We start from the raw sequence: 139946 nt of genomic DNA on the forward strand, positions 1-139946 counted from the left end.
AGTCAGCATTTCCCAACAAGGACTCCTGCCAAAAAAGTCCCTTGAACCGATAAGACAGGGGAACTTTCAGCTGTGTTTAATTCAGCGCGTTTCCTTCCTGCAGGACTTGTCAGAGCCTTTGATTTGCTAACAGGCACAGGGAACTGGGAAAGGGGAAGGAGGACGTTCAGGTGCATGGCCGGGCAGGTGCCTAGCTTGTCACAGCCCCCTGCCGGGCGACGCATCTCGGGCGACGCATCTCGGGCAACGCCGGCGCAGGGCTGAGCTAGAGCCTGGGCCTCAGAGGGCAGCTGGCTGGGGCCAAATCTCAGCTCCACCGCTTCCCAGCCAGGGCACTTCGGATGAACAGGCTAGAGACCCATAGTTGACCGCACGCCACTCTGGGGGCCAGGATGGAAGGATCCCGCCCAGCCTCCCCCACCCCCCACCCCTGCCTGCCCCTTGGTGGAGGTTCTCTGAGGCCAGCAGGGGGGCGGCCTGTGCCTTTTTCTTGCCAGCTGGGTCTGGAGGGGGCAGGGGCATCTTGGGGGTTGGGTGTTACGCTTCCTCTCCTGTGCGCCGACCTCCAGGGTTTGGGGTGGGGACCAGATGCCACCAGGGAGTTCTCTCTGGCTTGGACCAACGTCCCCACCACCTCCGACCCCAGTGGATGGCCGCTCCTTTGAGGCCTAGCCAGTGCCACACGGGGGTGTCAGCCTGTGTCACTGCTCGTGGCCCCGAAAGCAGCCCTGAGGTGCTGCCCTCCGCCCTCTGCACCCCGGAGCCTGGCCACTCTCAGGGTCGGGGGGGCGGGCCGGGGCCACCTGACCCCTCCCGTGCGGTTGGCTGTGGCAGAGGCGAGCGGGGGACGAGGATAGATTAGGGGCTCACCGCCAACCTGATCACACTTGCCCTCGCGACGCGGGGCCCTTGTGCCAGGTGCGGCCTCAGCGACCTGCCCGCCCGCCCGCGCCAGCCCCTCGAGCCCTCTGAGAGCCCCCGTGGCCAGAGTGGTGTTCTCCCCTTTCTCCAGTGGGAGACCGAGGCGCAGAGAGGGTTCGTAACTCCCTCAAGGCCATGCAGCTTAGACATCATGGCCCTACAGTTCTTTCTTTAAAAAAATTTTTAATGTGTTTTCATACACACACATATGTATCTACGTTTGCACCCCCCAGACATGCTAGGAACACATTTTTCCATGTTCACATATTAAGCTTACAGTGTCACTTTGAGGTTTCCTGCTAGTGTCTTTGGTTTTTGCGCTGTTTATCTGAGAAGGCACCCTAGGGAGGTACGGCGGGCGTAGCGGGAGCTGCGCCTGGCGCACGGGTCCGGCTGCCGGCGTCTGGGGGTAAGTGTGCGCCCGCGCAGCCACCTCCGCGCTCTGGGCCACAGCCTCCCAGCAGCTCCGGGGGTTTTCTTTCCTGCGCGCTCCTGCTATTTTTGTGATAACACATAAACTCTGCCCTCTTAGAAATGGTTAACGTGTGCAGTATTGTTAACGCTAGACGCTCGTATGCAGTAGATCCTGGTTTTTCTGTTGAAACCTTTTAAAAAAGCTACACAGGCTACACTATGACAGTAGGAACAGAAACAGGATGAGGAGAAGGAAGACTCACTCCATGAGGGCAGCAGTTTCGGTCTCGGTGGCCCGGCTCCGCCCGCTCCATTCTGGCGTGACTGTAGCTGCACGGACTTTTCACGGGATGCTCCGGGTCGGGACGGCTCTAGCTGCCGCCCCTTTTGACAGCTGTGTAGTGTTCCATGGTAAGGCTGTAGCCTGATTTCTTTCACTCACTCCAGCCTGATACATTGTTTTCCGTCTTGTGCTGTTACAAATAAGGTTGCAGGGAATACTTTGTACTTGCCATTTCACACCCCGGCCAGTGTGTGGAGGCCGAATGAATTCCCCGGAGGGGATTGGCTAGGTCAAAGGTATGTGTGTACGTTAGGGACTTTGGGAGATAAGACTTAATTATCTTTCCCCGGGTCCTGCCAGATTGCACTGGTGTTGGGGTGAATGGGTGCGCATTTGTACCCAGCCTGGCCAGCGCAGGCCTGTGAGATGCTGGGGACCTTTGCCCATCGGGTATGTAAAAATGGCTTTCCACCTCAGTTTTAATAAGCGTTGCTCTTGTTATGGGTCAGCCTCCTTCCAAATGTTTAAGAGCCACTCACATTGCCTTTCTGTGAACTTTCTGTTCGTACCCTTCTCTCCTTTTTCTTTTGGATTATTGGCTTTTTTTTCTTTCTTTTAACCTTTGTAGGCTCTCTTTATGTAGGAGGGAGACTAACTCCTCACGGTAAGAGTTGCAAATGTTTCCCTAATCGCTCATCTTTTGATTTTGCGTTTTATGGTCTTTATTAGGTAGAAACATATTTATAAAGATGTAATTGAATTTGGCAGTCTTTCCGTCATGGCGTTTGGGTGCTTGCGTGAGGGTAGGAAGCACTCGTTCATGGCAGCATCACAAGGGAATTCCGTCACGGTTTCTTGCGCCCTTTGACACCTGCCTGGTATAAGCTGTGACTTCCGCTTGCCCGGTCCCCCTCCAGTGGCGCAGTCTTAAGGTTCAAACTTACGCCCTGCTGGCCCCTCCAGGTCAGTGGTCACTGTATCTGCCTGTGGGTTGGTGAAATGGGTCTCTCCTCCCTCTGCCCACTCCTGTTCCTGCCCTGCTGTCTGCACCGGTCCCGGGAAGCCCACCGTCCTGTTGTCCTGGGCAGAGCTAGCGTCGGGTGAGGTCCCCAAAGGCTCGCTAGACTTCCCCTTTCTGCTTTTGCCCTTATCAAAGGGAAAGGGGTCAGACATGTGTTGAACATGAGCATGAAAGGGCTTCCACACTACGAGGGAGCCTCGTGAGGGCAGTGTTAAAGGAATGAATCACTAATGGTGAAATTTCAGCAAGAGGCGGGGGCGGGGAACACTGCTGTGCTTTCTAGTAGGGGCGCCTGGTGGGCGGATCAGTCAGGTGCCACCCAAAGGGCGCTGAGCCCTTGCAGGCCCCTCGGGGAGTGGGCCCTGGGGCTCTGCCTTGGGGGACCTGTGGGGAGGGATCTGCCTCATGGCCCCTCCCCGAGGGCCTGGCACATAGGAGGTTCTAGTGCGTGTCTGTTGAATGAATAAACACGAGCTCTTCTCTCAAGGTGAATGAATAGATGAGCTTTTCCCAGGCAGCGACTTCACTGTCCTTAGAATTGGCACAGGGGCCAGCAAGCAGATTCATGATCCCTGGCTGCTGGTGCCTAGGGGTGGGGGGTGAGGGATAAATGGGGTATTTGCATTTTAAAGAGAGGCTGACTAGGGTGATGTTTAAACTCCCTACCTGCCCCCCACCCACAGCCAGCCCCCTGGGGCCGGGTGGCACCAGCCTGGCCGGCCTGCCCCTCAGCTCCCCTTCAGTTCTCCCCACGCAGCCCTGGCCCCCAGCTGGGCCTCAGAGGGGTGACCTCGCCCCGGGGCTCGGTGATGGGGGAACCGAGGCCCACGTCAGGTGAGGGACCTGCCCAGGGTCACAGAGCAGGTTGGCGGCAGAGCTGGGCCTGGAACGGCAGCCTGTGGCCCTGGGGGCAGGGGTGGTCTGCCTGGGGGTTTTGGGGAGCACACAGCGGGAGGGGCTGCTCACATCACTGTCGGGGGCTTCAGGTTTTCCCTGTGCCACCGGGAGGCGGGGAGATGGAGTGGCACCGCAGCTCTGGGGACCCAGCGTCCCTCCTGGGCGCCTTGGCTGTCTCGTCCTGAAGCCTTGGCTGCGGCCACTGTGTGCAGTGCACCCGGCTCTCCCCCAGCTTAGGTGTTTGTACTCAGTTTACCCACAAGGACAGTGAGGGACCTGGGGCTCCGCCCTCCCTCCCTGCCTCCCAGGCAGGGCTCACCTGGGCAGAGGTAGGATGGAGCAGCGCTCGCTTCCTGTCCTTGGCGGGGGAGGGGCCCTTCGGCATCTGTCTCCATTGTCTCCCGCCCTGGGGCTCCTGCACCTTGTGCCGGGTCAGGGTTCCAGCTGGCAGGCTCCTCGCTCCCCACTGCCTGTCCCCCCTCCCTCTCTGCCACCCCCGTTCGCCAGGGCCTGGCAAGGGTGTGGTCGCAAACCCTGCCACCAGGGCTTTGGCGAGCAGGTGCCGGGGCAGTTGGCAGGAGTGTGGGGAGGCCTCCCCAGGTGGGGGGGGCAGGAAGCAGAGGCTGGTGTGGGTGACGGGCTGAGCTCGGCACCTAAGGCTGGCATCCTGTGGCCCCACGAGGGTCCCCTCTGTGCCTGCCTGTGCTGGGAGAGTGGCGTCTGCGGAGGGGCAGCCTGAACGTGAGACACCCCCCTCCCCCAGCAAAGGACAGCCTCCTCCCCACACCCCCGTGACCCGTCCCCGAGCGCCGGGCAGGCCCAGGGGCGAGCCTGTGCGGGGCGGGGCGGGGGCGGTTTGGCCTCAGCGCCCTGGTTGCCCTGGTCGCCCTGGTCGGGCGTGGGTGCGGGACTGGCCGAGGGGACCAGTGGAGCCTCCTCTCCTCCCCTCCCCAGGCTGCCCGCCCCCACTTCCTCTTCTTGTGGCCACTGGGGCCCCAGGCCCTGCAGCGGCGGCGGGGCCAGAGGCAGCCAGGCTAGGGCTCCTGCCCGCCAGCACTGCTGGGTGAGGAAGTGGGCCTGTGTCTGCGTCGCTGGGGTGGTCTCAGTACCCACCCCGGGGCGGGGCTGGCTGCTGCAGGTCAGCCAGTCCTGTGGGGGTGGGGGTGGGGTGGGGGGTTCTGAGCGCCCCGCAGGCCCGGCCTCCTCGGCTTTGCTCCGGGGAGGAGTCCCACACTCCCGTCTCCACTGCCACCTCGGTGTGCCCCCCACCTCGGTGTGCCCCGAGCTCCCTAACTCCGCCCTGGGAGGCCACTAGAGAGGATGTGGGGAGCTCTGTCCCACCTCCTGCAGCCCTGGGCTCGGCGCCTGGGACACAGTGACAGAGGCGCGAGTGCAAGGGGGTCCCTCCCTGGCTGGCTCAGCCTGTCCCAGAGGGAGGCCTTGGCCGGCTGTGACTGCCGGGCCCGTTCTTACCGCTGGCCTAAGTGGGACCCCTCACCCCCAACTCCGGGCCCACCGAGGGGCTGCGAGGGCTTCCTGGATACAGCAACGGGGGGGGGGGCGGTCTAGGCTGCAAGTGACAAAAACTGACAACTGGCTTCAGTGGCCAGTGGCATTGCTTGTCCCCTGCGCCTCAGGTGTCGGAGGCTGCGGAGCTTCAGGCAGAGCTGGGCCCAGGGCCCTGGGGGTCTCTCACCCGCTCGCCGCGTGGGCTGTGTCCTCGTGGGCTGTGTCCTCGTGGGCTCCCAGGCGACTGCCAGGAGCTCTGGAGAGGGCGCCCCTTTCCCGTGGGCCAGCCCCAGTCCCAGAGGAGAGCCTCAGCGAGATGATTTTGGTCACATGTCCGTCCTTAAGCCACTCCCTGGGGCTTGGGAGAGGCCGTACCTGGGACGCGTGGGCGGGGGGGGGGGGGCTGAGAGCGGGGAGATGACAGCGCCTCGCAGAAGTAGGAGACCCTCCCCGCAACTGGACCCTCGGGGGGCCCCTTCCTCCACCAAAGGGGGCTGCTCCCCCTGCCCCCACCAGAGTCGTCATGAGGGGTGGCAGACGGCGAGGGACCTGAGACTGCCGTCCCTCCGGGCAGAGGGGCCCTGGCCCTCCCAAGCGCACGTCTGCTCTGGGGCGAGGGCAGGCCCGGGAGGCAGGGCTTGGCTTGGCCTGAGGCAGGTCCACGGGCCAGGACGGCCTAGCGTCCGAGAGGTCTGCCCGGAGGGGTGTCGAGCTCCTGTCACCGGCGTGTGCAAGCTGAGGCTGCAGGTGGTTTGTGGGAGACATGGCACAGGGGACCCTTTACCCAGGGCTACAGAAGGGCCCCTCAGCTGCTGGCTGAGTCAGCAGCATCAGCAGAACAGGCGGCTGGACAGAAAGGCCTGTGGACCCTCCCTAGCGGCGGGGGCCTCGGGGTTGCGTTTTGGGGGGCAGCTCCCAGGGCGGAGCCATCTGATCCTGGGGTTCCCCAGCTCAGGAGCTGAGGAGGTCCCGGGGTGCCCAGTGCTGTTATTGTCCACCTCCTGTCCCTCCCGCCGTGGCCTGGGACGCAGCCTAATGAGCCCCCTGAGAGTAGCGTTTACCAGCCTGGGTTCCCACGGACCTTCGCAGCTGGTCCCGCTCTCTGCGCGCCTGGCTCAGCCTGGAGGGGTGGGTGGGCGGCTGGCGGAGGAAGGTGGCCAGCAGCATGTGCGTGTCTGTGCACATGTGTGCGTGTGTGGTTTTGCCTGGGGGATGGAGCATCTGTGGGAGTAGCCCCAGCCCCCTGGTGTTTGGGGTGTCTCAGTCAGCAGCCCTGACGCCCCAGCTTTGGCACCAGGCCCGAGGGACGGGCGGCGCTCACACCGGAGCCGCGGCTGCGGGCAGGAGCTCCAAGGGGAAGCCGCTCTGCGGGGACCAGGGGTGCCGGTGTGGGAGCTGGCAGACCCGGGGCTGAGCTCCCGCCGCTGCTGCTGGAGACCGTGGGCAAGCCGCTCGGCCTCTCTGGGCTCAGATGCGTATCTGCAAAATGACTGTAACACCTTGGCCTCAGCAGGCCAGGAAGGTGGCGGTGGGTGCGGTGCAACGGTTCTGGGGGGGGTGCCCGGACTGGGGGCGTCGCAGGGCAGGGGCCCGAGCCCGTCCCACAGACCCTGCAGCACGGCGTGGGCGTGGGGGTGAGCACGGAAGCACGTCGCTGGCGGATGGAGCCTGGGCCGGTGGAGAGTTAGAGGCTGTGTGTGCCTCCGCGGGCTGGGCTACTCCGATGTTAAAACCAACATTTACAAATGGGTGTTTTGCGGAGAAATGAGATTCATAGCTTGTCTAAGCACTTTGGCAGCCGGGGCCCACCCTCTGCAGGTTGCCCGGGTGAAACAGGTGCCCTGCCTGGGCCTGCAGGCAGCCAGGACCCCAGATCAACAAGCCCCCTCCGCCCCCAAGCACGTGCTTTTTCCGCTTTGTTCCGGGGGAGTTGCGGGCGGGCGGGACGTCAGGAGCTGGGCTCCCGGCCCAGGCTGCTCCCTTGACCCAGGCCCCCCAGCTCCGCGCCCTGTGTCTGGGGACTGTGCAGTGCGGGGTCACTTTGGGGACTGGGAGCCCCAGGCCCCGAGAGCCAGCCTGGCACATGGGCAGGGCCCTGGGCGCGGAGGGCCCGGGCCGGATCGCCAAGCCTTTTTGGAGTCAGTGGTGAGCAAACGAAGGCGTGGTGTTGGCGAGATGGGCCCATCCGGGCTGAGGGGCGCAAGCCCGGGGTCTGCTCCCCACTTGGTCACAAAGCGTCCCCTGTGTTCCCTTTCTGAGGCTCCGAGGCTCCGTCCCTCTTCGGGAAAGTGGAGCTTGCAAACGTCTCGTTCTTGTCAGGGGGCCTCTGTGGCCTCATGTGGAAACGTGACACGACATGGAGGCGGGTGCGCGACTCAGGTGCACCGAGGAGTGGGGTCCTGCCAGCAGGCCCGGGGGGCAGAGCAGAGCCTGCTGACACGCTCCACAGACATGCTCGCCCGACCTAGCACAGGGCAGCCCCCGGAAACGCTCTCGGAAGGGGAGGCGGCCTCAGTGGCCGCTGCCAGGATAATTAGCCACGTGGGAAAGGACAGGGAGCTGGATCCCTGCCTCACACCGTACACGAAATGCGAGCTGGACCGGAGACCGGTAATGGCGACATAGGCCAAGCTCTCGGGCAGTGCCGTCCGGTGGACGTTTCTGGACGTCCTGTATAATAGCCACCAGGGGTGTGTGGTGGTTGAGTGCTTGAAATGGGACTGGTGTGACCGAGGGACCGAGTTGTTCATTTCATTGTAATCAACTTTGATTTTAAAGAGCCACATGGGGCTGGTGACGATGGTACCCCAGTCTGGGGCACACGGGGCGCGCTTTATGAGCGTGGGGCATGCAGAGCGTTACAAAGGACTCAGGCGGGTTCAGGCTCAGGCTGATACATCGGACCGGGGGCTGTCAAGCTCCCCGCCGCCGCGGCGGGGGCCGGAGGGCCCCCGTGTCAGCCCTTCCCTGCCTCGGCCTGCTCAGGTCAGATCCGGGTCGCTTTGTGTGTCTGCAGAGCTGAGGAGCCCGCGTGTCTGGTCAGCCCGGCGTGGATGCAAAGGACGATGACCGCAGTGCAGTGACCGAGGCCCCGCAGTGGCGCGGGCAGGCCTGCGTGGCCCATGGGTCTGCCGGCGGAGAGGGCCCCTCCCCAGCCCCGTCTGCCAGGCTCAGGGAGGCCAGAGGCCTAGGACTGCAGGGGCGGGGGCAGCACGCCGATGCCCCCCCGGCCGCACCGTCTCCTGAGCGGACTGCCGGCTGGGCGTGCCAAGGCGGGAACATGCCGGCCAAGGGACGTTACTTTCTCAACGAGGGCGAAGAGGGCCCGGACCGGGACGCCCTGTACGAGAAGTACCGCCTCACCAGCCAGCACGGCCCGCTGCTGCTCACGCTGCTGCTGGTGGCCATCGCGGCCTGCGTCGCCCTCATCATCGCCGCCTTCAGCTACGGGGTGAGTGCGGGCGGCCCCCGGGCGGGGGGCTCCCCTGGGGTTCGGACCTCGGCGCGGACGCTCGGTCCTCGGGAGGCCTTGGGCGAGTCTCCGCGTTTCCGCACCTGTGAAGCGCTAGGCTGACGGGAGGCAGGTTTTTAAAATGTTGCCATCTGGGGCGGTTTTAGATATTACATTAGTTTGGCCAAATGAGCGACCCTCACGTTTCTCCACTGTGAGCTTGGATCCTGTGGAGGACCGCGGCCAGGGATGGCGTGCCTGTGACGGCCGCTGCTTCTGCTGCCACGGCAGACGCTGTGCTTCAACGCCACGCTCCTCCTCCCGGAGCCTGGCTGCGGTCTCGGGGTCCGTGGGAACGCAGCCGTCCAGCCGACGCCACCGACCCCGTCTCTGGCCCTGCCCTGCTCCGGCCGCTACCGCCCTGCAGCCGCTGAGCGCTTGACACGTGGCTGCTATGGCTGAGGGACTGATTTCTCATTTACCTTGAACTCAAGGAACCTTCGTTTGGAACGGCCACGTGTGGCTGGTGGTGGCTACAGTGTGAGACGAAAGCGTGGGGGTGTTGACAGGGTGACGTGGGTGTCGAGTGCCCGGCACCCAGTAGGTGCTGCGGGACTCTTGTTCCAGCACTCAGCAGACAGCGACTGAGCACCGACCGTGTGCAGGCGCCCCATCAGCCTCCGTGCGCATGGAGCTGAGGGGCCCCGCAGGGACACCGGGTGCTGTCCCTCTGAGACCTCTTTCCTGCAAGCCCCCGGGTGTGCCAGTCTGCGCCTTGGCGCCAGCTCTCCCCCTCTGGGTGTCATCGCTCGTCCCTCCCTTGTACACCTCTGTTGGCTCTGAGAGTCAGCGGCAGTGGCTTTGCTCCTGGTCTCCTGTACCTGTCCCCCAGGGAGTTCTGATGGGGGGCGGGGTGGAGGGAGGGAGCGAGGCCGGGCCGGTGTGCAGGCTGCTCAGGTCTTTGCGGGGGCAGGGAAGAGGCGTTGGTGCAGGCAGCCCGGCAGGTGTGAGCCTGGGCCAAGCCTGCAGGCGAGAAAGACCGTGGCGTTTGGAGGGAGCACAGTCGCCGCCTGCGTGGAGGGGCTGCCGGCAGCTGGAAGCCCCGGGCAGGCTGGAGAGGCCGACCCGGCAGGCTCTCCGGAGGCGGTGGCACCGGCCGGGCTGGGGAAGGCCATGGCATTTCCGTGAATGTTTTCCGCACCCAGGGCCCGTCCGGACAGCAGGCTGTCCTGGGGACCGCATTCCTGACGCTGGCCGTGTTTGCGGTGCTGGCCCTGCTGGTGTGCATGGAGTGCCTCAGCCGCCGGTGGCTCTGGGCCTCCGCGCTGCTCACCTGGGCCTGCCTCGTGGCGCTGGGCTACGTGCTGGTGTTTGATGCGTGGAGGAATGGGACTTGTGCGTGGGAGCAGGTAATGGGCGGGGCTCATCCCGGGGGGCAGGGGGGCAGGGGGGCAGGGGGACAGGGGGGCAGGGGCAGGGCAGGCGGGGTGGCAGCGGCCAGCGCGGAGAGTGGACAGGGCGCAGCCTCCCGGTCGTTACCTTTCCTGCAGAGGGAGAGCCGCGGGCAGCGGGCAGCGGGCAGCAGGCGGGCGCGCCCTGGGTCACGCCCGAGGGCCTGGGGAGGCTCGGCCTCGGCCCAGGCTATGAACCAGCTGATAGGAAACGATGGGTCAAGTTGGCTGGTCTGGCCCAGGAGGCGACTGCGACTTTTCCCTTCCCCGATGGGTGTCTGTTACCACCTCTCTCCACGCAGGGAGGGCAGGAGGGAGGGCAGCGGGCGCCCGTGGCCTGGGCTGTGTCCCAGGCTGGGGGCGTGGCCGGACCCCACCCTCATGCCCAGTGCCCCGCCCCCAGGTGCCCTTCTTCCTGTTCGTGGTCTTCGTGGCCTACACGCTGCTGCCCTTCGGCATGCAGGGGGCCATGGTGGCGGGCCTCGTCTCCAGCGCCTCCCACCTGCTGGTGCTGGGCGTTCTGATGAAGGTCTTCTCGTCCCCCAGCGTCGGGGTGGGGCTGCAGGTGAGCGAGGGGCTCCAGGGGGCCTGGGCGGGGACGCTGGTTCCGGCTGGGGACAGCCAGGCCCATGGGGAGACAGGGGTGAGTAGGTCCCGAAGCTTGGGGGCCGTGTTTGAAGACCGACGGCCTCAAGGGCAGGGGAAGCCGGCCCCCTGGGCAGGCGCCTGGCCCTGCGGCCTTTGCTGGTGCCCTGGAGGCTCAGCCCCGCCCTTGACTTCGGGCCCTCGGGCCCCTTGCCAGGTGCAGTGCACTGTCCCTGGATGAGCTCTGCCCCAGGCCTCGCCTGACAGGGCCGGGGATGTCCCTGGACGTTACGCCTGTGTCTTCGTGTTGAGTGAGCAAAATTTGCCAGCACTCAGTGCTGACTTATGCGTGTGTCTCCCTCCTGCCGGGGCCTGGAGCCGGCTCCCGAGGCCGAGGCCGAGGCCGGAGCTCTGGGCGGCCAGGTGGACGCCCTGCCCCTGCGACAGCCCTTGGTGCTCCCTCGGGCCCCGGGCTCTGACAGGCGCGTGCTCCTGCCTCCCCAGACGCCACTGGTCCCCTGGTCTCCGGGGCCTAGCGAATGCTGGGCAGGTGCTGAGTCAGGCGTGAGCCCTGTAGCCACAGCGACTCCCTAGGAGGCCAGCCCTTGTCTGGGTCTCAGTTTCCCTGCCCACCCCAGGATGGGCACAGCCCGAGGGGGTTTGATGTCAAGGCATGGCAGGAGTGCCACCACCAGCCCCCCCAGGGGACGGTGCCCCAGGGGCATGGACCAGGCCAAACCCGAGCCCGCCCCTGCCCGCAGCTGCTGACCAATGCCATCATCTTCCTGTGCGGGAACCTCACGGGTGCCTTCCACAAGCACCAGATGCAGGACGCCTCCCGCGACCTCTTCACCTACACTGTAAAGTGCATCCAGATCCGGCGGAAGCTGCGCATCGAGAAGCGCCAGCAGGTGGGGGTCCCGCCTGCCCCAGCTGTGCCCCCGGCCCCACGCCCTGCAGCCCTTCTCTGTGGACATCCAGCGGCGTGTGCGTGGGGGGTGAGGCCCGACACCCACGCAGGCCTCACCTCAGGGCACTGTGGGGGACATGGGAGGACACGTGGCTGGCCGGGCTGGGGCAGGGCCTAGGCCGGCAGAGGTGGGAGGAGCAGCGGGCAGAACAGAAAGGAGAGGTGGGAGGCCAAGGCTGGGGCTTGACATCCCCCCGCCTGCTCCCCCCCACCCCGCCCCGCCCCTGGTGCCCAGGAGAACCTGCTGCTGTCGGTGCTGCCGGCCCACATCTCCATGGGCATGAAGCTGACCATCATCGAGCGGCTCAAGGAGTGCGGGGACCGCCGCTACTTGCCTGACAACAACTTCCACAGCCTCTACGTCAAGCGGCACCAGAATGTCAGGTGGGCGGGACGGGGTCTGCATGGCATCTCCTGGGAAGGCCCCTGTGCCACCTGGCTGGGCTGTGGGCGGCCCAGAGCTCTGACTTCGGAGCTGGGAGGCCTGGGGCCAATGGCCGCTCTGGCTTCCCGGGCAGCCTTAGCCTCCCCAGCCTCAGTTTGCTCATCTGTAGAATGGGAGTCTGACAAGGGTGGGGTGGGGTCGCAACGTAGGAGGGCATTCGGCTCTGAAGTCGGTGCGAAGGTGAAAATCTGCAGGGGTGCCTGCCTTTTGGCGCCTCTGGGCCACACTGGAAGAAGAGTTGTTGTCTTGGGCCATGCATTAAGTGCACTATGACGTGTAATCACAAAAAAAAAACAAAACTCATGATGTTTGAAGTAAATTTAGAGTTTTGCGTTGGGCCCCAGTCACAGCCTTCCTGGGCTGCGTGTGGCCCACGGGCCGCAGGTTGGACACCCCAGACCAGGGGGAGGAGAAGGAAGTTGTCAGGTGCCAGCGCGTTTGCTGGTAGGAGTGCCATCGAGCAGCAGTGGCAGCAGGGTCTGGGGTGGGGTCTGCAGGCCCCGCCCCCTGGGGGATTTGCCTTCACCCAGACCCTCTGGCACTTGGTCTTTGTGGTCGGAGGGCCCCTCCCACTCCTAGGGAGGCTGTGGAGTGGCAGGGGTGGCTGGGGCTCTGGATGTCCCCGTGCTCCGCGGGGCTGGCTCTGACCCTCCCGCCGCTCCCCCCACCCCCAGCATCCTCTACGCTGACATTGTGGGCTTCACGCGGCTGGCCAGCGACTGCTCCCCCAAAGAGCTGGTGGTGATGCTGAATGAGCTCTTCGGGAAGTTCGACCAGATTGCCAAGGTGAGCCCACCAGCCCGCGCTGCCCACCGTGGGTGGGAAAGCCAGGAGCCCTCTCCCGTTGCATCCCGGCGTCCCGTGCCCAGCGCCGTGCTGGGGTAGGTGGGGGAGGCCTTGGTGGAATTTGAGCCTTCAGTCAGCAAATGCGTTTGAGTGCCCTGCGGTGGAAGTGGAGGTCAAGTGGTGGCTGAGGTTGCTGGAATTCTATCCCACCAGAATGTGAGGCCTGTGGGGAGACTGAGAGTCCGCAGCAGGGGGTGCATGGGGCTCAGGAGCTCAGACAGGGGCTCTGGAAGGCTGCCTGGAGGAGGCGGCTCCATCCTCACTGTGCAAGGCTGGCAGCCTTGGCCTCTCCTGGGAGCTTGGGAGGGCTGTGGGATGCTGGGCCTACCCAGATCTGTCTCTGACAACATCCCAGGTAGATCATGTGAACGGGAATGTTTGAGAAGCTTCAAAAGAGCCCCGAGGAGGAGAGGGAACAGTGTTTTGGGCAGAGGGAACAGCATATACAAAACCCTGGAGTAGGCAGTTCTGTGTGCCCATGGGATGAAAGCAGCTCAGTGCGAAGGGGGTCCAGGTCACAGGGTTAGGCCAGCAAGGACTTCGAGGGCTGAGGTGAGGCGAGAGGGACTTGACCTAGGTCCCTGGAGAGCCTGGCAGGATAGGGCAGAGAGAGTCTCCAGGATGCAGCTGGTGGGCAAGAGGTCTGGAGACCAGACAGGGCTGAACTGGGGTCTCACTGTTTTGCCTGTGTGAGCAGCATGGGAGTGGGGGCTGGGGTTGGGGGAGGGGCCTCCGCTATTCATTGATTTACATAGCGGTCCCAAGCCCTGCCGAGTGGCAGCCCTGAGCGTGTCTGGGGCCTTGGGCTTGTCCTGAAGTCGCTCCAGCCTACAGGCCCTGCGGTTTGCTGAGGGCCGCAGGGGCTGGGCCTGGGTAGCGCCTGGCCCGGACGCAGGTGGTCAACGCAGGCTTGCTGGGAGCGGTGGCCACTAACTACAGACCCAGTGGGAGATGTGAGGCAGGGGCGCTCTATCCTGACTGTGTATTTGAGTCGCGTGGAAAACTTAAAGCTCCCCCATGCCCATGCCCATGCCCATGCCCATGCCGCTTCAAGTGCAGAGGACCCAGTGGTCTGAACTTGGTGGGAGGCAAGGCCTGGCCCGCACTAGGGATTCTTTTTGTTTAGATTTTATTTTTCAGAGGGAGGGGAAGGGAGGGAGAAAGAGAGAGAGAGAAACATCAATGTGTGGTTGCCTCTCATGCGTCCCCTACTGGGGACTTGGCCCACAACCCAGGGCTGTGCCTTGACTGGGTATCGAACCAGAGACCCTTTGGTTCGCAGGCTGGGGCTCGATCCACTGAGCCACACTAGCCAGGGCATAGGAGGAGATTGTTATGGTCAGAGCTGTTCAGTTTGAGGAGGGGCTTCCCTGCCAGGGGTAGGCTCTGTCTTTGGGGATGAGCCTCCCGTCACAGGGGTAACCAAATTATAGTTGGACACCACTGGGCAGTGGTGCTCAGGAGGGCCATCCCGTGCTCTGCAAGCCCCAGGTGCTGCGGACTGAGTGACTCAGCGGGCCTGTCCAGCCTGCAGCCTGCCTTCATGACTTGAACCAGCAGACTGGAGATCCCAGAGGCTGGGCCTCATGGGGAGCCGGGGGCCAGGGGCCAAGGTCTCGGGCCACAGCTGGCCCTCCCAGACATAGCCCTCCCTCCGGGCAGGCCCAGGGGGTGGCCCCGTCTTACAGTCGGGGCAGGAAGGCTGTGGCGGGTGGCAGCCCCCCAGCTGAGAACTGGGCAGGGCCGGCCCCCGCCTTTTCTCCCCCCGGTAGTCGACTTCCAGAACTGTAACTCGCGGGGGACACGGCTTGCCCTCTGAGGTGTCACATTGCATCTGGGCTCAGGAACCCACTGCCCCCAACACGGCCGCACAACGTCCTCAGTGTGTGTCGGTGGCCAAGGAGCAGCCCGGGACAGGGCTCCCAGAAACCCCCGATGGCGGCGCGGGCGGGTCCCCAGGGTGCGGGCCGGCCCCAGGGGAGCAGCGGGGGCCTGACCCGTGCCTGGCGTTGGGCCCGCCCCTGACTTCCTGCTGCTCTCTAGGAAAGCTGTTTTCCTTTCCTCGCCCGCTGGCCAGGCCACCCAGAGGTTAGCGCGAGGCAGGCGGGCCGCCCTCAAGTGGGGTCGCTGCAGGAGGGTTTAGAAAAGGGGCTGCCCAGGGAGGCGTGATAGGTCCCGGGACCTGGCCGGAGGGGTGGTGTCCTGCCTCGTCATGGGCGCAGGGCCGTCACCCCTAGCATGGGCGGGAGTGGGCGCTAGACCCGGAGACAGAGGAGACCTTGGTTCCAGGAGGGCAGCCAGCCCTTTGGGTCCGTGCAGGAGGGAGCTGAGGTACCGGCGCCCCTGCCCGGGGCCTCCCTCCCCCGCAGAACCAGGGGCCAGGCTGCTTGCTGCAGCCTCTGGCGGGGCTCGGGGATGGGGGAGAGGGTCCAGCATGGGGCTCTTTCTTCATGCTCCTGAAAACCCCAGCCCCAGGGCCTCAGTGCGCATGACCGCCATTGCTGCGGGCTCACAGAGAGGGCGGGGGCCACAGAAGCATCTCAAGTGGAAGCTCCGACAGCGACAGCGGGCCTGGGCCTCCACTTTCCGGCCCCAGGGCCTTTGCCCTGCCCCTCCCTTTGTTCCCTGGCTGCTCTTTCTCCAGACCAGGCTGGGGCTTGCTCCGGTGGGTTTTTAGTCCTCTGCTGGCACATTACCTCCTCCGAGAGGCACCCTCGGGGCTCCCCTCCCCTCCCCGATTTCCTGCCTTAGCTCTTAGCGCTGTGGATGGTGTAAGATTTTGTCCCGTGGAGGGTCTAGTTCTGTGACCAGCGTGTGAACCCCACGGCCGTAGGGAGTTTGGTCTTTGTTCACGGCTGCGCCCAGTGCAGGGCAGGGCGCTCAGTCGGCGCTCAGATGGCGCTCAGACGTTGCAGGGATGAAGGAAACGAAGGGAGCGCCCCCAACCCTGGGGGCGTTCAGGTGGCCCCCCCCCACCAGATACACTCATTTTCGCCTCTGGCACTTGGCTTTCCTCCTGGAGAACCCCCAGACCCCCTGCCCTTTTGCCGGCCCCGACGCTGCTGCTGGTGGCTGGTTCCCCAGGAGGAGGCCCCTGGCCGGGAAGGAGGCCGGTGGACCCTGGAGGGCGTGGGGAGGCGGCGGCCGCCGGTGTGACCGGCCCCGCTGACCGCCCGCTGACCGGCCCCTCCCTCGCCCGCAGGCCAACGAGTGCATGCGCATCAAGATCCTGGGAGACTGCTACTACTGCGTGTCAGGCTTGCCTGTGTCCCTGCCCACCCACGCCCGGAACTGCGTGAAGATGGGGCTGGACATGTGTGAGGCCATTAAGTAGGTGCCAGGGGCACGTGCGGGACCCTGGGGCCTGTCCCTGCCGCGGCCCCTCCTGCCTCCCCGGGCACGGTGGGGACCGCATTGTCCCCATTCCTCGGATGAGGAGGCTGAGGCTCAGGGTGCAGGCGGCTGGCTGGGATCACGGAGCCGTCCCTTTTGCGTCCCTCCCTCTGGGGCTCCTTGTCACTGAGTGTCAGACGCACGGAGCTGGGGAGCGTGAGGAGGGGCAGCTGGGCTGCCGTCCTCCCAGGGCGGCCCTGGCGGCGGCCGGGGCGCTGGCCGACGCGGACCGGCTCCGAGCTGGCCTGCTTCCTGCTCTCTTTGAAGACCCTGGAGGCAGCGGGCAGCCTCCCAGCCCCCCAGCCCCCAGGCCTCCCTTCCCCCCAGCCCCCACGCCCCTTGAGGGCCTCTGGAGCCCCAGCATCCATCATGGTCTGTGGGAAGCGCCTGCCGCGGGGGTCAGGTGGGCGGTGGAGGCCAGGGGGCTGGGTCCGCTGCCCAGAGCTCACGGCAGATGGCAGGGGCAGGGCTGCTGTGGGGGGGCCGAGCTCCAGCTCTCCCCACCTCGCGGAACCTCCCTGGAAGCCGCGGGGAGAACCGGCAAAGGCGCAGGGTCCCCGTCCTAGCCTGGCTCGGCAGCCCCGCCCGCCTGACCTCAGGCAGCCCGCGCCCCAGACGTGGAGGCTGTGCGGGTCCCCTTCTGTTCCCTCTGCCTGGGCCCTGACGGGCTTATCCATCCCCTGTTGATGGACACACGGCTCCGGCTGCTCCCCAATTCATTCTCTCATCAAAGGGACCCAGAGGCCTGCCTATGTTTGGGGGAGCCCTGTGCCCCGGGGATGGTGTCACTTGGGCTTCTTGTCCTGCGGGATATTAACGCCCGACCCCTGGGGCCCCCGTGCTCGGAAAGGACCCCCAAAGCCTGGCCCCCATGATGTCTGTGTCCGACTGTTTGGAGGGTGCCCCGCAGCCCCCGGGCTCCTGGCTTCCTTCCGGAACCGAGTTGGTGCTGCGGGCTGGGGAACACCCTGGGGTAGCGTGTGAGGGCCTTCAACGCGGGCCATTTGGAGCTTCCTCCTCCTCCAGCCTCTGATCTCGGGGTGGCCACGCTCCCAGAGACGGGGTGCTGAGCTCCCTTCAAGGAGACGGCCCCTTCGGGCTGAGAGGGCCCCCGCCCCGCACCAGGCCCTGCCCATGCTGGGACCTCGAGCCACCCTGGAGTCCGGGGCCCCACAGGCAGCCCTGGCCGGGGTGAGGTGACCCCACTCCCCCTCAGGCAGGTGCGGGAGGCCACGGGCGTGGACATCAGCATGCGTGTGGGCATCCACTCGGGGAACGTGCTGTGTGGTGTCATCGGGCTGCGCAAGTGGCAGTACGACGTGTGGTCCCACGACGTGTCCCTCGCCAACAGGATGGAGGCAGCTGGAGTCCCGGGGTGAGGCTCTCCGGGCAGCCCTGGGGCCAGAGGCTGAGGCCGGGCCGCCCTGCGGGTGGTGGGGGGTCAGGGCGGGGCTCGAGGCAGGAGCCGTGGCCTCGCGGCGGGGGGGCCAGGCTGCGGGTGGACTCCTGATCGCCCGCCTGACTCGGGTCCCCCCCTCAGCCGGGTGCACATCACAGAGGCAACGCTGAGCCACCTGGACAAGGCCTACGAGGTGGAGGATGGCCACGGGCAGCAGCGGGACCCCTACCTGAAGGAGATGAACATCCGCACCTACCTGGTCATCGACCCCCGGGTACGAGGGCTCAGACGCAGCGGGCGGGGGGCCTACTCCTGGGGCAGGGCCCTGCAGGGAGAGCAGGGGGCGGCTGCCGGGGCTCCCAGCTTCCCCGGGAAACGGGCTCCACAGCAGCGGCTTCCCGGGAGAAACCGCGGATCCGGGGGACACATGCACGGCCGCCTGGCGCGTCGTGAACACCCTGGCAAGAAGTCACTATGAGTTCATTTTCCGTGCGGTTGTCACTCATCTCCCGGTTTTCAAAAGACACATTCTAGAAGTGCGCTTTGAGGGAGACTTGGGAAAGCAGGGGATGGCCGTGGGCCCAGCCTCCTTGCGCCCCGGGCTTTGACACGTGGTGTTGCCTGGTGGGCCGATGGCCCTGCTGTCATTAGGCCCCCACAGTGGTGGAGGCCCTGGGACTGCTCCTAGCCGGCCCCACGTCCGCCCCGGAGGCTGGCATGTCCTGGAGCCACTGGTGAATCATCCTTGGGCCTCGCTCAAGAATGTCGGCCACGCAGGCTCTGCGCTCCCTCTCGCTCCGGCCTTGGCTGTCCTCAGGGCCGGCCGGCCGGCCTGCCAGCCTCCCCCCCCCAGCCCCGCCCCGCCCCGCCCCACCCCGCCCCGCCCCACGAACCACTGAGTGCACAGCGAGGGCAGGCGTTTCTCATGCAGGGTTCAACCCGCTGCCTCTACTGTATCTGGTGCTCTGCCTCCCACCCCGGCTTGTGGTGGCGAGCTTTCCGTGGGGCCTTGTCCGTGGCCAGCACGTCCCCCTGAAGGGGGTCTCTGATTTCTTGAGTTGCTGCCCCCGGGGTGTCTGATGGGAGGGGGAGACAGACAGGCGGCCTGCCCCCGCGGCAGGGCAGGAGCTCACGTAGGGCGCGGTGCGTCCGGGGCCCTGGGCCTCTCACCCAGGCCGGGTCCCACGCCGTCCCGCTGGCTAGGCAGACTGGCGCCTCTCCCAGAAGGAGGCTAGACGTTTCCAGGGAGGTTGCCGCTGCAGTCGCCCAAGTGTTTGTGAGTGTAGGTGTTGGTGGGGACCCGAGGAAACGGGGACTCCTGGAGGGCAGTAACGTCAGGGGTTCAGGGCTCTCAAGAAGCCTCTAGATGGACCCAGCTTGTCTCTGGTGGCCTTGGCCTTTCTCGTCCTCCCCGGCTGGGGAAGGTCCAAGGCGTGGTGCTTTCCGGGGGCGGGACCCTCCTTCGGGGCCTGGCCGAGCCACGGCATCCCTGGCACAGCGCTGGCAGGCAGGTGGGCAGTCGTGGACCCGTGCTGCGGTTTGGGGGCCGCACAGGTGGAAATCACTAAAACAGTGCCCAGAGGCGAGGGGTGGCCCCGTGGCGGGGCGTCACTGTCTCTCTGGGTGGTCAGCCCCCCACGTCCTCCTGGCTGGTCCCCACAGGAAGGACACGTGGTGGCCACATGTGGGAGGGCAGGGACTGCCGCCTGTGGCTTCCCTGGGCTCATCTCCCCTTCACGGGCGCCTTCACGGGAGGGGCCCCAAGACATCGCCTGGTTCCCAGGAGGGCAGGTGGGGCCTGGAACATGTCCCTGTGTCAGTCTCTCCCTGGGGAGGCGAGATACAGGTGTGCGAGCCGTGCACAGGTGCGGCTTGTCTACTCCTGGGGGGCGGAGGGCCGGCCCCCAGATTGGGGCCTGGCTCAGCCCGTCCCCCGGGACCCAGCCTGTCTCCCGGGACCCAGCCTGTCTCCCGGGACTGCAGGCCCAGGGGGCAGGTGGGCCACGCACTTGGCAGCTCCGTGTTTCGGGGGCTGGAAAACGAGGGGGGACGGGCCGTGTCCGTGTCTGCCCGCAGAGCCAGCAGCCACCCCCGCCCAGCCAGCACCTCCCCAAGCCCAAGGGGGACGCGGCCCTGAAGATGCGGGCGTCCTTGCGCATGACCCGCTACCTCGAGTCCTGGGGGGCTGCGCGGCCCTTCGCCCATCTCAACCACCGAGAGAGCGTGAGCAGCGGCGAGACCCCTGTCCCCAGCGGCCGGAAGATCAGGGTAGGCCCCCTCCTCCTGGGGAGCTGGGGGCTGGGATGCCCTGCGAAGTGGGCGGCGGAGCCCGTGAGATGGGTCGGTTTCTGCCCCGCTGCCTCCTGGGGCTGGAGGCGTGTGGGCGGTGCCCCAGGGTGGCTGGGACGTGTCCGTCCCCCTCAGGCCCCAGACGAGTTCAGCCTCGATTCAGGATGCAGCCAGGGGAGTCCCGACACCCTGCCCGCGTAGCCGAGATGCAGGACCCAGGCCTGCGACGGGTCCGCGGCCCCGCGCCCTGCGGAGTAACTTGTCTCTTCTCCTCCCTTCCAGGCCATCCCCCTGCGGCGCCACCGGACCCCCGACAGGTGGGTGTGCGGTCCCCTCCCCTGTCAACGTGCGGCCTGCCTTTCTAGCCAAGTCCTGTCCCAGTCACTTCCTCCAGGCAGGCTGCCCTGACCAGCCTCTGCCCAGGAGGGCAGCTCTGGGAGGCCCGGCCCTGGCCACGGAGCTTGCCGTGGCTCGGATCAGAGTGTTTCTAGAAACCAGCACCGCACAACGATTGAGCGCCTGCTGTGTGCTCCCCTGAGGGGCCGGCGTGGAGGGGGGCCAGCGCTGCTGTTTCCTGCTGGGCTGCCAGCCGGCCGGGCCCTGCTGGGCCTTCGCCTGCCCTCGCTGGGCCCCAGAGAGACCTGCCTGCTGCCCCTTCACCGTCCCGCACGAGGCTCCACACCGCTGCCTCTGCGCAAGGGGGCCTGGGGCTGAGGCCTGTGGGTGTCTGATTCCAGGAGTGCGTCCCCCAAGGGGCGGTCGGAGGACGACTCGGACGATGACGAGATGCTGTCAGCCATCGAGGGGCTCAGCTCCACGAGGTGAGGCTCCTGGACCTCTGCCTGCCCGGGCCCTCAGACGGGGCTGCCCGCGTGGCCTGGCCCCCGGCGACCCAGCCCCAGGCACGTCCATGGCGTTGTTTTCCCTCCCCGGTGCTGCCTCCTGAGGGTGGGTCCTCCCCGGCCCTGCCGCCACCCCCCGACACCCGCGGCCCCCGACACCTGCCGCCCCACAGGCCCTGCTGCTCTAAGTCCGACGACTTCCACACCTTCGGGTCCATCTTCCTGGAGAAGGGCTTTGAGCGAGAGGTGAGGGCCCTGGGCAGCCCCAGGAAGGGGGGCGCCGAGGCCTGGGGGGGACACAGGGTGCCGGCCACGGGCACCCGCGTCACGCGTCTTGCCCGCTAACCCTCGGCCTGCAGCCGGGGCGGAAACTGCCCTCCAGCTCACAGACTCTGGGAGGTTTCGGGGCATCTTGGCCTCGGGTGGCCCATCTAGGGGTGGCCTATCTAGGGGCGGCCCAGCCCCTGTACCCGCGTACCAGGACCCCTCCCCGGCCTTGGCCTCCAGGATGGGGGTGCCACCTCTAGCAGGGGCTCCGGGCGAGGGGCCCTCTGGGGCGGGGGGCCTGGGGTCTGGAGGCAGACGTGGGCCCAGGCTGGGCCGGGCGGGCGGCAGGCTCTGGGAGCTGGGTTTGCTCATTTGCGCCAGGAAGCCTTGTGAGCCGCGGCCGTGCCATGGTGCCACGTGTCCGGGTGGAGGAGGGGCGGGCAGCCCGGGGTCCCCACCCGGCCGCCCGGGGCCCGGCCCGGCCTTACTCTTCGGTTTGGGGTGAGGACAGATCCCCCACCAGCCCCAGAGCCCAGCGGTGGCTGCAGACTTGGGCCCTGGGCTTTCCAGGGGCCTCGGACATCAAGTGGGAAACCCGGGCCGGGGCCGGGGCGGGGGCGGGGGTGGAGGGCAGGGGGAAGGTGTGGTCTCTGAACACACAGCCAGAACAAGTGCGAGCTGTGGGTCCCTGAGGATGGCGCAGTGTCACCTGTGGTGCAGGGAGGGCGCGAGGGTTTTCTAAGGCGGCCGAGTGGAGCCGCCCAGCCACCCGGGAGGGGCAGGCAGCGGCCCTGCAGGCGGAGCCTCCGCGGTCCTGGCCGCCACTCACAGTCTCTGTCGCCCCCAGTACCGCCTGGCGCCCATCCCCCGGGTCCGCCACTACTTCGCCTGCGCCAGCCTCGTCTTCGTCTGCATCCTGTTGGTCCACGTCCTGCTGATGCCCAGGTTGGCCCGGGGAGGGGCGACGGTGAAGCCCGCTGGGGTCCGGCGGGGGCGGGGACTGGGCCTAGCCCGGCCACTTCAGGCCTCGGAGCCCCAGGGCGGGCCCAGCCACAGTGTCCCTGCGCCTGCAGTCGGGCTTGGTGTTTGCTTTAAGCGGTGTCAGAGGGGCGGAAGGCGACCATGCGCCAGGGAATTGGGGTCCTGGGAGGGGCCGGGGAGCGTGTCTGGGGTTCAGTCTGGGCAGATGGTCCCCCAGAACGTAGATTGTCCCCTTCCATCCAGGACGGCGGCCCTGGGGGTGTCCTTTGGGCTGGTGGCCTGCGTGCTGGTGCTGGTGCTGGGCCTGTGCTTTGCCCATGAGTTCTTGGTGAGTGGGGAGGCCCCGGGCGGCACATCCACGGGGGCTCCACTGGGGTGGGGGCTGTGCAGGTGCAAGCCGCTGCCTCCTGGACCTTCCCTGGTGGGCGGTGCCCCCTCAAGCCCGCCCCGCCCCCGCCCCCGCCCCCGCCCCCGCCCCCGCCCCCGCCCCCGCCCAGTCACAGAGCGCGGGGCGCTTCTGGCGCTTCTCCTGAGCTCTGCCTGCCTGGCCTGCTCGCGTAGTCCCCACTTGGCCGTAGCTGTCCATGGCCCCGGGCTGTGGGCGCCCCTCCCGTGCGGGACTGCAGCTGCCTGACCGGACCCTGTGGTCCCGCAGAGGTGCTGCCCCACCTGGGGGACGCTCCCGGCCCTGTCCGAGAGGGTGGAGACCCACCCGCTCCTGCGCTTGTCCCTGGCCATCCTGACCATTGGCAGCCTGCTCACCGTCGCCGTTGTCAACCTGGTGGGTCCTGGGCGCGTCAAGGCCCCCGCGCCTGCCTCCTGGGGGGAGCGAGCCGGCCCTGACCCTGGGAGCCTCCCCACCCGAGACCCCCAGAATTGCGTTGCCTGAAAGCCACAGGTCAGGCGACCCCCTGCAGGGCCCCGTGGCCGGGCCTGGGAGGTTCCATGGCTGGTGAGAGCTGGGGGCCCCAGATCCACGGGGCCAGCCCCGCAGGGGTCCTGCAGCGCACGTCCTCTGCGCCCGTCCTTTCCTCCTGGCCCTCTGAGGACCCCGTGTCACCCTCTTGGAAACTCGGGAGCCGTCCTGGGCACACGCAGGGGGACGGGGGTGCCGTCGCGGCCGTGGTCACGTGCTCCGTGCCTCAGACTGTTCCTGCGGGCCCCTGTAGCCCCACATCGAGAGCCAGGGCCTGTCCCCGCTGCGTGCCCACTCGAGACTCTGACCACCTTGCTCAGGGGCACCGGCGGCGGCAGCACTGACCCCAGCACCTTCCCGGCCCCTGTCAGCCTCCAGCTCAGGGTGGGGCCCTCCCCGTGTCTGTCCTTGAACCCGTCTCTCCCTAGCTGTCCCCACTGAGGCTGACGGCTGCTGTGGGGAGTTGGGGGGCCCGGTGTCCCTGGGCCAGCTCGGAGCCCTTGGGCCTGGCAGGACATGCCCGGGGTGCTCACGGAGCTCACGGAGCCCTCGGGCCTGGCCCTGTGCGGCCCTGTCCCTCTGCAGCCGCTGCCGCCGCCGCCTTCCCCAGCCCTGGGGCTGCCGGCCGGGAACGAGTCGAGCCCGAGGGGCCTGAGCAGCAGGGACAGGACCCTGTGTGAGCTGCTCCCGGTGAGAGTACCAAGCCTTGCCCCTCCCAGGACAGGCGGGGCCCGCGGGGGCTGCGGGGCGGGGGGACCACAAGCGCCCGGGCCCCTCACCCTCTGGGTGGCCTGTAGTGTCTCCATTTTGATAACGAGGAAGCGGGCCGGCGAGGTTGCCATGGGGTGCAGGGCCGGGCGCCCGGCCGGCTGCCGCTGGAAGTTCCACAGCAGGATGGCGGCTGTGGGGCTTCAGGGGCGACAGCAGCCTGTTTTGAGCTGTTCCTTAAAGGGCAGAAAGGTTATGGCGGGGCAGGGGGGACAGTGAGGCAAAGGCCTGTAGCAGGAGGTTCTGGGGCAGGGGTGTGGGGGGGGAGGGTGGTGGCCAGCGGTAGGACCGACCCAGCTCAGGGCGGGGGGTTTGGTCTAGCGGGGGCGCTGGGGAGCCACGCGAGACCGTGAGCCGGGGAGTAGCGCGGGCAGAGATGCGCCCCAGGAAGGGCACGCTCATGGCAGAAGGCGAGGCTGTCAGGCGCGTGCACGCCTCTCCGCTGCCCTTTGTCACGTCGCGTGCACGCCTCTCCGCTGCCCTTTGTCACGTCGCGTGCACGCCTCTCCGCTGCCCTTTGTCACGTCGCGTGCACGCCTCTCCGCTGCCCTTTGTCACGTCGCGTGCACGCCTCTCCGCTGCCCTTTGTCACGTCGCGTGCACGCCTCTCCGCTGCCCTTTGTCACGTCGCGTGCACGCCTCTCCGCTGCCCTTTGTCACGTCGCGTGCACGCCTCTCCGCTGCCCTTTGTCACGTCGCGTGCACGCCTCTCCGCTGCCCTTTGTCACGTCGCGTGCACGCCTCTCCGCTGCCCTTTGTCACGTCGCGTGCACGCCTCTCCGCTGCCCTTTGTCACGTCGCCACACCACGGGCGTTTTATTACATTGTTTTCCTTGAAATGAGTTCACTTGCCAGAAGTGAAAGTAAAATTACAGTCAAAACAACAGAGCAGTAGGAAGTCTGAGACCCCGTTGCCTGCTGGTCATTAGAAGGGAGGTCAGGACGACGCTGACTCGTCACGGAGGCACAAAGGTGGGCCCGGGGCGTGTCTCTGAGGTGCGGGACAGTGGGGTGACCAGCACCCTGTCTCCCCAGTACTACACTTGCAGCTGCATCCTGGCCTTCGTCGCCTGCTCTGTGTTCCTGCGCGTGAGCCTGGAGCTGAAAGTGGTGCTGCTGACGGTGGCCTTGGTGGCCTACCTGGTGCTCTTCAACGTCTCCCAGTGCGCGCAGTGGGGCTGCTGTAGCTGCGGCCTGGGCAACCTCACCGAGACCAATGCTACCCTCAGGTGGGGCCCCGATGCCACCCCCGTCATGACTGGGGCCCACGGTAGCACCTGTTTCCGTGTCATTTCAAACTGCGGTGCTGGTGCTTCTGATTCTTGGCCCCAGTGGGCAGGATGCTGGGGGGCGGGGGGCACTGCGTGGTGCCCACTTTACAGAAAAGCGCCAGGTCTGCAGCTCCGAGCAGAGTGGGACTCGCGGGCAGGTTCTCCGGGGACGTCCCTGGTCTCGCAGAGGCCTCCCGGGCTGCCCAGTCTTTGGGCCCGTCAGGGGGTGCGGAGGTGGCTTCGCTGCAGCCCAGCCCCTGCCCAGAGCCGCAGCCGCAGCCGCAGCCGCAGCCGCAGCCGCAGCCGCAGCCGCAGCCCTAGCCCTGGAAAGAGCAGTTGCGTGTGCTCTGTGTCTGGTCAGGTGGCTGGCACCTGTCTTCTGGGAAGCGCTGGTGAGCACATGGTTCTGGGGGCTCCGGGCCACGCCTGGGTTGAGAGGGGTCCTGGCTCCCCCTGAACGAAGAGGCTGGCCCATGGGGCCCCAGAACAAAACCTGCCCCTGGGGGTCTGCCGGCCCCTGCTAACTCCTGCCAGCGCACGGCTTCCCGGATCACCCCCGTCCCACTGAGGCCCCGGCCCCTCGCTGCTGCGCTGCTGGGGGCTTTCGCTTTAGATGGGGCTCGTCCTCATCGTGTGGGTGTGAGCGCAGGTGTCACCTCAGTGAGGCCTGCCCACCCCCACCCCTCCCCCCTCCCCCTTACCCCCCTTCCCCCTTCCCCCCTTCCCCCCTTCCCCCTTCCCCCCTTCCCCCTTCCCCCTTCCCCCTCCCCCTTCCCCCTCCCCCCTCCCCCTTCCCCCCTCTTCCCCCCCTCCCCCCTCTTCCCCCCTCCCCCCTTTTCCCCCCCTTCCCCCCCTTCCCCCCCTTCCCCCCTTTCCCCCCTTTCCCCCTTCTTGGAGTTCTCTCTCGTCTTGTTTACCATCTGCACCGTGAGTGCTGAGGGCAGAGGTGCCCGACTGTGTGGCTCTTCCCTGGGTGCGCACCGCCCCCCGGCGCGTGGGGGCTGGGAACGACCCCTGCCTCCCTGCACACCCCGCAGCTCCCCGGCCTGTCAGTGCAGCAGCCTGAAGACCACGAGCAGCTTCTACCTGGTTCTCTTCTACTTCACCCTCCTCACGCTCTCCAGACAGGTGAGGCCCGGAAGCGCCGACCTGCCCTCCCCGCGGGGGGCGGAGGCAGGGGCGGGGGCGGGCTGCTTGCTGTCTGGGGCACACAGCCCTGCGGGGCGGGCGGGTGCCGGCCCGAATCTCGCTCACTGGGACCGGGACACTGCTTCCCCGCCGTTTGCAGATCGACTACTACTGCCGCTTGGACTGTCTGTGGAAGAAGAAGTTCAAAAAGGAGCACGAGGAGTTTGAGACCATGGAGAGCGTGAACCGCCTTCTGCTGGAGAATGTCCTGCCGGCGCACGTGGCCGCCCACTTCATCGGGGACAAGCTGAACGAGGTGTGGTGGGCGGGGGCCCGGGCCGCCCGAGGGCAGGGAGTGGTTCACAGCACAGCTCCCGTGGGTCTCCGCCGGGCACCCTGGTGCCAGTGTGAGCTGGCAGCTGGAGGGACACAGGCTGGGGAGTCGGGCCTGCGGGGACGGGACACCCCACTCCCTGGGCCTTGGTTTTGGCACCTGGAAGGTAGGGCCCGCAGTACTTGCAGGGTAGGATGGCCACAGGTGCAAGCGTGTCACGCGTTTGAGACCCGAGCAGCCCCAATGAACAGGTGTCTCCGCTGGTTCTGATCAGCAGCGAGCTGCAGACAGAGGCCCGTCTCCTGCCATCTCCCACCTGGGGGTTCTCAACCCTGCTCTGCGGACTCAGATCCCCTTTGAAAGGCCCCCACCCCCACGCAATGAGCCCCCGGCCACCAGGTTGGAGCAGCTGCAGCACCAGGGGCGGGCCCCCCAGAGGCTGGGTGGGTGGCCTGAGGCCCGTGCCTTCCCTCCCGCCAGGACTGGTACCATCAGTCTTATGACTGCGTCTGTGTCATGTTTGCGTCTGTGCCGGAATTCAAAGTGTTCTACACGGAATGTGACGTCAACAAGGAGGGGCTCGAGTGCCTGCGCCTGCTCAACGAGATCATCGCCGACTTCGATGAGGTGCGGCCCGGCTGGGAGTGGGGGGAGGGCGGCGCCCTGTGCCCTGGTAGACGGACGTGCCACCCTCCTGGTGGCTTTTTCGTTTATTCAAGTTCTGTGTCTCCCCTGTGGCATGCAGCTGGCTGAGGTCAGCTGGGGGTCCTTGCAGAGGAGAGATTTCCAGCTCAGCCGGCGCAGCTGACGTGCCCGTGTGCACTGCTCTATAGCCGGCCATTCGCTCCTGAGTTGGAGCCAGAGCCAGAGCCAGATGGGAACGGGAGGGGCAGGGAGGCAGGGACGACAGGCAGGAGGAGCAGGGAGGGCCCGCCTGTCCCTAGAGGAGGGCTCTGCTGTCAGCGGTGGGGGGCAGGAGCCCACACCCCCTCGGAGCCCGGGGCAGCTCGGCTGCTGCTGCCATGGCCCTGTCCCCCGCCGCCCCCCCCCCGGTCCTGCAGCTGCTGTTGAAGCCCAAGTTCAGTGGCGTGGAGAAGATCAAGACAATCGGCAGCACCTACATGGCAGCTGCTGGGCTCAGCGGCCCCTCCGGGCAGGAGAACCAGGTACTCAGCCGGCCTAGTGACCTTGGATCCCAGCCCCCAAGGTGGAACCTAACAGTCCACAGACCTGCCCCCTCAGAGGGGCCCCTCGCAGGCCCTGGCCTATGAGGGAGGGGCCGTGGTGCGGGGGAGGCCTCGGGCCCTCGGCGCATCCCTGCCCGCCGACGGCCCCGCTCCCGGGCGTCGTGCCCAAGTGGCGCTCAAGGTGCTCTGGAGTGTCCATGCAGCCCCGACGAGGCAGGACGGGGTGTGGCCCGCCACGGCCCCGTGGACAGCGCTCTGTCCCCCAGGACCTGGAGCGGCAGCACGCCCACATCGGCATCATGGTGGAGTTCAGCATCGCCCTGATGAGCAAGCTGGACGGCATCAACAGGCACTCCTTCAACTCCTTCCGCCTGCGTGTCGGTGAGGGCGCCGGGGCGGGCGGGGACCTGTGGTGCACCCGGCTGTCTCCCGTGAGGAAAGGTTCCAGAGAGCTCGCTCTGATTAGTTTAGATAAGGATACATCCCTACACAGAGGGTGGAGAGCCACAAGCCACCGGCTTTAATGAACTAGATGACCTTCCAATGCACCGTCACCCCGTGTGGTCACTGGGGGCCCACGGGGCCCTGCTCGGAGCCCGCGTTCTTTAAGAGATGAGCGGGCGCTGGGGCTGTGGATGCCGCCGGGGCTGCGGAGCACCAGTTGCGCCCAACGCGGGAGCGCTGCCCCACCTCCCTCTGGACCGTGCCCCCGCCCCGCCCCCCCCGCCCCCCACCGCCCCCCATGCCAGTCCAGGCGGGAGCCGGAGGCGCGGCCTCTGTGACCGGACGGCTGCTGACGTTATCTGCAGGCATCAACCACGGGCCTGTGATCGCCGGCGTGATCGGGGCGCGGAAGCCTCAGTACGACATCTGGGGAAACACAGTCAACGTGGCCAGTAGGATGGAGAGCACTGGGGAGCTCGGCAAGATCCAGGTAAGAACCCGCGGGGGAAGCGTGAGCGAGGACCTGCCGGAGGGGAGGGTGGCGGGTGGCGGGTGGCGGGTGGCGGCCACACTCTCCAGGGAGGCTGGGCGCGCGGCCCACCGGCAGTTTCCACCCGCTGCTCCTGCACAGGCGCTCCTCCCGCCTCTGAAGCCTTCTGTTTGTTTCCTCTCCAGGTGACTGAAGAGACATGCACCATTCTCCAGGGACTAGGTTATTCTTGTGAGTGCCGAGGACTGATCAACGTCAAAGGCAAAGGGGAACTGAGGACTTACTTCGTCTGCACAGACACTGCCAAGTTTCAAGGGCCTGGGCTGAACTGAGGGCTGGCGGCAGGGCCAGGACTTGCGCGGGCCGACCCCCTCCCCGAGGGCAGGCCGACGGGAAGCCGCAGCCCCTTGCCGGTCACGGCCTTCCACGGGCCTGGCCACCGCTGCCTCCCAGCAGATGGCTCCGCGTGACTCCCGTGGATTCGCACGGGAGGACTTCCGGGGATGCGGGTGCGCGGTCCCAGCTCGAGGCGGCCAGAGCCTCCCCAGGCCCGGGGTGCCAGGCCCTCCGAGCTGCTGGCGTCGGGACGAGGCTCACTGCCGAGGTGCACGCCCTCCTCCGGCCCCTGACCGGACACACCTGTGGGTGCTGGGGCACTAGCTGCAGGAGCGACCCCTTTCCTAGGTGCAGGACTGAGACCAGGAGTATGTGGGGGGGCTGGGGGGCGCCCTTCGCCCCAGGGGACCAGCTGGGGGTCTGCTTCTTGCCTGGGCGAGCTGGTAAACAGCTGGCGAGGGGGTGTCAGGCCTGCTCATGGCTTCAGGAGACAGACCACGGAGGACACGCGCTGTTGTTTTCCATTTCTGCGGTGTGTTTGTTTTAAACGGATACATTATTAACGGAGGTTTTATCCTTTTTAATGACTTCTTAGAGGCTAGACAGCTGTCTTCCCTCCAAGCATATTCTCTTGCCTTTTAACCACTGGCACATAAGTAGGACTCCTGTCCCGTGTCAGCTTATGGGCTTATCCCAGCTCTGTGGGATGTGGCTCCAAGCAAGACGGCAGGGAGGAGCGTGGCCCTGGCACTAAATCAGACCACTTTGGGTCCCATATTTTGAGATAAGGTTCAATAAACAAAAAGCCTAGAAAACTAGGCACAACTCTCAGCCCCGTCCTCGCTCCCCCCTGCAGGCTGCCCTGCGTCCCGCGCCCATGCCGGACAGGCAGGCCAGGACCTGTGGAGAGCCCGGACCACCCCTGCCCTTCGACCCAATTCTAACCCCGAGGGGCCCCGCCCTGGGGGCGCACTCCATGAGGGCACGTGGAGGGCCCTTGCCCAGGAGGCTAGCGCCCTCTCGGATGCTGAGACGCTCTTGTTCTCGCTGAATGAAGCAAGGCAGCTGCAAGAAGCCAGGCTTGTGAGCCTCAACTCTTAACAGAGTCCAAAGCAGCCAAACCAGGCCCTAAGGTGAGAACCAACCAACCTGTCCATTCCTTTTTCTGAACGGACCTCCCTGCCTCGCGCCCAGAGCGGCCCAGGAGCCCTCCCACAGGTCAGTACCCCTGCACAGCTGGGATTCCTAGCCAGGAGACTCCCGCAGACCCCCGCAATCCCACCCAACTATGCACACGGGAGGCTGCAAGAGACTGTCCTGGCAGCAGGCGGGACGGCTCGGCACAGAGGCCCGCCTGGTGCTGGCCGGCGCAGTGCATGCAGCCTGGGCAGCGGCCGGAGCCACGCTGCACTGTGGGCGTGTCCTGACCTGCACAACGGGGTTGGGCAGGCCTGGGGCAGTGCTGAGGTGGTGCGTGTAACGGGAACGGCACAAATAAGTAACAAGACCTTGCGCTGCAAAGGCATTTTATGGCCAAAACGTGGGTGAAAGAAAGCAGGTCTTAAACTGCTTGAAGGGCTGGAGTCCGGACTCTCAGAAGCCGCGGGGAGTGGAGCTGCCGGCTGGCGCTCCCGGGCAGGCGGGAAGGCCCCCCTAACACGCGCGACATGCACCAGGGCACCGGGCCGGCTCCTCCCTGTGCAACATCATTACTTTGTCCTTTCAGCAACGGGAATCCCAATAGGGAGTTTAAAAAGTAACTGGCTGCCATTACTGCGGTTTTCTCTATTTCAAATTAAAGCACTGTGCTCAGATATGATTGTAAGTTTTCAATGTTCAGATCAAAGTGTGTAACTGACCATAAAAGTCACTTGCAGTTTTTTCTAATTATCAAGTCATTTCTTCACGTGCCAGTTTGTTCCATATATGACAGGACAAGTATCTTTTTCTAACGCTGACCTTTCCTATGGGTCAAGGACTTGCTTAAAAGTTCCCACAAAGGTGGCCTCACTGACGCCAGTGAACGCCCCCGCCCCATGAGGTTGGTGGGTTTATTTAAGAAAACTTCCTGACGGAAAAGGAGACCCTTAACCACTGTATATGTGTGCGTGTGTGTGTAACAGGTCACGTGCAGACATATGCTATGAGAAGGTACTTGCAAATGACTAAGGGTTACTCTGTATACTGAGTATGGATCTGTAGCATTTGTTTCAAAACACTTTTTTTTATAAAGTACCAGTGTTTCTACTTGGTTTAGCTTTTCATGTATTAAAATTACCAGTATTAAAAAAACAGGAATGTCTTGAGTTTCAATGTTTTCTCGGCCTTCAGGGTCTCATCTAAAGCAGATCTAAAGTTCGAGGGCCAATCCCGCCCAGTAACCTGGGGCCGGGGGAGCAGGGGCCGTGCCCGCCTCCCGGGAGGCCTCGCCCCACGCCTTGAAGCTGGGGGCGGCCGCAGCCCTCCCAGGGACGCTTTCTGAGTGACCCGTGAGATGCAGCCTGGGAAGTGGGGAGCACGGCGGTTTCTTTAACAGGGCTGGTCAATGCGGGACACTGAGGGGCTTCTGGGGCCCCGCCGAGCTGCTCGCCCGTGCGCTCAGGAAAGGCTGGGGGCGACTCAGTGGCTGCGCACCGCCCAGCTCGCAGGCGCAGGGTCAGCTTGGTTAGCCAACAGAAGTGCCGTCTCTGGGACGTTCAAGTTCATTGTTCCAAAGTTTAATTAAAAACACAATTTACAAATATGCAGTATCTTGTGAAAAGCATTTCCAAGTAAAGAATGAAAAAATATGTACATAATATATAATCAAATACCAGTTAGCTTCCACTCCCATCCGGTCCACACTCAGCAACAGTAGTCTTTTTAGCTTCTTCGAAATCTGAAAGAAAAAACGCACTTTCCTGAGCACCTTCGATGAGCACAGGGCCACCGGGGGAGGCAGCGTCCAGAGGCACTTCCTCCCGGGGCAGGCGAGGGCGACGTGCCCTTTCAGATGCTCTCGGAGCTCTTTTTGCAATTGTGTGACACCTTTAGCTCCATGGACAAGATGGAACGAGAACGGAGTCCCTTCTACACGGACAACAGGCAGAGGTGAGCCTGCTGCCGGCCAGGCGAGCGAGAAGGTGGCCGTCCCCCGACAGGGCCGGGCACGCACCTTCCGTGAGGTCCACCGGGCTGTCTCCCATGGCGGGGCAGGGGACGGAGATGCCCATGGCCTTCCGAACCCCGTATGTGCTGACGACGTCGCCAGGAGTCACTTGCTGTGCAAGTTCTTTAAGGTTATTGGTCACCTGTTCAGCTAGAAAAAAAAAAATCAAAATGAAAATGCTTCTGGGTACTGAAATGCAGTTTCTTCAGAGAACAAGTACACAGATGCCAAGCCTACAGTGTCCACTCTCTCCACGCGAGTGTCCCTCCCCCAGGGGGCTGCCTACCGAGATGCATCTCCCTGTAGGAGGGGCCCAGGAGGCAGATCGTGTTGGGGGGCGGCCTGGTGCTCAGGCGCTCGTTCTGGGCCTCCTGCAGCTCGCGGAGCAGCCTGGTGGTCTCGTCCAGCTTCCTCTGGAACACTTCGGCCTCTGGGGTGAGACAGAGCGCACTGACGAGAACAGCTGCAGGGGCCCCCCGGGTCCCGCACGCGCCGGCTTCGTGGTTCCGTGTTCAGTCATCTCCCCCTCCAATGAGACCACCGCCACAGACGTGCCTTACTGTCCCTGAAGCCTGGCCAGCGGTCAATGGCTCCGTGAGTCTGTTTGGCGGGGACACTGAGCCTTGACTGCCACGTCAGGCGGTGCTCCCCTCAAACCCTCCGGAGACACTCACCCTCAGAGTCAAAAACTTCAACTGGAGCGCCAAAGCTGGCAACCGCCTCCAGCGCCGCGAGCCTGTCCTGGTTGCTGGTGTCTAACCGCCCCGCGGGCTCTACCTCTGTGATCTGCTTTGGGGAGAGGAGGAGGAACGATTGGAGCCTGCTGAGCCCCGGCAGTGCCAGAATGAGAACTCAGTAAGATGGCTGGTGTTCACAGGCTCCACTATTCCATCTATTTACTTTGCAGTGATAATTTGCTGCCTATGAAAACGTCTTTCCAGAATACTTGAAAAATGCCATTCCCAAAGCCGGCCCAAGAAATGTACCTGAATCCACCCTGCTCAGTAAGGTAATGGTGTCTTATACAATCTGTATCATCTGTCACACATGCCAGCAACTGCACATGGCAAAGTGACAGCAGCCTGGGACCACCGTCACTCTGCCCCGCCCGCCCGGTCACCTGAACCCCTGTAGGGGATCTTGTACGTAAGATCCTCCCCAGGCTTCCTCCACGCCCCAAAGACGGGTTGTCAGTGTTCCATGGGACAAACAAAACCCCAAAAAGGGTGCAGTGTTAATTTTGGCATCTTAAAACTGTTTCCATGACTTCAACGTGGCTTTTTAGAAACAGATGGGCCCAGATGGTCAGTAACTGGAAGTCAGCGGTTCCTGTTAGGCTTTGGTACTGCACGCTGAGCTCAAACAATCCGCGCTTGGTTTCTCCACCGACCCACGGGCTTGGGTGCAGCGGGGGCATGGGGCTGCCGGGGCCCTCGGCCCACCACCTGGCTGGGCCTCCCTGCCCTTTCTGTCTTTTCTCTCCCAAACCCCTCCCCCGCCCCACCCCTGAGCACAGGACGGGCTGTAACGGACGTGGTTCTGTAACCACCTACACTGCCACCTGTCTTGACTTGCTCTCCCACCTCTGGGTGTTCTGTCCCCACAGCTGAAGGGCTTACTGAGGTCTCAGATCCTCAGTGTCCCCGTTTTCCCACTCACCTAACTCCTGGAAGTGTCTCTTTTGTCCCCACCACGTTGCTGACAACTCTAAGGTTACGAGTGACAAGCACCAGTCTTCTGTTCCTACCTCACCTGCCAGTCTCCCCCGGGGCTCTGTCCCCCGCCGCTGCCTGGCCCGTGTTCACCCGGACAATCGCACGCGCCCCAGTGACCGGCCCCCCCGACAGCCGGGCGCTGCCCGCTGCACGGCTGACACGAGCTGGCACCACTACTGCCTGCTCGGTGCCAGGTCCTGCCACGGGGCTCCGCATGGCTCTCGCCGCTGCGTGTCTTCGGTCTCCTCCTCTACACTGCCAAGCAAGGCCCACAGCTCACCACTGGTCCCCTCCCTCCAGCCCTTCCCTCCGACACACTCTACTACGGCACTCTACGGCCTGGGATAAAATCTCAACTTCTTAGCACTGTGTATGAGACTGTCACTTGGGCCTCTCCCCAAGGTCCTGCAGTCACTCACTTTCTGAGCTTCGTATATGCAAGAAGGTCCTTCTGTCCTTCCAGACCCAGGCCACGGGTGCCGCCCCACGAGGGGACCCTCAGCCTCCCAGCGTGAGCTCCCCGCCCCGCGCCCCCGCCCGCACGCTGCAGGGACCCGGTCCTCCCGCCGCTGCCGCGCTCCTCGCGGGAGAGGCTGTCCCTCGTCTCACTAGGTACGAGGTGCTTTTCCTTTCAAACAGAGCCATGTCATTTACGTCTTTCAGCTTATTCTCCACTTAAGTATTTTTTTAAAGTACATAATCACCTCTATTTCTTTTGCTGTGTCGAGTGTCCTTGCCTGGCCTTCATCTTCAGGTGATGCCTGTAAGGATAAGGAAAACGACCTTTTATTAGAAGGTACAGAAAAGGGCAAACATCAAGGAAACAGAAAAATAGCCAAAGTCTCGTGGCAAGAGAAAAGGAATACGAATATAGATTATGGCAATGTAATTTTTTAAACCGAAAGCAATTAGCTCTAATTAATAGCGCCTTGAGAGCATCCCGAGTCGAGAGCGACTTCACGAGGGGCACCCCACGCCTGACGCAGCAGCCGCACACAGGCAGCGTCCGCACCTGCGGCAGCGGACCGCCCTCAGCGGGATGCCTGACGAGGAGGGCGCCAGGCCTCAGGGCCTGTCCTGCGCCAACAGGGGCGGCGCTGGCAGGGAGCAGAGGTCGCTGTAAAAGGCCCAGGAGCTGGAGAGCGGGAGGTGGCCCGGCCCCAGACTTCGGGGTCATGCACGTGCACAGACAGACAATGGCAGTATGCTCCCAGGCCAGTAACAACATTGTTTTTTGAAAGGCTGTACTGTGGTTTATTTAACCAAGTCGCAATTTTTAAAAAGGATAAACAATGTATTTTAGATATAACTTATTTTCTAGAATAAATTCTGAGAATAACTATTAGATCAGAGAGCAGAAAAACTGGCAACGTGAAGCACACGGCCACATCAGCCAAGTGGAAGCCCTTCAGTTCCGGTTCCAGCCTGCGGGCTACCGCAGATGGCCTGACGGGAAGGGCGCAGTGGAGGCCCTTCGGAACCACCGTCACACCGGACACCCTCAGGTCCAGCGAGGACAGCAGCTCTTGGCTCGGGCCGCAGAGCAGGCCCCATGGGCCCCAGGGGGCTGCCTCCACTCTGTTGGCACGCACAGCACAAGGCTACCCTCGCCACGGCCACCGGGGAGCTGTCACCCCCAAGAGATACAGGGCCCTCTCACTGTGGTGACAGGGACATTCTGGAGACCAGCCCTCCTCTCCGCCAGAAGGAAACTCCTGCCGTTCTAATCCATGCCCCAAGTCTCTGACTCATCCCAGATGATGAGCTCGGCCCAGCTGGGCTGGGGGTGGCTCCCAAGTGTTAACAGAAGACAGCAAACAGGAAGCCTCTTCCTCTGCCGCTCGAGGTCCCGCCGCTGAGGCTGTGACGGCAGGACAGAGAGCAGGACGCCCTCCACCGCCCCAGCCCCCTCTGTTAGGGGCCGGTGGCAGGGCAGCCGCTCTCGCGGGGGCGCGACGCACCACCTGACCTGCAATCCCACTTCTGCGCCCTCGGCCTGCAGACCCTGGTGCCCCCAGCACCCGTTCCGGTTCAGCGTCCTCCGCCGGTGGGTCCCCGCCCGGGCTGGGCCGTCTCCGCAGGGGAGCGGGGTTCAGCTGTCTCGCTGGTTGACCCCACGGTTCCATAACACGGCATGACTAACACCTGGGGCTGGTGATAAATCACCCTGTTTTTCCGCAGCGTTCTTACCGTCTCTGACTCCTGCAGGGCTCTGGAATGGCCTCCTTTAGTCAGCACATCCAGTAAGCTGTCAGCCATGACATACGGGTAATCTTGGCACGTGGCCAAGAACTCATGGACGCTGAGGGACAGAGAGGTGGGAAAGTCTCAGCCAACTGTCTCCGCAGGGACCCTGTCTCCAGAGCAGGACGTCACACTGTCTATCCAGGCCCCACTCTGCTGTCATGTATGTCTCTACCAGTGACAGACCCACCGCGAAAGAACGAGACAATGTCAACAGCACGGTGAGAGGAGTGCGGGGAAGCTGCCGAAGGAAAGCGAGCGCCCAGTGCCCCGGCCCGGCCCCGACCCCCCCTCGGGGCTCTTCTCGCCCGGAGACTTCCACAGGCCCTAAGCCTCTCAAGGTCGCGCCTCCAGCCCGGGCCACCCCGTTCAGACAGGCGCTGAGAGCGGCACCGCCGAAAAGCATGGCACTCGGGAGTGTGGAGGCGCGGGCGGCTCACCTGAAATCGCTGGCGACGTCGGAGTCGTCCTCCCCGTAGGCTGAATAGATTAAATCGGAATCGTCCTTGCTGATGTTGGCAAACGTGGAGTCATAGTGAGGTGCGTAGGAACTGTAGGGCCCATAGTTCAAGTATAACACTGTTGATAAAGGTTGAATACTTCAATACTATGCGGTAACTTGAACGTCAATTTTTTTTTTTAATAGAAGGAACTGTTCCCTTCTAACTTACTACTCCGTCAACTGGTGTACAGATCTAAGGGAGACATTTGTCCTAAACAGATGCTTGTGAAGCTTCACCTTCAGTGACCTTTTCCCCACAAAGGGGAGAGGGAATAAAGAATGAAGCTCATTTTGAGTATTAATACCCCATTTTTGAGTTTCTTCTGAATTTAATAAAGAAGCTAGTTAAGAGTGGCAAAAACACCAGCAACAGAGCCGGTGCCTGAAACAGGAGGGCGACGCCGCCTTACCCGGAGTCACTCTGTTCCTCTTATCCTCTTTGAACCCCTGCAGAGTGTTCACGCCGGACTGCAGCCGCCCCGTGGTCATGCCCAGCCGCACGGGGCAGTAGCCGGGCTCTGAAACACAAGGCCACGCGGTGAGACGGGCGCTGCGGGGAGGCTCGCTGACTGCCGCTCTGCGCGGTGCCGGCACTCACGCAGCTTCCCGCCACCGCGGGACTGCGCCGGGCGGCAGGGCCCTCCCTATCCCCATTTTTAATGTAAGAAAATCGGAGCTTAGAAAGGCAGGCATGGGACCAGGACCCAAACCCGGTCATCCTCATTATACTGCTGCTTCCTGGAATTCTTTATAGTCACGCTGCATGTCACTTTAAACAAAGATAGAAAAGGTGGACCTTCACATGTTATGATGGAAGTAAACCATGGCAGGAAAAATGAGTAAAAGACAGAGTAAGGGAAAACAGCCTGATCAAGGACAAGAATTCGTAACATATTCTGAAGTAACATGTACAGTGAGGAACAGCCTTTACAGAGGTGACCTCCAGGCCTGGCCGAGTAGCTCAGTTGGTTGGAGCATCGTCCCAATACACCAAGGTTGTGGGTTCGACCCCTGGTCACAGCACATACAAGAAGCAACCAATGTGTGCATGAATAAGCAGAACAACAAACTGATGTTTCTCTCTCAAAAAAAAAAAAGAAAGAAAGAAAGAAAGAAAAGCGACTTCCGTAAACCAGGAACAAGCCCCTGGGACGACACCGGGGCTCTGACGTGACCAGGGCAGTGCCAGGAGCAGCTGTGTCCGGGCCACGCCCACGGCGCACAGGTTCGCGCCTGCGTGAGCGCCCTGCCTTTTGTCCCGTGACTGCCCTGCGACAGCGGCCACGTCAAGCACTGACTGCGACCCTCCTCGCCCCCCAGGAAGCAGCCCTGAGCTGGTGTCCCAGTGGGCACTGGCCCCTCCGCCAGGCAGAGGAAGCCGAGACACAAACAGGCATCATCACCTTAAACCACTGGCCCGGGGGGCCGAGCCAGCTTTGCGGGTCTGCTGTGGACGAAAGGGCCAGAGGCCCGGGCCAGGCCGCGAGGAAGAGGCAGTCTCACGGCGTCACCAAAATTCCGTCGGCTGCCTCTCCCGGGATCCAAGTCTCACCGCCACTACTTTAGGAAGAGCAGTGTTCTCAATCTAGTGGCAGTTTCTTTGGCCCAAGGCCACTAACACCCAACCATAAAGAGTTCACAGAGAAGCCCAGAGCGAGGGCTGCCGTGGAGACGCTGCCCCAGGCCGCCGCCTCTGGGGAGACGCTTCTTGGGGAGGCTTCAGGAGCGGGGGCACCTCTTGCGCGTGGGCCTGCCCTTCTAGTCTCCAAACACGTGCTCTCCCGCACTCCCTGGTTGTTTTTTTTTTAACCTGGGGTCCCACCTCCCTTACCCTTTTGGGGTCAACCTAACCACCACCTGGCTAAGGAAGCCTTCTTGGACCCGAGACACCAGGAGGGCACAGCTGCTCCGTCCCCTGGGGCCTGCCCCACGGGGGTCCATAGGTGCCATCTTCTCCCTGCCCCACAGAACGGTGGGAAAGGGACAGGTCTTTCTACTTGTCCCCTCCCGTACCCCTAGCCCCACCCCCAGGTCCCAAGACATAGCCTTGCCCATAACGAACAATAAGCCTGGAGACTGACTACTTCCTGATGTACAGGGAGTCTGTCGTCACTTGTTTTGGTATCCCCGACTCTCTCTCATAATGGCAGTATGAAAAAGGGTATTTATAAAATAAAACACTATCACATTTGCTTATTACAACACATGATTATTTCCCCTCAGATGAATGACCAAAATTTCCTATTTTGTATCGAATTTCAAAATATTTCCTATACTCTTTCCAATAAAATATCATCTGAGAAAATAAAAATATAACTGAAGTTATAAAACATGATTCTCAACCTTTATAAACTTTCTACCGACCACAGTGAAAGACCATGTTGTTAAGTCTGTATTATTCTGTTACTGTGTAGGCAGCCGCATGGCAGACACATTCACTCTGTCCACTGAGCTAACACTGGGTGCGCGGACGATGTCACAACCTGAGGGCTCTGAGATGCCTGTGGAAACATCCAAGTGCACAGACCACACGCTCTTAACACCAGAGCTAGAAATTACTGCCTCACAGTGTGGCTTTGTTAATGGTGGGTCTGATGTCCTACGACTAGGACTTTGCGTTTTAAAGAAAACTTGATCTATAGAGTTTTAAGATGAGGAAGAGTCAGGCTGGCTGTTAACATGAGATACATGATGTCTAGCCAAGCTCTTTGTAGAGACGGAGACAGACAGATTCATCAACACTCGGGCTCGGCGCGTCCCGTCACCCCAGGTCGCCGCCCTTTGCCAAACGGCACAGTCACGGTTGGTCTCGCCCTGTGAGCCCACCTCCTACAACGGGGTCCACAGGATGCAGGAGTCCCAGCGTCGTCGTTCCGTCTGGTTTTCTCCTCTCGAATTCACACTGCAATGACCCGAAGTATTCACACAGCGTGAGTGGTTTTACACATATCACATATATAATATACATCATACATATACCACACAGTGCATATATGATACATGTATCACACTAGAAAGCCTTACTTATGCAACCATATTACAGGTGGCTACCACAGTACATTCAGATACTGACTTTCACACCTGTCTCCATAAACACAGGTGCTGATAGGCTAAAATGACGATTAGGAAAATCTCAGAATTTGAAAGTGCTCTGTGGGTCCTTAAGGCCACCTAGTCCTGCCTACTCTGCTTAAAGACGAGGACACAGAAGACCAGGAGAGGGTGCGACATGCCCAAAGCCACGTATTAGTCCACGTGGTCTTAAAACCAATGTGTTAAACAACATGATTTCAAAAGGCCAGAGTACGAATGTTTGCTTGTAAGCTTAAAATAAAGTATGCAGTTAATTTTCCAATTTTAGAACATGTTAACTTCACTTAAAAAAAAGAAAAGAAAATCTAGTACTAGAGGGTAAGACTAACCATGTAACTTACAAGCGGACATTAACTTTTCTGACCCAAGTCTTGTGCTGGGAAGCCCTACAGCAGGTGTGGATTGGAAGGGCAGGGACGGGAGCGCCAAACGCCCCGACAACCCGACTCGGGGCGCCCAGGGGAGAGGAGGGGCCCATCACCTGGCTGTTCGCGAGCCGCCGGGTCAGCTTCCCCCCCGACTCCCTCACGAGGCGGTCGAGCTGCTCCTGCTCTCTTTCCACACCGTGGCTCTTCCCTTTGTCTTCAAGCACGTCTCTGTCCTTCCTGAGAACACACGTCAACGGTGAGTACAGAAGCAGGTAAGATGCAGACATTCAAATGAATCCCCAACATGAACACAACTGAGGCGGGGACGCACACTGTCATCGGCCAGGCACGGCTCCTGCCGGCCTGGGAAGGGCCCCGCACATGCACAGAGAAAGGCACACTGAGCACGTCAGTTAGTTCCCTCCCTGTGGGCCCAGTGCTGTGAACCTTAAACATGTGTCTCAGTACATCCACAAAAATGAATTTTACCATGGACATATTTTCAAGGCAGGAAGAATGTGTTTTTAAGTTTGACTTTTCAAATTTAAATTTAAAATAAACATGCATTTAAAATATATACATCTTCAGAGACAGATAAACACTTGTCATAAGTTTATTTTCTCTGCATCGTGATGGCAGAGGCCCCACACTGCTCACCGAAACCCTTCCCGGAGCCCCCAGGCGGGTGGGTGCCAGGGCTGGCCGGCCGCGGTGCGAGGGCCAGCCCTGCCCGCTGCAGCCTGGGGGTGGGGGTGGGAGGCTGTGGGAAGTCACTGTTCCCACCAGCTGGTGTCTGGTGCAAAACACACCCCCGTCTCAGCGACAGCCGCCCACTCAGGACAGCTGTAACCACGCTTACGCTTAACTACTGTCTTGCTTCCTTTGTGGATGCAGTGATAAATACACATTTTTCCCTAAAGAAAGTTCTTTTTAAATAAACTCACTGACAATGAGTCCCTAAAGATAAATGATCGGTTTTAATCTGGTTTCACAAGAGTGCAAGCTCGGGACTGTTTTCTGCATTGTGCTCGGGCAACGCCCCATGGAGGGCTGCGTGGGAAGAGGGCGCCGTGTTGCCGAATGGGACTTTCATGCCCAAAGCCCCTGCCACGGGCAGACGAGGGCCCGGCCTCTCAAGGTGGGCCCTGTGTCAGCACTGCCCCTCGCAAGCTTGAGAAAGCTGAGCCACAAAGCTGCGAAGACACTTTACTTTTTGTTTTCCTTGCTGGGACTCTTGAAGGCTTGAGCGTCCACCTCGCCTGTGTCCTCCCTTTCTGTGGGCCAGCAGCCACTGTCCTCCCCGCTCGGTGAGGTGTCTGTTCTGTCCTTCTGCTTTCGGCTCTTCTGCAAGTCTGCCATGAATTCTATGCTCTGCTTCAGGCTCTGAATTCTCTCCTAGAAATAGTCAAGAATATTCTTATTGTATGGTTGTCATTACTTGTTGAAGTAATGCATTGTTTTCTCACAAGAGCTTGCATTTTTATCTTGTTATTAACTTGGGAAGAAAAACAATTAAATGTAATTATACCAAGAGTATTATATTTTGGAACCAGGACAAAGTCTATTCCTTCAATTCAGATGACTTAATTTCCACCATAAGAGAATGCTTTATGACTTTATTGCATCATCAAAAAGTTCACAGATAAGGTCTTCATGTGTAAAGACTAAATAGTCTTTGTAGTACTAGTGCTAAGTTTAAAAAGTCAAATTTGGTTTAATAGCATGTTAACATTTTATACTTAAGAGAATGACCGATTTTAAGAACTATCAGCTTTTTAAAACCTCCTGCAGATGACTGAGCACGAGGTGTCCCCTCATATTCTGGCACCCTGGGATGGTCGCCGACACCTCTGGGACAACACGTCTCAAAGAGAATCGAAGGGGCCAGCACAGCTTCCTTCTCAGAGCACATCGGGGCTCTTCTCACCAAAGACGTCTTGTTTCTCTTTCCTGAAACCCGTGCCTCAGGCCCGGCTGTGCCCGGAGGTTGCCCTGGGGCTGAGGCCCGAGGCCCTGGGGGCAGGCCTGTTCCAGGGTCGCCTCTCGCCTCTGAGTGCCCAGCCTGTCCCTGGAGGACACAGGGAGGGCAGTCTCCGCAGGGCCGCCTAGCAACAGCAGAGAAGGCTTTTGCAGAATAACAGAAACTAAGGACCAAAAAGGACGAGAGGGCATTCAGATAAGAACAATGTAGTCCCGAAATGCTAAGTGACTCATCTGAGGTCACAGGAACAGAGCTGAGACCAGGACCGCCTCCCAGGGCTGTGTGGGCAGTGTGGGGTGTGAGAGCCTCAACAAGATGACCTTGTTGTTTTGATTGAACTTTCATTTTAAAGTAATCAAAAAAGTATGAAAGTAATATATTTTATTATAGACAAAGATGTGGGTAGAGGAGAAAATAAAAACCTTGTTAATTTATTACCTAGCGAGGAACAGGGTTAACAGTTTTATTATCCCAGTGTTTTTCTAAGCATTATACATATTAGCAAACTGCAATTATACCAAATATTTAGGCACCAGAATTTTTTTCACTTAAGAAATCAAAAGCGTTTCCCCTCCATATCATTAAATATTCTTTACAATGTTTTTAACAACTGTATAGTCTTTCATCCTATTTCACATACCATGATTTAGCTAACAACCTACTATTAGACATTTAGATTATTTCCAAGTTTCCACCATTACAAATACAAGTCTCATGAACACTACTGTAAATAATCTAAGTGTATAAAAATCTCTCTCTTTAGGATAAATTCCTAAAACTGGAAACACTAGGTCAAAGAGAGTGAGTATTTTTAAGGGTTTTGATATTTACTGCCGAACTGCCTTTCAGAAAAGCAGTATCAATTTCTGTTATTGAAAGTTCCTCTGAATTTTTGTCAAGCAAGCAGTGTCATCTTCTAAAAACTGCCGATTTGACTATTGAAGACATGTCCTTAACACACACTTAAAAAAACACCAGGGCGTGTGACTATTTCGGCAGCTGTGCCCGGCCCCCCGTGTCCCCCGTGTCCCCCTGAACGTCCCCCGTCTCCAGCGCCTGAATCGGGGCCGGCGCAGCTGCGCGAGAAGCACTGAGAGCAGGCGGCGCTCCACGGCCTTGGCGTCCCCACTCCGGGATTTAGGAAGCAGGACCTATGGTAAGAGCATTTTGGGATTCTTTTTTGGTAACGTAACATGCACAAAATTCAAATAATTCATTCAGGGAAAATTTCAACATTTTGACACAAGTAATGGAAAAAAGTTGAGCTTAATTACTTTTACTTTGAAAGCAGTGACTCTCTTTTGGCTGAGGAAAATGCCTCCAAGTTAGTATGCCGTTCGCCAACCCGTAGTTTCACAACAGTGAGCGAGGCGGGGCCTGCGCCTCTGCCCTGCTCTGCGGTGTGGGAGGAAGGCCGCCGCGAGGCTGCACGGCCACGCAGTGCCAGCCGGGCCCGGACCCTGATGAGTCTGATTCCAAAGCCACTGTGCTGCTGCAAGTAGCGCTGTTCGTGCTGTTTTGTTTGTATTATAATGTAGCATCCTCATATTTATTTAGATGATCAAGAGTTATTCTCGGTATGCCCTTTCTTTATAAGAATAATGTGCACTAATTGTCATTATTTGTGTGTAACTGAAAACAATAATGAAGGACTGCTCTGCAATCTTCACACTGAGCATTCGAAACAATTATCTTTTAAAAGACACCATTCATGGAAGGGTGTGCTGGGCTCTCCTGGGAGCACTGCTATTTGAGGAGTTAACTCAAAAGGCCTAAATTTAAACACTGAAAAATCACTGTGGTAAGGATCCCTCCCATCTCGGGTGGAGAGAACAGTCAACAGGAAGCTATAGCACAGGATGGGTAGGGCTCCTCGACAGGAAGAGGTTTGAAAAAAAAGGAAGATAACAGAGAGAGAAAAGGGAAAGTGGAGAAGAAACTATTTTCTGTGCCTCTAACCATCCCACCCTGAGTAAAATCCAAGGGTTACTGGACTCTTTTTATGTTATATTAACTGCATAATTTAAAGATGATGTATAATGACAAGTGATGGCAAGACTGGTAAATCAAAGTTGATACACTTACTTTGGATATGTCATCCCTGCAAATTAAATTTTCTCCTAGAAATTCAATGTACATATTTTGGAGTGAATAACAGTTGGAATTACCTTCAAATACAGTAACAACAAGCATCTGCAGGTTTTAAACCTGGCCTAAGGCTTGGTGCTGTATTCTGGGCCTTTCTGGCGAGACTAGGATGAACATTTTACATTCTCCTTGCCTGTACACATTTTGCCAGAGACGGGTAACTGGCTTCCATCACGGTTTCCCAAGCCTCTAGGGAAGGATGGGAATGGACGTTGTCTAAATATGAGAGGAGCACAAGCATCACCGTCAACCCGAACAACTGTCTTTCCCCCTCCAAGTGGACCCAAGAATCAGAGCCCAGCACAGACACTCTGGCACGTGCGCACCAAGGCGACTCTGCACAAGGAAAATTGACACTCATGATCCCATCAAAGCTGGAAAGCCACGTGCAGCCATGACTCATCCCTCCTGTCCTGCAACTCCCCTGGGTCTGGGCTCAGGCTCCCGGGTCTGGCTCCTCTCCTTCCGGCTGTCTCGCACCCGCCCATCTCTGCATTGCACGCCTGTCCCAGCCGGCCCGCCCGACACACTGCCCGACGCCAGGTCTCCAGCCTCGGCACTCACTGCTGAGGGCACAGGCCACGCAATCTCCTCGGAGGTGAGGCCTCCGGGGCCGCGGTGAGTGGGAAGGAGCCTCTGGCTCCGGCTGTGGGAGGTGCCAGCACTGTCCCGGGTTATTGCCCATCCCACGCAGTGCTGTGAGTAAAACCTCAAAGACGTGAATTATCCCGGGAGCTCTCCTCCTCTCCCACACAGATCACCTCAGCTCACCCTCCGGGGCGGCCAGGGCCCTCGCTCCCCGAGGACACCTGCACCTTCTCTGCCGCTGCCTACTGCCTCCCCCTGGCGTACGCAGCTTGACGAGGTATCTGCGCCTCTGTACGTGATGCTCCGACTTCACGCGGCTCACAGGCACCAGAGCTTGGACTTCAGGGAGGGACTGTTCCCAAGGGGGCCTCAGACCGTTCCAAGGTCCTGCTCATTTGGGTACTTTCTTCTTTTCTACTAGGAGGCTTTCTTGTGCCTCACCAGAACATCAGATGCCTACAGAGAGAGCTTTCCCCCTAAAATGTCTCATAATTCACCTAATCAATCTTACCCTGGAATTCAGGCTGATGTTCTTTCACAGCAAATAGAAGTCTATCTGGTAAGTATCAATTCAAGAGCCTCACATAAATAATTACAAGTGAATACCAATATTTATTTGTATCACTTCCAAAGGAGAATCTTCATGCTTAATTTTCTTCTCTGTTATTAAATTTTTTGTGTGTACTATTTCGCCTTTAATATATCTGTCTATAATACAATAAAACCAATTCTGAATTGGATCCGTATCACTATGACCAAAAAACAGAGGAATATAAAATTCTTAATAATTACTATTTATGACAAAGAATTTTCTTTACCTGGCTAAGAATTTTCATTCCTGAGTGCAACAGCTTCTTTGCAGCTTTGTAATAAATGGTCTCTGGTTTGTTGTAAATCATAGCATTAGTACACATCAGTTTGAAGTGATCCTGCAGAAAGAATATTGGGGGGGAAATGCATTAAACAAAACAAAGTACCCTCCTTTCCTGATTTGAAATCCCATAGGTCTCTGAAAAATGAAAAACAAAAAACCCCGGCCCCTTCTTCCACTGTTTATTAAACAGTCATAGCAATTTATTAAGACTCACAAACAAAACAAGTACTGCTAGCTTAAATATCCTACTACATTCTCTTCCAAATTCTTAAACCTTTCGTAACTTTATATGAACTTTATTTTTGTTTTTTAGATTATATTTTATTATGCTATTACAGTTGTCCTGAGGTTTTCCCCCTTGGCCCCCCTCCACCCAGCACCCCCCCTCCTCAAGCAACCCCCGCCCCCCGTTGTTCATGTCCGTGGGTCATTCGTGTAAGTTCTCTGGTTACTCCACCTCCTATGCTGTCCTTTACATCCCCACGGCTATTCTGTAACTACCGATTTGTACTTCTTAATCGCCTCACCTCTTCACCCATCCCCCACTCCCATCTGGCAACCATCAAAATGCTCTCTATAGCCACGATTCTGTCTCTGTTCTTTGTGTTTGCTTAGTTTGTTTTTAGATTCAACTGTGGATAGGTTTGTATTTATTGCCATTTTATTGTTCGTAAGTTTGGTCTTTTTTTTCTTAAATAAGTCCCTTTAACATTTCACGTAATAATGGCTTGGTGATGAACTCTTTTAATTTTTTTGTCTGGGAAGCTCTTTATCTGCCCTTCGAGTCTAAATGACAGCTTTGCTGGGTAGAGCCATCTTGGCTGTAGGTCCCTGCTTTTCCTGACTGAATATTCCTTGCCAGCCCCTTCTAGCCTGCAGTTGCTTTGAGAAATCAGCTGACAGTCTTATGGGGACTCCCCTGCAGGTAACTGACTGCTTTTCTCTTGCTGCTTTTAAGATCCTCTATTTACCTTTAACTGTTGGCCTTTTAATTATGTGTCTTGGAATGAGCCTCTTTACATTTATCTTGGTCGGGACTCTCAGTGCCTCCTGGGATTGCACGCCCATTTCCTTCACCAAATCAGGGCACTTCTCTTTCACTGTTTTTTCAAATAGACTTCCGATTCCTTGCTCTCTCCCCTCCTGGTGCCCCTGTGACATGAACGTTGGGCCTCTGGAAGCTGTCATCCCAGGGGCCACTTACACTACCCTCATTTTTTTTGGATTCTTTTCTCTTCTTGGTTGTTTTTTGGTTCCTTCTGTTTCATATCATTGATTTGAATCTCGGCTTCATCCTGCTCTGTTGTTTCCCTATAAATTTCCTTTATTTCAGTTGGTGTATCCTTTGTTTCTGACTAGATCTTTACCATGCTGCTGAGGTCCTCACTAAGTTCCCAGAGCATCCTTACAACCAGTGTTGTGAACTTTGCATCTGACAGATTGCTTATCTCCATTTCATTTAGCTCTTTTTCTGGAGTTTTGATCTGTTCTTTCGTTTGGGACATGTTTGTCTCTTTATTTTGGCAGCCTCCCTGTGTTTGTTTCTATGTATTAGGTACAGCTGCTTTGACTCCGTATCTTGGTCGTGTGTCCGAATATAGTTGGTGTCCTGTAGGGTCCAGTGGTGCAGCCTCCCCTATCGCCCAAGCTGGGTTCTTGAGGTGCACCCTTTTTGTGGGCTGAGTACACCCTCTTCTTGTAGTTGAGCCTTGGTTGCTGTTGCGCAGGTCAATGGAAGCGATTTACCCAGGCCAGTAGCCACAGCTGCAAGGACTGGCTGTGACTACTGACCACCACCCTCCACCCTCCGTGGAAGATCAGCAGCAGGGGCAGGTGGTGGTGCTCTGGCGTGGCCTTCAGCTGCCCACTGCATGCACTGGCCCTGGGGTTTTCCAGGGGGTTCAGGCCAAGGTCAGCCCCCACCTGTGCCTGCTGTCAAGGCTCCCCTTCCTGAGCTGTAGAGCAACCTGAGATGGCTGCTGGGCTGGAGAGTCCCAGGCAAAGCCAAGTTTCGAATCAGTGCTGTGCCTGGGGCTCAATGAGGCCAGCTGCTCCTTGTTTGATAGGATTGAGGAAGGTGTGAAGCATGGCCCAAGACCAGCCATTCATACAGAAAAGCTGCTTGGGTGGGCCCATAAATTGGGTGGGGCGGAGTCTCTGGGGATCTCCAAGGTGGGTCAACGCAGTGTTAGCCAGGTGGATGGAGTCTCAGAAATGGCAGCAGCTTGCCGGCTCTGTGCTGGGAGGGTTTAGGAAAGGGACAGTGGCCTCTCTGGCCTTGCTGCCAGACGCTTCAGTTTCTCCCTTTTTGCCACTGGTGCCTTTCAAGCTGCTACCCCGGCGCTGGAGCGCAGAGGAAGTGAGTCTGAGCAGGTGAGTCTGTGTGCGGGTTCTTTCAGAGGAACTGCTTGGGGCACCTGCAGTTTCTTCCACCAACTCAATCCCTGCTGGTTTCTGCAGCCAGATGTTGTGGGGACTTATCTTCCTGGCACTGGAACCCTGGGCTGAGGGGCCTGGTGTGGGGCTGAGACTTCTCGCCCCTGAGATATCCCTCCCAGGTTTTTATCTACCACACGTGGGTGAGGGGCCCGCCTGTTCTGTGCCTGTGCCCTTCCTACCAGTCTGGATGGATGTGGTTTCTTTAATTCTGTAGTTGTCAGACTTCAACTCAACTCGATTTCTGACGGTTCTGAGTGATGTTTGTTCCACGCTGGAGTCGTAATTTTGGTGTGGCTGTGCAAAGCGGTGAGCTGTGTCTGCTACGCTGCCATCTTGACCAGAAGCCCCCCATAACTCTATAAACTTTAGATACCAAGATGAAAATCTTAATCTTACTGCACGAAAAATAAGGAAATACTATCATATAATTAATAGAATAATCTTAACTGAGTAGTTAATCTAATTAGAAATATTACTCTTGGTTTTATATCTTAAATTGCCATTTATATATGAATTCAATATTTTATTTCAGATCTTGACTGTAAACTGAGAACAGTGAGTGCTAAATTATCACAATTTGTCCTACTAAATCCAAATTAACTGAGCAAAAATGTTACAACACTTACACTAATTTTCTTTTATCTGTTTGGGTGCTATTATAAGCTAAACATAATTTGCTGAATGTTGCAAAAATTTTGCCAATATGAAATAAACCATACAACCTCAAAGAGCCAAAACATGTGAGTAGCCAAATTACCAAACTGTACTTTTGGTTTGAATGTCAAAGTACACAGATGTGCTGGAGAATGTAATTCCACAGCATATTTTCATGGTTAAGTAATTTTTAATTGTATAAATGTGAGAGTCATTATGCCAAGGCCTTACTAAGTTAAAATGATAAAAGCCAAACAAAAAAACAATCTGATGCCCCCAAACAAACTCCTCCCAATCAAAACATTCACACCCCACTACTTAATTAGTGATGGCAGCTGAGAACACTGAAATGGAACAAAGACAGAACAGGAAGAGGGAGCGCTGTTTAACAGCGTGTGAGAAGGCTGACTGAAGGGTCACAGTAAGTTGGTATTGAACTCAAAGTGGGTAAAGTCCCCATGGACCTCTATCCCTGGCCAAGCTGCCAGGCAGTCGGGCTCCGCTAGGTCCTGCAGCTTGAAGGCAGCCGCGGATCCACTTATTCCTCAGGCCCCCACACGCAGGCACATGCACTGCGGACACAGAATTTCTCATACGACACTGGCAGGCTGCCAGTTCCCGTAAGCGCTTATTCGTGGCCACCCAAAGGGCCACAGGTTAAGTTGGTACAGATAATCTGAAAAGCTTCCATTCCATTAAGAATCATTAACTACAGATTTGGGGGAAGGAGAGGCAGGTGAGGAAGACACAAGATGACTATGACTATTATCCATACTACATGACCGCCGGGCCCGTAACTGGCAAGGGAGTCCTGGGTCATCTACTGATCACAGGTCTGGCCTGCTAAGGCCACTGGAGATTCCGTGGAGCTCAGCTGTCATGTGCTAGGCTTTACTGGACTTTTGTGTAATGGCACTCAGTCATCTGAAAAGCTGAATGACCTTTCTGCATACTTTTCATGTAATTAAAAAATATCTTGAACAGCCTAATGAGCTGGATAGGCTAATAAATATTACTTTGGGTTACTGAAAAAAATGCACCGATGTAGAAAATTCCGAAGAGTTAAAAGTGCTAGTTCACCTCAGTCCCGACCAGCCTGAACCATCCGCTCAAAAGTGCCGGGGGCCCACACTTCTCTCTCCTATCACCCCAAGGGGGGGACAGAGGACAGCCGCTCACAAAAAGGAGAAACAAAGCTGCTAAGATTTTTTCCATTAAGCAATAATAAAGTCAGAAATATGCTGAAACAAACAGTGCTAGCCTAATTTCCACCAGATGAAAAGCTGGGGAGAACTTCCATTTCTCTGAACTCATGAGAATGTAATTCCAGTTTTTCTGAGTCGTGGGCTATTAGCTATACACTCAAAGTGATAGTAAAGACAGAATTTAATGCTGGTGTTAGTCATAAATCTGAGCTGACTGACATGTGGATGAAAAAAAAAAAGCTGGTAAAAATACTGTTCACTGTCTTATTTTCCTTTTGTAACTGATTAGGGTCCAGCCTGCAGGTCAGTTGAACACGACAATGTGTGTGCATAAAATATAATGGGAAAATAGGCATCCATACCAGTTTAGTTTGTGGTGGTTTGGTACAAAGCTAATTTAAAAACACGAGGTTGTTTTTTTCTGTGGGAGATTAAAAGTGAAGTATCACCTCTCAAATCAACATATACCAAGATGATGTAAAGACAGAAAAAACTTCAACTATAACATTAGGCATATACATAATTTTGGTGGCTTGTAGGTTCCTTACTTGCAAGTTTTTCATTTCCTTCCTTTTAAAATTGAAGGAAATATGCCCAACAAATATCACCCAAGTGAATGAACTTAGGGAGCAATTAACTTTCATCAAACTAGAAAATGTAATTAAACCTCTGTTTAGTATTTCTGGACAAGCCAATTTATTCTCTATTTCAGAGGATACGCACACCTTAAATGTCTAGGAAAAGAAACTACTCTAATTCAATTTTATTAAAATATCAATTTTACCTGCATTGATCTGAAATTAAAAGTGTCTTTTTGAAAACCCCCCAATAATAAGATAACAGATGGCTCATTTCATCTGCTTTTGTATCTCCAAGCTTAAAAATGTTTCAAAGACAAAAATGTACAAAGATTTTTGGATATTAAAATAAACTTAATTCTTTCCAAAACAAAAGCCCAATTAGAATTCCAGATATGCAGGTTTCTACCAAGATTTTGTATATACAGGATCCAAGAGCTTGACTGTCTAATGAATAAGGACATGTTACTTCATATTATAGTTCTTATTTGTCCAATGAGACACAGACAGTTCCAGTTACCTTCAGTTCTTCTATGGACTGGTAGTCATTGTTCTTGATCTTTTCTTTCATGGTACTAAAATCCATTGGGTGTTTAATGATCATGGAGTAGCCGGGAGCGATAAAATCAGTCACGGGAAATGAAAAGAAAGCACTTGGGTCTTTTCTGTGAAGATATAAAAAACGTAATTTTATTTCTACCAAAAACAAATCTACTAGTCTGGGAGCAGAAGTCAGAGGAAACCCTTCAGATGTAAAAAGAATCTGTAGTATGCTAACATGTTTTCCACTGAAAGTTGAAGGAATGATTTTAAAGACTAGTACTATTTAATAATATGGTTAAGGTGTTTTACATACTAACTGTACTCTTAAAGTAGCACCTTCAATAAATGGTGTTGGGAAAATTGGACAGATACATGCAAAAAAATGAAACTAGACCACCAACTTACACCATTTACAAGAATAATCTCAAAATGGATAAAAGACTTAAATGTAAGTTGCAAAACCATAAAAAAATCCTAGAAGAAACATAGGCAATAAAATCTCAGACATCTCTTGTAGCAGTTATTTTTGCCACTGTCTCTCCCAGGGCAAGGGAAACAAAGTAAAAAAACAAATAAATGGGACTACATTAAACTAAAGAGCCTCTGCACAGCAAAAGAAAACCATCCACAAATGAAAGGAGAACCTTCTGTATGCTATAACGTATTTGCTAATGGTACAGCTGATAAGGGGTTAATTTCCAAAATACATGAAGGAAATTTACACAACTCAACACCAGGAAGACAATCCACTTAAGAAATAGCAAAGGACCTGGATAGACTCTTCCGAAGAGGACGTACAGGTGGCCAATAGACAAGAAAAAATGCTCAATGTCATTAATCATTAGAGAAATGCAAACTGAAACCACAATGAGATAGCCATCTCGCACTTGTCAGAATGGCTACCATCAATAAATCAGCAACAAGTGTTGGTGTGGACATGGGAAAAGGGAACCCTCGTGCACCGTTGGTGGGAATGCAGACTGGTGCGGCCAATGTGGAAAATAGGAGAGAGCTTCCTCAAAAAAAGAAAAAGGAAAAAAAAGGGACCTGTCTTACGACCCAATGATCCACTATCCCACTTCTGGCAACCCAGCCTAAGAGTTCCAAAGCGCCCACGTGAAAGCACAGAGGCACCCCCGTGTTCACGGCAGTGCTACTCACAACAGCCAAAATCTGGAAGCAGCCCAAGTGTCCGTCCGAAGACAAGTGGATAAAAAAGCTGTGGTACATTTACATAACAGAATGCTATGTGGCCACAGGAAAGGAAACCTTACCTTTTGTGACAGCATGGATGGACCTGGGGATTATTACGCTAAATAACACAAGCCAGCCAGAGAAAGACAAATACCGTATGATCTCACTTATATGTGGAATCCAATGAACAAAATAAACTGAGGAACAAAATGGAAACAGAGGCACAGAAACACAGAACAGACTGCCGCTGTCAGAGGGGAGAGGAGAGACCGCATGAAAGGCGAAGGGGTTGACCAAAGATCACTATGTGTAACCCACAGACACAGCCAACAGTGTGTTGGTGGCCAGAGGGGTGGGGGCTGGGTGGAGGCGGGCAAAGTGGGGGGAGGGAAAGGGGAACGCCTGTAATAGTGTCAACAATAAAAATAAAGTAAAAAGAAAATCCCAGCAGGGCGTGGTGCGGGGTTTACCTTAGACCAGGACGCCAGACTCCCAGAAGAAGGAGGGTGGGCCCAGGCCCTGGCGTCCCCAGGGCTGAGCCCTGAGGCGCAGCGGGAGCTGCTGGTGCTGGGACCGCCAGTGCCCACAGGGCTGGGGGAGTCTGTGTGGTGTCACTCTGTCGTCTGAGTGATTTTTCCCTCTGGAGGTCTGGCATACTAAAATTTTCTTACTCCAAATAATCACAACAATAAAAGTGACTTTAAAAGATAGCAACAGCAGTAACTTTTAAAATATATTTGCCATGTGCCAGGCCCAGTGACATATATGAGAGCTAATCCTCACACAAGCTTTCAAGGAGTGGTACTTCACTGAGAGATGAGGATACTGAGACTCAGCAGTCAAATCATTTGTTCTAGGTTGCAAGTCTAATAAAAGATAGAGTTAAAATGTGAACCCAGGTCTACGTGCACCTGCCTTTGCTCTTCCTAGCATGATACCTAAGCAATAGGACTAAAAAATAACGAGAATAAGAAAAACATCCAGTCTGAAACTTACACATGCAAACGTGTGCCATCCATAGAGTTACTGCAAACACACACACACCGTCTCTGGAGGACCTCGTCGGGGCAAATCATCCACAGCCCGACATGAGTCACTTGGCCGGACCCAAAACAGTCTCCCTCAACTGGATCAACTACATTCTTTATCAGCATAAGCACCTGACTCACCCAATCACCGCAGCTGTTCAAAACTATGTGGCTCTGGACTTAATTCCTAAATGTCCTGAGCAACGCGAACATCCTTGGACAGAGAGAGACCGTCTGAGGCAGGTTCCTTTTAAGGTGCCACCTTTAACTTACATTCCACTCTTACAAGAAAATTAAAAGGCAGCCAACACACTCTAGTCACACATTCTAATTGAGCTGGGACATCTAATACTTAACCTGTTCACCATTTTGGGACAAGTAAGGAATTATTTATTCAAGTGTAAAGGCTTGAGATGTAATTTTTTCAACTACTCTGTAAAGCCAAAACGGGGGAGAGGCCACTAACCTAGGACGCTCACTGCCTGCAACAACGAGCAGGCGACGAACACGGGGAGCGCTGCTGGGTGCCGGCCCGCGGCCCGCACGCGGCTCAGGGTGCCTTTGAACGCAGCCCAACGCAAAACCGTGAATTTACTTAAAACAGTGTGAGGTTTTTTTTTTGTGATTACATGTCACAATGTATTTAATGTGTAGCCCAAGACAACAACTCTTCTTCCAATGTGGCCCAGAGACGCCAAACGGTTGGACCCCCTGCTGGAGGTTTTATGTTTAAAAATCATTTACGATGTGTTCTGGGGTTGACATGAAAGCACAAAACAGCGAGAAGGAAGTCACTGTGAGACCGCAGGCCCTACGCCCATGACTCCTCTGCCAACAATGTCAGGGTCTTTCAGTTGAAAATGGAAATTCTGAGCAAAAAAAATCAAAATAAATATTTTAATAAAGACTGAGTTATTCTTTTCCCTTTTAAGAACTTAACATTAGCTTAATCTAGATACTGTAGTTTTTAGAACAAATTTCTGCATTTAAAAAGGTCACAAATCCTATTTATAGTATTTTGTCTCTTCTCCCAGAATCACACGAATATACAAAAGGTATTTTTATCTATTAGCAAAGTGGAAATGTCTGTATTGTTTATCTCTGGTTTGAAGCTTTAACATCAGAAGTTACTTCAAATTAGAGAGAAATTTGTCATTAAGAGTATTACGTAACACTCTTCAAGCTGCCAGCTAAAACAAACCAAATAAGAACATCTAATAGTCTGCCTCTTGGAGGGCTTCTATTGCCAGGCAAAATATTTATCATCCACTTTAAAATCAAGTACATTTGGATTTAGGCCACCAAATATGGCTTTAAATAATCAAAAATGGAAAAGTGGTCTGGATACCATATTTCTCATTTTAATTTCCATGTTACAAAAACATTGGAAGAAACACTTACCTCTGCAACTGTCTCATCAGTTGATTCAAAGCTTCTTGAAGGGGTGTCTGTTCTGCTTCTAAAGCAAAGGAGAAAGGAAAAGAGTGGTTTAAAAACGAAGATTCTAGATACTACTGTTTAGATTATTTTCTTTCCATATGACATCTCATATCCATCGTTAAATAACTCACACAGAAATTCCATTTATCTTACAAATAAGTGTGAATTCAAACTGAAGCTAATTTAAAGCTCTTATGTGTCAGAGAGATAAGAAACTTAAAAATTCCATTAAAAAGCTTTTAAACTTTAACTGGAAAGCTAAAACCCCGGTCCCTTTCCCTGGCTGTGTGCCTCGCTCAGGACCGGGCATGATGGCTCCTACCTTCTTGTTTGGCTAACGAGCTCGCAAGGGGCTTCTCAGGAGGCAGGTCCAGTCTGGCAGGGGCCTGGCCCTGGAGGTCTTTTTCTGCCTCACTCTCCGCACGGTCCCGATCTCGCTTCTTTCTATCCTCCTAAATGGAACAATGAGAGATAACTAAGAAATAAATATTTCAGAATACCTTTACAACAAATCATTTTAATTTCCGTGGGAAAAAAAGACACAACTGAAAATTCTTAATAAAATCTTAATGTATTTTACTACCACCTACTGGAAAAGGAGAGAATACCATGTTCATAAAGGAGGAAAAAGTGATTTGACAGTAGGGGACAGAAGAAAACACTTAGAAAAATAATACTATTCCTAAAAGTAATATAAGATATATAGGAATAAATCTGATGATAAACATCTAATACATTTTGGAAAAAATTATGAAATATTAAGAGGCCATTGTGGAAGACCTGAAGGAAGGAAATATACCATGTTCATGAATGGAAAAACAGTCAATTCTCTCCAAAGTAACCTATAAATAAAATGTAATGCCAACCAAAATTGTAAGATGGGATTTTTCATGGACTCTGACAAGCCAGTCATATAACTTATTTTGAAGATCAAATCAAGAACAGTTGGTACTGTTTTGGAGAAAGTCACAATAAGATGTGTCTTACCAGATATACAGTATTTGTACAAAGTGACGATACTTAGGACAGTGTGGGTCTGACACAGGGGCGGACAGAGAGACCCAGAGACCCGACCACGGGGAGCAGGAACAGACGCACGGGGACGGCGAGTCGGGCGGCTTGTTGTCGATCGGGGACAGAAGGGCAGCGCCCGGACGACTAGCTGTCTCCGTGAACAAGGGAGGTGGAATCAGGGCTCTACCTCATACCATACTCAACGGTAAATTCCAGATATATTAAAGACTCAAATGTACAAAGCAAAGCTTTAAGTCCTTGGATAAAAGAACCTTTATGACCCAAGAGCGGGGACAATTTTTCTTATCCACAGACAAAGCTAAAAGGTTAGCTATTGACTGAGATAAAGTACTTGAAACATAAATAACTCAAAGCATTAGCAAAGGTTATGCAAAGAACATTTACAGTTTCATGTAAAATGGTAAATAACCCAGTAAAAAAAATGGGTAAAGGGTATCACAGGTAATTCTCAGAAGAAACCTGATACGTCATGAATCATGAAAATTAGCTCAAGCTCCCTAGAACTCTTGAGAATTATAAATTTAAACAACAGGAACGCGTTTCACATCTCTCTGGCAAAAATTAAAATGTCAATGTCAGGTCCTGATGGAAATGTAGAGAAATGGGCCCTCACACTGTGCACGTGGGCGCGCGCACAGGCACGACCGCGAGCGGCACAGCTCCGTCCCTGGCAAGGCTGACGGCCCGCCCCGCCCCCGCCCCCCCTCCCCGGCCCCCGGCCCCCCGCTCCCGGGCAGGCGCCTGAGCCTCCTCTCACCAGGGACCGCGGGCCTGGAGAGCGCAGGTCTGGACTGCTTGGGCCCACTTCCGCGTGCGTTCTCCTCAGGAAACGTCTGTACTGTTTTCAATCCCGAGCTGGGGGTCCCCATGTGGGGAGGACCTATGACATTTTCTCTGGGGGATTTAAGCATGTTGGGAGTCTGGTATCCACGGGGGCCCTGGGCCAATCCCTCCCGGCCTCCTGGGCCCCGAGGGACAACTTAGGCTTCTGCGGATTTCTGACCGTGAGGGGGGTCAGTGCTGGTAACCCCTGTGCTGTGTAAGGGTCCAACAAGACGTACAACAGTATTTACTGCAGCACGCACTAAAATAGTAAAAAATCAGAAATAATCCAGTGCCTACTAAAAGGAAAATGGATTAATAAATTTACACAGCAGGTAAAATTAAAAAGCTGAAGTTACACTGTATTAACATGTACAGTATTTGGAAACAACTAGAGAAAAAGGTTAAGAACTGTCACAAGATCAGTTACATAAAGTTCGGGTACATGTAAGCGTCTATTATTTGCGGACGCGCGCAGAGGGAGTGAAATGATAAGAACAAGGGTGCACGCGACACACCCCAGACTCGCCCGCCATGAGGGGCTCTCGAGGGAGGGGAGGAGAGGAACGGGGCTCCTGAAGCGCACGCAGGCGGCTGCACCGGGCCTGCGCTCACCATGTCTCAAAAACACAGAAACAAACATGCCAGAACAAAAAGCGACCAGAAGGCAAATGTGGAGATCTGCTAAAGCTGGATGGTTGGTATGGCAGCAATAGTTTTATTAGTCTTTGTAGTTTGCATTTTCTTAAATTAAACTTTGAAGTAAAGTTGTCCAAAAATACCTATTTTAAACTCTTGAGAATCAAGATTCACCACAGGATCTTATCAGCTCAAAGTGTGGGCCCGGTCCCCGACTGACCGGCAGCTTCAGTACCATCTGGGAAACCTCTAGAAATGTGAATCCTGAGTTCTGGCTGTCAAGTTCCCACGTGCAACAGAATCACCTGCAGGTCTTGGTGAAACACCGGTGCCTGGGCCCTGTCCCCAGAATTAGGGTCCCTGGGCCTGAGACAGAGCCTGTGCGTCAGCGCGACGAACAAGCAGCTCCCAGGCTGTGCGGGTGCTGCTGGGCAGCAGTCACACCGAGTGCCCGACACAGAGCCACATGCTCTGTTCTCAAGACCCCGCGTCTAGCACGGGACACTGGGCTGGTTGCGGGGTCCCGGGGAATGACGCTATAAACTGCCCGCTGTGCGCTTGATCTCAGCGGCCATGACGCCTGTTTTTTATGGCCTCACGGCATATCCTAGAGCAGCAGTTTTTGACTCTGGAAGTTCCTATCTTTTGCTCAGAAAACTGGCATGCCTCTTTTGTAGGTCGGCTGGTTTAGAACTCTGTTCAGTGGGAAAAGGACCCCAGAGACAGAGACCCATCCCTTCCTAACCAACAGAAGCTGCGGAGGGAAGGCAGCGCGGAGGGCAGCGGGCGCTCCGCTGGGAGGCCAGGGCCCCACGAGTCTGGAGCAGGGTCAGCGCCCCTTTCTGTCAACGGTGAGAGAGAGAGAGAGAGAGAGAGAAAGAGAATGTGTGTGTGTATAGGCTTTGTGGTCAGTAAGGTCTGTCACAGCTACTAACCTCTGCTGTTGTGTCATTGAAACAGCTGTAGACAATATGTAAATAAATGAGTGTGGCCGCGCGCCAATAAAACTTTATTTACAAAATTAGGTGGTGCTGACCAGTTTGCTGCCAGTGGTTCAGAGGCTTGAGCTCAAGCTTTAGCATCTTCCTTAACCTTAACGCACTCTGAGGCTGCCTTAGGCAACATGTATCCTCTCTCTATCACCGGCAAGACAGAGACGTGACTGTCGACTGCATTTATCTAAAAGAGTGAATGAGATGGCGAAATGAGGCCAGGAAACAGGGAAATTGAAAAGTACAAAGGAAGGTACGATGTCTGTGAACTACTCCTACCTAGTAACTTTATCTAGTTAGCCGCGTCAATAGTAACCACTTTACTGTTCAGTATGGCAAAAGAACAGAGCCTTCTGGGCTGGAGTCCAAAAGAGAAAAGGAATATAAAACATGGACTTGGAAACCACCCTAGACTAAAGGGAGATACTGTAACATGTTTTTGCCAGACCAGGAGTTCGGAAAACTAGCTTCGAGTTTACCAGAATGCGACCTTGAACAAGCCACCCCATTGTTTTAGTCTCAGTTTCATCTATAAAACAAGAGGCTTTGATCTCTACAGCTCCCTCTCCACCTAAAATTCTGATTCCAACCTAATTTCCTTTTTTATGACTCAGAATGTACTACAGGATCATACTGTGAACATCTCCCAAGTAACACGACATGTAAAACCAAAGTTACAATTCTGGTTTACAGTTAGCATACTCTGCTAGCTACACAGAGAAAACCAAACAAAAACACTAGAGCCATTTATCTTCAGGCAGCCAAACAAGACGGGTTTACAGCTGACAACTTATAAAATCGGTTCAGATTCTGCCACTGCCCCCTATTAGTGACAAGGTCATGGATAAACTGTGTCATTTGGGGGAGGCTAGTTTTCTCATTTTTAAACCAGGCAACACTATACACCTCAGAAGGTCATTGTGTGGGTTAAATAAGGCAGCGTCTGTGGAATTTCAGTGCAGCCCCCAGCACATGGTGAGTGCTCATTCATTCCTGCAGTCAACAAATACACGAGGTTCGGCCGTTTGGACACACACTGGGGGTAACCCGCACACAGCCCTGCCCCTGGCAGCTGGCAGCACGACCACAGAGACGAACACTGAAGAGCTCATTTAAAAAACTAAACAGGTTTCGAGGAGAGTGAACTGCTGGTGAATTAACTGAGACTGGAGAAGGGCAGGAGAGGTTCTCAGGAGCAGCAGCATCGGAGCTGGCACCGGAGGGAGAGTGAACTCAGCCAGGGTGGGGGTGGGGGGGTGGGGGGGGTGGGCCGCACAGTGCTCCAGGCAGAGGAAGGGTTCTGTGGGCGCGCGGGGCGGAGCAGGGGAGGGAGAGGCGGCTTTCTCCGTAACCACAGACACGTCGTACTGATTTCAGACGGCGCTCCGATTTATCCATGACTCAGGGGCAGGCTAGCTCACTGATCTGTGACACTCCAGAAGCAGGCCGTGGCCCACGCACACCAACAGCACTCGGCGCGCGCTGGCGGACACGGGCACCTCTCGATGCAGTGCGCCGCGGGCAGGGCCCGTGCGCTCCAGAGACAGCAGGAAGGGGCGACGTGTGTGAGGACTGACAGCTGCAGTCCCGAGCAGTAGGTAGTGTCCTTCAGACTGGCTAGTTTGGGGGATTTTATACATATGTATTTGAAAAAAGAATATGTATTTATGTGTGTGTACATAAGGCTTCCAGTGCACAAAACAATTTCAGAACTTTCTAAACCTGTCGGGTTTAGACTTCAGCTGAAGAGATCAGTTCTACTGCCTAGAAGTGCCACCCTGTTTCTAGCCCCAGGTGAGACACAGCCTGCCACACAACCTAGCTGTCCCCTGCGAGGCGTCCCCAGCGCCCCAGAGCAGAGCGGGAAGCCCTTTCCGCAAGGCTCCTAGACACTGTGCTCATTTGCTAGAATTTACCACGCTGTGAACTTCTTTCTCCTGCTGGTCTCACTCCCCGCCCCTCTGAGCTCTGGCAGGTCAGCAACTGTATCTTGTCACTGTGTGAGCCCAGTACAGAGCCTGGCAGATAACAAGTGTCTCGTAAAAATACGTTGAATAAATAAATAAATGCCCCGCGATCAGAGGTGACACTGCCCTGACACCCTTAGAGCCCTCCCTTCTCCAGGAAGATGTGTCGCTGAGAGGTGCACCGCAGGCAGGGACAGCGGAGAGGGGAAGGGGGATGGCCGGCTGTCACCCCAGATAAGCCACAGCAGCCCTGCGGTCCTGGGCGTGGCAGGCGTCACAGCCAACAAGCCAATCACTTGTGTTTTGACAGAATTCCACTTTGCTTAATAATTAGAGTTACTCATTTCTCCTCTGTAGTTATAAGCCACCTCAACCTCCACGCCTCGGTTAGCTCTGCAATAACATGACAGTACCCACCCCACAGGGGTGTGAGGCTTAAAGGGCGACACCGCTAAACAAAGAACGGAGAACAGTGCCTGGCAGGCAGTGAGCACTCGCTGTCAGCTTTCATGAGTAGGTATTCCCCTTGGGGCCTGGTGTAGTGCTTATTAGAATTTATTTATATAGATAAGCTTCCCATTTTCATTCTAAGTTTTACTTAACCTCAGCTTTATACGTATCCTGTATGTTAATGCTTATCATTAAAAACATTTTTTTAAACAACTCATTTTACTCTGGTAACATCCTTAGCAATGGGACCAGCCTAACTTCTTTGAGCAGCTAAGCCTGAATGAAGCTGACTGGCAAAGTTGTTAAAACAGAATCTGGATTAGAATTACGCTCTTCTGAACAGGTCTGAGTTTCAGCAAAGGAATTCAGACCTTTCTCCTGAGCTCTTTCAGTGAAAAGCCTTCTAAGCAGGCTTCCTTATACCCGGTCTCCACTCTCTTCAATATATACTAGGTACTGTTAACAGGTCAATATTAGTAAGACTCAACTTTTATCATCCTTCCATTCAGGACTCCGCGCGGCCTACACGTTAAAGTTCGAACTCCCTGCTGACATCTCAGCTGCCTGTCCCATATTGTCCGACACTCCTCTTCATGCTGCTTGATGTCCCCTACACACACCCTCACATCTGCTTGCCTTTAAGGCTACTGTTCTTAATTCTGCACTTGGAGAGCAAGCGTCCTTACCTCCACACCTCCATGCAGGAGTGTACAGCATTCTACTCGGGGACCAGCTTTTTAAGCAGGCATAGAAATGAAAACTGGACATCAGGTTATCTTTGAAAACACCTGAAGTAGCCCATAAAGCTGCTCGACTCATGGCTTTATACATACGGTCCTTTACATTTAATTGCACAACATGTGAAGAATACAATACAGCTGCAGCTGAGAGTGTGTGTGTGGTTGGCCCCACGCTGACTGGATAGGTGGTGTGGCATCGCTACCTTCTGATTTCTAAAGACCCGCTCAAATGCTCCGTCGTGAGCAGTCTCCTGGACTCCTCCAGCGCCAAGGAACCTCAGGAGCACCAGAATGAGAATCCCCATCTGCTGGGGCCCTGATTTTACTCTTCCAAGTGCTGTGAAGGGGTGGAGGTTGTATCCCTTTTAACAACAGTTTAAGCTGAAGCCCTCACACGGGCGGGATGTAGCTTCTCCTCCGGCTCTGACTGTGACCTCACAGAAGCTAACTGAAGCTCTCTGAGCCTCAGTCTTCTCCTTTCTGAGAGAGAAGATGGCATGACCCAGCAACCCCACTTCTGGATGTGAAGCTGAACCAACGGAAGCGGCATCTGGAGGAAGTACCCGTACACCCATATTCTCAACAACATTATTTACAACAGGGAAAGGGCGGAAGTAAACCCAATGTCCAATGATGGAGAGACAGACACAATGTGGTCCACATATACAATGCAATATTACTCAGTCTTAAAAAGAAAATTCTAACACACATCACAACACGGATGAACCTTGACGACATCATGCTAAGTGAAACGAGCCAGACACAAAAAGACAAATACTGTAAGATTCCACCTATATGAGCTATCTAGAGTGGTCTAACTCATAGAGACATAAAGTATCAACAGAATAGTGGTTGCCAGGGGCTGGAGGAAGGGGGAAATGAGTAGTTAGTATTTTATGGGTATGAAAAGGTTCTGAAAATTGGTTGTGCCACAATGTGAATATATTTAACATGACTAAACTGAATATTTGAAATTATTAAGATGGTAAATTTTATGCTGTATGTTTTTACCACATATTTTTTTTAAAGAGAGAGAGAGAGATGAGCCCTGGCTGGAGTGGCTCGGTGGATTGAGTGCTGGCCTGACACCAGAGTCGCCGGTCCAGTTCCCAGTCAGGGCACAGGCCTGGGTTGTGGGCCAGGTCCCCAGTAGGGGGCGTGTGAGAGGCAACCACACACTGATGTGTCTCTCCCTCTCTTCCCCTCTGTCTAAAAATAAATAATAAAATCTTAAAAAAAAAATAGATGAGCCCTGACTGGGGTGGCACAGTTGGCTGGGAGTCATCCCACAAAGCAGAGGGTCACCGGTTTGTTTCCAGGTTGGGGCGTGTGCCTGGGTTGTGGGTTCGGTCCCCAGTCAGGGCATGGGGAAGAGGCAACCGATCGATGTTTCTCTCCCTCTCTTTCTCCTTCCATTCCCCTCTCTAATAAATAATATTAAAAAAAGAGAAGGATGATAAAGTTAATGGTGAAGCGTAAAATAGATTCACATTGTGCACAACCAACTTCCAGAATGTTTTCATACACATTAAATACTAACCCATTTCCCCCTTTACATACGAGTTCTGTCCATAAAAAGTTCAACCATTGTTAATATAACAAGAACAGTTTGCGCAACATTGATGTAACTTGGCAGCCAAGGAGAATGCACATGTGTGAACAATGACGGCTTCACCGTACTAATCAGTGGGGGCAGTCGACACCGTTGAGTGAGCATGTGCACTGTGTGGCCATCACTTTCAGAATGACTGAGTAGAGCAATGAACCTGTATCAAATTGTGCATTAAGCTTGAACATTCCTCTGCAGCAACTATCTGGATGATTCAGAAGGTCACAGCTACGGCAACTGGTCATTGGCAGCTTCATCACAACAATGCGCCTGCTTATGCATCATGTCTTGTGCAGAGCTTTTTGGTGAAACATCAAATCACCCAGGTGACTCAGCACCCGTAGAGCTCTGTTTTGGTGCCCTGTGACTTCTGGCAAAATGTGAATCTATTTTACGCTTCACCATTAACTTTATCATCCTTCTCTTTTTTTAATATTATTTATTAGAGAGGGGAATGGAAGGAGAAAGAGAGGGAGAGAAACTAAAATCATCTTTGAAAGGGAAGAGATTTCAGACTGTCAATGAGATTCAAGAAAATATGATGGGCAGTTGATAGCGACTGGGAGAACTGTGTGAGGTCCCAAGGTGCCCACTCTGAAGGGGACTGAGGCGTCATTGTCCCATGTACAATGTTTCTTGTATCTTCTTCAATAAAAGCCTCTATTTTTCCCATTATGTGGCTAGATACTTTCTGGACAGACCTTATACATAAAGCACTAAGCACAGAACCCAACAAGTAATGAGTGCTTATTAAGTACTAATCATTTGTAAAGTGCCTATGTCGTTTTTCAGCAATCATAATGGGTGCACAATTCTGTCATTTCACTTAAAATTATTTTATAAACACTTTTGTAATTGTTATAGGTCACCACTTTATCGGTGTAATGGCCTACGTGGAATTGTACCGCTTACACCTTAGTTTTATTTAATTGTCCTCATATGCCCATACTGTTACATCAAATGGTACGAGCGTTTTTTTCATAGGCAGTTATTGTTTTTCTATAACGTGGGAATAAGGGACTTGAAAACATTTAAGGCTGAATCTTTTTTAAGTTTTCTTTTTTCAAAAAAAAAAAAGATTTTATTTTTAGAGAGGGGGAAGGGAGGTAGAAAGAAAGGGAGAGAAACATCAATTGTGTGGTTGGTTGCCTCTTGCGTGCTCCTTACTGGGGACCAGGCCAGCCACCCAGGCCTGGGCCCTGACAGAACTGAACCAGCGACCCTTTCATTCGCAGGCTGGCACTCAATCCACTGAGCCACACCCGCCAGGGCTAAGGCGGAATCTTTAGGAAAGGGTAATATCATATAACAAGGGTTAAACCAGCATGCAAATTCTCTGCCAACTGCTCAGCATTCAAATATTTAAGGGAAAAAAAAGCCAACGCATTTTCACAGCAGTGATGTCTAGATTACGGTCTAGTTAAAACCAAGGCATGCTGTATGCTGTACTCTCAATGTTCTGCAGGGAGAAATACTATTGGTTCTACCTGTTGGGGCACTTTAAACTAATATAATCAGGCATTTCCTACCCAAAAGAAGAAAATCGCTTAATTAAGGCACCTTTGAAAAATTATAGGGTTTATCTTCTCATTGTTTTGGCCTGGGAAAAAAGATGGCCCAAAGAGCCTCTACAGAGCTAATGACCTCAAAGAATCTGGAAATGCCCCATGATCCCTAGCCCCAAGTCCCCAGGCAGTGGGACCCTGGGCAAATTCACTTCACTTCTCTGTGTCCACTTGACCTTTCCTGCCTGTCCTACTGTGCAAGGTGTTATGTCTGAATGCGACTGTGGACGCAAAAGCATCTTGATCTGCAGTGGAATCAGAATATAATGGTAGTTAATGATATATAAAGCCACTGTCGAAAAAGGGCAGAGTGGCTTGAACAGAAGGGGAGATGTCCAAGAGCCTATGTGGAAGATACCTTATAAAAGTGTACAAAATATGTGTACAATGAGGCTCACTACAGCATCATTTGTAACATTTAAAAGTGCTATTATATAAAACAAAATGTAGCATATCAATATAACTGAATACAGTGTAGTTAGTAAGGAGAGAACTGATAGAAGAAATGAAGAATGTATCAGCTGGCGTTATGGGGTAACCACTGGAACTAAAACTGGAAGTGGTTAAAGGGTCTACACCCTAAAGTCCAGCTAAACAAGATGGCGAGAGCAAAGACGACAGGAGAGACGGAATGGATGAAAGGAGCCGACAAATCGGGGAGATGCAAGGCAGTGGAGGGTCTGCAGGTCAGAGAAAGCAAGCTACCTCCTGCATGAAGAGGCAGACAGCTGTGAGAAGAGTTCACACGCCAGGGATCTGCAAAGGCCCAGAACCTGGAGACACAAGGCACCAGGGCCTCCAGGTCTGGACCGCCATCAGGAGTGGGGAGCGGAGCTGGACTGCGAGCAGAGCAGTTTTTCTCGATAGAAATTGAAAAGCCCAGAGAAAATATCCTATAGGGTACAGACATTTGGGGGTTCCCCACCAAAATGATCAGGTCTCTGTTTAGTGGCTCCACAGTGAAGTCCACCAGCTGACAAACTTTGCCCAGGCAAAAAGCATTTCCTTAGCCTTTTTGTGCTGCATATTTATATACAAACAGGCTATAAAGGCTCAACAGGTAACTAAATGAAGCTTCTGACATAAGAGACCAAATAAATTAAAGAACTTTAGGGGAAATAAAGATAATACAGAGAACAAAAGAAAACTGGAAAAAAAAAGAACAAATTGCTACTAAAACAAGGACAATTAGAGAACAAGAATGGTTCCTAGAAATTAAAAAAACAGATTTGAAATAAATTCAATAGCAAAACCAGAAGGTAACGTTTAGCACTCTCCTTGAAGGAAGAACACAGAGAACCAAAGAGGGAAGAGGGGAGAGCAAAGCTGACGACACTCAGAGGTGAGCCCGGGAGCCCCGCGCCAACGGTGGCCGGGGCTCTGGAAGGAGAGGAGAGGCCAGGGAGCAAAGGCAAGGCTCCCAGGAGACCCTCAGGCACGCCTCGCCGGGGGAAGGACGGTTCCCTGTGAAGCACAGCCCTGAGGGTGAGGGCGAGGATCCTGGAGGTTCTGAGCGAGCAATACCGGTGTAGGACGAAGAAGCACAACGCCCACTGACTCCTCAGCAGCAAAGGCGGGAGCCGGAAGACCACACGGCAACGCTTTCCAGGTCCTGGGAGAACAGCGTGCAGTTGGAAGTCCCCGACAGGTCACGGCACCAATCTGCACGAGGCGGCCATGAAGGCAGGAGAGAGGTTTGCAACAGGCAAGACCTTATACAAATCACCCCCCGTGAATGCTTTCTTAGGAAGCTGCCAGAGTTCAGACTCCACCAGAACAAGGGAGAAAAATCAAGAGGAAGGCGTGGGTCCCAGCAGCCTGGAAAACCCCAACGTAGACCAGAGCAGGGGCGGATTGGGGGCTACAAGAATGATGTCTCCAAACTGAGGGAAGTGCTTGACTACAAAACAGAAACCAGAGGGGCTTTTCACATCTGGATTTGTCCATCCCATTTGTCTTCAGTGAACAATAATCAAACACACACACCAAACACTGATGTAACCAACACGTTGATGTACCCATCCTGGGAGAATGGAGCAAGAAGTGGGGGCGTGGAGCAGTATGAGAATGCAAACTGAAATTCCCATCTTCTGTAACACCCTGTCAGTAAAAGATGTAAGCTGAGACACCGGTCAGCAGCAGTGCAAACCAACATTCAGAAACAGAGACAAACGTACAAAGAGAAAACTACAAAGCTGAGGAAGTGAAACTCCAGGATGGAGCAGGAGAATGCTTTTTGTCAAAAGCCGTGCAGTACTCTCGACTTTGTAAAACTATGGTCAGGAATTACTTTACTACTAATAAAAAATAATTTAAAAAAACCAACTAGTTACCTCTAGAGAGAGAGGCCACATGGGGAAGTGGGGTGAGGAACTCCCCCGCCCCATTTTGTTCACTTCTGCACCACTAGAAATTCTTTTTAAAAAAAACCATATGCATATATGGATTTTATAATTTAAGAAAGGGAAATATCAGATAGTTCAATATACTGTCACAGTCTAGGGGAAGGCAATAAAAACGGAGCAGAAAGGGACAGACTTAAGAAACTGCAAAGAGAGACTCTCTAAGATTTAATGATTTACCAATGTGTTTAATCCCATGGAACAGAACACTTCTGTTGTGTGTCTAAACAGAAGGGAAATTGTAAAGCCAACCTATGAAAATCTATCTACAATACAGTAATTGATTTAATAAGGCACTTGGTGCCAGGTTCAAACTGGGACGTGCCAGGGAGTCCAGTGTAGTTCTAGGTATGTGTGCTCATCCTTCGGCATGAGGTTAATTATCACGATCTTGCCCAGCTTACAAAACAAGGTGGCAGCTACTTATTTTGCCTCTAGTAACTGCCAGCGATCAAGAAATGCTTATTTTTATTACTGGTATCATATCCCTTAAAGGTCTCCATCAAATTTCCTCAAATAGACTCAAACTGTCTGAAAAGATGGAAGCTGCCCATGAAATAGGTGGCATTACAGCATTTGTTTTGGAGCAAAATGTGGACCTGGATAGATCTCACTTCTTTTTTTTTTTTTTTAACTTACTGATGGGGGGGCGGGGAGAGATCGGTTTGTTGTTTCCACTCATTGATGTTCCACTGGCCGATTCTTGCATGTGCCCTGATGGGGGGATCGAACCCGCAACCTTGTCCCGACGACGCTCCAACCAACCGAGACTCCCGGCGAGGGCGACCCCACGCACTTTTGAAACGAGTATTTGACCACCCTGGACCCCGAGGCTCTGGGAGGGGGAACAGGCGCCGGGAAGCAGCCCTGACAATCAGGGCGAGCTGCTCGGGCACCTGACGGGAGAGCACAGCTGTCTACGCGTACAATTAAACAGAACGGCTGAAGCTCACAGGTGATGCCCGTTTCCACTCAGCCCTGCGCCTGCTCAAAACACGGCGGCCCTGGCCGGCGGCTCGCGGGCCGAGGGAAAGACGCTGAGCCGGGCGGCAGGAGGCGGCAGCAGGGCGCAGGCAGAGGGGCCACCTGTGCGACGCACAAGCCGCGCAGCCCCGTTTACCTTCACGCGCCGGCGTTTTCTCCCCTTTTCTTCCCCGGGAACCTGCTTCTCGCCTTTCTTTCTCTTTTTCCGCTTTCTGTCCTTGTGTTTGTCATGATCGTTCTTGTCTTCGAAGAGGCTCGAGTCGTGTCCCGAGCTGCCGGTGGAGAGCTCGGTGACTTCGTTCCCTCCCACTTTGAGGACCAGCTTCAGGGGCTTCTCTACATACTCTTTAAAGAAAGGAAAGGGGCTCGATTACAGCTGGCACTCAGGGGGCGGCGTGCACGGCGCCGTGGCCGCCGGGCGGGGAGGAAGGCGGCGGAAGCCCCGCGGCGCGGGGCACGCAGCGGGCGCCCCGAAACACCTGTTGAATGACGGGCGCTCGCCGAGTGGGTGCCCCGAACGCCGCCGGGCCTCTCGGGGCTGTCGCACGCCTCCCTACGCCCCCCGCCGGGGCCAGGGGTCCAGGGTGCCGCCGCCGCCGCTGCCCCTGCCCGAGGTCCGCGCCGCGTCCGGCGTCGCGCCCCCTTCGCCGGGGCCTGCCCAAGGGAGGCGCGGCCCCGGCCTGCCTCGGGCACTCGAGGGGGTGTCGAAGGCGCGAAAAGCCCCCGAGCGGCCGCGGGCTCTCCGTCCCCACCGCGACCCACTCCTCACCCTCGTAGAGGTGTTTGTCCGACTTGTGCTTCTTGTGCTTCTTGCCCATGTCCGACCGGGCCCCGGTGCCCGCCCCCCGCGCCAGGCCCAGGCCGTGCGGCGCCGCTTCCGGTCCGGGCCAGGCGAGCGGAGGGCGGGAGCGGGGCCCGCGAGACCCTGCGCCGCGAGGCAGGGGGACGGCGTGCGCCGAGCGGCGCGAGGCCCCTCACGAGAAGACAGCGAGCGAGACGCGGCCGGAGCCCGTGAGAGGCGGCGGGTCAGCGAGCGGCCAGCGCGGAGGCGGGAGAGATGGCCCGCCGGGCGCGCAGGGTGCGGCCGACTGTGCGTGGCGGCCCCTGGCGGCTGGAGGTGGCGCTGCAGCCTGCGGGCCGGGGGTGGAGTCCGGGCCGGGGGCGGAGTCCGAGCCTGGGGCGTGGCCCATGCTCCGAATCTTCCCTTCCTCTCTTTCTCACGTCAGTCTTCCTTACTTCCCTTACTGTCTAGGGTTCTCGCCTTCTCTCATTTCTGTCTCTCTTGTCTCTTTCTCTCCCTCCTTTCAACTTTGTTTCTGACTCTCTCTCTCTCTCCCTCTTTTCCTCTCTTTACCCCTTTTCTTTCCTCCTTCCTCCCTCTTTCCCTTTTCTCTCCCCCTCTTCCCTTCATCCCTCCCCCTTTCTTCCTTTTCCTTTTCTTTTCATCACCCCTCCTCTGCCGACCACTCCTGCCTTCTATCTCACTTTCCCTTGCTTCTCTCCTCCCTTTAACGATATTTATCATTGAGCCAGATCCAGCAAACCCAGCACAGTGGTAACTGAGGGATTCTAATGTTAAAAACAAACAAACAAAACAAACAAACCCAAAAAACAAAACATAAAAAAACGCGAAAAAACAAAACAAACAAACAAACAAAAAAACCCTATAAAACTTAGGTGATGATATGTAAAGGCGTTCATGGAGCTGGGACCAAAAAAGGCGTCCAAAAGCTTGGCTTCGGCCGTTGCCTGTAACTCTTTTTGCTTAGGGAGAACTGCTGCACCAGCTCCCCTGTCGGTCTGGCCTCCATGGTGGCAGGTGGCATCCCTTACTCCAGGCCGAACCAGTGACTTTACCCATCTGCCCCCAGGTGTGCAGTCAGCTCCCCTGGGGCAGGGTCTGGTCCCTTTGATTCCCTTGGTATCCACAGCACCCAGTACAGCAACTGCTGCTGTGCAGGCAACCCCTGAGAGCGAGCTGACTCTCTCTCTGCCTTTTCCATCCCTCTGATGATGCTGGGATTTGGAAAAGTGTCTGGTTAACACCTTCATGCCACCCAGTGACCGACTTCCCTCCTCCCCTCAACAGAGGTCCTCTATAGTTCCCCCAGTGTTCACAACTGGGAGAAATGAGTAACAGCAGGGAGCAGAAAATGCTTCACAGAACAAGTTCCTGGGAGATAGAAACTCTAACTCATCCAATTTTTTATTCCCGGCTCCAGGACAGTGCCCGGCACATAAAAGGCACCAGAAGATGCTTGTTGAACTGAGCCATGCTGTGTCGGGCAGACTCTAAAATGACCCCTAAAGATTCTTGCCTGCTGGTATTCGTGTCTTCCACCTGAGTGGGGACAGGCCCAGAGACTGCTCCTAACCCACAGAATATGGCAAGGGTCATGAGATGTCACTTTTGTGATTCACTTACATGAGAGTGTGACTTCTGTCTTGAGAGCCAACTCTCTTTCCTTCTTGGCTGGCGCGCGTCGGTGATGCAAGCTGCCATGTTGGAGAGGCCCACGTGCAAGGAGCCGAGGGCCGCCTCCAGCCAGCTGGGCGCAGCGCGGTCCCTGCAGAAGTGTTGGTTGGATGAATGAATGAATCATTGTTCCTGGTTTGTAATGATGATTCCTCCTCTCCAGAGGGTCTTTTTGGCTGGAAACTGGTGGCCTCCAGAAGAGCCTGAGAGGAGGAGGAGGGGGGAGGCACTGAGGAAGGCCGGCCACTGGGGGGTGTGGCATTCCTAGGAAATGGCCTCTGCCCGCTCTCTCAGGCCCAGGCCGCTCAGGCCTGTTGCCCGGGGCGCTGAGGCAGGGCCCGGCCGGCTCCCCCACCCTCGGCTGGGCCTTCGGACCTCGGTGCCCCAGTGGAGAGGGAGTTCTGGGACACAGCTGACGTGCTGGCCACCTGACCCTGCGAGTAGAGTGTGGCCTCCCTGGGTTGGGGCAGTTCTGGAAGAGCCAGCAGGGACCCTTGCCAGGTAGGCCGACAGGTGGAAGAGGCTTACCGGGAGCAGATCCCGTGATACAGACAGGGCAAAGCCGTGAGCGCCAGGGGCTTCCCAGACGCCCACCTGTGCCCTCCTGTGCTCCTCAGAGCCCTTCACACAGCAGGGAGCCTGGGCACGGCACCCCCAAGGCCAGCTGCTGTTGGGCTACTTACTTCTCTTGTCTTTGTCCGAACCTCAGGTTTCCCAGCCCTGCTCAGCCCGTGTGCGGGGCGCGGGGGTCAGGGAAGTGAGGAGTAAAATGGCTTCTTGCCCAAGTGTGAAAGAGCAGAAAGGGAGCACGTAAGGGCCCATTTTCCTGGGTACACTGGGAGTGCCATCCCCGTCCCCAGGGGAAAGCAAGGCAGGCGGCGTTTCCCAAGCCTAGGCTCCCAGCGGCTGTGCCAGGGGCCCCAGTTTGGCAATGCGGACAGGCCAACTTGGCACCGGCCTCTCAGTGCTGCGGGGAAAGGCCCCGATGGGCCAAGGCTGGTTCACTGGGCAGCTCTTTGGGGATGCAGTGGCTTGAGGTGATTTGCTGCGACAGGCCGTTGACAGCATAGCTCCCAGGGTGGCTCACAGTCACAGGCGGAGCTGTCCCCCCCCCCCCCCCGCCCACCTCTGAATGAACAGGAGAGGCAGCAGATGGCAGCTGTCCACGTGGGGGTCTGGGCTGTCTCTACCCTGGTGGCCTCGGAGCTGCTTGCTGGAGGGCAGTGAACCCAGCCACAGCGCCCACTGCTGGCAGCCCCAAAAGTCCCTGGGACTCAGATTCTGCCATGACAAAGATCCGCCTGAAGTCCTGGCTCTAATAGGAAGGAGGAAACACGAGGACTTCCCACCCTCCTCCCTTCCTTTATCCAGTTTTGTTGAGCTCCTATGATCATGCCACGCACTGTGCCAGGTGCCGGAACATGGGGGGACAAAGTAGACACGGTCCTCTCCCCGCGGGGTCTGCAGTCTGACGAGAGACATGCATTAAACGGGCAGTTACACAGATAATTTTTAACAGTTGTACTAATTGTTATGAAGGGAAACAAGAGGGCGCTATTATAATAGGACTCTGAGCCACCTTGGGGATTCAGGCAAAGCCCCCTGAGAAAGCCATGTTGACGTGGAGGATGAGTCTTAGGTTGGGTGCCCTAGAAGGAGAACCTTCTGGGTTGATGGGAATCTGTTCCACTGATTCATTGCTAGGATATAGGAAAGTGATTGGCTTTTGTGTGTTAACCTTCTATCCTGCTTCCTTGCTGTAATCATTTATTAGTTCCAAGTGTCTTTTGTTGATTCTTTTAGATTTTTACACAGATGATCATACAATCTGTGAACAAAGGCAAATTCTTCCTTCTTAATATGTGTTTCCTTTCCTTGTCTTGTTGCATTGTCTAGAACTTCAGGTATGGTGTTCAAGAGCAGCAGCGAGAAGGCACGCGCTTGCCTTGCACTTGATCTTGGAAGGAAGGCATCTACTTTCTCACCGTTAACTATGTTAGCTATAGGGGTTTTTGTAGATATTCTTAATCAAGATGAAGTTCCTCTCTATTTCTAGTTTATTGAGAGATATTTTTAAATCATGAATGGGTGTTGGATTTTGTCAAATGCTTTTTCTGCATTTATTGACATGATCATGCGATTTTTCTTCTTTAGCCTGTTGGTGTGATGGGTCACCATTGATTTTGAATGTTGACCCAGCTTTGCACACCTGGGATAAATCCCACTTCCTCGTGGTGTATAATCCTTTTAGAGATTACTAGATTCTATGTGATATGCCTTGTTGAGGATTTTTATATCTATGTTCAGGAGAAATATTGGTCTATAGTTTTCTTTTCTTGTAATGTTGTCTAGTTTTTTTTATTGGGGTAATGTTGGCCTCATAGAATGAATTAGAAGGTATTTACTCAGCTTCCATTCTCTGAAACAGGTTGTAGAATATTGGTATAACCTCTTTTTAAAAATTAAAAAAAAATTTTCAGTAATGGTTGATGTGCAATATTATATTTGGTACACTTCTGTAAATATTTGTTAGATTTTGCCAATGAACCCATCTGGCCTGGTGCTTTCTGTTTTGAAAATTTATTCATTATTGATTCAGTATCTTTAATAGATAGAGGTCTGTTCAGATATCTATTTCCTCTTGTGTGAATTTGGCTAGTTGTGCCTTTCAGGGAATTGGTTCATTTCATCTAGGTTAACAGATTTGTGGGCATAGAACTGTTCATAGTGTCACTTTATTATTCTTTAATGTCCACAGGATCTGTAGTGATATCTCCTTTTTCATTTGATATTAGTAATCAGTAATTTTTCTTAGCTTGTCTAGAGGCTTATTGATTTTATTGATCTTTTTTTTTTTTTTAAAGAAACAGCTTTTGGTTTCACTGATTTTTTTCTCTACTGATTTCCTATATAACCAATTTTTATACCTTGGAAACACATACATTAAAATTCAGGTCTTTATTGATTACAAAAAGTAAATGTTAAAATTTTTAACTTAAGAGATAAAATACAGTTGCATTGCAAGACACAATTTTTATTTCTTACACCTAAGACCTCTGCTTAAGCCTTCATTTGAAACAAGGAGTTGCAAAACAATCTTTGAAAACCACTCAATGATAGATCTCCAGGGACCCTTCCATGACTGTGATTCAGTTGTACAAAACACTGTTATGATCATATGTTTTTATTTTTAAAATACCCACCTTTTAGCAGACCGTAAAGCCACACAGATTAGTCAAGTTTGATTGTAAGGTTGGATGCAGTCAAATGGACCACAATCCAGGGTAAGAGAGATCAAGATACCTTGTCCTTGTCCTCACACCGCTCAGCCTCCATGTGATGGTGAGAATGCTTTTGTTTGGTGGCATCAGAAACTCACCCCTCAAAAGTGTGAGCTCCAGGTATGGCTGTATCCAGGAGCTCAAATGATGTCGCAAGATCCAGGCTTTCTCCGTCTTCTGACCCTGTTTCCTCTGCTCTTCTCAGGCTGGTTCCCATGGCCTCCAGCCTGCCGCTGCGTAAATCCAGCCAAAGTCATGGCATTATCTGGTTGGACTGAGGAAGATCATGTGCCCACCTTGCACCTCAACCATAAAGAAATGGGGGTGGCCATGATGGTGGTGGAATTCAGTGACAAACCAAGTCACAAGTCTATGCTGGAGCGTGGATGGGAGGCTGGTGCTACCTGAACCACATTGCCTAAGTTGAGATCCTCAAGAAAACTCAGGGTGCTGTTACTGCAGGGCTGGAGAGTGGGCACTGGATGGGCAAAGCAAGGAGGAAGAGACAAGCCCAAAATGCTTCTAAGCTCAGCACCTCTACCTCCCTGGAGGGGACTACCGCTGTGAGGGTACAGCGAGGGAGGGTGCAAGAGGAGGGACCCTTCCTAGTCTGAGATGAACGGAAGCCCGAGGCACATCAGTGTGCAAACGTGGCAGGCGGGCAATGCCTAGTTGAATAGAAACATATGGTATTTAAACGCAACATGCTTCACCAAATGTGGGCTCCTGTCTTTCACAATACTGGTCACCAATAAAGAGCTGGCAGAGCGGCTCTTTCCTACTAATCACATTTTGATTGGCTTGGCCGACACTCGCCCTGCTCACCCAAGAGGCAAACGTGCCCGTTTGCTCACGGAAATGCAGCCAGGGAGGTCTTTCTGCCTCTCTTCTGTGTGTGTGTGTCCTTGTCTTTCAAAGGCTGGTAGGGATCAGGCTTGGAACTGCTGATATCGTCGGCCCCAGGAGAAAATTTATGAGGCTCAGACAGATATACTTACGCCAAGCGTTACCACGCTGTTGAGTTTTTTGCACTCAGAGCTGTAGATGGTTTGCTGTCATTGGTGTTTAACCCTATTGTGGGTGGTTAGGGAGGCAACGGGGGAGGGATGGCCATCTCTTTCTAGTTTCTGAGACGGCAAAAGGGAAGATAGAAGGTCTCCCTTTATTCAGGAGGAGAAAGCTTGGAGCAGGAAATACAGCCTTTTCCTTCATTCTTGTCTGTTCAGCTTTCACTTGGGATAAAGTCCCCACCACAAAGCCGTCCCAGAGGCCCCCATTAGGAGGAAATAGCCCCCTCATCTCTGTGCCCTTGATGTTGACTTAGCACGAGCTGCCATGTCTTGCCGTCTCCGCTCTGCCCACTCTCAATCCGCTCCCCTTCCACAGACACAGTGGGCTTTGCCACAGATGAGCTGAGACCGTACCATCGTTCTGTCCTCAAACCTTCGGTGGCCCCCTTCCCGCGCAGACAAGACTCGAGCTCTTGTCCTGGGCCCACAAAGCTCCGTGTGACCTGGTCCCAGGCCCTCCTCTCTGGCCCAATCTTGTGCCACAACCCACTTTCAGTCATTACACTACCAGCCTAATTTGCCCGATTTCAGTCCCTTGACCAGGCCTCGCTCTTCCACCACGCAGGGCCTTCGTACATGCTGTTCCCTTGTCCTGGAATGCTGTTCCCGCACTCATCTGACACCCCCCCCGCCCTGTCTCACACAGCCCCCTGGGAAATGGGGCTCTGGACGCCCACAGAGATAAGATCTGCTTCATGGGCGTCAGTCTCTTCCCTTGCCTGCTTCCCAATACACCCCTCGTGTGCAAATCCTGGTCTCGGGGTCTGCTTCGGGGGGACCCGCACCAGGACACTCGCTAGGACTCCTCTCGTGGGCTGTGGGTCCAGGGTGATGCAGCTCTAGGAGCTGCTGGCTGCTGTCTTGCCATCCATGAGGTGCAAAGCCTCCAGGAAGGGCGCCAACGCGGAGAAGCACGAGACCGAGAGACGGCAAGCAATGTGATTTTACTGCAGCGAGAAGACCATACACCCAGATGAGCCACCTTATGCAATTCCGGTGAGATCTCTGTGCACCGCTATGTTGCCTCCTGCAGCAAACCATCTCCTCTCTTCTCTCTCTTTCCTCTCCAAAAGTTCAGTTGTCCGGAACTAGTCATCTACATCTCCCTTAGTTTCCACACCCACTCAGCACAACTAGTCTCCTTGGGGATTCACACTGTGGAAGTTGTGCAGATATGGGTGGGGCATTGTAAAGAAAAAGTCAAAAGGAGCGAGTGCGTGAGTGTCGGTAGGATGCATGGGATGTGTCGTGCGGTGTATGTGGATGCATGTCCTGTTTCTTGGCAGCACTTATCTCATAGCCTCCAAGGTCAGGAGATACTGTTCAGCCTCAACTACTAGGAATTCACATGGGATCCCAAAAGCTGGGATCGAGGCCTCCTCTCCCTCTCATCTCTTTCTGTCTCTTGGAAAGCTTGTATGTCTTTCCTCTCTGCTGTTCTCAGCTGTCTCTTCTTCTCTCCTCTTCTTTCCTTTGCTTCCACCTGGCCCAATGTGATCATCAATCCACGAGCGACACAATCACCTCAATTGCCAATAGATGAGCTACCCTTGGCCATGTCCTACGCCTTAGCCAATCACCTGTGGGGGTGGGGTCTTGCAGAGGGTGACCAATGAAATGTCCTCAATAGCTCCTCCCCTTGCAGGTACCTGTTGCCGGATCCTCAGGACAGTGTCTGGGAGGGGAATTATGATAACAATGATAGTAAGAGCCAAGAGTGGCTGAGCACTTCTCTAAATCAGGCACGGGACACCCATTACCTCTTTTATAATGCAATTCTATTGAGGTATAACAAGTGCAAAAATCTCCAGTGCACATCTCAATACATGTATTACTTTCCATTCTCACAGCAACCCTACGATAAAGGATATAGTTCCTATCATCTCCAATGTGCAGGTCTGAAAACTGGCTCAGCGCAGTCCATCCACCTACCTGAAGAGTGGACCCGGGATTTGAACCCACACGGTGCCACTCCAGGATCTGCATGAACAAGCGCTACTGCATGCTGCTCATGTCACCAAGCCAGCTTCAGGGACGGTGTAACTTGCAGCCCCGGGGCAGCGACAGGGAGACAAACGAGGTGACTTTCGTTTCCGAAGGGTGTCGAATGCTAAGTGGGAATAACTCCAGCCTGGCTCTGCCCTCTTGGCCGTCCTTCCCTCTGTCCCCGTCCCGGCCACTTGGTGTCTTCCTCTGCTTGTGCCCGGGCGGCACAGCTGCAGCTGGAGGCAGCCCCTGGGAACCACCAAGCGGCTTTATGATGTGCAGATGGTGTTTCCGCCGAGCCCCTCGCTTTTCATGTCAAGCCAGCCCAGATGTCCCTGATCATGAGAAAGCCTCCCCTGGCAGGGCTGGCGGGAGATGCCAGCGACGGGGCCCTGGGGCCAGCTCTGGCTTGGATCCTCTGGGGAGGGGGCTCGGCTGGATGCCTGTGAGGCGACGAGTCTGTGCCATTTGCGTCCAGCCCTGTGGATTCAGATGGTGCATCGGCAGAGCCACAAATATCACTTCTGAGTCTACAAACAGACGGAGACACTGCACAGCTAGGTTTTCAAAGGGACTCGAGATTGATCTCTTTTTTTCCATACATGTTGTTTTATCTGACCCTCAAGCTATCTATGGGCACAGACTGCCTCTCCCTTCAGAGGGAGCGCTCCTGTGACAGGAACAACGTCACCCTATCTGTGACAGATTGGGCCAAGTGCAGGAGCCGCGTGTCCCCTCCATCAGGCCAGGAATTCTGCAGTCAGTGATAAATGTGTCTTTCCCATCAAACTAAGGGTCCACAGAGCCAGGGGAGATGGGGCTGTGCTACCCGCTTTCCGACCAGGAGTTCCTCCAATGAAGACCACGTGGCTGTCGCCAGACTGGGAGTGCTCCAGGCTGGGGACTCTGTGTCTGTCCCTCTGTCAGGCCGCTAACTCCCCGGGGCTGAGGCGTGGGTCTCCCTCATCAGACCAGGAGACCCCGTCCAGCCTCATCTTCAGGGAACTCTCGGGGGGCGTCTTCCCCTGCAGAGGGTTCAGACAAGGCTCTGCTCACAGAGGCTGCCCCGTGCGGGACGGAGGCCTGCCAACAGCACTGCGGTCAGGCAACTTGGGGCTTGAACTTTGTCCGGGGAGGATGGGGACAGTGTCAGCCAAAGCGGGTGCTAGAGACACGAGGGTGAGGAAGGCCAACTGGGAGATTCAGGGGCACCTGGACAGTATCTTTTGACCTGCTGTAGGACCCAGCTTCTGGCTCAGGACTAGCTCAGTGACGGTGGCTGAATGAATGAATGAATGAATGAATGAATAAAGAGCTGGTTCCTGCCCTTGAGAAGCTCACATCCTGTTAGAGAAGGAATGAAGATCACTTCTCTTGAGTGCCTCTATGTATTGGACATAATTTTAGTCTCTTTCATGTATATTACCTTATATAATCCTCAGGATAACCCTAGAGAATATTTCATATTTTCAACTTCATCAATGAGGAACTTGGAGCCCAGAGAGACACAGTGGCATGTCTAAGGTCTCACAGCTCATGAATAGGAGAGCAGGGATTTGAACTGAGGTCCTTTGATTTCCAGATGTTTGCCCTCTTCCTAGACAAATTATTGTCATTTAATTTCAGACTTGGAGATAGGTTTTGAAGGGTGAGTAGGAGTCCACTGGACAGAGGAGATGGGGAGGCATGGTTAGAAAAAGGGGGGCACGTTGTCCACCTGGAAGACTCCCTTAAGGGTTGGTGAGCAGCCGTTCCCCCCCCTCCGCCCCCGCCCACGTGTGCCGCCCCAGGGCCCTGCCTCTGTGGCAGCGGCACTTCCTCTCCTCCCTTTGGGAAGACATGCGGCTGGGAGCTAATCTTACACTGGCACCTCACTGCCAAGATGCCAGGAAAGCTCTGCTGGGAGCCTCCCACCCGGGTGCCAGGGCCAGCTGCGCTTCCCGGAGGGAGGAACGGTGTTGGGGGCCAGCTGTGGGGAGGGGTTTTCTCTTCGGGCCCTCTGAAGCATACAGGGCAGCAAAGGGCCAGGAGGAGGAGGCAAAGAACGATGGGGACGGGTCCGTTGTCCCCCAGGTCTGTGACCAGTGGCCCTCTCTCTGGTTTAGAAAGCAAAAGATCACGTCCTCTGTGAATGGGGACATCCCTTAGGTAGCTTTTTGAGGGACAGGCAGGTGTGACATTCTCTTGGGTGGGATGCAGAGTAGGCCTCCAGTACCTTCTGGTGGCTGCTCAGCGGTCAGACTTTGCGAGCTCATCCTCTTGGGTAGAACAAAGTTTAGCTCTTAGTTGAGCTCATCAGGGTCGGCTTAACAACAATGAGGTCAGAAGGAAGGAGCAGAACCCCTTTAGCCCGCAGCTTTTAAACTGCATGCGTAGAGCCTTAGTGCAAGCAGGCGATTTTACCTGAAGTCCGATGTGTGTCACAGACACAAGCAGAGAAGCACGTTGGAGGGGAACGGAGGACCCCTCAGCTCCCCCTTGATCCAACCTTGGCTCTCTCAGGGCTGCTCATGGAACTCAATTTTCCGCAGCCCTGAACACTGCGCCCCAACTCCCAACTTCTACCACTAGGACAGCTGAGTCACCGAGAGGAAAATGATTTGTGAAACCTCGCCTCCACCATAGATGTGTGGAGAGGTATCCCCCAAATTCCTGTACTGCAACTCAGTGTGTGGGGGGCTCTGTTCAGCTGTGGTCCTGGCTCTGGGCACGTCTCCCCCGATGCTCCGTCCAGGCCAGCGGCGCACTCACGACCCTGGCTTTGGCCTTGGGGTGGTGCCACCCAACAGGGTGAGGGGACCTCTGCCCGCAAGGGTGGACTGTCCTTTTGCAGGAGTGCAAGCTGAGGTCCAGAAAGGGCTCAGCTCCGGGTTATGTGGGCGTCAGGCGGGCGTTGACACAGGACCAAATCAGTTCTGTTTCTTCAGGATCTTCACTGGTCCCAGGCTCACTTGGCTGAGGGACACGCTCCCATGGACCCCGGCAGACAGCCATCTGCCCTGGCCTTGCCCGGCCGGGAGCCGTGAGAAGCAGGTTCTGATATGGAAGCTGCCAGGGCGTTACTAATGGGCTGTCGGTTGAAATTAGGGCAGTAGCCTTTCATCTCCCCGCCAGTTCCCTTCTGCTCAGGACAACCTTGCAGCAGGCAGCTTCCCATCCTGGCTCCGTCTGGCGGGTGTCAGGCGCCCCTCGCGTGGTGTGCCGCCAGGTGGGAGCCGGGGCGAGCAGCCCCCTCTGTGAACCTTTGCCAGAGCTCGGCTCCGCACCCAACTGTTGCACTTGCTGGGGCCTGCGTCCGCGGCCCTCGGTCCTTCCCTCGGCCCCGCCAGGCGCAGCGTCTCCGAGCCTCGGCCTGGACAGCCCCATCCGCTTCACTCGGGCCTGCCTGAGATTACCTAGGTGTTCTGGTGACTTCTGAGGGCCTCGCATGAAAGATAACGCCCAAATCAACAAATCTGCCATTGTGGCTTTGAAGAGACTGTTTCAATCACTTTATTTTGTCTTTATGTCAGGTTTGCCAGATGGCTTGGGTCTTTCTGAGGTCCTGGACCGAGGGGGCGCACAGAGAACTGGTGCAGCTTCAAAGCTCCTTTTTAATCTTTAGCAACATCACAGCGGCCGGGAAAACTGCCTGGCTCTCTCAAGTCTCCCCCACAAAGGAGGCGCGGCCGAGGCTCTAATGAAAGCCAGATAAAGGGATGGCTGGGATCAGACACAGAGGGAAAAGAGCAGTCGTTAGTCTTTCTTGTAGCTGTTTCAAAAGAAATTCTAAGACAAATTATGGCTTTGGGTATTTTTCTAAAAGGACTGAAGCAGGGAGAGGAGCTGGGGGAGGATGCTTTGACCCCTCCGCACCCTTCCCCTGGCATAAAAGGCGGAGGAGACTGAAAAAAGGCCGAAATACAACAATAAACTTTCCGCGCGCGCGCGTGCGGATGAAAGCCTCGCTGGCATAATTATGGGCGAGAGTGCGCGGAGCGAGCGGGCGGCCTTACCTTGCCGCCAGCGCTATTAATGATGCGGCTCCCTCCTTTTTCTCCTCTGGAAGGGTGCCTTTGGTTTTCGGGAATGGGAGGGGCCGCTGCGCCACGCGGCTGACATTGGTGCAGGCTGCGGCCCTGCGACGCGCGCCGCCTCCCGCCTGGGCCCGCGGAGGCTGCCCGCGCCCACCGTGCGCGCAGGGACGCGGGCGTGCCCTTGGGCCATCTTCCCTTCCCACTCGCCTCCCCTCCGGTTTCAGGGTCTGCCTCTTGGGAGCTGGGGAGGGGTTTTCTGACCTGCCATCCCACCTCCCAGGCTCTCTCTTTCCGGGATCTCCCCCTATTCTGGGGGAGTCACGGGGGCAGCAGAGCCTACAGCTCCTTTTGCGCCACCCAGTGTCCTGAAACCCCGCCACCGGCCAAAGGCCAGGCCCGGCCATGGGTGCTGCTGTGTCCCCAGAAGGGATGGTGCTCCAGGTGGCTGTCACCCACCTCCTCTCAACGTCATCGTGGTTTATGCAGGTGGCCTGGGGGAAGGGAGCAGCCAGGGTGCTAGAGGCAGGCAGGGAGGCAGTGCAGGGGCTTCCGGGGAGCAGCCCTGTGAGGGCATGAAGGTTGGTGAAGACCAACGCAGTCACAAGACCACAGAGTGTCAGCCCCAAAGGGCTGCTCACAGGACAGATGGCAGACGGAGGCCCGTGGAGGGGAAGGGGTTAACCAAGGTCACACAGCTGGTTAGGGACAAAGCAGGACTTCAAGCCCATGGAGGAGTCAGATATTCTGAGAGAGTGGGGGTCTCGTGTGGCGCGGGGTCAGAAGAGCGTCCAGGTCCCTTTGGGAGAGATGGACACGGTCTGGCCCGCTCCCCCCCGGGTGTCCCACTGTCTCCCTTTGTCACTTTGCAGGGCTCCTCGGGAGCGTGGGCCGAAAGACGTTCCTGGGGCTCTCTGAGCGGCAGACCCACTGCCCAGGGCGGGGTCCTGCGAGGGGTTCCCCGCCACGGCAAGCTTGGCCTCTGCTCGCTCTCCACGCTCTCGCCCAGCATGGGAGCCTCGAGGAGAAGCAAAACCAAAGAAGCAGAGCCGCCCAACGTTCACCTGCCTGTTTGACAGGATCTTCCCTTCTCTGCAGCTTGTTCTCCACCCAGAGAAGGGACAGGGAGATGTGACAGGTGAGTGCCTGCAGGAAGGGCAGAGGAAGTGGCCCTGCCTCACTCTCTTGCTTTCTGCCTGGGCTCTTTCCCTGTGCATCTCTGCTTCCTCCGTCTGTCTGTCTGTCTCCTCCCCCTCCCTGAGTACAGGGGGTCCCGGCCTGGGGTCTCGGTGGCCTCCTGCCTCCTGCCGCCTCCCAGTGCTCCTGCTGCGCCTGTCGTGGGTCCCGGAGCCGGGGGTGTCCATACGCGGGGGGCCCAGGTAACTGAGGGGCTGAAGCCGGACAGCAGTGGAGACAATGGGGGGGGATGAGGACGGGGGTGTCATGATGCGCTTCCTCCCTTGCGGCCAAGCCAGGCGGGGACGCTGCCAGGCCCCTGGGCCATTTTAATGAAGGAGAATTCGGGCAAATTGGAGGTTATATAACCCTGGGGGCCAACCTGTGCATGTGGTGGGTAGCAGCCATCACCAAGCGCCCCACCCGCAGTGCTGTGCGCTGCGGGGGGCCCAGGTCCCGGGACCATGTTTTGAGTTTTGAAACATGATTCTCCTACTTCTTACCTGGGGAACTTGGGCAAGTGGCTCACCCTTTCTGTGCCTCCTACCTGTAAACTGGGACTAGTAATGGTACTTAGTGGATAGGGCGGTCATGAGGAATAAACGGGTTAATACTAGTAAAGTGCTTAGAGCAGTGCCAGGCATACGGGCACCCAGCAAACGCGAGTTAGCGCTGTTCTGGTCCCTGTCTCCATCTCTTCAGCCATCATTGTCAAGGTCCACTAAGCTGATAATCCGCTGTGTGGACCAGTCCTCACGCTCGGGTGTGGTGGGCGTCCTGGGGTAAATGACTGTCTGTTTTCTCTCTTTCCTTGTCTTCTGACCACAGGCCCCTCTCTCCTGGGGGCCTGTTCCACCCAGTTTTACAGGAGGGGTGGAGCCTGCCATGGCCATGTGACACAGGCCTGGCCAATCAGAGAACCTCATTCCACAGGCCACAGTGATTGCTTGGTTCAGAGATGCTCCTAGGACCCAAATCAGGCCAGGGCCTTCCCCAGAATTCTGCTGCCAGAGCTGTAAAGAAAGGTGGTTTGTATCCTCTGAGGTCCCATGTTCTAAGCTGGAATCACTAGAAGCCGCCTTCTCGAGCTGCATGAAGGGAGCTACAGTAGGAGGACATGAGGCCTTCATGCCAAGCAAGGTAGAAATGGGACATAAAGTTGGAGGGAGAGAGAGAAGACGGGAGGCAGAGAGGGAGAATTATGTCCTGAATCCTACCATGGAGGCGCTCCTCTTCTGTGTGTGCCCTATGGCTGGACCAATAGCCTTTTGCACTTAGAGAATTTGAGTTGGATTGAATTGAAAACGTTGGCTCACCCTGGCCAGTGTGGCTCAGTTGGCTGGAGCATTGTCCCGTAACCAAAAAGTTGTGGCTTCGATACCCAGTCCCGGTGCATACAGGAGGCAACCAACTGATGTTTCTTTCTCACATCGATGTTTCCGTCTCTTCCTTCCTCTCTCTTTAATTTTAAAAGCAGCAAAAAAAAAAAAAAAAAAAAAAAATGCCCTCGAGTGAGGATTTAAAAAGAAAGAAAGAAAGAAAGAAAGGGCTGGCTCAGTGGCGAGGCTGGCTCAGTGGCGGGGCTGGCTCAGTGGTGGGGCTGGCTTGGTTACCAGGCGCCTGCTCTCCCGCTCCCACCGGAGTCCTCTCTCCCACCGGAGCGCGCAGCCTCTTTAATGGAGAAGCGGCACCATGAGAGCGACGCTCAGAAGGACCGGGGATGAAGGGCTGAGCGTCAGAGGCCCAGGTGGCCGGCCTGGAGAATCCGAGTTGGCAGGGACTCAGCAGAATGTGAGCCCTCCGGTGGTGGTGGCTGTGGAGCTGGGCTTGATTCCAGGGTCTTGGAGAAAGGAGCCGGGGGCGGGTGAGCATTCCAGGTGAGGGCCCAGCATGAGCTACAGGCGCAGGGCGCAGCGCAGGGGACGCATAAGGTGCGTGAGAAGAGCAGCAGCTACTCTGGTTTGGCTGCCGGGCCAGGGCCGGGGGGAGCAGCAAACTGCAGGCGACGAGGCTGAGCGTTCCCTTGGGGTCCGAGCAGGAAAGGTCTTGAGTTTCAGGGCTAGAACCTTGGATTTCACGGCTTAGACAATAGAGAGCCATGGAAGTGTGAGGGTTTTTTTTTTTTTTTTTTTTTTTTTTAGTGCAAATTGAAAGATGTAGCGCTGCCGAGAGTGCGGCTAAGGTGGGGGGGCTGAAGTCAGGGGGCTGGTTAGAAGACCGGGGCATAATAACGGCAGTCGAGAGTCGGATGCAGGCCTAGAAGGGACATGGACAGATATCAGGGAATTCGTTGTTTTTATGTTCAGCCTCCATTGTCGCTCCTTTGGTAAGACCTTCCCCATTTACCTTCCCCATTTTCCTTCCCCCAAACAATCTAATCATTTTGGGTGGAACTGACTTCACACCCAGACCTGGGGCACGGCAGGCGGCCCTGGCCTACGCTCACCCATACATCCGTCCCTTGACCACGGCGAACGGTTCAAGCATGGCCTTATGTCCCAGTTTGGGCCCATGAGAGTCCATCGCCCTCCAAAGGAAGTCAGCCCGCTGTTTTCGTAGGATGAGTTAGAGAAAGGAAATTCTGTTTTCCAGTGGACGCGGGGCTGAGAGGAAGGGAGTCCGGAGCTTCAGGGGCCTGCACGAGGCAGAATGGCGTCGCACAGCCCTGACCGGTGTGGCTCAGTGGGTCGCGAGTCGTGCCACAAAGCCAAAGGTCAGCGGTTTGATTCCCTGTCAGGGCTCGATGCCCGGTCGGGGTGCGTGCAAGAGGCAACCAATCGAAGTCGATTGATGTTTCTCTCTCATATTGATGTTTCTCTCCTTCTCTTTCTCCCTTCCTCCCCCTCTCTCAAAAAAAATAAATAAGATCTTAACAAAGAAAAAAAGAATGGAGTCATACAGAAGAAAGCAGAGTGACAGATGGACAGAGTGAGACCAAGTCTTGACACTGTCATTGTCATTGGATTTGTGGAATCAGACACAGCCCTGGGCATGTCAGGTACTTGAAATGACAAATTTGCGTTGAGTTTCCTATAACCTGCAGACAAGAGCCATAAAACGGATTAGTTGCAGTGACCAGCTTAAGCACCGGACTTGCTTCGTGTGCCGTGCATGTGCCCAGGGAAGGGAAGGAGCAAAGGAGAAAGGTGTGGTCAGGGCCCCAGGACCTGAGAGGTGGGCGATACAACCAGCAGGGACGGGAGGAAGAGGGCATTTTCATGGGATGGTGCAGAGTCTGCCAGATTCCAAACATACCAGCCCGAGCCGAAGGCGGCTAACTCCTTCTCCACTCTCGGGAGAAAGAAGCGAATTCCAAGAAACCATGTTGGTTTTGAGGACTTGGCCGTGGGCAGAAGCCATCCTGGGCCGGAGTTGGTGTCACTGAATGGCGTGGTGGTCCGCGCTTTACTGAGTATTCATCGGTGAGCATTTCAGCTCTGTAGGCGGAAGCAACAGCTTTCCCTCTGTTTCCTCAGAGTTTCCTGGGAACTTGTATGGACCAGACTGTCCGTTCTCGGCAAAGTGAAAGAGCAGATTGGGTGGGCTAACGACCAGAGTTCACCCCCTGGCTCCGCCGTGCTCTGTCCTGATGACTTTGGGCAAATTACTAAGTAGCATGGAAGATAAGTCACAGTCACAGGTCACCAGCTGGAGAAGAGGCAAAAAATATCGTAGGCCGAGAACTGGCTGGCTTTGGCGAGAGAGGTTGGGGTGGCGGGTGGCGGGTGAGTCACAGGTTCTGGTGTCCGTTGGATCTGCGTTCTCATTCTGGCCCAAGCGGATGACCTAAGGCACGTCCTCGAAACTCCTTGTGTCAGTTCTTCATCTGAAAAGTGATGTTAATCTTGTAAGGTGGATATGAAGATTATTGGCAGACTTTTCTATAAAGTGCCTGGTACATAGTTGGTGCTCAGTAGATGGTTGCTTTGCTACTGTTGTTAATTTTTAATGATTTATTATTAGTTCTCAAGACATGGGCGCATGGAGGCGCATGGGATGTGTATGTGTACTATTCATTGTCTTTTAGTTGCAAATAAAAGAAACCCAAATTGGACTGGCTTGAAAACAAAACAAAACAAAACAAAAAAACCAACTTGGCCAACTCCCCAGGGTCTAGTGTCTTCTCCCTAGAGTGGCGCCCTTTGGGGATGTAAAAAAAAATAAAATAAAATAAAGATGAAAAAAAGTTGTTGTCTCACACAAGACTAAAGTCCAAGGGCTCTAACGGGTTTCGGGCATGGCTCGATCCAGGGGCTCAAATAGCACCACCAGGATGCTGTTTCTCTCTCCATCTCCTGCCTCTGTTGTCCATGGTATAGGTTCCGCTTCAGGGGTGTGCTGAAGCCAAGTGTAGAACCTTCAGGAATTTGGGGCAGTGTTGTTACATCACTGGTAGCATGAAGTTGACCATGTAGGAGTATTTCTATCATGGAAATTGGCAAATGCTACAATTTAGGGCTTTTCTTGTTGGAGGCGGGAAGGAGAGCTACTGCACCAGAACGCGGGTGTCCCCTTCTCCAAAAATCACTTCCCCATGGTGGCCGGACGGCGCCCACAGCAGCCGGCCTCCCCGTCACCGCCATGCAACTCTGGCAGGAGTGGGTAACTCTGTCCCACGTCTTCCCACGAGGCTCCCAGGGCTGGGTCTCATGGACCTGACTGGCATCCCATGCCCATTTGCGAAGCAGCGGCCGCAGCCTGGATGCTGGCGTGCAGAGAATACTGACGGGCAATGTCCGCTCTGGAACTGGGAGACAGGCCAGCTCCACCTGAGCCACGTGGACCAAGTGTGGGCGGGGACGGTTCCCTTTATGGTACAACTCCAGGACCCGGAAGCCTGCAGCCGGCGGCCCTTGCCGCTTGCCTGTCTGTGCTTTGGCCGAAGGCCCTGCTCCACACTGAGCTTGTCCCAAGCAGTGAGCTAGGTCAGCTCTGCTCCTGTCCTCTGTCCTCCTCTTCTCAGACCCGCTGGCCCGTCCTGGGTGTCCCCATCGTGGCGGATGATCTGATTTGCTTCTGGTTGTATCCCTGGCATTCAGCACCTCAGCCTCTTGGGTGGGACACCTCTCAGGCATGTCCCGGGGTCTGGTTGGGATCCAGTCTCTTTTGCCCAGGGCAGTAACCTGCTAAGTTACCCACCCTCTGGGGGTCGCCTTCTTGCGCCTCCTGCCCCCTCTACAGGAGCTTCCTGGGACCGCTTCCCTGACCAGTTGCTTACATTCACATCAGTGCGGGCACCACCTCAGAGGCTCGTCAGGGGTTCCAAGAACGTGAAAATCCAAATCCCAGGAGGCACCAGCTAAAGGCTGAAGGGGACACAGGGACAGTGAGGTCTGTAGGTGCTGCGTCCTCCCAAATCTGCATGCCTGCCCACCTCCATCTCCAGAGCTCCAGACTCCTGCACTGGACTGGAGGCCTCCCCCCGGACCCCCAGGCTCAAAATGTAACTCACCATCCCTGCCCGCCCTCCACGGCCCGTGCGCCCCTCTGCTGTGTGGCTGGTCTCAGGCGACGACGGTGGGCGCTGTCCCCGGCCTCTTTCTCTTGGCCACGCGCGGCGGGTTTCGGTGTGGCGCGCACCTTTGCTGGAGCTCTCCCCTTCTCCCCGCCTGCCCAGATACCTCTCGGACCCCGGCCGGCGCCCGTCACTGCCAATCCTGCCTCCCTGGGGTCCCTCCTTCGGATCCACCTTGGCCACGTTGCTTCTTACTGAAAAGCCGCACGGGCGGCTCCCATCGCCCTGAAGAAGAGGTCTGAGCTCCTCCTGGGGGCCTAGCAAGGCGCTGCCGGAGCCCGTGCCCCTCCAACCTCCAGCCTGCACGTTCTCTCCTCTCTCCTAACACCCGTGAGCCCTGCCCACCCACGATGCCGTCGGCTCCTTGAACCCTCTCACCTGCAGCTCTTCACACCCGCACCTCCCTCTACCCCAGCACTCCTCCCCTTCCTCCCTGGCCAGCTTGACTCCTCCTTCAGGGTCGGCACCCTGCCGCTCACAGGGAAGGGCCACCTCTAGGTCCCCCGCCTGGGCTCCCAGGGCCCGTTTGCTCATGACCCTCTGTGCACGTGGGTGCCCTGAGTTATAGCGGTCACTCGATCACGTGTCTCCTGTGAGAGGGAAACTTGTCGAGCGGGCGCCATGTCTGAGTTGTGCCCGGGTGTACCCCTGGCACGTGCCACCACGCCTGGGTGCCCGGCTGCGAAACCGGGGCCTCGCTCTCCCAAAAGAGACGGAACTGCTCAGCAACCTTTGTGGCCCTCACGCTATCCACCGTGCTCAGGTGCTTACCGGGCAGAGAGGAGCCGAGAGGGATGAGAGGAGGCGGCAGGGCCGGGAAGAAAGGAGCCCTGATCTGTGGCCCAGAAGCAACCGGCATCTCCCGCTTCCCATACCTCTCATCTAAGTAGGTCACACGGAAGAACCCTGAGTCCCTGTCAAAGTTTCAGGCAAAAACAATAACTTGGCTTTGACCTTGCTCCTTCAAAAAGCAAGTTGCTGCTGAGCTGCAACATCAAAAAGAATAAATAATTGTTTTTCTTTTTTGTTGTGATGATATGGATCATCTGAGCGGTTAGTGGTAAGCAAGCGGCTTTGATTCGACTCTGGCTCCCCAGTGCTGCCGACTCTCTTTATGTCAGCGGGCTCCTGTTTCCTCCCCAGGACGGCAGAATCCCTTGATTAAATTCATATTTGTTTTAATCTTTCCCTGCGTCTGATCTCGAGCTCAAAGATGGTCGGGAAAAAAAAGCCGGCCGTCCCGCTGCGGCCACGGGGAGGGCCCGTGTCAGGCCTCACGCTGTTCGTTCTGTCCGGCGTGATAAGGCAGCCAGCCCGCTGCTGCCCGCGGAGCCCACTGTGCCGGCGCCCGGGACGGCCCACGGAGCCGCGGGGCCAGGGGACGGGGCGAGGAGGCGGGGGACCAGGCAGTGGGCAGTGCCGGCTGCAGCCTCCGACTGGACCCCGGGCTGGACTTGCGGGTGCTAGAATTCTCTTTAAAATTTTTAGAGCTGCAAACATTCTGGACCTTAGGTGCACGGGATGGAGTGTATCCGCCTGCTCGGTTCACAGCAGGGGGCTATCCTTGGTCTGTTCTACGTCCCCTCCCCCATTCCAGCCCTTCCCCACTGTCTCACCGGTGTGGAGGCCACCTTCCAATGTGTTGGGTAAATATCCTTAACTACATAATGTTGCTTTGTATGTGGACGTGTGTTCCTTTTTCTATTGCGGCACAAGACATGACACCTTTCATTTTAACGTATGGGACTTTAGGATGCAGAGGAAGCCGTCCTACGTGCTGTACAGCATAGCGGCCAAGAGTATGGCTCTGGGTCAAGCCGCCTGCGTCCACAACGCCTGCTCCGCCGCCTGGCCGCTCAGTGCCTCCGGATCTGCCCCTGGGAAAGGGGATGGCGTGTTGGCTCCTGTTTCACAGGGCTGGCTGGAGGACTGAACGAGGTGATACTTCAGAAGCGCTTCGAACACTGCCTGACATATACTCAGTGCTCAAAAAGTGTTAGCTGCTTTTATTTTTCTATTTCTAACTCTACTTTCTCTCACTCAGCCCAGTGTGACTGATGTCTGGTTCCTTGGTTCATTGTATTCCCCAGGGGGTATCGCCTGCATTTTACTCTTGGACACCCCTATCCCCCTGCCCCCAGATAGATACCTAATTGGCAATGAACTTCCCTGGTAGACCCGTGGAAGGTTTTCTTCTCCCAGGAATGGGGTCACTGGGTCACTGGGCCACAGGTCATAGGTTGGTAAGCATTCCAGAAAGAGCGAGAGAGTAAATACTTCGGGGTTTGTGGGTTGTTCAACTCCGCTGCTGCAGCTCCAAAGCAGCCACAGGCCATATGTAAGTGAATGAGCGCGACTGTGTTCTAATAAAACTTTGTTTACAAACACAAGGGCTGGCCAGATTGGGCTTGCAAGTTTGCAGACCCTTGTACTGGATCATGAGTATGCCTCATGTCACTGAATGCCACCCGTTGCTCCCAGACTGTCCCGTCCATTTTCCTGCCGGCCATGCCATGAGCTCCTGTGTCCTCACGTCCTCCTGACCGAATCCTCAGTCGTCGATGCGGAGGGCAGACTGGAGTCGGGAGGGCTCGTGCCTCTGGCCTGCGCACCCGTCCCGGTTGAGAACTTCCCCTGGGAAATGTAAGTTACCGTGTGCCTGGGCACTGCTGCGTGCCGGCCACCACGCTGCGTGTTCTACAGCTCTGAGCCCCCTTTGTCCTCCCAACAACCCTGTGGTGTAGGTACAAGCGGAAGTTCCTTTTCCAATGAGGACACTAAGGTGTGTACAGGTGCCATGCCTTGCCAAGGTCACACAACTAGGACAAGGGAGAGCCGGCATAGGAAAAAGCCACATCTGTTTGATGCCAAATCAAATTCCATTCTAATCCGTCTCATGGCAGATCTGTGAGGGCAGAGGAAGACGGGGTGCTCATGGGGGTGGAGGCTGTAGAGGAAGAAGGGGGTGGAGCTCAGAGCCAGCGTGGCTGTACTGTGCCTGGTGGGGAAGGGGCGCCCCAGCTAAGGCTGCCGCCCTGCAGTCCTGAGCTCATGCTCGCGGTGGAAGACTCCCCTGTGGAATCAGCAATGGGAGACCCAGGCCTAGGATGAGGGAAGGACTTGAACCAGAAAGGGCTGAGGCTCCACCCACGTGCCAAATGGGAGGCTGTCTCTGAGCCTGGGGGGAGAGGGCTGTGTCTGAACCACATTGGGCCACTCTGTAGTTAGTGCCGTGCCTGGCGTTTAGTGGGAAGAAGCAAATAATTTGCTTGAACATGAACTAATTAAAAGTGAGATTCTCCAGACATTAAACAAGTAAATCTTTATTGATGTATAATGTGTGTGCAGAAAAGTGCTCAAATCCTGAGTGCGATGAATTTTTACCAAGCGGATACGTCTGAGCATCCAAATCAAGAAAGAGAATTTTACCAGCACCCCAGACACTCCTCTCATGCCCCCTCCCCGGTACCTCCCACCTCCCAAGGGCAGCCACTGCCCTGGCTCCTAACAGCATAAATTGGTTTTGCCTGGTTGTAAACTTGAACTTTATATACATCATCAGTAAGTGTTCTTTTGTGTTTGGCTCCTTTGACTCAACATCATGTTAGGGGTTCGTCCATGTTGTTGGTTAGGTGTAGTTTTAGTTTGCTTGTTTTCATTGCTGAAGAAGCATCTCATGATACGTTATGCATGTTCTATATATCCCTCTCTGTATATGTGAAAGTATATATAAATCTCATGAGACAGATCTGTATCTCTTATCGTCTGTCTCATTATTTATCCGTTCTATATAGTTGCTGGGCATTTGGGGAGTTCCCCACCTTGGCCATTCTGAGTAATGCTGCTATGAACAGTCTTGATGTGTCTTTGGTGACCACTTACGTGAATTTCTATTGGGTATCCATGTAGCAGCATGAGTTGGGTCCTAGAGAAGCAAATGCTTAGCTCTTGTTTGGGGCACTTCCCACCGCAGTACCCGGAGTTCTGCTGGCTCCAGACCCGTGATGACACCAGGCCATTGCGTTTCCAGGTGTTCTGGGTGTCCGTAAACTTCACCAGCCGGGGCGTTCAAACGGGCCACCCTACCTTGTCTAGTGGGCTTGTCCTGATCGGACAGCTCCCTCCCCTCCCTGCCTCCCTCTGTAGAACCGCAGACACTGAAGTAGCGCTATTGTCCATAACTAACAATGGCGACATTTATTGAGACTTGCTATGTATGTGGTACAAGTACTGGACAAGGATCAGTTGAGCTAATCCCCACAGCAACTCCTCCATGTAGGTGCACTTACAGATGAGGAAACTGAGGCACAGAGAGGAGATGTTACTCGTGCAAGGGGTACGCAGCTGGTAAGTGGCAGCACCAGTACCAAACCCTGTGACGTCTGGCTTCAGAGCCTCTCTCCTCAACCCTCGCCTGACACTGTCTGACACTCAGTCCTGTGCTGCAGCGTCTGGGCCACCGCTTCCTCCTGCCCGGGCCGTCCACGAAGCCACACTCTCACTGTCCTGCTCAGGCTGCTGCCCTCAGTGTGTCACGTGTCTCCAGGCCACGGTCCGGTGCTGGTCTGGGCCACCCTCCCCTGGCCTCCCTTCGGCTGCCCTCGGTGAGCTGCCGCCCCTACCCCGCAGGACATGAGCAGGGGAGCGGGCCCTGAGGCTCTGGCGGAGGGACCCCCCCGCCCAAGGTGGCCCAGCTGGCCCAGCTGGCGGATCGCTTCCTGGGAGGGGCTTGCGTAGGGGCCAGCAGGGCGCCCTCACTTGCCAAACTCGACTCATAGTATCAGACTTTTCCTTCCTTCAAGAAGCTCTTTAATTTAATGGTCTTGCTTTGGCTCTGGGTTCTGGTTTCAGACAACAGAAACGGGTGATGGCAAACGTGAGCATTAAGAAGGATAGAAGGGAAGAGTGTTGGGTAGCTCAAGGCACGAGTGGAAGTTTGTGGTAAGTGGAACCCAGACCCTCCCAGGCTGCGAGAGGGATGTTCCTCTGAAATAGGAAAGACACTTGGATTCTGGGTCGGGAAGGGGGAGACAGACAGACAGACAGACATCGATCAATTGCCTCCCGTATATACCTGACCAGGCATCGAGCGTGAAACCTGGGTATGTGCTCTGACCAGGAATTGAACCCGTGACCTTTTGGTATACGGGACCACGCTCCAACCAACTGGGCCACCCAGCCAGGGTTCTTGAGTTGTTTTTTTCATGAAAGTGACTTTGCTGCCTGAGACAAAGAAGAGCCAGAGGGAGAGGGCTCAACACTTTGCTGATCATAATTCTGAAGTCCCAGCGCCAGCCAGCAGAGAGGATCAGATGGGGTCGGGGGGAGCCATAGCCAGCCGCTGATGAATGAAAAGCTGAACTTCAGAAAGCGTTTATTGGACGACGTCTCACCTCTTTTACTTCGCATTCCAATCTTAACAAAACATTTAAAATCTTAATGTTGTTTTCAGGACTAGTCAATAAAAGAAATCGTTCATGCCTTTGCCACTTTTGGAAGTTTTGTTTTTCTTTATGAAAAGTACTTAAATACAAAGTCAATATGCAATAAAAGTGTGAGAAAACTTGCTAACTATATAAAGTAAGCAGTATTGGATTAAAGACGTTGAGAGTTTAAAATGCAAAAACAGATTGCCGATAGTCTCCTTGAAATGGGTTTTAGAAAGTTGTAAGAAAAGAAATCACCATAGGGTGCAACCGAAGTTATCAATGAAAATGTTCATTTGGACCAAATTTGTTCTGGGCATTTCACTTAGCACCAGAGACACATTTATGACAACGTGGCAAAGCCATTGGGGCAGCCAGGGGGGCCTGAAAATGATTTTGAAATTAAAAAAAAAAAGACAAGATTGAGGGCATTGTTCTAGAGACCTAAGAGGCATAACAGCCAAATTCAAGGTGGGTCTTTGCTTAGGTCCTAGTTTAAACTCCTTTCAAAGAGATCTTTTAGAGCAAATGAGGATCTGAATGTGAACTGACTATTAGATGATGTTAGGGGATTAATGTCGATTTTGGTAGGCAAGATAATGCTACCATGGGAAAATATCCTTATTTTTTGCCATGTTGAAGTATTACTGTCGTGATGTCTGAAATTTACTTGCAAATGGTTTAGCAAAATCAAAAAATATGAAATAAGCATGTTCAGTTGAGAGGGAAATTTATTGATTTTCATTTTCTTAGCCTGTTTTTTTTTTTAGTATAATTCCAATATGCCTTTAAAATCCTTAAAAATATCCCAGTGCACAAACAGCAAAAATGTAGGGGCAGTGACTGATTTAGAAAAAAAACTGGGCACGCTGTCAAAGGCGGACTTTATGGGCCCCACAGCGACAGTAACCCGGGGGAGACGCGGGTGGCGGGGGCTGGGTGTGGCCAGTTGTGACTGTACCCCAGTGTGCGGGACCCCCATGCTGGTGGCCTGCCGGCTCCTCGGGGAGCCATCGCCGGGTTTATGGTCAGGTTTACGAAATTCGCTCAATACTTTGGCACCTGCACAAGAAATACATGCATGCCCTTGGAAAGGTGAGGGAGCCCTTGGAAAATCTTTTTTTAAACCAAACAACTTACCAGGTCTATAAATTCCACGTGGAATCTACCAAGTGCGTCTCACCTCTCCCTCAGCGCCCCGGTTTGACTGTCACCTCCCCCTGAGGCCGAGGCTGACCACGGCTCGCCCTCAGATGCAGGAGCTGCGATTCTTGACCGTGGCTGCCGAGGAAGCCCGGGTGAGCTGGAACGAGCTGAATGCCTCCCGCGATATCCGCTTGTCATCAGAAAACGGAAGATGACGACATCTGTCTCTCAGGTGGATTGTGTGTGTGTGTGTGTATGTGTGTGTGTGTGTGAAATACACATAACATAAATCAACCATTTGAAAATGGAGAATTCAGCCGTATTAAGAACAGTCACAAGGTTACATGCAGAACTTTTTGATCCCCCTAAATGGAAACTCTGTTCTCCTTAAAACAACTCGCCCTTCCCCCATTCCCCTGGGAACCACCAATCATCTTTTTGCATCTATGAATTTACCTACTGTGGACATTTCAAGTAAATGGAATGATATAATAGGTGGCTTCGGTGTCTGGCTTGTCACTTTAACACAGCGTTTTCAAGGTTCATCTATGTTGTAGCATGGATCAGTACTTCACTCCTTTTTGTGACTGAGTCACATTGTGTGGACAGGCCACGATTTGTTTATCCATTCATCCTGTGACGGGCATTTGGGTCGTTCCCCTCCTTTGGCTCTTGTGAATGATATTGCAATGGACATGAATACAGGGGTGTCCAACCTTTTGGTGTCTCCGGGCCACACCGGAAGAAGAAGAGTTGTCTTGGGCCATTGAGATCTTGTGATTACGTGACATTGTGACATGTAATTGCAAAAACATCTCATCACGTTTTAAGGAAATTTGTGGTTTTGGGTTGGGCCGCGTTCATCGCCATCCTGGGCCTCTGGTTGGACACCCCATTGTACAGGTATTTGTTTGCATTCCTGTTATCAGTTCTTTTGAGCACAGGCCTAGGAGTGAAGTTGGGTCATGTGGCAATTCCCTGTTTAATTTTCTGAAGAGCTGCCAGACTGGCTTCCACAGTGAGTGAACCATTTTCCACTCCCACCGGCAAAGCATGAGGGGTCCAGTTTCTCCACATCCTTACTGGCACTTGCTATTTTCTATTTTTTGAACATAGCCATTCCAGTGTGTGTGAAATGGCTTTGATTTGTATTCTCCCACTGACTGGTATGTTGAGCATCTTATCATGTGCTTTTTGGTCATTTGTCTGTCTTTGGAGAAATATCAAGTCCTTTGCCTATTTTTGATTTTAGTTATTTGCTTTCTTGTTGAGGGTTGGGTTCTTTTTACGCTCTTGACTCTTGGTACTGTTTTTTGATCCACACAAGTTTTAATTTTGATGAACTCCATCTGATCTTCTCTTTTTCTTTTGTGGCTTCTACTTTTAGTGTAATACTTAAGAGACCGTTGCCAAATCCAAGGCCATTGAGATTTTCTCCTATGTTTCCTTCTAACAGTTTTATAGTTTTAGCTCTTTGATCTGTCTTTGCATGTGGTATAAGGCGAGGGTCCAACTTCATTCTTTGCTGTGGCTATCCTGTTTTCCCAGCACCATTTGTGGAAAAGGTTGTCCTTTCCTCATTGAATAGGCCCGACACCCTTGTCGTGAGGCAGTGGACCACATGCGAGGGGGTTTATTTCCGGGCTTTTTATTCTGTTCCATTGATCTACATGTCTATCCTTCCCACAGTGTTTTGATTACTGGAGCGCTAGTGGGTTTTGAAATTGGGAAGAATGAGTCCTCCAACTTTGTTCTTCTTCAAGGTTGTTTTGACTGGGCTGACTTGAAATTGCTATGAGTTTTAGGATCGGTTTTTCTATTTCTGCAAAAAACACTCCTGGGATTTTGATAGGCATAGCATTGACTGTAAATATTGTCATCTTAACAATATTATATCTTCCAACCCATGAATACAGGGTGGCATTTCTTATATTAGGTCATTTTTATTCTCTCAGCAATGTTTGGTAGTTTTCTGTGTGTAAGTCTCTCTCTCTCACTTCCTTGGTTAAATTTATTCCCAAGTATTTTATTTATTTTATTTTTTTAGCTGCTGTTGTGACCTATTAATTTCCTTTTGGGGTTCTTCATTGCTAGTGTATGGAAACACAACTTATTTTTGTGTGTTAATTTTATATCCTGCAACTTTGCTGAATTTATTAGCTCTGACAGGGGTGTGTGTGTGTGTGTGTGTGTGTGTGTGTGTGTGTAAATTCTTTGGGGGTTTCTACAGAGAAGATCATGTCACCTGTGAACAGAGATAATTTTATTTCTTCCTTTCCAAACTTCATGCTGTTTAATTTCTTTTCTGGACTAACTGCTGTGGCTAGAACTTCCAGCATTATTTTGAACAAAAGTGGTAAAAGCAAGCATCTTGTCTTGTTCCTGATCTTATGGGAAAAGCTTCCCGCCTTTCACCATTGAAAATGTTGATACTGTGGATTTTTCATACATAGCCTTTAACACATTGAGGAAGTTCTGTTCTTTTCCTAATTCATTGAATGTTTTTTATCATGAAAGATTGTTGAATTTTGCAAGTGCTTTTTCTGCATCAGTTGAGATGATATGGTTTTTCTCCTCATTCTATTTATGTTGTATATTACATTGATGGATTTTCTTATGTTGAACCCACCTGGCTTCAGTGCATAGTTTTTTGTGGATAGCTGCTGAATTGCTTCCTAGTATTCTGTTTAGGAGTCTGGATTTATATTCTTAAAAGATGTTGGCCTGTAGTTTTCTTATACTCTCTTTGTCTTGCTTCAGTATCAGAGAAATGTTGGTCTCATATTATGTGCAGAAAGTGTTGCCTAATCGTTAATTTTGGGGCAAGACTTCGAGAAGTTTTGCTGTTAATTCTTTAAATATTTGGCAGAATTCACTAGTGAAGCTGTTTGATCTTGGGCTTTTCTTTATTGGAGGTTTTGATGATCAATTCAATCTCCTTACTTGTTATAGGCCTACTCAGATTTTATATTTCTCCTGGAATCTGTTTTGGTAGTTTGCGTGTTTCTAAGATTTGTCTAGTTCATCCAGATTATCTGATTTGCTGGCATATAATTGTTCACAGTACTCTCTTATAATCCCTTTTATTTCTGTAAAATTGGTAGTAATGTTCCCCCTTTCATCTCTCATTTTAGTTGCGTGAATTTTCTTTTTTTTTTAGTCAGCATAGCTAAAGTCTCAGCAACTTTGTTGTTATTACTAAGAACCTAATTTTTAAATGGATTTTATCTTTTTTTAAAAAAGATTTTATATATTTATTTTTAGAGAGGGGAAAGGAGGAACAGAGGGAGAGAAACGTCAACGTGTGGTTGCCTCTCGCACGCCCCTCACTGGAGACCTGGCCTGCAACCCAGGCCTGTGCCCTGACTGGGAATCGAACCACAACCCTTTGGTTCCCAGGCTGGGCTCAATCCACTGAGCCACGTCAGGCAGGGATCTCTACTGTTTTTCTTTCTCTCTCTTCCTATAAGGCCACAAGTCCTATCAGATTAGAGTCCCATCCTTATGACCAATGTAACCTAATTACCTTTTAAAAGGTCTATTTTCAAATACAGCGACATTGGGAGTTAGGGCTGTAACATGAATTTTTTGGGAGACACAACGTATTGCGTAGCAGACTGGATAATTTTGGTTGTCTTATCTTCCAATTTGCTGATTCTTATGTTTGCTTCATCAAATCTGCTGCTGAATCTTTCTAGTGAAATTTTCATTTTAGTTACTGGCATTTTCAGCTCCAGAATTTTAATTTGGTTTTTTTTCATAGTCTATCTATATTGATTTTTTTGTATTTGTTTATATATTGTTCTTCTGTTTTATTTTAGTTTTTTGTTCATGGTTTTCTTTAGCTCATTGAGCATATGTAAGACAGTTAACATGAAGTCTTTATTTAGTAACTCTAATATCTGAGCTTCCTCGGGGACAGTTTCTGGCAATATCTTTTTTCCCCTGTGAATGAGCTATATTTCCTGTTTCTTTATATGACTTGTAACTTTTTGGGTTATAAGTGGAAAATTTAAATATTATAACATGCTAACCCCTGAAATAAGATTCTCCTGGGGGTTTGCTGTTGTTAAACGCTGAGGGCTGTAGCCGCTGTTGAATTACTTTTCCAACCTCTTTGTCTAAAAGACTGTATTCCTTGTTGTGTGTGGTCACTGAAGCCTCTGTATCTTTAAGTCAGAGGTCAGCCAGCGACCTGGCAGACGTTTCCTTAAGTGCCTGGAGCCAAAAAGAAGAAATATGTTATTTTGGTCTCTGCAGATTGGCTCCGAGCTTGGGCATTCCTGTCCCTGGGGCGGGGGCCCAGAGCCCTGCCTTAGCCTTTACCCACTGCGTGTGCAGATCCTGAAGATCTGCCAAAGGCGGAAGCCAAGGGTCTTTCAGATCTTTTCTGAGCATGCTTCCCGCCCTGGGCACGCACGCTGCACTCCAGATCCCCGGTGTATGTGGCAGTCCTCTGAAGTCCCCAAATCCTCCTCCTTAGCCTCCCTCTTTTTCAAGTAAGCAAAAATGCTGCACATTCTTACTGAAACTTAGCAGCCCATTTCTTTGTTGAGCACTCCCCTAGTTTCTGGACTTTTTAAAATTAGACTTTAGAATTCCAAAAGAATTGATTCCGTCTGTTTTTTTTTTTTTAAATGGTTGCTGCTTTGGGGAGATCAATGCTTGGAGCTCCCTACTTCTTTGCTTCTGTGATATCACTCTACTTCTCCTAGGGGGTTATTGTTTTTTATTATGATGAAATTTAAGCATATGTAGAAGCAGGGAGGGTTTTAAAGGAACTCCCATGAATTTATCAGCCAGTTTAAAAATTATCAACTCATGGCCAATCTTGGTCCATTTATTCCACCAAGTATTGATCAAGGACCTACTAAGTGCTGTGCTCAGAGTGCTTGAGGCCGGTCCTCCTTTTCACAACAGCTGAATGAAGTAGGTATTAATGTGCCCATTTTACAGATGAAGACATAGAAATTGAGGGGCTTAGTCATTTTCCCAAGGTCACACACAGCTGCCTAGAACCAGGGCTTGAACTTGTGCCTATTTGGGATCAGAATCATGGCTTAAACTGATTTATCAGTTTTCCTTGGAAGCTCATCTGATGTTCTCAGTGACCTGAGAGGCAGATGCGGTGGATGTGATGAACTCTCATTAAAATCGACTTCTTACCTGCTTGTGGGTAGGTAGGATTATGATTCTATAACTTTGTAAAGTTAGGCAGCATCCTGTGGCGAGTTCTGGCCAATAAAATGGTAGCCAGAAGGGACAAGTGTCATTACTGGGTTGAAGCACTTAATTGCTGGTGTTCGTTCTCCAGCCCTCTCCTTGCCTGATGCAGAGAAGTTGGAAGCTTTGTCTTGAGATGCTGGTTATAGGTTATAGCCTTTGTCGCCTTGAGCCCTTGGGGAGTGACTACTACATTAGAGCACAGTTGTTTGCGGGCCTGCATGGTATGTGTCATGTGTACGAGACACAAACCTTTACTGTGGCAGGTGGGGGGCGTGTTTGTTACTGCAGCATAACCTAGCCTATCCTGACGAGTAACACAGGCATTGCTATAATCCTTGGTCTATGCATAAGGAAGCTGAGCCCCTGGAGCTTGCCCGGTATCATACAACCGATTTAATTTTAGGAACAGGGATGAAACTCACATCTCCAACCCCTGCCCCAGATTCTTTCCCACGGGCTTCGGACAGCGTGGGCAGCTTTCTGAAAGAGGCTGGCCTGCCGGTGGTTCTCCTGATGAGAGGCCAGAAGGATGCTTTTTCTCAGAGTGACTCTCTCATCCCATTGTTCCTGTGCCCGAAAGGCCACTATTAGCCTGCGTTTCAAAAGCACCGTTTCCTGTTGTAACGCTGATCCATTCATTGTGCAGATGGGCAGCTCCTAGTGTGTGGGTGCAGCCTGCCTTCAATTCTCCCTGATCTTTGGTGGTTGGGGAAGACTGGGCTTTCCTGGAGATGTTTCATGAGAAGGGAGAGCCTGCGTATGGTTTGGTGGTTCTGTGCAGGCTTTAGGTCACAGAGACCCGAGTGTGAGTCCCTCTTCCTAGCTCTTTGACCTAAGGTAAGCCAATTAGTCTCATTAGGCCTCACTTTTCTCAGCTGTAAAATGAGGCCCATAAGAAAGAGATTGTGTTACGTTAGCTAACCATATAAACCACTTGATACGTTGACTCCGAGCCACAGTAAATAGTCATGGCGACTAGGGGAAGGCGGTGGACGTTTGAATGCCAGGACTTTCGATGAGTCGGTGGCAGGGAGGCATGAGAGCAGCAGAATGTTTTAGGGTGATTGGTGGGGGAGGGAGGGCGGGGAAGGGGCTGGCTGGAAGGTCACGTGGGCAGGGTTGTGCAGAGGCGGCGGGCGAAGCCAGGCCACGGTGACAGTTGTCCACCTCTCGTCTTGGCCCAGGTCGCCTGCATGGACTGATGTGATCCCACGCTCTGGTCCAGCCAGCCCAGGACCTGCGCTGAGTTCTGCCTGCCTGTCCCCAGCCTGCTGACCAGCGGGCAGGTGCAGACGGTGGGGCAGGGCAGGCCGTCCTCAGCAGACTGAACGCTGATGTCCACGCTGCAGGATGTACTTTGAATAGCAGCCCCGCCTGTAGCCACCTCCTCTCCCTGAGAAAAGGAAAGCTCTCGGGGGCCACCCCAGGTACCAAGGACAGGCGCTGGCAGCGAGCCCGTGCTCGGAGCCGGCTCTTCCCTTCAAAGTGGAACCGCTGGCTTTAGGTTTACTGACCCCCGGCACCGCTGGGGTTCCCCCCACCCTGCCCCCGGCGTCCACAGGAATCAAACCTGCCTGGGCCCTTTTTCCAAGTCAGCTGAAAAGTTTCTAATCTCTTTGCAAAGTGTCAAGTGTCTTCCAGTGCCTTAAAAGGTGATCTTCTAAAAGCAGATCAAACAGTTTTGACATTTGCTGCTGAGCCATTTCAAGTCCTACTCTGGGCTCGCCGCTGGCCTTGGTGGCTCCACCGGCTGCAGATAAAGGGTGAAGCGGCATCTCTCCTCACGGCAGCCACGAGGAGCCTGCTTGTGGGAGCCGCATCCCAGGAGAAACATACCCTGTAAAGTTAATGGGCTGCATGGTCTTGGCCAGCAACTTACTCTTTCATGCATGCCAGGCCCTGGCCCCCCAGTTGCGTTCTACACGCACATTTTTTTAATTTGCTGGCATTTGCAAGAAGTGGTCCTGCTGCCTTTGGGTTTTTATGTTTAGCAAAATAGTCCCACAGCATCGCTTTCAAAGGACTCTCAGCATCACGTGCTCCCCAGCTCCATCCCGCCTTCCAAAGAGTGCGGTGCCCACAAGGGGTGCGGTGCCTGCTACTCGTCTGCAGTGCTGTGAAAGGCCACCAGCCAGGACTGTCCAGAGTAGGCTCTCCGACTCAGATGGCTGCGAGGGTCAGGCAAATACAGGCAAGGGGCCAAGTGAACTGGGGGTGGGGGGCAATGAGGAGCGGTGGGGAGTGAGGCAAACTGGACACGTCGCATGCCCTCTCTGGGGCTGCTGGCCTCAGCGCGGAACAATTGTCACCGAGTGGGAATGTGGGCCTGGTGCCCTCAGAGCTTCCCGTTCTCCAAAAGAAGCAAGCATTTGGCATTTGTAAAATGTGAAATCTGTCCGTTTTTAAATGTTGGCCCAATTCTTTTCAAATACCCTGCCGGCCAAAGCAAACACGTCTGCTGGCTGAATCTGGCTGTCGGTTCGCACCGTGCCACGGCGGGGCAGAGATAAGGAGCGGGAGGGCCAGCTCACCTTTTCACTCCGCCCTGAGGGGCCGTCCAGTTCAATGATGTCATGTCACCGGTGGGGAAACTGAGACCCATCACCTAGAGATCTCCTCAGCTGCCCCTCTCCTCCAAGATGTAAGACTTTAGAACGTTACTCTCCAAGACGTGCTGTCCCTCCAGGACTTGCGTTTTTATAGGCCGACCTGAAAGCCTTTACAGCTCAAACAAGTGGTGGAATTTCAGACAAAGGACCAGGACTGTGGGGTGGGGTGGGGCTTTTTCAAAAGTCCTTCAAATGCTAGGTGACTGTCCACTATGCCCAGTCCCACATGGTTCCTGAGGGACATCTCCCCCTCAGCAATATTTGGGATAGGTCCCTGTTCTCCCCACAAACTGGGCCCTGTGACAAACTGGACCACCAGAGCTCTGGAGCTCATGTTTGGCATTTTCACACCTGCAGGTCTAACATGAAATTCCCAAGATGGCTCCTGCTCTGGCCACTGGCCGCCATGGAAAAGGGTGACCCCCTCCCCGGGTAAGAGGAATCCAGGCAAATACTCTTCTGGGACCTGCTCTGGGCTTGGTCAGAGCAGAAGCAGTTTCCCAGGAGGGGAGGGTGGCGTTGTTGCCTGCTCTGTCCCACTGGCACGGAGGCCGAAGGTTTGGGGCCCTCTCTCTGCCTTGTGTGCCCAGCCAGGCTTTCGTCCCCCCGACCCCTCCCCCCACCACCTCATGTGCAGCCTGTCAGAGCCCTGGCCACCAAATTAGCTCTTTGTGATTTTATTTGGCTTTTATTGGCTCAAGCTGGATGTTGGAGATGGAGCCAGATGTGAGGCTGGGGGACCACTTGAAAGGCCAGGTAATTAGCAGCATCTGCCTCTGCCTTCTTATCTTGACAGGCGGACACACAGAGCCATGACCTGGGAGCTGGAAGGCAGCTGCCTCCCCCACATTAAACGAGGCAAAGGCCAAAGGGGAGGCGTACTCGGGCCTGGAATGCCGCCATCTGTGTGAGTGTGTATGCGCGTGTGCGTGCGTGCGTGCAAATGTGCGTGTGTTGCAGAATCATCCCCTCCACCCATTGCATCTTGGCCCTGAACTCAGCAAGAACCTTCTGCCAACCTCCAAACACCTAGGGTACAATTATTATTTTCAAATCGAGGGATATCTACATGCAGTGAATGGATAGATCTTAAGTGCATAGTTTTGATGAGTTTTCACAAGGAGGTAAAACTCATGTGACCCATACCCCAGTGAAGATTTAATCGTTTTCATCACCCCAGAAGGTTCCTTATGCTCCTGTCCACTGGCCCCTCCCCCCTCCCCCACACAGGCAGCCATGGTGCTACTTAGTGTCGCCGCCAATAGCTTTTGCGGTTCTTAAACATCATGTAAATGAAGGGATAGAATATCAACATAGGCTCATGGTCTTTTTGTGTCTGGCTTCTTTTGCTCAACATCATGCTTCTGAGGCACATACAATGGTTACACAGATCAGTCATTCATTCCCTCTGTATCGTTGAGGATCATTCCATTGAGCAACGGTACCATGGTTGGTTCATCCACTCTCTGGCTATTTGAGTGGGATACTCAGGTTGTTTCTGGCTTTTGGCTCTAGGTGTCCAGGCACAGGTTGGGCGAGGTCCGTTGCTCAGGCTCTCATCAGGCGGAAATCAAGGTGCTGGTCAGGCTGGGGGTCTCGTCTGAACCCCTGTGTTCTCTGCTAAGTTTATAGAGGTTTTGGTGAATTTCGATTCCTTGTGGTTGTAAGACTGAAGTCCTCAGCAACCAGAGGTGACCTGTTTTTGGCTGCATGGCTCTGTCCACAACATGGCAGTTGGCTTTGTTTGTCAAGGCCAACAAGAGAGCATCTGCCACTGTTCCAAACCTCCCTGACTTCTTCCATCTCTGACCTCCACGCCCTCTTTTAAAGGGCTCACCTGATTAGGCCAGGCCCACTCAGAACAACCTTCCCTTTCTTCCCTTAATTTAAAGTCAGCTGAGTAGGGACTTCTGCAAAATCCCCGCACCTTTGCCACATAACACAGTGCTACCCCATCACATTCATGCTCAGGGCACGCTCACCAGGCAGTGGGGGCTTGGGGGCCACCTTGGAATTCTGTCTACCGCAAGCAACTGTGAACCTTCTGGAGTTTTGTTATTCACGTGTGTATCTTAAAAAAAAAAAAGCATTTCTGGTCTGGCTAAAATAACATTATCTCATTTGACAAAATAAATAATCGTTTGTAAATATCATCTTACCCCTGGTCCATATACAGGAAGGGAAGCGATTGTCTTAGCAATGTGTCATAGCTGGTTTGCCCAAAGCAGCGTCTTGCCCAGGACCTTGCAGGTCCCTGGGCACATGTCCCTTTGGCTGCTTTCTGTGAGCACAGTGCCTTTATTGTGGCTGCTTGAAGGGACTGGTGTGGTCACTTCTTCTTGTCACTGTTTAGCTCGTTCCTTTATCCCCATTACAGCCTGTGAACTGAAGTCAAATCTGAAGTCTGATGGACCCAGGTAAACATTTTTTTGCTGGAACTTACGGGAGATGCTGAGAGCTTCAAAATCGTGTATTGTGGGGAGACACGCGATTTCGGGTTGCCCTGTTGTTGGTGGTGCGAGCCTGATTCCTGGGCCTGGGTGGGCGCAGGCTGGCCCCCAGTTCTGTTTTCCCCTCCTGGACCAGAAGGAAATCAGGGGGGTCTTACTTTGCACAATTCGAAAGTCCAGTGAGGCATTGGCCATTTACCTAATGGTTTTAGCCATCAATTGGTAATCCGTGCCCAAACTGGCGATTTCATTAGGGGCCAAGGGTGGACTTTTGGCCCAACCTTTCCCGTCTGTGAGGCCTGGGTTTGGTCTGAAATCTGCCTGGCTTTGACCTCGGGAGGCCTGACCTCCCCTCAGCTGGGGCCATCTGGCGTAGACCCTTACCAGGCCTGGGGCAGAGGCGGCCCGAAATGAGAGGGGGTCAGAGACCGAGGTCTGCAGCAGCCTGTGTGCAAGTAAAGCTTCAGGAATCAAGTCACTGAAACCTCTAGGAGGCTGGACAGGGCCGTGTCACTGCTGAGTCTCCGGGCCCTGGGGCCTGTCGTGGACGTCTCACGTGTTTCTTGAAAAAGGAAGGCAAAAACATGTGGCAGGCCAATGACAGAAGGCACATCTAGCCCTAACCCTGGACTCCCAAGCTTCCTGCGTCCGCACTCAGCCCTGCCTGGTCCAGGAGGCTAGCTCGCGCTGGGAGACCTCTCAGAGGGCCTCTGGCGGCTCCCTGCCTGTGCTGCTCCCACAGGGAGCTCACCTGCGGGTGCTGCTGCCCCTCCCCCCAGTGCCCTCCCCCCCAGGGCTCCCACCGGCCTGTGCTCCACTGGGGGTATAGTTTCCCGAGGCCGAGCTCTGCCTGCCTGCCAGAACGGCCTCTCCTAGGGACTGTCTTGCTCCCTGGGGCCCCATCACAATGGGCCAGCCATGCCACGCTGCAGCTGGAGACACGGCTGAGCAACGCTGGCACCGCCAGTCCCCGGAAGGTGCCCATCTGATAACAAACACGGGGCCACTCGGGCAACGCACCCCGCCTGGCTGCCCTCCTGGGAAATGGCTCGGCAGCCGGGCTCCGACTCCAGACCCGCTGCCCCTCCTGCGGAGAAATCTGCCTTTGATTTGGAAGTTCTGTTCCTTCTTCCATGGAAAGGCTTTGTGGCACCGATGAAGGAATGCTTTTATCCCCTCCTGTTGGAGGAGTGAGGAATTTGGGGACTTCCCAGCCAGGGCTCCTTTTCTCACCAATTCCTAAGACAGAGCGACTTTTTGGGGGGGAAGGGCACCTGGCAGGAGGCACTGGGAGGGCCCTCCTGGTGACCCGGAGGCTGGCATCTGTGGGGGTATGCTCCGTGGCAGGCACCGCGCCGAGCCCACCGCCTGGTGCCTCCCTGCGTCTTCCGACCACCCCGTAGGAAAAGCCCCATCATCTTTGCAGTTTACAGTGGAGGAAACCGAGGCTCAGTTTCAGGATGGAAGGCGTCCAGCTTAGGCAGCTTGTCACCAGGGGACTGGTTGGTTCTTTCAGGTGAGTGTCACACGGAGTGCTCAGTGTTATCCCTGCTGCTGGCTGATTGGACGCTCTGCAGAGGCAGTAGCTTCATCCACCTCAGTGAGTTCATGCTTTTTGGCTCCTAAGTAGCATATACCGCTCTCACTATGGCTACTCCTTTCATGAACCCATTTTACCAGCACTGGGTGGCCAAACACAGAGGGTGGGGGCAGGGGAGAGAAACATCAGTTTGTTGTTCCACTTACTGATGTATTCACTGGTTGATTCTTGTATGTGCCCTGACCAGGAATCGAACCTGCAACCTTGGTGTAGCAGGATGATGCTCTAACCACTGCACTACCCGGCCAGGGCAAGACTCGTGGGCAGCCTTTGCTCTGGGGCTCCCTGCAGGGCTGGCAGAGGTTTGTTAGGGAGGCCTGCGGTCTGATGGCTCCCCCCAGCTCTACTCCCCCACCCCCTTTTCCTTTCACAGGTGCTACTTCTAATTTAGCTTTTTGCTAACAGTTTTATTGAAATATGATTTATATACCATACGAGTGACCCTTTTGAAATATGCCATTCAGTGATTTATAGTATATTCAGAGATGGGCAACAGCCGATTTTAGAGCGTCTTCTTCTCTCCCAAAGAAACCCCGTGCTCATCAGCGGTGCGCCTCGCCCCCCCCCCCCCCCCCCCCCGCAACCTCACAGTGCCTGGAAACCACTCCTCTGCTTCCTGTCTCTACAGATTTGCTTTGTCTAGGCATTGTTACTTCGTTCACTTATCACCCATCCATCAGTCCATGGATGTTTGCATCATCTTCGCTTTTTGTCTGTGTGAAGAATACCGCTCTCACGTCTGTGCACAGGTTTTCGATGGGACGTCCTTTTTACGTACCTGCCGTGTGTGCCCGGGAGTGGGATGGCTGGGTCCTATGCTAACAACGGTGTTTAATCTTCTGAGCACCTGCCAGGCTGTTGCCGTGGCCGCTGGGGTCCGGGTCCCACCTGCGGTGTCGAAGGGGAGGGCTCGGGTTTCTCTACATCCTCGCCAGCACTTGTTGTTTGTTTTTTCGATTTTGGCCATTTTATTGGGTGTGAAGTGGTACCTCGTTGTGGTTTTGATTGGCGTTTCTCTGAAGGCTAATGAGGGACTTACGGGCCCTAATAAAGATTTTGCCATTTCTGACTTCATCTCAGCTCTGATTCCCAGAGAACCCCACGTGCAACAGCAGAGAGAGCACAAGCGGTGAGGTGTAGCGGGGAGCCGATGTCTCTGTCTTTCTCTCTTGCTCTTTCTCTGACACCCTCCTCCCCTTTCTGGCCCGCAGTTTCTGGTAACATGTTGGTTATCCCTGTAATGTTGCATCTCTTTCTTTTTAATAAAAGCACAAAGATGTCAGCTTGACACCCAACCATGGCTCCTGCCCCCATAACATGATACCTAGAGTTTCCCCGGAGTCTCGGGAGAACGGCCCGAGCTGCGGGGCCCCGCCCACCCCAGGGCCGTGGGCCGGAGTGGGCCACGCCCATTGTGCTGCCTGGACGGTCTCCGCTGTCACCCTTCGCGCACTTCCTTTTCCGGGTTCTTCTCCTCCCTCTCCTGGTGACTTCCTTGGTGTCGGCCGGTCTCTCCAGCCGAGGCTGCGAGCTCCTTGCTGCGGGGACCACATCTCCCCTTACTGTCGCCCCCTCCATGCCGGCGCTCGGCTGGACACAGCAGGACCTGGCACAGCCCTGCCAGTGCTGCAAGGCTTTGAGTTGAGGTCCGGAACTGAGACTCAGCTTGGATGGCCTGTGAGCTGGAGGAGGCAGGGCCCTGTCTGGCTTGTGCAGCGTGGAGTCCCCAGTGTCCAGGACAGGGGCGTGCAGAGCAGGTTGTAGTATAATGAAGAATGTGTTTGGCGTTTGTCCCTGGTTCGTGGCATGGAACTCCTAAAACCTTGCTTTTCATAGAATGATAGGCATGTCTTTTAAAAAAAATGTATTGATTGATTTGACAGAGAGAGAGGGAGAGAGACATTGACTTGTTCCACTTACCCACGCGTTCATTGGTTGACTCTTGTATGTGCCTCAGTTGTTCGAGGGGGGATTGAACCCGCAGCCTGGGTGTATCTAAGTTGGACGCTCTAACCAGCTGAGTCCCGGGCCAGGGCAGCGGTGCCTTTCGTCATTCTTAAGGCGCCCTTTCGACCACACTGGAGTTTATACTAATAAGGTGACTCAGGGCGGGGCCCTTCAGTGGCTTCCGGTGGGAGGTGGGAGTCGTCAACCGGAAGGGAAGATCAGAGGAGGGAACTTTCAGCCCTCCCCCGGCCTCTGGGAGGGGCTGGAGGTGGGGTTATAAAAGCTCTTGAACTGGGTGGGAAGTTCAGAGGCAGGGGCTGGGGAATGCACTGGGTGCTGGGAGGGGAGGCCCCCACCCACACCTTGCCCTGGGCCCTTCTATCTGGCTGTCCCGAGTTGCTTCCTTTATAACGAACCAGGGGTGATGAGTAACCCTCTCCTGAGTTCCAGGGGCCATTCCAGCGAAGCACAGAACCCCAAGAGGGATCTGTGGGGACCCCTGCATTTTTCATTGCCGGGGCAGAAGTGCAGGTCACGGAGGGACCCTGCTTGCGGCGGGCATCTGCAGTGAGGGCTGTCTTGTGGCGCTGAGCCCTGACCCTGGGGAGCCTGACACTAACTCCAGGGGGCTGGGCCAGGCTTGAGCTGAATTGTCGGACCCCACTTAGTGTCAGAGAACTGGAGACCCGGGGACAGAAAGAGACACACCCGGGCCCTGGATGCGTATGTGCTGAATGAACAAAGGATAGTAGCTAACATAAATGAAGCGCCAGATCCTGTGTCCTCTGCCAAATGCTCTGCATTCGCTCATTTTCTGCATCGGTGCCGCGTGCCGTGTGCCGGGCGCCACATTTGGGCACAGCTGGGAACAATTAAGCCAATTCCACACACAGCCTTTCAGCGCTGACTACACGCCCTGCGTACAGGGGAGATAGCCGTGAACAAGGCAAATCCACCCAACACATAGCTATGGAGTCCCTACTGTGTGCCACACACTGTTCCCTGCAGGCCACCCCATGTGTATCTTGTAGGAGTGCCAGGAGCTAAACGCTCTGGTTTTGGTCATTTTACAGACTGAGGCTCAGAGAGGTGAACTGTCCTTCCCCAGGTCGCACAGCCGGGGCGGTGAGGCTAGGCCTGACCCCTGACCCCTGGCTTCAGGCCGCTGTTCTCACCCTCGGGCCTCGGTGGAGCGTGAGTGTGAGCGTCGGGGTCCCCCAGGCTGCGCCCTGCGGGGCTCCTACGGCCCCCGCGTGGGCCTCCCCGGCTGGGTCCGCACCCCGCTGCCTCCGCACCCCATGCTCGCAACTGCGACCGTGGCCGGCGGTGCTCCTGAGTGACACCCCCAGTGCCGTCATGTGTTTTTGAGCGCAGAACCCCATGTTCAGCAAATTGCTGTGACCGAGACCCTATCCAGTTACCTGCCGCATCGGAGGTATGTTCTGTGCAGCCAAGCAAAGCAGAGAATAATGCTTCTAAGAATTTTAACCATTAGATGGAAAAAAGCTCGCCTCCTGGCAGCCCCTGGCAGGCGCTGCCCAGCGGGAACCAGATACAAAGCAAACAAGGGCCTGTCCCACGTGTGGGCTGATGTCTTTCCTGGCGGGCTGGTCCCCCCGGCCCCGCACAGTGTCAGAACCATCAGTCACCTGACTCCGGCCGCTGGCTGGCTGCAGCTGTGTGGCACTGGGATTCCCACTCCTTGGCGTGGAACCCTGAGCTGACATCTGCCTTCTGGAGCGGGCGACTGCTGAGCCAGGCGGCTGCGGGCTTGGCTCTGAAGCCACGCCTCTCCAACTCTGCTGCTGTCCCTCACCTCGGTGGCAATGTGTGACCTGCGGGCAAGTGACAACCTCGTTGAGCCCCAAAGGGGATGTTAATAATAATGCCTCACTTATGAGGATGAAGCAGGTGGACACAGTGAGTTCTCACTCAGTGTAGTCGACAGGGTCTTGGAGCTGCGGTGAAGCGATGTATCAAACGAGTTTCACTGTTGACTGGTTGAGATGAACAAGAGCAAAGTCCCTGTGGCATCTCATCTGTGTTGCAAAGAAACCACCTTGAATGAAATGACGCTATACTTGCTGTATAAGCAAAGGTATGGTATGCCCTTGGGTGCTATAGTCTTAGCCGTTAGCTGTTGCCGCAGAGTCAGACGTTAACGTAACACGTCTCTCAGAAGCACCTCCAGCCCCTGCCAGGTGCACACAGAGGAGCAGGGCAGCTGTGCTCTCTGCCCCAGTGGAGCTCACAGGCCAGGGGGTGACAGGTGACGTGTGATGTGAGCTAATGTGACATCAAAACTGGGTCTATCACAGGTATTCACCTGCCCCTGACTCCTTCCCCCTAAAAGCCATCAAAGACCAAGAAAGCCCTGTGCTGGACCCGATCCTTCAGCAGCCCACATGGCCTCTCCAGATGCCCAGGAGGGGTCCAGCCAAGTCCCCGTCCCTCCCCGGGCACCGGGGGACCCTCCCTTCTCCTCACTCAGGGCGGGGCCCTCCAAGCAGAAGCCCATCCTGTTGGCCTCAGTGGTTGCTGCAGTGGTCTCAGACCTGGTTTTGGAGTCAGACGACCCAGGGTTGGCTCCAGGTTCTGCATTTCTCTGCGGGTTGTGGCAGGGAGGGGCAGGTTTCCTCATCGGTGCTCTGGAGGGGACATCTAACTTGTAGGCTGTAGTGAGGACTCTAATAAGCTGACCACAGAAAGTGCTCAGAAAAAGGTTGGGCCCCTAGCAGGTGCTCAGTAGCATTAGGTCTTACTGTCACTAATCGCTGTAATGTGGGGACAGTGATCCCAGGGCTGCTGAGAAGACTCACGTGCCACATCCCCTCCCCACGGTTAGTGCCGACACGCCGACTGGGATCTTCACAATAGTGCCAGGTTGGAATCAGCCTCAGAGTCCATCCGTGGGGATCCTTAAAGTCAATGTTAGTGATCTGCACAATGGAATAAAAAAAGATGCCATGGAAGAATGATGTGGGCACTTCATTCTCTTATCACGGGTAAGTGAAAAAATCAAGGTGAAAACTTGCGAGGGTCAGAATGTATTGCTACAAAATTCACATGTTGAAATCCTCACCCCAAAGCATGTGGCTTTAGGAGGTGGGGCCTGTGGGAGACGCTTGAGTCACGGGAGTGGAACCCCCATGCGTGGGATGAGTGCCCTTACCAAAGGGACCCCGAGAGACCCAGCCCTCTGCCCAGTGAGGACACAGGGAGATGGTGCCAGCTGCGGACAGAGAAGCAAGCTGGCACCCGGCCACGCTGGCTGCTTGATCTTAGACTTCCAGCCTCCAGAACCGTGAGCAAAAAATTGGTGTTTACGTTATCCAGCCAGTGGTATTTTTTTATAGCAGCCTCAACAGATTAACCTAAAACTGTACACGATGTAGGTGAGAGAGTAGTGGTTTTTATTTCTTTTTTAGACTTCCCATAATCAAATATTTCAACCATGAACACGTATGGTATTTTGCCATGTATATCGTGCACCCGCGTTTTTGGCCCAAACTTTTGGGGGAAAAAAATCTTTTGTTTTAATTTTTTAATTCAATTATGTATTTATTTATGTCTAGATACATTTTTTTTGTATTATAAAGGAATTTTAGCATGTATTTTTGAACATATTATGGTACAAGAAATTTTTTTAAGATTTATTTATTTATTTTTAGAGAAGGGAAGGGAGGGAGAAAGAGAGGGAGAGAAACATCAATGTGCAGCTGCACCTCACACACCCCCTACTGGGGACCTGGCCGGCAACCCAGCCATGTGCCCTACACTGGGAATTAAACCAGCGACTCTTTGTTTGGAGGCCGGTGCTCAATCCACTGAGCCACACCAGCCAGGGCTATGGTACAAGAAATTTTATGTAACAAATAATTACAAAACATAAGACCAGATACAAGTTATTTTAGGTACTACTCATGTATAAGGCGCATCCTTATTTTCCCCTCAAAAATTTGGGCAAAAAAAGTATGTGTTATACCTGACAAAATACGGTATTTGTTTCAGAGCCTGGAGCTTTATAATTAACACAATATTTATAAAGAGTTTTTAATGACATAGGAACATGGTCCTTATCCAATGTTAAATCCCAAAAAGAAATTGGACCGCAAGATCACTGGCACAGCGTTAACTCACGTACCCACCAGGAAGGTCCCAGAAGGAAGTGAACAGGCCGTGGCCTCAGTGTGTGGCGTCTTGGAGTCACAGTGTGGTCATGGCCTTGAATCCTTTGACCTTCCTCCAGGTGCAAAGAGGAGGGGATGGTGTCTTCCCCTGGAACCTGGGCAGGCTTGCCATGGCTTTGACCGTGAGAGTATGCAGAAGCAACACTATGTAACTTTTAAGATTAGGGGATACGAGACCATAGAGTGTCCCTTCACTGGCTAGAACCTTCTCCCTCAGAGCCTCGAAGCAGAAGTATGCCTGCCCTGCGGTCCCCATGTCGTGAACCAAGCCACATGGAGAGGCCACGCGTGGGAACTTGAGTCTTGGCTGATTCGGCCCAGCCCAGGAGCGAGACATGGGAGTGTAGCAGCTTCTAGATGATTCTAGTCCCCAGCCAGCTGTTAGTCTTCCTGGCTGAGTTCAGACACGATGGGGCAGAGGCCAGCCGCCCTGCTGTGCCCTGTCCCGACGCCTGATGCACAGAGGCTGAGCTTCAGCAAATGGCAGTTCCCTGTTAGTCAAGTGGGGGTGGTGTATACACTGATAGATGTTCTGTATCGATACAGACGGGTTACGTATTGGCAGGTACCGCAATGGGGGGTTAGGGGGCATTTTTATTCTTTCAACTATACTTTTCTGGAAACGTCAAGTTTCTTTTTTTATTCTGGGCATGTTTTTATTATTAAGAGAATATACGGAAATGTTTGTTGCATGAATGGAGCAATGAAGTAAAGAAAAGGAGAAAGGGAGGGAGGGAGTGAGGAGAGAGGTGGGCGTTTTGTGGGCCGGCCCTGAGCGCACGTTCTCAGGAGTCGCTGCTCCCAGGAGCGTGGTCCAGTCCCTGGAACACTCTGCCCTTGGGCCATGACTGAAGACAGCTGGCTGTGCGTCTTAGGGCAGCTCCCTCAGCCTCCCTGAGTGCACTGCCTTGCCCGCCAGGTGAGGCACGCTCAGCCCCCAGGACACGCTGGACCACGGAAGGCGCAGGATCCAAACGGGGGCTGCCTGACTTCTGCTTGGGTAGTCCCTCTTTCTCCACTAAGGGGGTCCAGGAGAAGACCTTGGAGGGGCGGCATTGGGAGCTGCCCCCCGCCCGCTCCCCTGCCTGGGAGCCCTATGCGTGGGCTGCCATGGGTCCAAGGTGCCAGGCACAGCGAGGGAGGCTGGGGGCTGGGGCCGAGGCCAGGGCCGCGCAGTCCCCCTAGGAAGCCGAGTGGTCCCCCCATCACCCCTTCACCCCTGCGCTCTCTGAATGAAGCCATTCAGAGGAGGAAACCCGACCGCCCATGTTTTATGCACGTCCAGCCACCCCAGCAGCGGCAGGTCCCCCATGGAGGGATTATTTAAGCAGAGCCTGTGAGTGAGGGGGTGGGGGGCTTGAAAGAAGCCACCCCCCACCCAAGGACCCCTCCCTTGCTGGGTGGCCTGAGGCACTGTTAACACAATCTGTGCCCAGCCGGGGGGGGCGCTGGCCCGAGCCAGGCCTCCACTGGGGGCGAGGGGCTCTCGTGGACGCAGGCCGTCTGTTGTGCAGCCAATGAAAGCAGCTGCCATCTCTGACTCCGGGGCGGCGCCTCCTGTGGGGAGCTCCTGCCCTCCCTGGGCAGGTGTTGGCTCCGGGTAAGGCTGAACCCAGGGGAGGGGGCAAGCACATTTCAGGGACTCCGTGTGAGGGGATGTCACTTTTGTCAGCCCTTTGAAACTCCTTTGCTGCCGCAAAACCTGATCCAGCCGTTGGGGGTGCCCAGCTTTCCCCACTCCTGGCTTCCTCCCCAGCAGCTGGTGTGTCCATTGCCGGATAGGTTGTCAGCGGATCCTAAATAATGAACATCTCTTTCTGTCAAGTTTCTGTGTTCCCCCTCCCCCATTTCTCTTGCCTTTCTTTCAACTAAGCATCAGCTGCAGTGGGGCCAGCATTTACTGAGCCCCTGCTCTGTGCGCCAGCATCTATTGAGCACCTGCTCTGTGCGCCAGCATCTATTGAGCACCTGCTCTGTGCGCCAGCATCTATTGAGCACCTGCTCTGTGTGCCAGCATCTATTGAGCACCTGCTCTGTGCACCAGCATTTACTGAGCCCCTGCTCTGTGCTTAACGATTTTTTGCACACTCTTTATTTTTTAAATTCACACAACCGTTTTGGGGGTCGGTGCTCCTATGGGCCTTATTTTTCTTATGGGGAAACTGAGGCTCGGAGAGGAGAGTGACTTGCCTGAGGCCACGGGGGGAGTTTGGGCAGAGCAGAGGCTCAGACCCAAGCCCTCCCGACCCAAAGGGGCGCTCTCTGCACGCTCTGAGGGCTGACCTGTTAATGGCTTAATGACTTCAGGTTAAGAACCAAACAACTCAGAGGTTTATGCCACATTTTCTCCTTTGGATGAAGAGTCAGAAGTTACAAAATGTGGAAAAGGGAGAAACCATCGCGCCCACCTCCTCCAGGCTGTTCAGATGGAGAAACTGAGGCTCCGAGACAGGAGGGTGTGTACTCAAGGTCGCTTGGTGCCCCAGGGGCAGTCCCCAGGGTGCTGACCCTATTCCAGGGCTCCTTCTGTTCCAGCCCAAGATGTCCTGTCACCTCATTTCCCTGGGCCTCTGTCTGCCTGTCTGTCCACAGGACTAGTCCTTCGGGCTTGACTCCAAAGCTGTCAAGGATGGGTCAGGGCTTGGTGAGCAGAGGGGCCGGGTTGCCCCTTGCCAGGTCCTGGGTGCCCTCGGCCCCATTTGGCAGGTCAGGCCCAGGCCAGCTCGGGACCACCCCCCCCAACACCAAGGAGGCCCCTCCCTGAGCATCAGAGCTCTCACTGCAAATGTCTCCGCCGCTCCGAGCCTGGCTGAGAGCGGTCGCTGAACTGCCACCACACGGATGAAGGAGACATGCTACATGGCCACCCAAGGTCTGGGCCAGTCAGAAATCTCTCCAGGTCTCTCCACGAGAGAAAAGTCAAGAGCGGGAATTGATTGCGCAAGAGAAGTAAGAGCAGACAAGCCAACCAGAGAAAGGAGAGACAGCCAGGTGCCTAGCAGGCAGGAAGCTGCTGCCACCCCCACGGCTGGGGGCAGATAGAGGAGGGGGTGTTCCTGAGCCTGGGAACAGGGGCTGCCTAGAGATGGGTGTAGGGAGGACCAGAGACTAGGCACAGTCTCTGTGGTTGGAGACACCACAGGAAACACAGAGATGGGGATCAGGGGAGAATAGCTCAGCTTCCCTTACTCTGCAGCGCCACTCATTGGCCAGACCAACCCAGAAGCCGGTGGCAAAGGAGTCTGGGAAACGTACAGTGGTTCCGGGGAGATGGAGCAGATCAGGAGAAAGGTGGGGACGGGATCTGCGGTCAATGGGCAGTGCCTGGCGCGAGGTCACTGACGTCATTCAGGACTCGGGCAGCAACTGTGGGCCAAGTGCCCCCGAGGGGCTGTTGCCCCAGACTAACGCTCATACAGAGAAGGAGCCTGAGGCCAGGGGAAGGAAGTACCTCTGCCAGGGCCTGGGGGAACGGCCTTGGCCTTGTGCTCTGACTCTGTGTCCCTTCCCTCGACGCTGGGTCCAGCGGCGCCGTCCCCAGTACAGGGCGGTTGTTAATGTTATTGTTTCCCATCTCACAGCGGAGGAGATGGAGGCACAGCCAGGCCACGGGACCACTGGGGTCCCTTAGCCCACTGGTGGCTGTGCTGGGAGTTTGAACCTGCCTCTTCTGGCTCCAGAACACAGGCCCTTAACTCTTGGGCTGGTCGAGGAGGGCGGTCCTGGGGCGCCCCTCCCACCCCCGTTCAGGGGCCTCCCAGGAACCCTGCTTGCGCCGCTGCTCCCATCCCCACGCGACTCTCTTTAGCTCATTAAATCTGCCCGGGGGGATGGCCGGCTGGCGAGGCTCAGGTGTGACCCACATGCCCAGTTAGAGGGATTCAAAATGCCGTTTACGTATCGATGCCTTAAGCTCATTGGATCATGAGGGATGGAGCCCAAACTGTTCTCTGAAGCCACTGTCGTCCCTCAGCTGTGCCAAATCCGCCTTTGATCTGTTAATCCCGAGATTGTAAGGTTAGGAGATAAGCAGGCAGAATGAAATTCTTTTCTCTGGCGGTCTACCGAAGGGGCCACGGACCCCCAAACCTCATAGCCCCCCCGGGGCCCCTGTGGCCTCCACATCCAGATAACTCGATGGCATGAGGAGGTCTCTGCATCCTGGGACACACAGGCCATCGGGGGTGGCAGGCACTGCCCACTGGGTCTGCCAGCTTCCTCCTCCTCCTCTTCCTCCAGCCCCTTCTCACTGACCTCAGGCCGCGAAAACCAGGAAGGCACTCTGGCCAGGACCTTCCCAAACTGCCGCGACCTGCTCCCTCCTTGGTCCTCCTTGTAATTCATCTGCAGCCCTGCCCTTCATCTAGACCCCATTACATGGCATTGGCCCTGGGCAGGTGACACAGGCCCTATCCCGAGCAGAAGGACAGAACTTCAGGCCAGTTGATTCTAATCCATGTTCACTGTGCTCTCGCAAGAGAAAGCCCCCGGAGAGTGTAAGTAACGAGCCGAAGAGCTGAGAGATCTGGACACGGCTGGGCTGTGAGTGCCAGCTCTGGACAGTTACGTGGCCTTGGCAGCCGGTTAACCTCTCTGAGCCTCTTCATTCATGAAAGGGGGGATAATGAGGGGACCCGCCATCATGAATTTAATTCTCGCCATGAGGATAGAAGGAGGATGCCGTGGCCTGGTGCAGAATGGATGCTTAAAGGGCGCCTGTTGTGAGGATGCGTGTGATCCTTGACAAGGAGGAGGACAACCTGTTACCCACGGGCGCCAGAGAAAAAGCGGTCGGCCCCTGCCCTGTGGCTCAGGCCAACGTGGGGAAGAGGCGTGGAGGTCCTAGTGGTCAGTGCTCTGGGGGAGACGGGACACGGGCCAGGTGCTCTGGCAAGCAGCTATGACTGTCCTTCAAGCCACAGGCTGACAAGGGCCACAGGAGAGAGGTCGGCAGGTCAGAGAAAGCCAGGGGTGCTGCGAGGCGGACAGAGGCTGGGTGTCACCCTTCCCGGTGAGGCCGGCCAGCTGCAGGGCCGGGCCTGGGACGCAGGCATCCTGACCTATTTCGTGTGGAAGTCACCCTGTAGAGGCAGAAGGCTGTCCAGGGCCAAGGCGAGACCTCGCGAGGGACAGAGGAGGCTGAGACAGAACGGCCTGCTAGCCCTTCACTGGGGAGGCGGAGAGGCGGGTCTGGGCAGCAGCGCTGGTCTGGGAGCCTGGAGGCTGTTTCTATCCTCTGAGTCCTTGGCCAAGTCCCCTCCCATAGGGGATGTCACCTGGCCTTGTCTTTAAACTAGAAACTGTAAACTCCTTCGAGAAGAGACTCTGCCTTGTTCATCTTCGTGTCACCCACATATCAGTGGAGGGCACCCCATTAATAAGACGTTCATAAAATGGACTCAAATCTCATATTCACGAGAGTGGGGGAGAGCAGAGTGGGGGGTGGCAAATGCTGCGATTTCTGCAGATTTCTAGGTCCCCGCCCTTTCACAATCACTTCTGGCCTGGACTGCCCGCTCCCCTGAGCTCCCCTGCCACCTGCCCTGATCTGTGACTGAGTCTGTTCTCGCCCCCGACTGGCCCCAAAGCGGACCCAAACTCTTTCCCCGCACGGCCCCCGATGCCGCTCACGCGAGTGGTCCCTTTGCACGGCAGGCTTTGCTGGTGGGTGGTTTCAGAATGAGGTCGGCCATCCGTGCGTGGAAAAGCCCCCGAGCCCCCGCCCCGGGGAGGGTCTCCGCCCAGTGCCTCTCTGTGCGGCTCCAGCCACGCCACCCGCTCTTGGTTCTCCAGCTCGCCCCTCCCAACCCTTCTGCACAGCGATTTAGTTTCTCCTCTTCCGAACACGCACATCAAAGCCCCACCTTCACACGTGAACTGCCCCAGCAAGATATTTTTCTAAACAAATTTTTTCTCTCGGAAAGGGACTTTGGAACCAACTGTTAACTCACTCCTTTTTGTATGTGTTCCTCTTTCCCCTTTTCCCTGCAGGCTAAGGCATTACCCTCTCTGGGTCTGCCTCCCCTCACTTATAAATGAGGTCACCCTCTGTCTTTCCATGCCCCGAGCCTGTTTTGGGGGGGGGGAGAGAACAACAGAATAACGCACAAGGGAACAAGAGGGCCACACGTGTTTGAATCCTCCTTGCGATCAGTATCCCTTGTTGATGGAAATGGCGCCATCCAACTTGGGCAGAACCGTGGTCTCTTCGGTGTGGCTCTCCAAATAAGAGGTCTCTGGCCTTGCCGACAAAACAGCTCTTTGCTCTGCCCACCGAGGTTTGTCAAGTGCAGGAAGCATGGTACGGGAACTGAGGCTCCCTGTTAGAGAAAGACCAAAGATGTCCGCTCTGCCTCCTTTCCAGGGGTGGGGGTCTGATTTCTCCTTTCCCTTCTTCCTTTTTTATTTTTATTTTTTCTCCATATGTACATCTTCCTCTCGGCTTCCTTCACAGCTTGATTAGTGATTGGTTCTCGCTTTCAACATCAATGGCCAGGCGTATATTTTTTTACTTATGCACGATCCTGTGTCTAAGTTCTCAGGCACTGAGAGAAAACAATCGAGGCCTCCTGCAGGAGGTAGGCTGTGTAAATATATATTCGTTTGGGGAGAAGGAATGAGGAATGATAAAATATTCAGAAAGCGGCCTGTTCTTGAGGGATGTTATTCCGCACAGCCAGGGAGCAGATTAATGACACCGTTTGCGAGGAAGGGAGAACGGCCCATAAAATATGCATTAGTGGCGTTGGAGGTGGGACGGGCGGGGGTGCTCGGGGTGGCCGTGCAGGCCCAGCTGTGGAACCTGGTGCCACCCTTGGCCTCCTCCCTCAGAGCTCCCAGCGCTGGCTCTTGGGGCCACTATGGCGACAGCACCGGCCACGCCCAGCCAGCTGCGGGGCACCCGATGGGCACATTGGTAGGAATGCTGGGTAGAGAGGCGGGAGGCCTGGCCCTGCCTCTAAGCTGCTGCGTGGCCTTAGACAAGTCATTAACCTCACGGAGGCTTTGCTTCCTTCACTAGGGAATGAAGACCAGGTGATTCCCAACAGGGCTGAGTAGGCGCTGGGAGGGTGGGTGGGCGGTCCCTGGGGATGAAACAAGACGGAAGAAGTTGTATCTGCTGGGCTCCCTCATCGGGGACTCACTGTATGCAGCTGGAAGAAATTCTTTAAGAGGCCTTACCCCCTTGGAAGCACACCTGAGTAGGGGTGTGGTCTCCTTTGAAGGTGGGCAGTCCTGTTCACTTTAGGGTGTTGGGTTGTTCTGTTGTTTTTCTGAGGAACAGGAGTGCGAGTTGGGGCCGGCGCTGAACTGCCTGGAGGAACGGCAGGCGGGAGGGCGACCGAGGGTGGCTAACCCAGTCAGCTCCCCCTCTAAGTCAGGAGGGGAAAATATTCCCATCCTGCCAGCGGGGCCCACATGTCCGGGCCCGGTCCCGACTCCTTAGGCTGCGTCTGCCGCAGACAGTGCTGGACTCTGTTGTCCCGTCCCCCCGCCACCCCAACTCAAGTGCTCCCCAAGCCTAGCTCTGCCGGGTTCCCTTTTATTTCCTAGGCGGACCCCTTGCTGGTCCCTTGGACTTTCCCAGCAACGGTGAGAGGGTTGTAGGACACGTCCGTGTGCCAGGCGCTGTGCCGCAGGGACCCTCTCATTTTACCCCCTGAGCAACTCTCTGGGGTAAGTGCTATTATGGTCCCATTTTACAGATGAGGAGGCTGAGGCCCAGAGAATCAAGGAACCCGTGCAAGTCGCACAGCGGTGAGTCTGACACAGAGGCCGAGGCCTTCGCCACGGTGCTGGCTTCTCTCTCTAGCGAGACCGAAGCTTCGGAGGGCAGGCCCCGGTTCCACCGGCCCCGGTGAGCTAGAGCCTAGGCCCCGTCCCTGCGGGGTGGGCAGACACCGGTAATCGATGGATTTCCCTCTAAGAGGCCTTCCCAAGTTCTCATTGACAGAGCCCTTGTCCAGTCACAGCTTTGGGCAATTCCCACAGAAAGACGTGACCTTGGGGTCACGGTGTTAGAGGCCGCTCCTGGCGTGCCTGTCGGCAAGGCCTCCCTTATGACTGTCTGCTCTCCGAGCGCCTCATGCAGAGCTTTCCAGGAGCCCACGGACAGGCAAGCGTGGAGGCCAGCGGAGCCCCTGACCAGCTGCGGGGCTCCCAGCTGGGGCCTGGGGGCTTCAGGCAGCTCCCGTGGGGAGCCGGGGGACTGCTCCGGCGTCAGCGGGGCTGGGCTGAGGGGCCTCCCCCGTGACAAAAGGGTCACAGACAGAACTGGGGAAGATACTTGTGTGCATATAATTGAAAAATGTTCTTACCCACAGCACCCAAAGAGCCTGCCATACATGAAAATGAGGCGAACAGCCCAGCTGCGAGTGGGCAGAGTAGAAACTTGGGCAAACCCCGGGGGGCGGGGGGACAGATGAGCGGGGCCAGCAAAGCGAGGTGTGGACGCCTGGGCAGGGGCAGCCGCGGCCGAGGTGCCAGGAGATGCTCGCTGCCTCGGGATCAGGGACGCAGGCTGTCGGAACCGCGGGTCAGAGATCTGACAGGCCGCCCCGCCCTCCCCGGCTCCCTCCTGCACGGGAAGAGTCGCTTCCTCAGTTTGCCTGTTTCTCCAGAGCTGAGGCTGAGAGGCGTCCCTTGGCCTTCGGATTCTGAAAATCTGTTCTCTGCAGACGCGCTACCGTGGAGTGCTGCCTCTGGCTTGGGACCAGGGCGGAGGTGTCCGCCCGCCAGCCCTCCCTGCTCCGGAAGCCGGCCCTGGGGGCCGCAGGAAGCCGGGGGTCTGGCCTCTTCTGATTCAGCACACTGTCATCAAAGCAGGGAAGAATGACACATCTGACTGTCCTCTGGGGACTGGGAAGGCACGGCAGGGGCTTCCTCCCAGACCTCTTTCTCTCGGGCACTGACCCCAGAGCGGGGATGGGACCCCTCTCCCACCGCGGAGGGGCCCGCGTTGCCCAGAGGGCACCAGGAGCGCCTCTCTGTTCGGGCAGCCTGGAGGAGGGCCGTGTCGGCCCCCACGGTGGGCGAGGCTGGGCAGGAGTCCCAGGGCCCGACGGGGGAGGGGCACGGGGAAGCTGCCACTCGCAGAAAGCCTTTCCACGGCCTTTGCCATGGGGGACGCTGCCAGCAGCCGCGGAACTGGGTGAACCTGCAGGGAGCACAAAAGCCTCGTCCTTGTCCCCACGGGTGTGACAGGCGGGAGGGTGGCGCCGCTCCAAACCCCCCCCCCCCCGGGCTGCTCCTGGTCCCATCCTGCGGCCTCTACTGCAACACACGGGGCTCTTTCTGGACGCTTCCTCTGGCTCTGGGGCTTAGGTAACGAAAGCAGAGTGGGGTCCACACCCCTGGGGTCAGACCTCAGGCAGTGACCGACAGCTTTCTCACCCCTGTGGCAGGGACACCTGCTCGGCACAGTCCTCAGGGGTGTGAGCCCCTCTGCCCGCAGCGTGGCCTGCTCTCTGAGGCCCTGCATTTGGCTTCTCCCTTCTCCCATTCCCACCCATCCCCCCATGGCTGCTTCCTCGGACCACCTCCCACATGAACTCCTGGTCTGGGGGTCTGCTTCGGGGAGCTCCCCCTAGGACAGTGGGTGTAACAGAACCTAAAAATTACAGGGTGGGGGTTTAAACCACACGAGCCCCTCATGTGCGGTGCCCAGGTGAGAGGGCTCTGCTGTGTTGCCCAATCCTGGGACGCTAACCAGTCCAGCCAACCAATCCCGGTCGCGTAGCTTTTTCTAATTAAAAAATTCTTTTTTTCCCTATCTTGATGAACCACTTGCAATTTTCACGCCATAACACATAGACCGTGGCTGGGGGTTCACAGGTTTCTAGATGAATCGTGCTTTTGCTGGTTCTGAGGCAACGTTCGAATATTGCACCGTCTGTGTCGGGACGCGGGGCGTTCCCCTGCAGCTGCGCTTGCTCACGATCCCCACCCCAGCCCACATCCAGTGGTCCCACGAGGAGCCTCTGCCCCCCCATGTCACCACCCACCCCAATCCCAGAGGAGGGCTGGCCCCATCCAGGCGGAGTCCAGCCAGACCCCGTCTCAGGTGGGTTCCCGCACAGGGCGACGGAGGGTCGGGTGACGGGACCCCAGGGGGCCCAGACAGGCTGGCCTGGGAGGCGATTCCCGGGTGGGCCCTTGGCAGGCGTGAGACTTGGCGCGTGAGTTGTGTGCGGGTGTTTGGAGAATCCCGTGGGAGAGAAGGGATGAGCCCCGAGAGGCTCCATGGGGTCCAGGGTGGGGGGAGGGAGAAGGCTCTGGAGGCTATTTGACGTTTGAACCGTATGACCTCTAGATGTCACCGGAGAGAAATGGGGAGCTCCAGGCCACAGAGACCCAGCAGGCGCCCCCAGAGGGGCTACGTCATGGTGGCTCTCTGGGGCGGCTGGGGGTCGCTCTGAGTAGGTGAGCAGGCACCTTCCCGGCCCCCTCTGGTAGAGACCGGGCCCACCGCCCAGCCACTGAGCTGCAGCCACCGTGCGTGGGCCCCCGTGGTGCGTGGAGGGCTGGGTGTGGTGAGCCGGCACCTGCTAGGACCTGCTGGCAATTCCTATAGTGATTATGGCAGAACCACATGACACTGTAAGTTTGGGGTCCAGTGGTTTATCAGGCAGGGGAGCCCCCACAAGGGAGCAGGGCAGAGAGATGAGGGAGGGAAGGTGGCCACGAAGGGCAGGCTCTCCAGCGGGGTGTCCCTGGCGGCAGTGGGGAGCCCTGGAGCACGTGCACCTCCCATGCATGAGGAGCTGGGGTCCGTTACACCAACTCCCACCTCTGACAGGGGTCCAGGGCTGCTCCCAGGGGGTGACAACCTGCCAGCCCTACCAGCTGGGGGGTGGAGGGGGCGTGTGAGCCCCTCAGCCAATGAGGGGTGGATGCTGGCGGTCGGAAGACCCCGCGGTCGTGAGCAGGGCGGCCACCGCTTGTACCCCACTCCCGCCCCAGCCCTCTCCACTGCTCGATCCAACTTAGCCCTGACCGTCCAGGTCGGTGTCTCGCCCTTTGCCAGTCGGTCTCTCCCCCACACCCTCGTCAGAGCTGGCCCTGGGCTTCCTGCTGCACCCCCCTCTGGAATGCCCAGCCGATCCCTCAGGCCCCCGACTCCTACTCCTGCACGGAGCAGCCCCAACCCCTCCTCCTCCGGCAGCACCGCCCACTCTGGCTTCCAGAGGCTCCTGGGAGCTGGGCACCCACAGTGCTCGCTGCGTCCTGGCCAGGGCTGGGTCTGGCTGGGGCTCTTTCCCAGCGTGTAGCTTGTTCCCCCAAGCAGACCGCACGCTGGGTCTCACGCGGCTCTGAGTCTCAGTGCCCTGGACACATAGTAGGTGCTCAGTGAGGATGACGGTGGCAAGGGTGACCGGGTCTCCAGTGAACGGCTCACGGTCTCGCTCCGTAGCTGGCAGGTCACTTACCTCCCGGAGTCGGCTTTCCCGCAGCAGAGACTCGCTGCTTGTCCTAAATGTTTCCCCTTTTCCTCCTGGCATCTCACGAACCCAGACTCCGCCCCCCGGTGGTGAGGAGCAGCTGCGGGACTGAGCTCTGCCCGGGGCACCTGGGCAGGGGGATGCCCCCCCGCCACAGGCCTTTCCCATAAAACCCTCCCAGGGCAATCCTTCAACGTAGGTGACCGGAGATGGACGGAGCCTGGGCTCTGTCACCGCCGAAGCAGGGCTGCCCGGGGAGCCCCCTCCACGACGTCCTCACTGGGCTGCTGTGTGAATAGGAAATCAGCTTTTATTTGTAGGATAATTGGAGCAGTCTGTCCACCTTGACTAATGTGGAAATATTTACAAATAATAAGAATTACACTGACATTAACGCGCTGTCGCTAACATCCATGATACAACCTGTTTAGAAGATGCTGCGCTCATTTGCTGGGGCCACCGTAACAAAGGACCCCAGGCCGGGGGCTCCAGCAGCAGAACTGTATTTTCTCACAGTTCTGGAGGCGCAGGTCCCAGGTCAAGGTGCTGGCCGCGCTGGTTCTCTCCGAGGCTCTCTCCTTGGCTTGCAGATGGCCCCCTGGGGTCTTCCCTCTGCGTGTCTGCGTCCAGATCCCCTCCTCTTACAAGGATGCTGTTATACTGGGTTAGGGCCCCCCTGAGGGATGTCATTTTTACTTAATCACCTCTTTAAAGACTCTGTCTCCAAATACAGTCACTTTCTCAGGTGTTGGAGGTTACGACTTCTACATATGAACTTTGGGGACATAATTGGACCCCCAGCAGCTGCTCTGTGAATGTCTCGTCCCTTCCCCTCCGGAAACTCTAAGACACTCCCGTGATTAAGAGTGAGGTCCCAGGCCCATCCCACGTGCCGTGAAATGTGCACCCAGGCACGTGCTGCAGACTCAGTTCCCAGTCCAATCCTTTGACGGAACAGCAGGGATGACACCGTGACTCCATGGGATGAAACGTGGCAGGTGTGAGGGCCGCTCGGGGAGCAAGAGCCTGAGCCGGGCTTGGGGGACGGGCAGCAAGAGGGACCACGCAGTGGACTTGGCCATGACCCTTGGCCATTGATCTCTGTGGTTGGGGGACCCGGCACAGTCTCCACGAAGACACTGGGTCTTGGTCTCTTCCCCTGTGACCCCCTTGTGCTTCTCCTCCTCTTTCTCCTGCCTCTGAGCTCGGGCTTTGAGAGACCATGTCCTGTCAGCGACGGCCACCACAAGCCATTTCTTGAGCGCTGACTAAGTATCAGGCACTTCACTAAGCACCCTCCCTCCACAAGGTAGGTCGCCTGTCACCGACTCCTCTCTAAGTGGGCTCTCTTGTTATCTCCGTTTAAAAGGCCCAGAGAGGTCAGACCACCTGCTCAGGCTCCCGCACAAGGCAGCGGCGAGCGCGGCAGTTCCGGCCAGCGGTGGCGGGTGGGTCGGACGATGTGTTTGATGAAAGATGCACACGTTGCTCCCTTAGCGCGGCTCGCCGGCCATGCTGGACCCTGACATTTTTATCCACAGCTCGTCTGGAGCCTGCCCCGTCCAGTCCCACTCAGGGTTCTTCCGAAGTCTGGCCTCTCTCCCTGTCACCGCGCCAGTGGCTGGGAGATTTCGTTCAAGTGGAATTGAGCTGAGGACTTTTGTACCCCTTCATTTGCATGTATGCCCACAAGCCGAAATGTGCACAACCTTGGAACACTTTCAAAGGCAGGAATAATTCCTCTGAAATAGGTCTTCCGAAAGCTTTATCTTGTCCTTTCTTTTTCAGTTAGTCTTAGAGCCCCTTAGCATGTCAAAGCAATTTTTCTAATGTCACATCTTCTAGACATTAGCATGAAAGGGCTTTAAGAGATGATTTGAGAAAGAATAAATGTTGAATGAGCATTTATTATAGAGTCGTTTATGCTACATTTGCATTTTGACTCTAGGTCTGCGGGGGCGGGGGGGAGGGGGCGGCTGCCGAAGCAAGCTGATTTGAAAGTCAGCGGTGTCTCAACAGGCGAAGCGGCAACTGTGTTTACACTCAGCTGTTTCCTCCAGGCGTTAATTTCTCGAAAGAGGAGGTTTCCTTAGGCTGGTTTGTCTTGGGGAAGGAGATTCAGCAGAGCTTGGGTGCCTGAACAGGCAGTGGCATTGCCCAGGAGCAGAGGCCAGGGAAGCCCCCTGGGAGTCCCTGTGAGTTCCTGCGCACCCCTAGGACATTATCAAGCCAGTGTCCGGTCGCCTGCCGGAAGCCGCCCGGCCCACGTGGCGCGGCGCAGCGGTTGGAGGCCCAGCCCGGGAGCGAGGCTGTCTGGGTGCCCCTGCAGCCTCTGCTGCCCCCGGGAACTGGGGCGAGGGCGGTTTCACCCGGCGTCCTTCTTGGTGGTGCCGCGGCGGCGGCCCCAGTGCACCTCAGAGGGTCAACGTGAGGGGGAAAGTGTGGACGGACAGAAAGTCCACAGTGTGGTGCCGGGTATACAGCATGTGCTCAATGAATAGCCACGGGTTTTAATACTTTTATTATTTGGGGCTACGGAACTCGGTCAGAATTCCAGAGACGCAACCCTGGTTTGTGCCAAGGATGGGCTTTTCCATTGCTGCACCTGGAAGAAGCTCATTCTGTGGGTTCCGACCACAGGCGGGTGGATGAGAGTGGGTTCTGGGGCTGCTGGGCGTCTTAGGGACTGTGTCAGGCTCTGCGTGGGTGTGTGAGAGAGAGAGAGACAGAGCGAGTCCCGCAGCACACCCCAAGGCTCCCTGCAGCACCGGTCCCTAGCAGCTGGGGTCCCCAGCCCTGGCTCTTCCTGCCCCTGTAACTCCCTGTCTGTGTTTGTCCCCCTCCCACCCCCCAGGCTATAAGAACTTATCCATCTTCATCAAAACCTGGCCCTCAGCCGATGCTCAATCCGCTTTTCAAGCTTGTTTTTTAAAAGCCCCTCACCGAGTCCCAGGCGGCCTTAGGCAGGGCACGACCCCTGCCAGCTCAGAGGGGCTGCGCTGCCCAGCGCCCAGGATGGGGGCCCACAGCCCTGTCCCCTGGGAGCCTCCCCCGCCCTCACCCCACCCCACCCCAGCTCTTTGGAGCTGAGGAACAAGGCCCCCCTCAAACCTAGGCCAACCCTTCACATCACAGGCAGGGCCTGAGCCGCTGAGAGGGCTTCACCTGCCCCTTGGTCGCACAGCAAGGCCACGGGCCGACTGGGCCTTGGCGGCCAGACAGGCCCCTCTCCTCCCTGTCCCATCGCTCCCATGTGGCCGGGGCCTTCTGCACGCGTCCCCAAAGCCAGCCCCGAGGCCAGGGCTGCTCAGCCCCTGCTCTGGCTGCTATTCTTCACACCCCCCCCCCGCCCCCGCCCCCGCCCTCCACCCTCCAGCCCCCACCTGTCCCCCCTGGCCCCACAGGGCTGACACTCAGGCCTCAGATCCTTCTCTCGCTTCTCTGCCCTGTTTTCTTGATTCTTGCAAAACAAAAACCACAGCAGCTGCACCACATCGTGGGCACCTGCCGTGTGTGCTGGGCGCTGCCCGAGGCCCTTCCTCTGCAGGGCGCACCCCACGTCCCCCGCCGTGTGCATGAATGCCCAGGGCTGCACGGCGCAGGCCGCAGAGCTGGGGCGGCAGCCCGGGCTCTGGATGACGCTAGGGCCGCCACAGTGGTCCTGTGGCCAGTCTGCTGCTACACAAGTGTCCCCTACCTTTCCTGCCGTCCTTGAGCCTTTTGAGGGTGGAGTCTGCCCTGCCGGTCCCCTTCCCTGTGCCCTCTGAGCTCAGCGCCGAGGACATCACCAGGTCCCTCAATCCAGACCCACCAATTCGATCACACACTCATCTCCCCAAGGCCCTGATTCTGGCCACCTCCCTGAGACCCTGCACACAGTGTGTCTATGAAGACAACCCAGGAACATAAGACAAATGCTGTTGAAGGTCCCACTGGGTTCAAAGCCCATCTTTCCACTAGCCAGCTGTGTGACCCTGGGCAAGTTACTTAACCTCTCTGAGCCTTTGTTTCCTTCTCCCGCAAATGAGGATAATAATGGAGAAGTTGCTTCCCATCTCTGGACTTCAGTGTCTTCTTCTCTAAAAAAATCCAGGCTGGACAGTCTATTTCTAAATTCCCCTGAGCTCAGCAGGTCCCAGACCCCTGGCTGTCAGGAGTGGGGTTTGTCCCGTTCCACCCCCAAACCAGAGGGGAGAGCGGTCCTCTCCAGGCTCCAGCCCGGCAGCCGACCTGCAGCCCCAGGGAGCGTCCTTGTTCCGGAGAGAAAGCAGGAGGCAAGGGGCTGTGAGAGAGAGAGAATGAGGGGGGGGGAGGGAGAGGGAGAGAGAGAGAGAGCCCCCTTCCAGGCCAGCCCCCTCCCCTCCTGGAAACCTGCGTGTGGAGGATGAAGGGAGCAGAGCAGAGGCGCAGGCTGGCCTTCTGAGGAACATGGGGTGCCCACTTTGAACGGTGGCCTTTGTGCCTGCCTATTCAGGGCGGCCTTGGGACAATGGGGGGCAGGCACACAGGGGAGGACAATGACAGGGACATCGCTGCCGCTTTGCATTCCCTTTGAAGTGGCTCTGCCCTGGCCCCCCGCCGTTTGGAAAAGAAGGCTTTTGTTGCCTGCTCCAAAGATGCTGTAAGATGCTGCGGAAAAAGTAACTGGAGGGGATCTGCTCGATCAAAAAAAAATTAAATATAAGAAACAAACTGAGCCGGCCACGTGGGGGCTGGCGGTAGCTTTGAACCTGAGAGGAGAAGGGACATGGGGATCCAACCCTTTCCCTCCCCAGGGTTTCGAGGGGGCAGTCTCCATGGGGGGCGGGGTGTGGTGAGTGGGACTGGGGGCCCGGGTAGGGACTGAGGTCCCCTCCAAAGCTGGAGCTGCTCCCATCTACTGAGCCCTGCTGAGTGTCTGAGGCGCCTGGGGATCAGAACTCCCCTGTGAGCCCAGGTGTGTGGAAGCTCCCTTATTCCTCGTCCTGGTGGGGACAGCTCTGAGTGTAACACCCTGCCCCCCCCCACAGAGCCCCCTGGGGGATCAGGTTGAAGCTGCCCCCCCGTGGGGCTTTGCCTGAAGTCCCACGTGCTTGGCCCTGCCCTTCCCCGCCCGGCTTCCCCATCCCCTAGCCAGTGTCCCCTCCAGGTTCCCTCCACTGCCCGCTCACAGGCGACCAAGGGGCCCAGGACACACAGAGGCTGCATTGGGGACCGAGACTGCGAGATGGCAGGAAGCAGTGGATGGAGAGGAAGGGAGAGAGGACCCGAGAGCCCAAGGGGGTCATGATCCCGGGGGCCAGGGCTTTTCTGTCTGTCTGTCTGTCTGTCAGACTCCCTGACAAACCCGGACGCTCTGGCCTGTTGGCCTCGTGGACAGGTAGCCCGCCTCCAGCCCTGAGGTTCCTGTGGGATCCGAAGCGTTCCCAGCTCCTGGGCACTCAGCAGCAGGCAGCCTGCACCCTCCCCACCTCTCCTGTGGGTGACGCCCCTGTTCTCGGGCACTTTCCTGCACCCTTGGGGGCTGTAGCATTGTACCCAAGTGGCCTCCTTGTCCACGCTCCCCACTGGGCAGAGCAGGGGCCTGAGAAGGACCCTCCTCTGCTGCATCCAGGGTGTGCGGTGTGCTAAGTAACGTGCCGGCCCCTGCGGGGGAGAAAAGAGGGACACAGGGTCAGCTCCCTGCGCTCTGGTGCATGGGGCCCAGGACACGGGCCCGCCAGGTCCCCAGCAGCCAGGAGTAGCTGGAGGAGGGTGGCCGGTGGGGAGAACTCGGCAGAAGGAGAGGGAGCCTGTCCTCAGAAGGTCAGGAGGGCTTCCTGGAGGAGGAAACATGAGCCAAGCTTTGATTCCTGAAGCGAGAAGGCGGTGGACAGAATCAGGCAACCACGGCTGCCTTTAACAGGTTCTTGCCCCAGCCTGGCCTTGTGTTTGACCCACTTATTTACCACAACCCTGCAAGGGGGATCTTGTCCTTTCTTTTTTCTTTTTTCTTTTTGTTTTACACTCACCTCAGGACATTTTTTCATTGCTTTTTAGAGAGATTGAGAAAGAGAGAAACACCGATGTGGGAGAGAAACATTGATTGGCTGCCTCCCCTTACATGTCTGTACCGGGGATCATATGTGTCCAGACTGGGGATCGAACCTGCAACCCAGGCATGCGCCCCGACCAGGAACTGAACCTGCAGCCTTTTGGTGTATGGGATGATGCTCCAACCAAGCCACACCAGCCGGGGCATCCTCTTTTGTTTCTAGATGAGAAAACTGAGGCACAAAGAGGCTGCAGAGCCCACCAGCTGCAGCTGTGTTGGGGGTCCATCTGCGGGGGGGCACCCAGGCCATGCAAAGAAATAAACACCTGGCATTCAAGGCCATACGGTTCCTGGTGGAGGGAGGCCCCGCATGGGCTCAGGATGAGGACTGCGAGGGTCAGGGAAGGCCGCACCAAGGCGGAGGCTGTGAAGTGGGCTCTTGCAGGATGAGTAGGAGTTTGATAGCACAGAGGAGAGCCTTCCAGGCACTGAGAACGAGCGCTACAGCCTGCAGGTGAGACAGAGAGAGAAAGAGAGAGAGAGAGGGAGAGAGAGGGAGAGAGAGAGAGGAAGCAGGAGTGGGAGCTTTGGGTATGGCCAGGAATGGGGCTGCTGGAGGGAGATGAAGCTACAGACAGCATGGAGCACATTGGAGAAGGTCAGAAGTTGTTTATTGGGTGAATGAATGAATGAGTGAATGAATGAATGAATGAATGAATGACTCGTATCCCCAGGGTCTTTGCCCACGTAGTAGGAGTGCAATAAATACTCATCCAGTGAAGAAATGAGCAAATCAACGGTCCTTCCCTTGCCGGGCACAGTGCTTGTGGCAGGCACTCTGACTACTGGCCGAATGCACGGATGAATTAATGAAGTGGTGATGTAATGGAATTAGCTGCGGGAGATGACCGCCGGCTCCCCGCTCGGACAGCCTGCGACGGTGCCATTCAATCCCCGCCGCCCCTGCCCCCATCGGTGCGCGCTATAACGCGGAGCAGATGGCGGGGCGGCGGCAGCCGGGCCTGATTAGGGCCCCTCCCGCCGGCGGCCGCTGGCGCTTTGAAGTGAGCCGCTGCCGGGCCGCTCCGGCCGCCTGGCCGTCCCTGCCGCCAGCCCGTCGGTCCGGGGCTGGCGGCCGGGCTGGCGGCGCGTGTTTATCCAGGTGCGGGCTGGGGGCTGGGCGCGGGGATCCTCTTTCCTCCCGGCCCATCTGGGACTTCAAAGCGCAGCGCAGGCTCAAAGGCGGCCTCGGGGTGGGTGGGGGGTGGGGTGGGATTGCTGGCTTCCTGCGCTCAGCCTGGTCCCAGGCCAGCAGGGTGTCTCCCCTCCGCCCCTTGCACCACTGTCCCCCAACCCCCATCCCTGGGAGAACGCTTTATTGAGCGCCTACTGTGTGCCCAGCAGTTGTGCTCCGCAGCTGTCGCATGTGTGTGTGGTCTACAGAGACAGGCAATGCTATGCCCCCATTTTACAGGTGAGGACGCTAAGGCTCCAAAAGGTCAAGGACTTGCCCCGCCCTCTAGGCCTCCCTGCATCCTGCCTTTGGGAGCAACCGCCTTCCAGCCCTGACTGAGGCTGGTCCTCCCAGCCATGGGCCCGGGGTTATAGGCCATTAAAGAAGCAGTGGCTGGCATGTCTTGAGCACTTACCATGTGCCAGGGGTGTGTTAGGCAGTTAGCTCCAGAGTCCTCTCTCTGCCCCTCGGATTCTGCTCCACTTTCTCCAAAGAGCCCTCCCAGGTAGCCCCAGCCCAGAGCTCCTTGCGGCCGCAGAATAACGAGTACAGAGCTTGGTGATCTACAAGCTCATCTGCCCCTTCTTACGGCCAGGCACTCACACTGTGGGCTTCCCAGGGGGTGTTGTTGGAATTGCAGCCCCCAGGCCCCTCCCCAGGCCTGCAGGGTAAAATCTGTGTCTGCAAAGGTCCCCAGTGCATTAAAGTTTGAGGAGCACCGACAGGAAGGAGGACATTTTGGCTAAGAGTCTGCTGCTAGCCCGCTGCTGCCCTGGCGCGGGCACCTGTCCTTGGGAAGTTATCCCACACTCGTCAGACTGCGAGCTCCTCGAGGCAGGAGCGGAGCTGTCCCCATCAGACCGGATGTGTTTCCGCGGCGGGGACTGTGCTTCCCCGATGGGCTGGAATCTTCCCAAGGACAGCGTTGGTCCTCCCCGCCAAACAGGGGACTTAGCAGAAGCGGAGATGGTTCCTGCTCCCGGGCTCGCCTCCCGTTTTCGCTGCCTCCCCGACCTGTCCAGGAGTCTCCGGCCCTCAGTGGGGTCAGGAGCCACCGGCAGGGAGAGGTGTCTGGCTTCTGTGCTCTCCCAGCGGAGGAAGGAGCCCCAGCGGGAGGTGCGCCCTCACCCTGGTGTCCTCATGACCTGCTGCTTGGCCCAGGGTGTGCCTGTTAGTGGGTCCTGGTTGGGGGGAAAAGGGCAGGTGCCACCGTGGGACCATGTGTACTGCCTGACACCAGGCCTCTCCGGGCAAACATTTGTCCTAGTGTGTCACCAAGGGACCATGCTGGCGGCAGTAAGCCCGGGGGCGGGTGCAGGAGCCTGCTGGCAGCAGGAGGTATTTTTAGAGTTTTGACCGGCAGCCCTTCATTAAGCTGCCGCTGCCTCTGCCCCGGCCCCAGCCCCTTCTGGCCTGGACAAAAAGAAAGCACATTGTCGTTTTGTTAAGAAGATGGTCCTGGCAGCCCTTCCTTGTTCCCTTGCTGACAGGACAGGTTATTTCTCACTGCGCCCGCGGTCCAGGCACCCCCGTGGCACTCCCAGCATGCCCTGCAGCCCGAATCTTCACACATCGAGCAGTGATAAATGGCTTCAGCATCGCTGCCATCACCTTGCACCCTCTGATCCTGCTCACTTTGTTCTCCCTTTAAAGCCAGTGGGCGGGTGGGGGGGCTCTCTCTCTTCTTCCCCTTCACCATCAGCCGTCTCCTGGATACTTGCAGGCCTGTGCTCTGATACCACTTGAAAGGGACTGAGACACTCAGTTATCTGGTCTGGGAAGTCCGGCCGAGAGTTGTCTGCGCGGACTGGCGGAGTCCGTGGGGCGAGAGGGCACGCCTGCGTGTGGATATGTGCGTGGAGGAGTACCGTGGGTGTGCCTGTCTGTGCCCGTGTGCGTGCGTGTGTGCGTGCGTGTGTGCGTGCGTGTGTGTAGACTTAGGGATGGGCTGATACATGTGCCTTTTAATCACTATGGCTTTATAACTTACTTTGACCTCCAGTAGGGCAAGGCTGCCCCATTCCCACCCACCACACAAACATCCTAGGCTCTTAAAAAAATATTTTTTGATGACCCTGTAGTTGCACTTTTGGGAGTATGCCCAACAAATGTGCGCAAACATGTACATCAAAGGACAAACACTAGAAAACTATTGGTAACATCTCCAAGCTGGAAACTACCCAAATGCCTGCAAACAGTAGAATGGATAAATATCTGCTGAGATGGTCCTGCATCAGGATATTGGGAATAAAGATGTGAGAATAAACCATCAACAACTCAGGCAACAATATGGATGAACTGCACAATCAGGATATTGAGTGAAAGAAGCCAGATAACAAAAGGCTTCATAGGATATGATTCCATGTGTAGAACGTTCAGCAACAGGCAAGGCCAGTTCACCGAGACAGAGGCGGCGGGGCGGGGGGTGGGGTGGTTACCCTTCAAGGTGGTGGTGGCTGCAGCTAGGTGTGGAGGGCTTTGGGGCAATATTCCGTTCCTTGATCTGGGCTTTGGAGACCTGGGGGTGGCCACTGTGTAAAAGTGTCATTGTGCTGTTCACTGCTAACTTGTGCATTTTTCTGAGTGTGTTGCTATTCTTGTATTATAGTTCTTCAAGGATGTTTAGAATCAGCTTATCAAGGTTGGTGAAAATTGCTGCTGGAGTTTTGGTTGGAATCACATTATATCATAGATTAATTTGGGAAGATTTGCCCTCTTGACGACATTGTTTCTTTCCCTCCATGAACATGGTATATCTTCTCTTATTCACATTGTTTATATCTCTGCCTAAAGTTTTATGATTTTCACCAGGGTCCTGTGGATTTCTGGTTGGGTTTATTCCAAGGTGTCTTGTATGTTGTTACTGTGAAGGGGATATTTTCTTCTTGTTCTCAAAATTTTTTTATTGTTGTAAAATGTATATAACAAAATTTACCATTTTTACCATTTTAAAGCATACAGTTCAGTGGTTTCATTATAAGCTGGAAGAGATATTAAATTTGGAGTGTGTGTATGTGTGTAAAATCTGCCAATTTTTAATATGTTGGCAACCAATTTGAATTATTTTAGATAGCACTGTGCAAATCGAATAAAATCTGTCTAAGGATTGGATTTGGCCTTGGGCTCCCAGTGTGTGGCCTTTGACCCTGGTGACTCCTGAGGGTCCTTCCATCCCAGCAGATTTTCCTGGGTCCTCTGGCTTAGCTCTTCAACGAGCAGCTGAAGGCTCCCCCATTTCCTCAGAAGACTGGGAGGTGGCCCCACCCTCTGGCTCTGGCTCCGGCTCCCGAACCACTATGGTTGGGAGCCTGGTTACCTTCCTCTGTCTTTGTTTGACCCACATCTCAGTGAGGCGGACGTTCTGACCAGCCTCGGCCAGTCAGAGAGCCTCAGCTGGATTCGAGGCGAGCGCTGGGTTTTCCGCACCCCCTCCTGGTGCCCCGCTCTCTTGCACGCACCGGCTGCGTGTGTGCCTTTTTCTCTTGCTCTAAAGAAGATAGGTTTTATCCTTTACTAAGAAAACATTTTATGTTTGCATCTGCACACTCCTAAGTGCAAAAATGTACTTGTGTGACCTATGTGTGTTGATATGCTTTTCCACTTTACTGTTTGCTGATCCCTGCCTTCTTTTCTCCCTTTCCCCTCCCCGTAGGCATGCTCACCAGCTGGTAGCCTCCTCTGGGTCCCTATTTTTGCTCATGCAACCATATAGGCAACCGTGCAGGGACACAGCACCTGTGTGCTGTTGGTGTCCTCATGGACAGTGAGTGCATTACTCGAATGAGATATCACGTATATTTCTCTGCGTGTCATTTGTCTCCTCTGACGCTGTGGAAGCCCCTTCCTCTAATTTGTTCTTTGTACAGGCCGAGTGACCATCTAGGGTGGGCCGTGCCATCTGCCAATCATTTCCCGTTGGACACTCTGCCCGCCCATTAATTCAAGTGAGCCAGGCTATGCCGTGGCTGCCAGGAGGGCCTGAAATCTGAGCATCTTCACTCAAGAGTTTACTTCCTGCTCCTGTCCAGTGCAGTGCGGTTGGGCGGCCTCGGTGGCGTTCCCCAACCGGGGGCTTGGGGACTGGGGTCCTGCCAGCTCCGTCTAGAGCAAGTTGGGAAGGGGATCACACAGTGGGCTCTCTGGCCACGTGTGACATCTCCACCCAGTGTGCTGGCCGGAACCCAGCCACGTGGCTGCGTCCAAGCTGTGAGGGAGGCTGGGAAACAAGGCCTTTCCTGTGTGACGGCCTCTGCCGTGCTTTGTCTGAGTTTTTCCCCCATTATGAATAATAATTCAATTACTATTTTTGTCATTCGTTCTTAGGATACGGCAGTTTAATTTCTGTCCCATTTCCAGGGTCCCATTTGCTGGGTCAAAGGAACTCTTTGCGTATTTTTAAATGTAAAATTTTAATGTAACTCCTGAAGTTTTAATTGGTGTTGCCAGATTTCTTCTCAAAAAAGGCTGTAATCATTTACATTTTGAGCAACCACACATGAATGTAGCCTTTCCTTAAGTCCCTGCCAGCCACTGCGCGATTGTTCTTTTAAATTTTCCTCTCTGATATCTCATTGTCAGTTTAATTTGCATTTCCCTGACCACTAATGAGTGTGAGCATCTTTTCATTTGTTTGTGGCCCTTTGCCTTCATTCTTCTGTGAATTGCCTATTTATGTCCTTTTTTATGCCATAATTTCTTTGGGGTTGTTTGCCCTTTTCTCTTCAAGTTGTAAGAGCCCTTTGTACAGTTGAGATTGTAACCCTTTGTTCTCTGCGTCACAAATATTTTTTTCCAGATTTATTGTTTGTCTATTCACTTTGCCTCTAGTAGCTTCTGCCTTACCAAAGAGCAACGCTTTCCTGTAGTCACACGTGTCTGTCTTTTTCGCGTCTGTGATCTGGGTTTGCATTTTGGAAGGTCTCTTCTCCCTGGGGTCCTTTAAGAAGCCGCCTTCCCTTCCGGCGCTGTGACCTGGAAATACCCCTCCCCTGTCCTACCGTTTGCAGCTGCCCTGCTTACTCCTGGCCACGTGAGGACCTGGGGCCCAGACCTGATTCCTACAGAACTTTCTGGGCCTTTGGTAGCTGAGCAGCGCGGGTCACACAGATGAAGGTTGGGAGGAATCATGAGCCTGGAGGGGTCCTGAGCTTGGGCATCGAGAGCCTGGCCACCAGGCTGGTGATGACTGGCCTCTGTGACCCCAGCCAAATCACTTGGCCTCTGCGGCCCTCAGTTGCCCGGCCTGTCACATGGGGTATAGCCCTGTCCTGCTGGCTTCCTAGGGTGCTGTGAATCTCCGATGACAAAAATGAGACACCATACAGGTGCTGAGACGCAACAATAACGTGGCAACCGACAACCTGAGTCTTGACAATGAGCAGCTTCACCTTCACCATCTTGTTCAATCCTCAGCAATCCCGAGACACGGGCATTAGTACCCTCTTCTTAGAAATGAAGAAACATAGGCGCAGAGTGGCTAAGCTGCACGCTCAAGGTTGCGCAGCAGATCTTGCACAGCGAGGTTCCAGAATTGGCATCATTCCTAACCTGTATGGGCATGTGCGTATGTGTGTGTACGTGAGAGAGAGAGACAAGCTGGTGGGGAGAACTTTGCAGTATTTTAGAGAGAGACTATGCAGAGTATGAAGGTTAATGTGAAAAGCATGGGGGATTTTGCAAAGCACTCTGGGTATTTCCGGGGAGGACCACCTTCCTGACATTCAAAGCCATTAAAACTCGTTGAAGTAGACAAAGGTGACCTCCAAGCAAGACCGGAGCCAGGTAGGGGCACAAGGCCTCTGATGTAACATTGTCCCAGAGGGAGGGGAGCGAGGCCTGGCTGTGACAGGCACCAAAGCACCACGGGTCTGGGGCTTTGGGGCTCAGCTGGGCTCCCATTGGGGTGGCCGCAACGCCTGAAGAAGGAGAGTCAGGCTGGTGTGAGACACGGTGACCTGTCGCCACAGACTCTAAGTCCCAACGCTGTTAGGACAGTGCACCCAGTTCACTTCAACATAAACAAAAAATGGGAAATGTACTGCCTCCCTTATAATTAAAGCCTGTGGGAGATTTTCCTTTAGGTATGGCTGGATTCAGTTGCTTACAGGATGTCATCGGGTCTCTTCTCCCTGGCACCTGCCATCTTTTTTTAACACTTCCTTCAATGTGACCTCGTTCATAGGCAGACTCCCCCCAAGAGGTGGCGAACGTGGCCCCCAGCAAACCAGGCTGACGTTCTATAGCTTAGCATCCCGGTCAGCGGAAAACAAATGCCCATTTCCCAATACATCCAAGCAGACTCTTATTGGCCCATCATTAGTCACATGACCAACTCTGAACCAGTCCCTGTGGTCAGAAGATGAACCCTCTGATTGGCTGGCCTAGATCTTGGGCTGGCCCTAGAGCTACAGGTGGCTGAGGCTGTTTCCCCACAGAAAATGAAAGTTATTGGGATAATGTTTGTTGTCCAAGCAAAATGAAGAGGCACCCACCTACACTGACATCACACCTTTGGGGTTCCCTGGCTTTGGGGACCAGGCAGAGCCAGCAGCTGTGAGCCCATAAGGAACGGAAAGTCCTTAACCGTGGGGCTTTGAGTGGGAAAAACCGAGCGGGGCTTTCAGAGGAAAGAGCAGGGAAAAGCTGGCCATCCCTCCCCTCTGGGCTGCTCGTGCCGAGTTTCTGGCCGCGCTCCGCTTAGAAGACTGGCTCACACAGCTCTGGAAATGCGTGTTTGGGGTGGAAACACAGACACGCAGTTAATTATGGCGTCCTGCTTGGCGCCACCCTAATTAAGGCAGTTCCCTGTGGGGCCAAGATTTAATGCTCCCTCTTTTATAGTGCTTGGTGGCCAGGGGGCGGCCCTGGCCCCTCCCCGCCCTCTGATGCATCCCGCCTGGCTGGCGGAGGGCCGCGTGGAGAGGGCAGCCTAGCCGGCTGGCAGGCAAATGAGAAAGGCTGTCTAGGCCCCAGTGGGTGGGGGCAGAGCTGCCCTCCCAGGGCGGGGGACCAGACAGGTGGGGGTCCATGGGAGGGGCGGTAACATCAATTCTGGGAGGCGGTGGGTGTGGTGGCAAGATTCCACTTGGAATATGAACGTTAGGACTCTCCTGGCTCTGGGGCCTTCCAGGAAGTAGGAAATGGCCCCCAGATGGCACTGGTGACATGGCGGGCCAGGAACACAATCAGCTCCCGATGTCTGGCTTCATGACCTCCGTGATGGAAATAAAACAAGGAGGCCAGAGCTGCCAAAAAGTACATTAAAAACATCATCGACTTTCTTTGGAAACCAACAGAATTTCTTCTACCATCCACAGCATAGAATTGTCCACTCCGCCTTAGAGAATTCATCGGATCTCAGAGCAGGTGGGGACATAGAACAATCATTCCGTACTGCATGTAAGAAAACGAGGCCACAAGAGAAGGGACCTTCCCAAGGTCCCAGGGTATGGCAGACTGATACAGATGATAGCTGCAAACCGACGTCCCCACGAGGCCCAAGGCTGAATTGCTGAGGGACTGAACACGCGATTCTGGAGCCTCTATCTTGCTTGGCAGAGAACAGGCTCTTGATCGATTAGTGATGCCTGCCACGGGCACTGGAGGGGGCGTGGTGGCCCAAGCCAAGTTTTTGCCACCGCTGCCTCGATGTCAGAGGAACGCCCTGAGATAGGCCCCGAAGGCAGGCAGCCTTGGAGGGTTTGGGCTCGGAAGAGGCCGGAAGTCGGAGTAGGATTGGGGAGGGAGACAGAAAACCAGCGGAGCCCCTCAGTGAGTTGCCACCATGCTGCTGCGGGGGATCGATGGTCAGGATTGTAAAATGGGAACGTTCACGGTTTTGGACTCTGAGGAATCTTCTGTGGCACACGGGCTACGTCTCTGCAAGCCTGCCTATAGAAAGGGCACACACTGCGTGGCTTCTGGGAGCTCTCCTTTCCGTGAAGACACTTTTATTTGCGCTTGAGGACAATCGAATCACGTGGTGCCTTCTTGAGGGGGAAATAAAAGCCCACTTTCAACAGATGAGAAACAAAGTGGAACCCTTTTTTCTGTCTCGTTTCTTGGACTTCGTTTGGTTGAGGAGGTGCACTGGACCTCACAGAAACCTTCCAGAAATGCCTTCCTTCTGAGTCAGCAAGCGAGGGGGGTTCGTGTCCTTCTTGCCTGGCTGCCCTGCTGGGCACAGGGTCCAGGTGTAAGGGACCAAAGATGAGACCTCTCAGGGCCCGGGTCCATGTGGAGAGAGTCTGCGGCCCGTGTGGCATTTTTCTGATGCTTTTGAATCCCCACCGGGAATCATTTTCCCTTTTCCATCCCAAATATGGGCTGGGGCTCTGGAAGGCGTGGGAGAACTAATTTGAGGCGAGTGTAAACACTTCCATGCCAGGGGAGGCCTGGCCAGCAGGAATTCCAGGCCATCTGAGAAGCCTGCCAGCCTGGAGCTGGACTTTGGCTGGGACCCTCTGCTGTAGCTACTTTTAGCTGGGAACATTTTTTTCCCAGACTCTAGAAAGGCCACACTTGAGGGATTGAGATTTACTCAACAAGGACCCCAAACTGACTGGGGGCATTTTTACCCTGAGTTGGCCATGTACATGCCTGCCTCCAAAATGTCCTCTCCTGGATGGTGGAACCTACCTACTTGTTAGAGTCAGAGCTGAGGAGGCAAGTAGGCCTGGCTCTCTCCCAGGGTCTACCTCTTATTGACTTTGGGCCAATTACCTAGCATGTTGGAGTCTGTTTCCTTACCTGGAAAGTGGAGATAATATTCATACCTACCTTGAGTAGTTGTGGGGTGGGCCAGGAGAGAGAATGCTGCACAGGAGATACTCGCACATGCTAGTGCTTGTATCTGTCAGCCCAGATGAGGCTATGCTGCAGTAACAAACATCCCCCAGCACTCAGTGGCATACCACAACATAAGTTTCTTTTTTGCTCTTACAAAGTTTGCTGTAGGTGCAAGCCACATCTCAGAGTGGCTTTTCCCTGCTGTGATCCAGAAGATGATATTCCGGTTCTACCATATCATCAAAAAGCCTCCCTGTTCACTGTAACAGAGGAAAAGATTAGCTGAAGAATTGGGCAGAGCACCCCTGCTCTCAATTTTTGGCCAGAACTATCGCATAGCTCCATCTACCAGCAAGGGCATTGGGATATATAATTTTCCTTATGTCCAGGAAGGAAAAGTGGACCAGATATTGGGGAGCACTTGTAATGCCTCCCATTAGCTTCCTGCCTCTATTTTCAACAAGGCATAGAAAGGTGAAAAGATAAACGTATTTTCTCAATTCCTTAGGAGCAGGCTGTCCTTTGCACCTTGTACAAGGCTTCCTCAACCGCATTTCCTTAGTCTCCTGGGCAAG

At 55.2% G+C, this 139946-nt stretch overlaps 2 protein-coding genes across 3 annotated transcripts; one reads left to right on the forward strand and one right to left on the reverse strand.

Moving 5' to 3' along the window:
- Nucleotides 1-8325: 8325 nt before the first annotated feature.
- ADCY7 (adenylate cyclase 7) lies at nucleotides 8326-29640 on the forward strand. Its single transcript, XM_054570274.1, has 25 exons — nucleotides 8326-8496; nucleotides 9702-9905; nucleotides 10351-10512; nucleotides 11294-11443; nucleotides 11738-11886; nucleotides 12622-12733; nucleotides 15996-16123; nucleotides 17403-17561; nucleotides 17727-17859; nucleotides 19662-19853; nucleotides 20157-20191; nucleotides 20612-20695; nucleotides 20890-20962; nucleotides 21831-21928; nucleotides 22208-22292; nucleotides 22620-22745; nucleotides 23466-23570; nucleotides 24684-24877; nucleotides 25957-26047; nucleotides 26208-26363; nucleotides 26862-27008; nucleotides 27443-27547; nucleotides 27835-27949; nucleotides 28378-28502; nucleotides 28688-29640. The coding sequence occupies exons 1-25, from the start codon at nucleotides 8326-8328 to the stop codon at nucleotides 28832-28834; spliced, it is 3246 nt and encodes a 1081-aa protein (XP_054426249.1). The 3' UTR covers nucleotides 28835-29640.
- A 1914-nt stretch (nucleotides 29641-31554) lies between these two features.
- BRD7 (bromodomain containing 7) lies at nucleotides 31555-68871 on the reverse strand. Of its 2 annotated transcripts, none has more exons than XM_054570321.1 (17): nucleotides 68555-68871; nucleotides 67922-68130; nucleotides 54903-55032; nucleotides 54542-54599; nucleotides 50896-51040; nucleotides 45444-45554; nucleotides 41119-41303; nucleotides 40022-40145; nucleotides 39274-39349; nucleotides 36858-36965; nucleotides 36386-36524; nucleotides 35892-36003; nucleotides 34406-34462; nucleotides 32661-32772; nucleotides 32273-32416; nucleotides 31993-32136; nucleotides 31555-31716 (listed from the first exon to the last, which is right to left on the reverse strand). In XM_054570321.1, the coding sequence occupies exons 1-17, from the start codon at nucleotides 68601-68603 to the stop codon at nucleotides 31655-31657; spliced, it is 1965 nt and encodes a 654-aa protein (XP_054426296.1). In that variant the 5' UTR covers nucleotides 68604-68871; the 3' UTR covers nucleotides 31555-31654. The 2 variants fall into 2 exon arrangements, with proteins under 2 accessions (XP_054426296.1, XP_054426295.1); XM_054570320.1 differs by having other exon boundaries at nucleotides 32661-32775.
- Between the last annotated feature and the right edge of the window lie 71075 nt (nucleotides 68872-139946).

Source organism: Pteronotus mesoamericanus, unplaced genomic scaffold, assembly GCF_021234165.1.
Source record: "Pteronotus mesoamericanus isolate MK-2021 breed Mesoamerican mustached bat unplaced genomic scaffold, CSHL_Meso_final contig_202, whole genome shotgun sequence".
NCBI lineage: Eukaryota > Metazoa > Chordata > Mammalia > Chiroptera > Mormoopidae > Pteronotus > Pteronotus mesoamericanus.

Coding starts and splice junctions, on each gene's coding strand:
- ADCY7 (XM_054570274.1), top strand. CDS start 8,326: ATGCCGGCCAAGGGACGTTACTTTCTCAACGAGGGCGAAGAGGGCCCG. Junction 11,444..11,737: donor GCATCGAGAAGCGCCAGCAG/GTGGGGGTCCCG, acceptor CCTGGTGCCCAG/GAGAACCTGCTGCTGTCGGT. Junction 20,696..20,889: donor GAGGGGCTCAGCTCCACGAG/GTGAGGCTCCTG, acceptor GCCGCCCCACAG/GCCCTGCTGCTCTAAGTCCG.
- BRD7 (XM_054570320.1), bottom strand. CDS start 68,603: ATGGGCAAGAAGCACAAGAAGCACAAGTCGGACAAACACCTCTACGAG. Junction 40,146..41,118: donor CCCAGCAAGGAAAACAAAAA/GTAAAGTGTCTT, acceptor GTGTGTTCTCAG/GAAGGACAGAGACGTGCTTG. Junction 31,717..31,992: donor CCCGGTGGACCTCACGGAAG/GTGCGTGCCCGG, acceptor TTTTTCTTTCAG/ATTTCGAAGAAGCTAAAAAG.